Genomic DNA, 144,179 nt, shown 5'->3' with positions numbered 1-144,179 from the left:
ACAGGGCACTAATGGTCCTGTGGTAATTTCCAGTTACTACGTTGTCTGAGCGCAACTACATCGCAACAATGAGATGACAGTTAACATGCAGAATTACCTTGTTCGGATGCCTCATGGTGATTGCACTCTGTGTTTACAGCCTGAACCACTGGTGGTTCATAGCGACTGCCCCGGGTCCGCCCAGGGAGCACATGGCTCTCCTGTCCTCACGGCTGGGCTGGATTTGGTGCCCACATTGGTTGGCAAGCCTGAACTGGTTGAAAGTTAGGCTCAGGGAACTTTGATGCTTAGCAACAACAACTTATTTCTGCACTGGACTAAATGAAGCAGGCTAAATTATCCCAAGAGTCATTTGTAAACTCTGAGAGTTAAAATGTCAGTCCCTCTCAGGTTATGTAGCTTGAAACATTAACAAGGTGCACTAAGGCTTCTTTGCACTGACAAAACAATTTCAGAAGTTGGTTTGAGAGCAAAATATAACTTCCCTTTGCAAAATTCATATTTTAAAATACATCAGTTGATTTATGACTTGCATCCTTCAGCATTTCTCTGCAGTTGGTTTTTAAAAAATTATTTTTCAAGGTTTTCATATAGTGGACCCTTTGTCAGGGACAAGAGAAGATGCGCCCATGAGAGTCCCAGTTACAGTCACAGACATCATCATGCATGACTTTTTCATTCCCATTGCTCCTACTTAACATCATAAAGTGCCTGGGCAACAGTTGCAGCAACAGTTTATCTAAAATACCAGCAAAGTATTTCCACTGCATACCAACAAGAGGGAGGCCTATATTTTATAAACATCTTCAAAGCAAGCACTCAAGGCCACCTGCAAGACTTGGACTTGACATTTTCTGTGGTGTAAGATGGCACTTGGTGTTTGAGTTGACTTTTACCTCCTTTTCAGTATTGCAGAGTCACTCTAACACTTTTGAGGAGGACAGATGATAAAGTACCCATATCTCTCTGAATAGCACAATCATTTTTTTTAAACTTTCATCTGAAAAGATGGTATTTTTACAGTCTGAGAAGGGCAGTGTTCTCCACTTAAATAACTGAGAAAGGGAGGCATCCCACTGATTCCAGCAGGGTCAGGATCAGACTCTTCTGCTAGTACTTTGATATATTCTTATGTTTCATTAAGATGCAACAATAATCAGGAGAATCCTGTAATTATTTCTGGGAATTAAGTAAATTTTAAATGGTGAAACTGTGGATCATTTCAGTTGTAATTTGGAACCCAGCCACTTTATATGTGTTGAAAGCCTTGTTTCTCACAAGGGATGTTTTGTGAGACAGAAATTGTAATGACTTCACTTGAGACAAAAGCTCAGGTGAAGAGCAGATTCGAGTTACTAAGTGAGTAAAGTGTTGGGTTTAGGGTTGGAAAAGCTGTTTTCTTAGCCTGGAAATTACAGATGCGTGGAAACTGCAACCACCTCAGTGAATGCGCATCCCTAAGTCTTAAGTAATTTTCAATAAAATGTGCTTTCTATGTGAGTTTTCTGTCTTAGGAAGTGGGATTGTTCTCAAGGAGAATAATCAAACCCAGCTCTTTTGATGTTGTGTTCACAGAACCAGACACCACGTGATGCAAGTTCATGTGGAAGGAACGGAATTAGGGCAAACGTTTGAAGACTTCTCGCAACAAACTGCTCATAAATGATTTACGGCGAGAATGACTTGCAGAGCGATTACAGCACGTATTTTTGGAAGAAAGGAAAATTCAAGAACACCAATCTGCTCGTGGACAAATAATGAAAAAAAGGAAGAGGAAAAATTCCTCTAACAAATATGAAACTGCAAAAAAATTCCTCTAACAAATATGAAACTGCAAATTATTCACTCAGCTCAGTTGGCAACAACCAATTTTTACGGCGGTGGGAACTTGTGGAGGAGGAGGTAACTGTATGAAGAATGATTGATTCAGTATCTTATATTGCAATTCTGGAAGAGGTTTAACATCTAATTTAAAAGCCATTTTCTTTCTTTTACCCAAAAAAGAACACAAAATGATAGTCAATGTCTGTGAGCTGTTTTAGACAGATAGAGTCTACCTTGTGTCTGTGCAGTCCTGTGACCACTAACAATGGCTAGCTTGTAAGAAAAGCAGTTAGGAAAGACCTCTCTTACCAGAAAAAAACCCTCAAAACTTGCCTGAGGAAAGATATTGCCATCATAATCATCTGTGTTTTCCTTTTCCCAAGGTCTTCAACTTGGTGTATTTCTTCAGCCTTCGAGTTGTGTGAACTGTATCCCCACCATCCCATCTTTCAGTCCACAGTAATAAAATTACTGGAAATAAATGGTAATAATAATTAATAAAACTATTATTGGAAAAATAACAAAGCCCACATTGGACACTTCTCACCTAAGACCACATTTTCTCTCTTCCCCAAACCCTGGGAGGAAGCCAGGCACGTTCTGGGCAAGAGGCACCGGGACATCACACCAGGATGCCAGCAGAGTTGTCTCCTGCTCAGGGTAGAACGTGACTACAACGTGTTCTGTTCATGCCTGTGGCCTGGTGGATGCAAGTTCAGCATTCAGATCTCATTAACTCCTTATACAAGTATTCTTGATTCAATCTTTAATTCCTAATTTAATTCCTGAGCAGGCACATGCTGTCTTTCAAAGGCGTAGCAGATGCAAGGGAGTCCACTTGATCACTACTGCTGTACTTCATGAAAAACCTTAAAATGCTAATGCCATAAATAAGCCTGACAGCAGACTCTTTGGGTGAATGATATCAAACATTACTCCAGATTTTAGTCACTGTGAAAGATTTTACAAGCTATTTTGAGTTTATGAAAGAAGAAATTTCATTTAAAACAGTGATGTGTTCGTTCCCATAAATACTGATTGCCGTAATTCTATTGTATGTTCTTGGCTTAGTTATACTGAGCTGAGTTAGCTTGTTCCAGCTTAACACTTACGATATTGATTATAAGTTAATTTTACTATCTCTGTACTTAGAAAGCAAGCTACCAGGACTGATACATCTCCACTGAAGGGAACAACAGAAGAAAGTTGTGTTTCTGCAAGAATGTTCTAGGCAGCCATTTCAACAAAGGAAAGACATGCTGCAGAAGATGATGCTCAGGATCTATTCTTTCAGCCCATTAGGTGAGTATATCTACATCCAGTTGAGCTGTACTGAAACCACCTTTAATTCCTTCTCTTTATACCTTTCCTCCCATTCTTGAAATTCATCTCACATTCAAGACTTCTTGAAATGACTTTGGCCAGCAGTGCCAGTCCATTGCAGGTGAATGTCCTGCTCACCATTCCATGCTTTAGGGGCCTTTGCTGCATCACGTGCCTGCGCTTGGGACAGGGGCTCATGGCACACAGGTTGGGGCTCATCACATGTAAGGTAATTGTCAGAGGGCAGCTAATACGTTGGTGGACCAAATTCAATAATTTCACTACAAAAGAGCTTTAGTTCTGACGATAATTTGAATACAGATTTCTCAGCCTCCTTCAGTCTACCAACTGCAGATACATACATTGGTTGTTTGATCCAGGTTAAAAAAAAAACCAGCAAAACCACAATTGCCCTTTGCCTTTACACTCACCCATAGGGAATTTGGGAAAGTTTGCCTAGAAAGGGTATCAGAGTGTTCAGCTGCTGCAGCGCCCACCCCCCCACCCCCCCCCACCCCAGCCCTCCCCTCCCAAAGCCTACTGTCTTTTTTTGCTTTTGTTTCATTTGCTACATGTGATTAACTCTGCTGCGTTTCTGCCTGGCAGAATCTGGGACTAAAAATATCCTGTTGAGTATACGTAGTATGCTGCAACACTGGTGGAAAGTAAATAAGACCACAGTCTTCATAATCACTGTTTTTCCAAAGAACTGCTGCTCCCAGCAGACAGGCTATTTTAGGCTGTAAATGGTAATCAGAAATTGAGATTTTTCTTTTCCTGCTAGTTCTTCTGGGAATTTTAGTGCTTTTCTCTGTGCACCTACCTTGGGTGTTGGTGGCAGCACACTGATAATACCAGTCTCATGAAGGATCAATCACTGGAGCCCGTTCTGAAATACACCAGTGGCCATGGGAAATAATTTCCACTCCTACAAGCATTATGATAGAAAAATCAATCAAAATAAAACAGATCAAAACCAGGTCTGGATAGCCTGATTCACTCCATGATACAAGCAACAACTCACTCAAAATTCAGGCTTGCAAAGTAAGTAAAGGTATTTCCTAGCTACCTGCACTTTCTGTTCTACTACTGGTAACATATTTACACCTCTCAATTTTGCAGATCGCCTTTTACCTCCTGTTGGGTGTTCTAAGACCAGCCACGAATGTAGACACTTCTGATTTATGGCCCTGTCAATACCAGTGATGTCTGGCCTTGCTTCCTGTTTATAACACAGACACTATCATCTAAACCATACACATCATACAGATCTAATTCAAGATCTTTGCATGATCTTTTAAGTCTGAGAGATTCTAATTATCATTCTTAATACTTCATGTATTATGCATTTTTTTTTTCCTGGGCAAAGCTTTGCATTCTTAGGAATTCAGAAGATAAGTTTTTGCTACAGCAACATGCAAATCTGAGAACTTGAAAACAAATCATAATCTTGAGCATTAGCTGCACTTTTTGGATGCCCCACATGGCGTTGAGAAGGATTTTCTATGCTAGGAAATACCCAAATTATTTCATAGCATGTGTACTGCTGTGATAAGATGTCTGTACCCCCCCGCCCCATCTAACTGAATAATACTCACAAGCATCCTCTGAGCTACCGAGTAGCCAGTAATTTATTGTAGTCGCTTGTAGCACTACTAAGAAAAGTTCTCTTTCTGCCTATATAAATGGAAAAAAAAAGTAACCTTGGAAAAACATTAATCATGCTGTTTTCATCACTGAGGAAGGAAGAGGGGGCTTTCTGGGAGCAAACCTATTGAGTGGAAGGTGTCTTGGTCAACAAGGGTCAGCTCTGGCACTGAGAGCAAATGAAAGATTTTCAGAGAATATGTGAAAAAAACCGATGGCTTTAAATAAATGAACAGAAAAACTGCTTTGTGTTGTACCCAGACATCACATGTTATAATCCAGACACTATAAATTGTTGTCATAATCATGATCTGTTATTCTCACGGTCTTGCACTTTGCTTTGTCATTTACGGCATTCATGTGCTTGACTTTAAGCAGCCTGCTGCTGTTCACTGGTTGCTTGGTTTGATCTTAAAAATACCATTAAAATTTCAAAACCATTTAGAAAGTTGGTAAACCATTTTCTGGGAAAAATTCTTGGAGAGCAATGAAAGATGTGAAGTGACTGAACTCTGATTTACTCTGAAGAAGTCCTGTATCCTCTCTGCTTCTCCTTGTCCACCACCCACTGCAATTGCCCTTGCTAACACGGCTTCCTCTATACTTCTTCACAGCAGGCTCTCTTCCCTCTACACCATTTATTCAGGGTCTTCATCCTCATCCTTTTCTAGTCCTCTTTCTGAATCAGCATGCAACCAGCTACTACCTATTGCCCACCTTCTTGCTCTGTTACCAACTGCAGACCTTTTTTTCCACAATTAATTATAGCTACTTACCTGGGCATGTTTTACCTCTGTCCTTCACGTGTTTAATCCCAGAGTTTCCTATATCAAGCCCCTCATCTCACATCTCCCTTCTTGAACCACTACAGCTCCTCGAAATTAGAGGAGCAGCAGTGAGCAGAGGATGCAGCTCGTTAGAAAAGCAGCACACACCATAACATGGTTAGCCATCACCAGAGCTACTGTTAATTTTGTAGCCTTTTCTCCAGAGGCCCCTTTGTCTCTTCACAGGCCGGGGAGCTGGAAGCAGGGAGTGTTTTTCTTCCCTTTGCTTGGCACCTCGCGCTGTAGAGGATATCGCGGTTGTGGTCCCAGGGATTTTAAGGCCCTGTACTTTCATTTTCCAAGTCCTTATCTCCTGTGCTGCAAACTTAGCATCTTTGCCTTCCTCAGCCATAGCCCTTCAGCTTCCAGTTCCTTGACTTCCCCTGTGCCATTCCCCAGCAGGAGACTGGACAGAGAAGAGGGGACTCCTCCAGCATTTGCTACTCTATCACTGTTTCTCAGCCACGTCCTACAGTCTGGTTGTTCTGTTCCAATCTCACCTTGCTGATGTAAGTAAATAGACATACCTGTCCCAAAGCGAGTGCTTTTCCTTAATACCCTGGAAATGTAACACATAGTGTACATGGGTGGGGTTTTCCCCCATAAATGGGATCATTTAAGTCCTGAAAGAGAAGAAACTCAAAGGACATGACTCAATAGCTGGATCAAATTGCTTCTAAAGGAACACGATCTTTCTCTAACTCTGCAAATTTCATCAGAGGAAGGAGGAGGAGTAGGGAATAACATCCCTGCTCTTGTCAATACTAATTCCTACTGAAATAAAGGGATAGTAGAAGAGGGAATAACAAAAGAAAATAGGAAAGAATCTCTTTGCTAGAAAAAATGAACAATGTAATTGATCAAAAAGTCTGATTCTTACCAGTGGAAATTCTATGAGAAAAAGTGGAACATTTGAGAAAAGCACATGTACAAGAAGCTACTGAATTCAAGAATGAGAAGGGTTTTTTTCATATAAACACCAGATATAGAAGAGCATCTCTGGTGGTAAAGTGCAATCAACAGGTTGGGGCTTTGCAAAATCAAGCAGTCACCTTTTGTGGCATCAGTTATGGTCAATACTGTAGGAATTAAAGACACAATCTTTCATAAAGGGATTTCCAAGAAGTTTTTAGCTGCAAGTGGTGCAGATTTTTACAGATTCACAGAACACATTTGCCTTTGAGTTTACTGTATTGCTGGTCATACAAAACCACTCTTTAACTGGAGATGTTTTTCGCAAACTAAGAAAACAATGATTTGAAACCAGAAGAAGAAATTAAATAGCTTGGCAGATTGCCATTTCTTCCTTGTGCTGGTCAGGAATTTTAATTTTTCATTACATGATACAGGTGTGAGGACAGAATTAGTATTCCATGAAATAAGGGTATTCCTTAAGTGAAACTGAAGCTCAGCTGACTACATCTTAAAGGCACGTGACTTGTAGGAGAACACAGGCTGACACATCAGGTTGAGCAACCTACAACTGTCTCATCCAAACCCCTTTGGGAGTGATTAGTCTGGTGGTTAGTACTCCCCTTGTATGTTCCTGTCGTGCTCCTGACTGCAGCGCAAGTACAAGCATGTGAGCTTTCAGTACCAGGCAGCTATTAGCTAACAGCACCCTGATGTACAATACAGCCTGCTATTCCAATAACCACTGAAACCACTCAAAGTTATGCCCACAGAGAAGTAATTGCACATGCATACCTGTATTCTGTCCTAAGGAAGCTGCTTTGGCAGGAGGGTTGGACTTGATCATCTCTTGAGGTCCCTTCCAACCCCTATGATTCTGGGATTTACAGCGTTGTTCAGGTGTTTTATTTCACTGAAGATCCTATGGGCTCTTAAGAAGAACGTGTACCAGAAAAACATCTTTTCTCAGAATAGAAATCAAGATCAGTAGGCAGAAAAACTCCCCACTGAAATAGCACTTAAACACGAATGACAAGTGTGGGCTACCCCATCTGTCAGCTTCCTCCTGTAGTCGTCCTGGCTGAACAAGGAATACTATATCTTGCTAACTTTGCTTACTACATATCACCCCACACAAGGGGGTCCCATAGTGCCGGGCACTGTGCAGGCACAAAGGAGTTGGTAATCCTTGTCCTGAACATCTTCAGCTCTACGTAAGGTATCTTCACCTCTAGCTTTCTCAGCCTTCAACTAGAGGTTGTTTTTCAGCACTTTACCTGTAAGGTAGTAAATGAGCTCTGAAGCAAACTTTATCTTTAGTTTCATAATTATCTACAGTGGCTTGGATGTTCTAAGAGCCCACACTAATCTCAGCATTCCCACCAGTTTATAAAATAAAATAAAATTAAATGAAAAAAACCGCATGTATATATATGAATATATATATATACACATATATGAGTCTAATTGGTTTTATGACCAAGCTCCTCTGCCACATTCACAGCTCACCATTTGGGACCAGACCTGCTGCTCTGTCCTGGTAGGTTTGAGCTCAAGACAACAGCAAGAGAGCAGTTTATTTTAGCTGAGAATTTCATGCCAGGCTATTTTGGGATTGAGTGAAACTTGTCCTCCATAATTACTTTATAAGCAGTGAAAAGCGCTTTCTAGAGCAGCTTGGCATGATACAGAATCGTGCTTTGAATGTTCTGGGCTTGTCCTGTGTAACAGCAAGAAAGGAGGATGTCCTGGTGCATGCAGGATGTTCACTTGAGGGTCCACAAAAATAAGTGACTAAGAACTAGTTAAACTATTTCTTTCCAGACCTGAAGTTGCTAGCAGAGGACCAAGGAAACTGATAAAGCTAATGGGTAATCTTTATGCTGTCTTCTCTCCTCTGTGATGCCATGTGGATTTTTCTTTATTAGGAAAATAAATTTAATGGATTAAATACCAACCTGTGATTATGTCTTCTATCCTGCAGAAAAAAATGAGCAGATATTATTTAATGGGTTCTTCTAGGTACTTTCCATTTGTCCACACACCACATCTGGTGTGTTTAGCCAGGAACACAGGGTGCAGTCCACCAGCAGATGTGACACTGTGCGCCAAGCCAGCCAGGACAGGAGGCTGCACCCTGAGGTGTGCACCAAGGTACCCCAGCACCTCCCTCACCTGCAGGTCAGAAAAGCTCAACTTTGCACATGTAGAATGATGCGTACAGACCATGGGGTACCACTACCTGCTTAGGTAACAGGAGAGCCCAGGGCTGGAAGGGCAGCTGAGTTATGGAGCTGAGGCCTCAGCATCTGCAGGCCACTGAGCGAGAGACATCCTGGACAAAACTGTACCCAGGGTATTTGCTTATCTGCTGCAGGCATGGCAGCCCTGCAGCAAGAGACCAAGCTCAAACCTGTGACATGCACCTAGAAGAGTTAGAAGTCATCAGCAGCATCACTTCCTGATGTGTATTTTCATCCTGATGCAAATCAGATAGGGGGGGAAAACAACCACCCACACCACCAACAGTTTTTCCTTAGCCCCTCAGGTAACCAGCAGAAACCCTAGCACTCACAATAAATATAGCAGGGGGGGAAAGCAGCAATCCCTTCTCTTTCCAGCTACAGGAGCCCACCAGATCCCCAAAGACTCACAGCATAAAGCCATTTTCTGTCTTCAGGAATTTCTTTTACTTGCACAATCCTTCCACGAGCTGCTCAGGCCACCCCTGCAATCACAGGGCGCTCTAAAATTTTGCTCCTCACATCACTGTTAACTATCTTCACCTTTCCAGCCTGCATTTCTCCATGACTGATTGGTACCCATCTGATTGCAGGCTAACATTAACCTTTAACTCACGGAGCTGCTCCTGCTTCGTATTTACCCCTCAGGGTGTTTATAAATAGCTGTTTTCTGTCACGCTTGGTTTTGTGAGGCTAAAAAAGATAAACCGGTGTTTATCAGGCATGGAAATCCTGCCTGCTCAGGAATGAATGTGTCCCTTCATCTGGCAGGTTAGCCCAAATTGGGCCACAATTTGCAGAACTGCAGGATTCTCAGTTACACGTAGAAGTTGCTTGTTCTCTGTTTGTGGTTAACATTACCAGGTATTTGGTATCTCCTCCTGCTGAGCATCAGGCCCACAGCACCAGGAAGGGAAGATGTCAGGTTCAACAGGGCTGATACTTGACAAGTTATTGTCCTGCACTAAGATCCCTTGGGCTGGTCAAGAATAGGCAAAACAGCTTTAAAAGGGTCAGGGATTTCCAGCATGGGAGCAAAGCATTGCCAACAGCAGCACGGTTTTGGGAAGCGCCTTGTTTGTAAGGTCAGCTCAGCCCTAGCAGAGTGTTTGGTGTGCCTTGCACAAGTGTCCCCAAAGTATCAATTATTAATTCTCCTAATTGTCACCTCCCACTGCAAGATCATCTCAACCTCTTTGCCACAAGATAATTTGAAATAAAACAGAATTCGACCTGTGAAGAGCAGAGCCTTTGGGAGAACTTCTGTCAGTTTTGGTTAAGTCTGTGGTGGTTGCTGACCACTGTGTGTGCTCTGCCTTCCCCACACAGGCTGTTACCTTCACCTCCTGCCTCTCTGTCCTCCCACCTTCTTGCTGTTCCTTCACTGGGGATACTGGCCAGCCATCTCATGGAGGTGTTGCCATGGATCATGTCGCATTCCTGCATGTTTCGAGTCTCTGCTGAGCAGCACATGGCCTCTTGCAGCACCCCAGGTGGTTCCCTTCTTCCAGCCCTCCCTCTGCCCCAGTCCCAAATCTCAGGCATGTATGACAACAGACCTGGGACTTGTGGAAGGGCAGCTGTGACAGTCCCCATGCAGGGGCTGGAGCTGCAGGAGAACATCTACTGCCCATGTGCGCCGGGGTTCTATCTGCATCCTCCGTTGTGTTGCCTCCCCACAAGTATTCTGGCAAGTTTAACAGTAAAAATATTTGCTCAGAAAGCAACCAAAGCAATTATTCCTGTGGCAAAGAGCCATTCCTGATGCAGGCGTGAAAGCACGGCCCCGTGCCCCACAGCAATGGCCCTTCTGTTTGCCCTGTCCCTGCCTAGGAGCTACCAGAGCAAAACTGCGTGGGGAATGTGCTCAGCAAATAACTTTAAATAATCCTGGAAAGGCTGCCCCTGGACCCAAAAGCCTTTGCTTTGCCATGCAGAACTTCATTGAGCACAGGAACTGTTTCTACAGAACGCTGGCTGCCCGCTCTGTCCCGTGTCCAGAGCCACCCTTGGCTCCAGGCTCCTCTTTCTCTCATCCTGTGATGCAGCTCACTAGGCTGGGCTCTGAGAAGCGCCTGCACCTGGGGGTTTGCACCTGTAACCAGGTGCAGGGTTAAGAATGTTCCAGAAAAGATGATGGTCATGTTTTTTAAGTCAGTGCCCCTTGAGTTAGTTTTGATCTAAACACACAGAGTCAATGTAAACAGACTTCCAAAAGAAGTTCAGACTCCAACTTAAGGAGAACCAAATACTGAGGTTTTTAACAGAATGACATAAAAGATTCAGAAATTCTTGCCGCACCTTCTAGGAAACTCACTTTCTGTGTTACAGAATTGTGTTTTAGATCACCAGGAGGATGCAAAAACGTTCCTCACCATCCTTTAATGAAAGAAAAACCAATCCCTTTACTTGGGAAGACAGAGATTTAGTATATTTTAAAAAAGCCTGATGCCAAACTTTGCAATACTGAGTTTAGGTAGCAGGAGTTACACTGGATCATGCTGCCTTAAATTAATGTTCAAAGCAAAACAGAACACTGAAAATTTCACTCCTTAGAAAATATTTTGTGCTTTCATTATCACCAGCAGCCAGGGGTCAGCTGGGGGTGGGGGTCAGACTCTGTGAACTACTTTTTAGGAGTGCACCTCCCAGCCAAGAGCATCTGGGCATACGAGGCAGGGATCCCACGTACATGGCTGATTTATGGTAACAACTGTGGCCTGGCTCCCAGTGCAAGTGAGGAAATCGATCACTCCGCTAATAAAATAGGGAGAAGGCGTTTGCAGCATGAGGCAGCGCTTTCTGGGACCGGTGGGCTCCAGAACACAGCTCTGCTAAATTAAAAGGGGGGAAGTGTGGTTATTTTTCTTAACGTTCACCTAATTAAGCCCTTGTACTTTGCTAAGAGCTGTCATATTAAGAGCTGTGGATGCAGCCAGTGGTGGCCCATGGCTACCTGCTGGCACAGTGAAATACAACCTGCTGGGGACTGTGTGACTCTGGGTTAGCCCTGGTGATACGTCCTTACCCCGGTGTGCTCTGGTTGTGCTGCTCCTTGACCTTCAGGAAGGCTGCCCCAACACCGTGCCACGGACACCCCCAGCCACGCGTGCTGGCCTCAGCTGGGCAGGGTAAGGGGCAGGACGCCAGGCATGCTGTCATGCAGCCAGATGTGTTGGTGGTGGCAGAGGGGTCTCTCCATCAATCCCCCAGTGATGTCCCTGCAAGAGAAACCTCGGCCTCCCAAAGCAGGGAGGAAGCGATTTTCCCTCTCTGGGTCAGCAGACGGCACCAGTAACAGGGAAGTAGCGCTCTGTTGTCACTGAACATTATTTCCTTGAAGTGCCAGGATTCCCTGTTTACTTGGCAGACAGTCACTATCACCCCCTGCAGCAAGCTGCCAACACAAGTGGCTCTTGGCCATCACACCGCAGCAGCCGGGGTCCCTCTCCCCTCCCTGGGGCCTCGTGGGGACACTGGCTAGGCAGTTAGGTAGGGCTTTCCTGAGAAAAAGTTGATTCTGAAGAATGACAAGTGTCACTGTCAATTCTCTGTCTCTGTTGGGCTCGTTTTCCCTAGAGAGACCCTTTTTTCTTCCCTGTGTGTGAAGAATAACTTTAAAAATCCTACCAGAGCACTAGGTAATGATGTAAACGAGGAAAGCCGTAAGCAGGAGCCATGGCACAGCAGGCTTACCTCCCAAACCCCAGTTCTGGGCATCCTGGCTGGGGTCCTGCTGCTCCTGCACCCCAGAGAAGGTAGAGGAGAGGGATGAGGGATGGACCACTGGTAGCAGAGAGACTCATCTGCAGCGGTGGCTCATAGGAGAGCTGGGGAGTTTTCATCTTGTGTGAACAAAGGGGTAAGTCAAATGATCCCCAGGAGGTCCCTTGGTCCCCTTGTCTCAACCAAAGGCAGCTCCTGAGGAGCCCCATGCCCATCACCCTCCTGGAGCATGGGAGCCCCTGCAGCTGCCAAACCCCATCCCCGGCAGCAAGGGGGAGCAGACGGATATCTGACACTGCCAGCCAGGCAGGGACCCTGGCTGTCCTCTCACTGCTCCCCTCTGCCATGGTGGTATGGAGAGGGGACCCTCACCAGCCCCAGGGGTGCTGCGGTGCACATGGCCAACAGCTGTGCACAGGGTGAGGAGGGAAATTTGCAGGCCCCTTGTACCTTGAGATGAGCTGATCGGCGCCCATGTGCTCAGGCCAGCTTTGCTGGGCAGCTGGGAGCATCTCCTGCATCCCTGTTCTCTTCGTCAGGAGGAAGGTGGAGAGCTGACGCCATGTGGCATCATGCTCCCTGGGTGCACGATGCTCGAGCAAGTGCATCCTCCTGGGGAAATACCAAGGGAGCACTAAGGCACAGCTAATTTTAGGAGGAAATAGGTTTTCAATTTGCTTCTCTCTCTCCTTAAATTCCCCCTTGTCCATAGCAGAGCAGCACGGCTGCCAAGGGCAGAGCAGCAGCTGATCAGTAAACAGGACACCAATTGGGGACACTAAATCTTCTAAACCCTGCCCGACAAAGGCAAACGCTGGCACGACCGCTCCAATCTCACGCAGAAACGATCGGGTTCCTCTTGGCACCCAGGGCTCACCACAAGCTCCTTCTGCTTCTATTAAGTTTTTAATAAAAAATGAGCTCGTGTGTCATTGTGCAACCGACCTTCTCGGGCCCGAGGAGAACATTCTGTGCACGGGCTGCAGCTGGTACCACGCTGTTTATGGCTCTCCATCCCTCCCGCGCTCCCGGGCTTCTGCGGTGGGGGGAGGCGTGAGGAGCTTGGCAGAAATCCTCCCCCTTCTTTTTGCCACCACCAGTTTTCTTTTTTTTTTCTTTTTTAGACAGCAAAGGATGAACTCAGAAACTAAACATTTTGATTGGGTTTCTGCCACGACTAAAGCAGCGATAAGGAATGCAGCTCGGCTGAATCACGCTGGCTCCCAGCTTTATTTTAGCAGCTGAAAAGACATTTTCCAGAGACCTTTTCAATTTTGTGAGGACGTTTCTGGGCAATTAAATGATTCGTGAACTTTGCCTGGTCTCAAGATACGAAACTCAGCCGAGGAGCTGAGTTTGATGCTGAGGAAGACTGCAGAAATCCAGTCCATCTGATCCTGAATATTATAAAAACAAGGCCCAGGGAATAGACTGCCGCTTTCAGTTTACTTAATTAGTTTATACACTGAAACTAAGAATAAAAGGGCTGTGCAGTTGCCTTGGCTTTAGTAGTAACCCTGCAACCATGACAACAGTAAAGCATTACTGAATCACCATGACAAAGCCCGGAGAGGAGGGCTGCGCTGCAGGAAAGCAAACTTGGGCCCATCAGAAATTCAGCATACGTGGAGAAAAGCATCCCACATCCTCGCTTTACTGTAACGCGGGGGTCTAGGGAAAATAAACTTCTTTGGAATGGGTTTTGGGCAGCTCACAGGTGTCTGTGTCCTTTCCTTAACTGTTGATAACAGTGGCACCTTGCAAAGCCAGGATGCAATGAGGTTATTTCTTTAAAAAATAGAGAGATCTGAGTGTTTACAGGCCCATGCCCCCTGCCTGCACCCGCCTGACCCGGGCTCGCTGCAGCTCTCCAGCCCACGCTGAGGATTTTGTCTTAGATCTGATTAAAAAAAGAGAATGAACAAAACCTCACAGGTTTGCTCCTAACCCCCCTGGTTTCCACCTCATAAGGAATGGAGCCCCAGGTTTGCAACCACAGAGATTATGTTTCAGCATAGCGTGCAGGGGTGCCCCTCCAGCCCATTGTCTCCCCTTGTGCCCCCACTCTCGGAGCTGCTGCTCTGTGGGATGGGCACAGCGGGGGGATGCTCCCTCTGCATGCAAGACTGAGCAGAGGGAAGGCAGAGGGTGCTTTGCTTTTCCACCTGGCAAACAACATCCCAGCTTGCCCCTGCCGCAGCCACTCCTCACCCTTGCCCTGAACTCCTCTGACACTTGGCAAAGCAAAAGGTTTGACCCGAACAGCACGGCCCAAAAGATGTGCAATGGGTTCATCTCCCCAACAGAAGTAGGACTGCGAGCGCCAACACAGTGCTTGGGTCCAAGGAGGGAACTCAAAAGCGACCAGAGCATATGTAAAAAAGCAATGGAGAACAAAGTGCACCCCTGAGAGGGTCCCGCTTCCCATGGGGCAGGGCTGGGACAGCTACCACCAAGTCCTTCCGAATTTAGCTGGAGCTGGGTGTGGGAAACCCGTTAATAGCATCAGATCAAACCAACCAGAGTATTTAGGTTTTGCTGCTCCAGCAACTATGTCCTCACACGGAGAAGCCATCCAGGTGAGTGATTTCTGACCAATTTGACTTGTCTGCTTTTATAACAACAGGCGTCAGGAAACAGCAAAGGGTAACGGAACACATAAATAAAAGTCCCCCAAGTGCTTCAGTCTCCAAGATGCCCGTCCCTTCACTTAATCTTCACGGGTCAGCAAACACAAGTAGTATTGTTTCTGCAGTGCTAATTGCCACCCATATCATCTCTCAGCAATGAATATTCATAACAACAAAAAATAAATAAATATGGAAACTCATTCCAGGACCCCTGCTGCAAGAGCAAGCGCAGCGCCGCCGGGAATTTTTAGGTTGGTTGTTACTTCACACCATGGAAAGCAAAACCACCAGGTCTGCCTTAACACGGTGGATGCCTCAGGAGAATTGTGCCCCCCCACTTCCCAGCCATCTGCCCCCTTCTCCTGTCCCCACTCCCCCCACTAGGAGACAGCGTCAGGAGGGAAACCAAGGTTCATTCTGCCACCAATGGGCAGCTGCAGCACTGCTGAGCGCCACCAAATCCCATTTATTTTCAATATTTAAGCACTTTGATTTAAAAAGGACAACAGAACCAGGGTACCTCCTGAAGTAGCCACCCAATGTAATGGCCAAGGCTGCGAAGCCCCATGAAGCCCACTGTGCACGTACACCCGACACCCTTGGCCAGCTGGGTGCTCACGTGCAATTAGCAAATCTTTGAAAATGACTTTGCTCTGTTTGATATTTGTAACTGGCTCCTGATTTCCATGACTACGTTACCAGCCTCTGGGATCTTTGGTAAATAGCTAAGAGCCTCAAGTATCTTTATAAACCTCCAGTGTCAACTCAGCATCTCACCAAATTTACTCCTCCTTTTCCTTCCAGAAACTCACCTGCTCAGAGCACTAAAGCACAGAGAACCTGAAGACAGAAAAGAAACTATTGAAATATACTCCAAAGTCTCAACAGAAACTGTGCAAATCCAGAGGGGATTTGAAACTGCTCCAATCCTCCAACCCAAATAAATAGCTACTAAAAAACTCCACTGCTTGGGCAGCCCCTGTTGCAAGAAACTAAACTGCAAATGTTCAAATTGTAGCTATTTCCTCTTATTGCTGCAAAAATATTATTATCCTTGGTCAAATTAAAATGTCTGTCTTTCCAAAATATGCACAGCTGCCCCAATACACCGAGCATTTCTACTGACTGCCTCAATAGCTACGGGGAAAGCAGAATTCTTCCATGCACTGTGATGCTGTTTGTAACAGCCCTTGCCCAGCAGAGCCCATGGCATCCCCGCATCTCTCTGCAATTGTCCCCAGTCTTCCCTTCCAGAGCTGCCGAGGACCCCCAGCAGCCACACCCCTGCTCCTCCAGCGGGAAGGCTGGGACAAAGACCAGCCGAGAGGGAACACGGCCTCTGGCAAAGCAGCCAGGTCAGCCCAGGGGCTGCTTTGTCTGTCCACACACCAAGAGCTGCCCCAGTTGTACGCCCAGCTCTTATGGCCCCGTTTCCCTAAGCACATGCCCGAGTTTTCTGCCTTGGTACCTGGCTTTGGGTTGTGCTAGCAGACGGGATGTGTAGGGCTCTGACATACAGAAGTAGCCCAAGAGCATGGAAATAAGGACACTTCAGCCCATCTCCAAAGCCCCTAGACCAGGGGATGTTTTGGTACTCACTCTGCAGTTTGTGAGTGGATCCCAGCAGGATCTGAACAAACGTCTCCTCATCCTCCAGGATTCCTCTGTCAGAGCACAGATGCTGGGTAGTGTAGCAGTTGTAGAGAATTTGTGTCGGGATGGGGATTTTAACGTACCTGCTTTGTTAGTCTTGGGGAAGCCTCGGTTCTCTGGCTGTTCAGCCCCCAAAGCCAGGCTGTCAAGGGGTTTGGGAACCCCCCAAAGCTGGGCCAGCACTGGGCTGGGAGCCATAGTTCTGTCCCAGCTAAGAGCAAGGGAAGCATCACATCCAGCAGGTTTATAACGAAGCCCGTGCAGCAGTGGGGCTACGTGCCAGTTCACTCAGAGTTTTTACTAACGAGCTACTCTTCAAGCAGTGTGGGACCTGGAGGGGTGGCTGGTAATTCAAACTGCTTTTCCTGAAGGATTACACAGCAGTTTGCAGATCACAGAGTGTCTTGAGGCCGAGGCCCTCCCCTAGGATAGTCTGAATATGTAAGGATAGCTTGTATCAATTACCCAGGACATCTTTATTGATGACTATGCCTTGACATGATGGTGTTGGACAGACAGTTTGACCTGATGATCTTAGCAGCGTAACCTCTAGGAGCTGATCTACAATTCAGCTAAAGGCAAGTTGGTATTTATCTTAGTCATGTACAACTCTAAACCTCGTGACTATGCTGTCAAGAGCTAGACTGCAATGAATGGTGTTATTTCCCCCCCCCCTTAAACACTTGTTTTATATTCAAAGTAATTTCAGAATAACCAGCCAGCCCCAAGGAGTCCCATTCTTATGGCTGTGCTCACGGTCAAACCAAACGTGCCGGATTGCTTTCACAGCACCCACCACCCAAACTGGAAGGTTTGGTTATGGTTTTTTTTTTAAATAAGGTTGTTTCTTAAGGAGGTGGCACAGGACCTTGTGAACTGCCATGACTCACAGGTAGCACAGGAGAATATTTTCAATGCTCAGTGTTAGTCTGAGACATCCCAAGAGGCAGCAGTGTTGGCAGAGGACCCTCCTGGGCCAAGCAGCAAAGGCAACAGCAGTGCTACAAGGGGTGAGCTCTGAGGTGACATTTTAAGTGACACCATCTAGGAACAAATATATAGAGGTGTTCAGAGCAGACAGTGAGACTGCTGGCAGCTCTAAGCAAATAGAGCTGGAGCCATTACCAATGCCCTGAAATATTCATGAATGCAATGAGGAGAGGTGCTTTAGGTGCCCCCAGCTCAGCACCACTGTCCAGTCAGTGGTACAAAACAGACCCAGCTAACCCATCTCATTGCCTCAGGACAGAAGTCAATGCCCATGTCACGAACAGGAGGCTGAAAACCATTACCCTCCAAACAGCTCGAGGAGCAAACCCAATGGGCTCCTTCACCTTTTCACTCCTACAAGCTGTTAGACCTTATGACGGGTGCACTCACCTGCCTGAGCTTTTGATTAACACCAGCAGAAAATATTTCTGATTAAACTCTAAACATAACTTTAACTCTAAACATAACTTTAACTTGGCACCACACTGGTAGGAGAACATTTGTTACTGTTCTGCAAGGAAGAGAGAAACAGTAGACAGCAGGTGGGAAGGAAAAGCACCAAAGCCCAGCTCTTCCTCCACGGAAGGTCCTAGCTGGAGGAGCTCAAGGACCTTTAGCACCTCTTAGGGCTTGTACATGGAACTGCAGTGCAAGGAGTAAATACACAGGCTATACCCAAAATGCAACAGCCTCGGATACTCTAAAGCCACACAGCATTGGCAGAGGTGGGGAGCAACCACCACCCGGAGTTGGCCTTAATCTCTGCTCCTGATCTTTAATCCTTACAATTGATCTGAATATTAATAGATTATTTTAAAAACTACTTATCTGGAGACAGAGGCCCATTGGCTTCCTGCAGCTATAGCTGGGGCCGTGGAGGAGATCAGGGGTCTGCAGGAGGAGAGAAGAGGGTCAGGCATCAGGAAAACCAATGACAGCTGCCCACGCTGAAGACAACCTAGACCTGAGGAGACCCAGCAAGGGATTGCCCCAGGGAAAGCAGCCTTTTAAAATTTGAGGGAATAAAAATCTCAGGTGAGGGCAAAGTGTTTTGAATAGCAACCGATCCCTGGAGAGGCCCCTCAGGGACACAGCAGCCTCGTCCCCCATACCTGGTGTGCTGGCAACGCTGGTGGCACGTGGGACCTGCGGGTGCAGGAGCTGTATTGGCAGCTGAGGGGAAGATGGCAGCAACCATAATAGAAAGTGAACGGGGTAGCGCTTGATTGGACTCCACATCTCCCACCCATTACAAAGGGATCAAGATCTGGTCCCTCCTACAAGCAGAGGAGCCCAAGGCAAGCAACCATTTAGCAACAGTGTTTTTTCCGCTTATCTAGCCGCCCCTGTTCTCATGTGGGAGATCAGTCCCGTTTCCCGACACAGGGACAGGCACTCCAGAGAAGCACAGAGTTAACACGAATACATACACAGAGATATATAGATATAGATATACCAGCCCTGGGGCTTCAAAGCTCCGACTTTACAAAGTGTTTAAATGTCTCTCTGCTTCAGGGCTCTCAAGCTTCAGCAATACATCTACATCCACCTGCGCTCTCATCACCCTCGCTGACGGGCAGGAGAAGCCGAGGTGGAAAGGAAATAGGGAACAACAGCATCAAAATAAGATTTATTATTTCGAACTGAGATTTGGAAGAGACAGACATGGCAGATAACAACGAAACAATACGCCAGGCTCCAGCTGCGAGGAAGGATGGTACCGAAGGGCTCACGGGCAAATAGAAATTCCTGTTTCTCTGTGGAGGATCGGAAAAGTTTGGGGCCCAAATGTATTAGGAAGGGCAGCACTCTTCCCTGCTCCTCTGGAACAGTGCTAAGGCCCATCTTTCTAAAAAAACCCACCGAGTAGTCCTTTATAATAAACGATTACTCATGAGATTATTGCTACAAACTACTTTGTACATCACCTCAACCCAGGGGACAGCCGAAACCCATCATCAGTGAGCGAAGAAAAAGAAATCTCCCACTACATAATTTTAGCTCGTTGAAGGCACTTTAGAAAAACTGCTCCAATTACCAACTCGTCTGTCGAAGGGCTTTAGCCTTACATGTAAAATCAGAAGTGACTCGAGAACCGTATTTAACTCTGGCAAGAAAATGCGGCCGGTCTACAAGAAAAAGAAAGAGGTAAAAAGGGAAGTGACAGGTACAGACTTACTCTCCAGTGAAGTCTCTGCAGGTTTCTTTACTTGAGTTAAGCGGATTTTAAAATAGAATATTATCTTTACAAAAGAAATGCGAGAGTTTTAAATGGAACTGGAACTTATCTTCCTTTTACAAGAACCTGAAGATGTGTGCCTAGCTCATCTTTTGGAAAATTACTTAAATTACAATTAACTGTGTGAAACAAAAAGTATCTGAAGGAATGCTTCCTCCTCCTCCCTCTTCTCCAGCTGCTGCTCACAGGAACCTGGCTCACAACAGAAGGGAACAATTTGGAACCAAATCCTTTTCCCCCAAAATAATTCTCCTTTATTTTTTTTTTGCATAACATTTTTGTATTTCCAACTATAAATAAAAAAATGAATAGAAAGAAGTTACAAAATTGCTTCGAATGGACCAGAACGGCACAGAACTTCTCACACATGATAAATCACTTCCCGTCTTCCTCTTCCTCCTCCTTAGCCGCAGCAGGGCCTTGCGCTTGGCACCGGAGCTGAGGGGGCCATGTGTCACTTCCTGATGATCTCATTTTCAGAATCTAAAAAAAAAAGATATCCATATATGGATTTCAAAATATAGGAAAACCCAAACAAAACCCAACAGGGCCACGTGAAGTCGTGGACCCAGAGTGTGCAGAAGGTGCTTCTGCCAGAGCGTGCAAGCTGCTGCGCACCTTCCAGGCACCGTGGGGAACAGAAACCGAACTCCTCGGCTAACACATTGCCAGTGCTGCACTGAAAGCTTTGAAGCACAAACGTTACTTCTGTCAGTGGCAGAACCTGAGCTCCTCGTGGAGTCCCTCAGCCCAGAGTCCCGATTCCCACAGGGAAGAGCCTGTCTCCCAGGATGCAGACATAGGGAAAGCCAGCAAGGGTGCCCAGCGTTCGTCTTGTCTATGGGCTCTGCCACTGCGTGGGGAGGGGGACGTGGTGCGGGCAGCTGCCGTGGGGATGGGGGACTGTTTGGGCAAGTCACGGGGCACTGTCTTCACTGTGCCCAGGCTCGCCTCCCTTGTCCGATCGCAACGGAGCCAAGCCTAGGACCCTTCTCCCACCTGAGACGCGGGGGTGCCATACTCCATGCCAGCAGAACGCAAGGCAGGGATGGGCTCCATCAGCCTCCACCAGCCTGGCCAGACATGTAAGGGTAAAAAGATGCAGAGGCCTTGAAAAGATCCGCAACGAGGATGCTGAGAGCATGACACAAGGCTAAAGCCGCAGCAACACAAGGTGCCACCACATGTGGCCTGGCATGTGCCCCACATGTGCAATGGCTGTGTGACAGCCCACAGCGACGTGCACCAAAGCCCTTCGCTCTACGGCAGGGGAACATGCACGCTGTTACTGGCTCTGCAAGCACGCACGGGGTCTGTAGAGCACACGGGCTGCTAGGAGCCTTCAGAACAAATGCAGAGAGTCTTTTAGAAGAGCTGGTGGGGGAGAGGGAAGGGACGTTGGGGAAATGGATGCTATGCAGACTGATGCTGTCCGTGTTGGTTCCCTACACCTACCTGCTGCTGATACCCAGCATTTGGCACAGAAGTTCATCCAGGCAAACAAAACAGGACAGAATTTACTATCTCCAAGTAGTGGGGAAAAGCCTTAGGACAGGAGCGGGCCCAACCCCTGGGCACTGCCACAGAGCCAAACCCAGGGTGCCTGGCTCTTTGCTCGTCCCCTTGCACAATGCTTAGCCTGCGCCCTGAGGGCAACCTCTTGACTTCTTCACCTGAAGTCCATCTGAACTGTCAAAGATTGAAAGGGCAACATCTCAAAGAGCTCAGTGAGCTCGGCTACCCACAAGAAGCTTCTCAGTGTACTTCTGGAGGAAAGGCAGCGACTGCACATCTCAGGGCTGCTGCCATGATAGATACAGCCTGTCTAGCCCAATAAACACAACCCAAATGCTGAGTAAGGTTTTACCTTATTTGCAAAATAATTAGAAAGCTACAAGACGTACATGATTATTTTTGGGGTGGTATTTTATGTCAGACCTAAAGAACACCTGTTTGAGAAGGATTAGCAGCTGGTTATTTCTTCTTAAAGCATCCAAGCCCTGAAGAACTACAGCAGACATGGAACTTTCCCAGGCTCAGGAGGCTCTCACCATGCCCATCCTGTCAGTCAAAGCTCCTGGAGAGCAACAGTGCCATAACTGCACTCTGTGGAGCCTCAGTAATGACAGGCAAAGCACAGAGAGCGGCTCCTTTCTGAGGGAGCCAAAATATCCCAACCTCTCCTTCTGCCTTGATGAGTGAATGCAACACCACGCTAAATACATGCCATGAACCCATCCAGTGGGGCTACATCCAAAGACATTAATCCATGCTTCCCCTGCTCAGCAGGCTTTGAGAAAGAACTGTGCACAAAAATTTCACTACTACAACAGGAACCTTATGAAAATAGCACATTGTCTTCTACGCAGAGCTTCTCCACAACTCATCAAGCAAAACCTAAAGCTTACCGATGCTTTCCGTGCCAGGCCAAAAGCTTGAACTGCACAGCGTCTAAACGTCACGTGGACGTGATTTCAAGGGAGACATTTTATAGGCAAATACAGCCCCAAGTGTACATAGCAGCAATCTTGCTAGCACTACAACTAGCACTCTGAAAAGAAAAGGCAGAAAGGACCATGTAGTTTGCAGAAGTTGGTTCCTCCTGGTACAAGCTTGGCTTTCAGATGAATCAGCTCTGAGTAATCTATTTACTGACACAGCTAACGTCAGCATCACAGTACATCCAAATCCCTTGGAGCAACAAATTCTTTCATAACTCAGAATTTGTTACCTGACAGCTCCTAGAATCCTTTTCATTACATTACACTTCTGGAGGTTATCTGCATTAATAAAAGAACCATCAGTCTCAGAGCTGGGACATCACCTTGCTGCTGCATCTACAGCACCCACCTGGAAAAGCAAGGCGTCAAAAGTCACCGGCACTTGTACAGTCCAGCACAATTCCCTCTGATCAACAGTTCACTGCAGGAGGATGCAGACAGGAAAGGAATTGTGTTTACAGGTTCCTTCAGAAGCAGCACCATGCGGAGTGGCACACCAGACAGTTTGCCCAAAGACTCAACTGAAGCTCAGCCTGCCTAAGCACCAGCCAACCACAGCCCAACACCACGAATCCAAATCAAAGCAATACTCCTCTAGGATCCAAATCAATAGCAGGTAACCACAGCACGAAATTCCATGCGATTATGGCTCAATCCCATAGCAAGATACTCATCCATCTGCGACAACGAAGAGCACACGTACTCCCTGCTCATGGATAGTCCCTGCCTGCACACAGCAGCCCCGTGCCTCTCCAGCACTGCGATCCTTCTCCACAAACATCGCCAGAAATCAGGGACCGAGAGGGCAGATGAGGAACCAGGGAACATAAGGGAACCTCACTGATGTGTCAAACACAGACTGTTCCATCCATGACTTCCACCTCCAAGACAGTATCTTCAACAGCATCTACTGAAAGCTCAGGTGCGGGTAGTTGGCAGCACTGCAGAACACTGGGTAGGGTTTTGCCATGTTAGACAACACCCGAGACACAGGTCTTAGTAAAAAAAAAAAAAAAAGAAAGAAAGACTTGACCCCTTTGTTTAACTAGGGTGGGAGGCCAGGGAAAGCAATGCTGAGATCAAATACTTTCAGAAGGGAGACTTCTGCTGACAACCCACGAAAGCCATCCTCCAAAGGACATAGGACAGCTGCTCTTCCTACTCAAATGTGTGCTAACTGAACAGTACCGACATGGACCCACCAAGCACATAGTCCATGGGGCTTGTTTTGAAAAATTCTGAGTGTTCTCCAAATTGAACACAGTGCACTGGGACCACAAAACCCCCAAAACAAAACCAAAAGAGCAGCTTGAAGGGAAAGAACAAGCACTGACAAAGCAGAGTTAAACTGATGACTGACTCAAAACTATCTGATGAAGTTCATTTTGGAAATGCTGCCATTTAGTGTGAGAGCACCCTCTTCCCAACCACGAGTATCTCTGTAGGAGCAGAGATTGCCACCTTTGGCCCATTCAATCCCTCATCTTGTCTTTGGTTCCAGCCACTGCCAAATACTTTAGAGAAAAGTAAAGTAGTTATGCGGTAGACAGCCAAAAAGGAGCACTTAGGAGAGAGGTGTAAAGCAGTAAAATTAAACAACTACTTCACATGGGTGAACTTAATTTGGCATTTCACAACTACTGGGTGTGTGACTTGGCAGTTAAAAACATTATTTAAATATTGGTATTAAGTTTCTATGACCTCTAAATTGTTAAAAACTGCAACTGATGGGGGATCTACAAACTCCCCCATCAGAACCTCATATTTAAGGTTGAGAATCCACACTGGCTCCACACATCCTTGCAGAGCAGCACTGGGAACATCAGGAGAAGACAGAGCTACTGGCGAGGCAAGGAATTCTACCCGGGGGGGTTGACCCCTTTTTGCTGCATATCAAAGCAATATTCAGAGTCAGGAAAAAAAACAGTTGGGTTCTGGGATTTTTAGGGGAAGGTCTTTTAGGGTACAGACCCCTCACCTCCAACAGTGCAGCATGGACCCTTCAGGTCACTCTCATTCCTTTGCTCATCTTTTGCTCAAGAAGTTGTCCCATTTGTCTCATCTCATGTCATTTGGTTAATTGCCACCAAGGGTCACAGAACCCCACAGATTGGCGCAAATGAGGGTAACAAAACACACCTTAAAGTTCATAGAAATTCGCAGCCAAGACGGGCATCAGAAACGGAACATCACGAATACCGAAATGCAGCCGTTCAGCCTCAGCGCCGTTACATGGCCCCAGCACCAGCCACAGATGCGACGGCCAGGAGCGCGCCCACCAGACACTCGGAAGCCACGCTTAAGCCTCGCTCACGCTGGCTCTGCTTGGGCGCACAGTGCATGCAACGCAGCCGCTCCCCTGGGAGAGGGAGGCTCCCCTCAAGCTGCAGCCCAGACCACAGATTTTCAAACGCACGCAGCACATACAGCCAAGGCACCTGGGTCGGACGCACAGGGAGACAGAAGCAGGAGCACCAAGCCTCTTCCTGCATGTCCCTTCCTTGTTTCACCTGCAGCCTGCACCAACAATGGCAACCGCCAAAAGGGTGCTGACATCAGGGCCAAACTTCGTATCTTCAACTTCCTCGCACTTAAATGATGCCAGAATCAAGTTAAAAGTGTTTTCCTGGCACAAGACACAGTCCATGTGCTGCTTTCCCCACCTACCAAACTCTAGCATCCTCCCACACACCACACTGAAGATACCACCTGGTTGGAGGAACCTGTTTCATGTTCTGGTCTGGTCTGCTTCACCGCAGCGCAACACTGGCAATACTGCAGCAGGCAGGGGATTTCAAGGAACGTAACCTGCGAGGTGGCACTACGTGACTTCCGGAGCACCGTGTCACTTTGACAGCTGCCAAGAGGTGGGAACATAACAGTTACAGGCAGAACCTGAGAAACAGTAAAGGCATCGCATCTGCTCCAGCTATGTGAGGGGTAAGAGTCTGGAAAACAAACGTACAGTTACCTGGCACAGCTGGGAAAGGACACAAGTCTACATTTTAGAAAAACACTGGGTTTTTCACACAGTTTTCAAGCACAAAATGTTTATTTTTCTTCTTTTTAATCTATACAATTTCTCGGGGTTTTTAGTGCCACTGACTCTGTCAGTATACAAGGGATGGGCTATACAACAGGCAATAGCGACATAAACTGTAAGGTTCAGTGCAAGCTGAAGGAAAACTGGTGTGAGAACATATTTTCCATGGTTGCTCATGAAGCATACAGACGTGAATCTAAAAAACCCAAACAAATTAAAGATACATGTTACAGAGAACAGAAATCTCTTACTACAGTAAGTATTTTGCCCAGGCAGAAGACTCTGCGTATTTGTCTATAAAATTCAATTCTAACTGAATTGATGGAATAATATTTTTCAAAGGGTAACAAACAAAATAATTTAGACAGGTATAATGCTCAAAGTACAATAGAACTATACAATTCACAGCTTGGCAGCACAAGACATCTCTGCCCTTCCGCAGACAGTATAAAAGGACATCGCAGCAGAGATCCCGAGCATCGCGCCCTTGGATGTGACCTGTGACGCTCTCCCTTAGCGCTTCCAAGGGAAAGGAGACTTACCATCAGCAAATCAGCCTGAGTAGTTATCTTGTGCCTTTAGACTGAGAGGTGCAGGTGGAGGCTTTATGCACAGTAAAACAGGCAAAAAGCAAGTTTCAAACAGGAGAGAGGTGTCCATGCCACCTGGAGCACAAACGTAATTAAAACTAAAAAAATAAAATAAAAATTAAATATATAAAAAAATAAAAGAACAGATTTTTTCTCAAACAAAAGGTGGTGAGACTCCAGAAGTGAAGTACCAGATATGAAAAAGAATAGCTTGGCGTTTTTATCCCATTCTAGCATGACTCCTGCTAGCGCGTCAGTGGCAAAACACCTTTCTGAGCCTCGGCGGCCGGACCGCAGCCAGGATAACACAAAGCGCTGTACTTACACGGTTCTCACAGGGACCTGGAGACACATTCTCCTATGATCAAGGTTTCAGTTGGATTTCTTCACTTAGGGAACATGCACGACTTTGCAATTTAACGGAATTATAACAGCACAGGAGGCGAAAGAAAACGTAAACTGCTTTGTTGCTGATCCAGAAGAGAACAGTCTTTGCCTGCCTGTTAGAGAAATAAGTCGCCGTCTACAACAACTTTTACCAGAGACTGAGGAAGAGAACGAATTGCACTGCCCAAAGCTATTACCTGCCCTTATATACAACTTACTCAGACCACTCTGTAAATGCTCCTATTTTAAAATGTGCATTTCACCACTCCTGGTACAAACACTAACAAATTATTTTTCTTTTTTGATCGGCATCTCAAACAAACCTCACCTCACAATTTACTCATGTATTTTCCTAAAGCATCAGGAACGAAAACCCAACCTGTGGGTTAAAATAAAGGCATTTACAGCGGAATGAAACCAATGAAGGATGTTGACTGTAAACCTTCGATATCTTTGCAAACAAAGAAGAAACTTCACCTCACAAGCGGATTGTAAATAAAATACACCTTCCAAATAATTTTACATCTCTTTCCAGCTGGAACTGAAAAGCTGAAGTTCAAGGCACTGTACTCCTGCAAGGGTTCGTACAATTTTCTTGTCATCAATTCAAGTACGTCAACTTTAAGGATCGCAAGTGTAAAACATCAGAACACAACAGAATAAAGTGTCTTCAGCAACGAAACAGAAGCAAATATTGCCGTAACGGACAGACTACCGCTCGTGAAACTGTTTCACAGTGATCGCTGGATGCGGTGTATGGCTGTGTATGCTCGCGGGCCCAGCTCGGACCCCCTGCCTCATCCGACACATATGGCATCTACAGATCAAACACTCCACGTGACGACGCCGAAATCATCGTGACCTGTGCCAAGGCAACTGAGCTACGTCATCCGCAGGCGCGGGCCAGGCGGCTCGGCAGCGGGTCGCTGCAGCGGCACCGGGTACATCCGCACGCAGGTTCTGCCGAGAGGCGAGAACCGCGCGACGCCAGGCTGCGCGGCCGGCCCCAACCACGGCGCTCCGTAAATGGGTGTAGGGAAAACTCCTCCGTACGGACAGAGAGGCATCATGTAAGGTGGCACCGTGCCAGAGTGGGCAGACCCAGGCACAGGCACGGGCAGGGATGGTGAAGCTCCAAGAGCTAACGCAGCGGGCATGGGGCAAGATGCTGGAACAACACACTGTGTCCCCAGTCCCGTTCTTACCAAAGTAACCTACGGAAAGAGAGATACAGAAAGCATGGCTGTTAAGCTCCTTTTTCCCCACCTGCCGTGGGCATCACATCCGTGCTGGGACACACGTGCCTGTACCAGAACCATGGAGACAATGTCTTACAAAACTCAACAAGGGCAAGTGTAATGCCCAGTCCCTGGGGAGGAATAACCCCATACCCCAGTACAGGACAGGGGCTGACCTGCTGGGAAGCAGCTCTGTGCAAAAAGACCTGGGAGTCCTGATGGACAACAGGTTGGCCATGAGCCAGCAATGTCCCTCATGGCCAAGAAAGTCAATGGCATCCTGAGGTGGATCAAGAAAAGTGTGATCAGCAGGTTGAGGGAGGTAATCCTGCCCCTCTGCTCTGCCCTGGGGAGGTCTCACCTGGAACAGTGTGTACAGTGGTGGGCTCCCCGGGTCAAGAAGGACTGGGAGCTACTGGAGAGGGTACAAAAAAGGGCTACAGAGATGATGAGGGAACTCGAACATCTCTCTTAGGAAGAGAGGCTGAGGGACTTGGGGCTTTTTAGCCTAGAGAAGAAAAGGCTGAGGGGGATTTCAACAGTGTTGATAAATACATGAGGGGTGGGGTCAGGAGGATGGGGTCAGTCTTGTTTCAGTGGTGCCCACAGACAGGACAAGAGGCCATGGGTACAAACTGGACTATAGGAAGTTCCACCTAAACACGAGGAGGAACTCCTTTCCTGGGAGAGTGGCAGAGCCCTGGGACAGACTGCCCAGAGAGGCTGTGGAATCGTTCTGTGATTCTGTGATATTGCACTCCCAGTGGCACAGGCCCCATCACAGTGAGCTTAGAGGTTTTTATTTTCCCAATTTATTTTTCTTTTTTTTTTTTAAAGGTAAAAATCTTGGCAATGTGTAGGAAAGGCTGACACGGGGAGTGGGATCAACCCATATCTTGTATTCGTACAGAAATCCTCAAAACAGGTTTTAACAATTTCAGCACGTATTTCTGTAAAAAAAAAAAATAAAAGAAAAAGACAAGAAAAAGAAAAAAGAAAAGAAAGGAAAGATAAAAGATTTGCCACAGCACTGAAATACCCGGCACTGGTGGTAAGTTGAGACCAGGTGACGAGAACCAGCAAGGACACAGCGGGAGCTGCTCTTGCTCAGGGGTGGATGGAACCACTTCCAGATGTTCCTCTAAAGCTCTTTTAACATCCAGTTCAGCTATTTGGATTTTGCATGTGAGGGGCAAAGAAAGAGCTCTCCTTCCTGAGCATGGGGACAGTGGAGCTTTCCAATCCATATGCCCCATCGCACGCAATGCCACGCAAACAACCGCTGGCCAACACCCCACCCCGCTCTCTCCAGGGATGGCTTTTGCAGCATTGCATGATTTTTTAATGTCACCAAATTCACAACTCCCTGCCACAGCTCCCACCAAACCAGCATCTATCCACAGCACGAGGACAAAAAGGGTGTTATTTGACTGCAGTAACCTCCCATTAATTTGGTGTTGCTCATTAACTTGGCAAAATTGGCATGAAACTGAGATTTCAGCAGAAAAACTGAACGTATGTGTCAGACTGTGCAGAATGCTTACTCTGTGTTTCTGAATTTAGCATCTCTTCTCAATCAAAATTAAAATCAATGTCACTCTGGGATTAACTGCTCTGGGGCACTGACCTGTGCCCCAAAGCAAATTTTAGAAAAATAGAGAAATATCTGACATCCTTCCTCATTCACTTCACTGTCTCCAGTCCTAACTCAATGAATCTGATGGTGAGCATCAAACTAAGAGAAGTAGTTGCTTTGGTGTAATGTGTTTAACATCATTGTTGTACAGAAAAAGCACCAAAAATAACAGCAGAAACCAAAGAACAATAAACAGAGGAACTCAGGGCACAGTTTTAAGACCTGAAGCATTTTTTCACCTATTGCTAGTCCCATGTTTTCCCACCCTCAAAATGCTGATTTCCAACAAACAAGACAACTGGGAGAGGATGACATCAGGTGCCTGTAGAAGCACCTACCCAAAGCACAGAATAAGCAACAGCTTATACAGTAGCACTGAAAAAGTAAGGTGACATTTTAGCAAGCAGTCCCATTTAAAACTTCTACCTTAAAAAAGTGCTTATTTTCAGATTTTTTAAATCAAAACTTCCTCTGATTTGTTGTTCTTGACTTTTTCTTCTCAGCTAAAGGAGCAGCTCCTGTAAAGGAGCAGCTGCATTTAAGGCCACATGTGTGCAATGGGGAATAAAATTGCATCATGCTCCAAAGCCAACCATGGCACAAACATACTAAAACCTCTTAATGTCGTGACAAGTGCATGTTAATGATTTAAGGTTGCTTCCTCTACCTTCAGTACACGCTTCAAGGAACCAGAACACATACTTTAAGAGGCAACAAGACATCTAGCTCTTGCATCTTCCCTTGGATAGAAGTCTCTTGGTCAAAGCCATTTTTTAACCATCATCTTTAAACCAGCTATGACACCACCAATGGAGGCTGAAACAACCCATTTCTTCCTGCACATAGATGCCAACCAAAACATCAAAACAACCATGCACCAGAATAGTCCTGAAAAGAGCACAAGGAGCCATGTCATTCCCAGCCCTAGGAGAGCCATGTGCCTGCAAGTCACTTTGTTGATAAAATTCTAAGGGAAGCAGATGGACATTCACACAGCGATGGACAAGGTGAGCACCTGCAGTCAGTCACATCTGTGGACAGAACTGGTTCAGCGTTTCAATCAATCAGGGTGGTAATTAACGGTGGTACACCCAAGGAAGGCCCCGAGATATATGGCACAGCTGAGCACCTCCTCAATGGCAAGGGTATTTCACTCCTGAGCACACTACCCTTGCCAGCGACGAGGAAGTTCACAAGCAAAGCTGTGAGCCTGTAGATTCTCCCAGGCTCACAAGTGCCGATTCCAGGACGTGCATCACCTACAGCACATGATATCCTGGTGGAGACAGAACATCTCTGCTTTGGTATTCTACCCATGGCTTGAAGATACAGGTACAAATTATTTCTTTTGTACTGAAGTTGTCTTGGGAATTGAAAACAAGCAGTACAACATCAGACTCCTGTACCCAGCCCGATGCTTAGGGACCACTGAAACCCAAAAGATCTCTCTCCACAGCCTGCACATTGGAAGAGTGTCTCTGGGTTATTTAAAATACTCTATTCCTCCCGTGGGACTGTAAAGCAAAAGTGGTCTCTTCCTTTCCCAATCTGAGTTTAGACAATGCAACACTACCACTAAGGAATGCAACCAAGTGCCTGACTTCACCGACCACACATGGCATTACTTCATCTTTAGTAGTACAGTGCTAGTTCGTGGCTGCTTGTTCTGCTGCCTGCCTAGAGCCTGGGAACGTCAGCTGTCCGGGCCTCATGCAGGCTGGCAAGGCAGCCCCAGGCTCAAACTTAATGGATTTAACAAACGCACTGCAAAATTCTCCTCTCATCGCCACTGAAAGTTGTCTGTCTGCTCGAGATGTTTGATAGGTTTGGGGGTTTTATTCAGGGGTTCTTTTGGATGGGAGATCAAATTGACACCTCAAGATGTTTCCTATATTACTCTAGAAGGAAGTGAAATTCCCCCTGCCCTTCTCTTTCTCCCCACATCTCAATTAGCCAGTGACACGCTCACTGAATGACCACCCATGGCAGCATCTCAGCTCGCTGCCTTTGTACCTCTGCTCACACAGTTCCTCTGCCGCGCTCACTGAACTCCCTCTGCATCAATAAACCAGGAGCTTGTACAAGTCCCTTCTGCACCAAGAGCTGCCTCTTGCTCCCAGTTCCCCAAATGCCTGCCTATGGCTGCCCGTCTTTCCCTTGCCGCCGGCTGCCCATCATTCCCTTGCCACCATCCACTCCTGTTCCCCCACATAACCCTACGTGCTCATTTAGAAAACAAGAGTAATATATACACGAAGGAGGACGCACACAAACAACGCAGCTGAAGCTGAAATGACCCACACCAGACAAAGGCTGTGGGTGTTAACAAAAAAGTATCTGTTCTTTGGACTTTTAAATTCTCTGCCTCAACATCACGCTTTACCAAATAGCTCTACAGTGCCACCACAGCAATATTCACACCTCCAGTACTGTGAAAATATATAGCTAATATTTGTGTTTGACTTAAATACCATAAATACTTACATTTTGACATTAGAACAGATGAAACCAAGTAATTCTGCTGTGAAAGCTGACCGTAACTATCACCACTCATTCTCAAAAATGCAGGATTTACATAATTTTTCTTCCAGGTACCTTATTAGCATTACTGTTTCACTTCTGCATGGTCCAACTACCACTGAAACAAAACCACTGGACTCACAGGGCAGGGTTAGACCTGGCTGCCAGCACAAGCAAAGCAAGGATGCTAATATATCTTTTTTTTTTTTAATCACCCTTTTTCAGCTCTCTGAAAACCCAGTGATTAGGTGCTACCAAAGATTTGTATTCCTGTTTTTCCAGGGTCCTAGAAAGCTATTCTGAGATGTTCAGACCAAGGCAGCAGTGTTGAACAGCTATTTTTTATTATTCTTCCAATCCAACAGAGATGGGAGAAACAGTACACGGTGTTAGTAGTCCTCCCGCTCCATTTCTGTGCCCATGGCTATCTCCAGAAAGCTGCTTCCCAGGCAGCCAGCTCACAAAGTCAAGGGTACTAACTGCAGACACAATGTGCAGCTATTGTGGATGGTGTCCCAGCCCCAGCACATGTCAACAACTGACATGGACTGGCCTGCTTCATGGAAACAGCCTTCTTATGGACTTGGAATGTATTTACAGCTTTTTTGAGGGATAATAGTTTTTCCTTTCAAATCCTACGTAACAGTATGAAGAGTAGAAAACATATTTTTGGTAAGCCCTTTATTCCCAGGCATCATCAAATGGTACCTTTAACCACACAATATTCAGTGCTCATTACACACAAGGCAGCTCATGTTCCTAGGTGTATTAACTGGTGGGAGCCACCACATTACCTGTAAAAAAGGGATTACATCATCATGTCTTCAACACGCACGAGCACGAGACGCAGAACCATTACCAGGCAGTCTGACTTCAGTTCTTCCTAATGCCTCCCGTTACATTTCAGACTTGTGGCACTGAGAACCAATATGATTTTCCCACATTTAAATAAAACAATTGAAAAGGAGCCTTTCACTGCTCCTGTGGCATTACCCGATGCCTGAAGGTTCCCGCATGAACTTCTAGCCCGTATCCATCAGGATTTGCCACCAAACTGACAGCTAACTGCCACAGAAACCAAGCAGCATTTAAACTCTTCATTTGCATGCCAATTATTTTACTGCTTTCTACACTTCTGATGATAAAGAAAATAAAACCACGAAGTCTTATCAAACACACCACCAATTTATCTTCTGAGTTGATTTCCACCTAGCCTTCACCTAGTTGAAAAAGAAAACGGGTACCAATAATGTGCTGTATTCATACAGCAAACAATTCGCTGGTGGGGGCAGAAACATCTCAGGAAAAAAGGTAACTCAGGAATGTCAGCCCGCTGTTTGCAGGGTGAAGAGAACACCTGAATCTGGCTGCACAACTACCCTGGCACAGTAGTGATGGTGGGTGGATAGAAAGAGAAAATAATACCTTAAAAATAAATAAACAAAATTACCTCTATCCAATAAAGGTTTTCCTTGGGCCTAAGAGCCTGGGAACAAAGAGAACACAGAGTAGACAAGGGCCATTTGGTTTGATGCCTTCTCTGTCTACCTGGCGTAACACAAGTCCAGACTTTCACCCCAGGGCCCACATGCACTCTGTCTCATGTACAGGAGCTCTGCATGGTGCCAATCCCATGGGACCTATAACCAACCACCACGGGACAACTCATGTCACTCCTACTCCTGTTTACAAACTCTTCAGAGAGACATCTTTCTGTCCAGTAACTTCCAGAAAAAAAAAAAAAAATCAGAAGCCAAGGTAAGACTCCCTTGCTGTCTCTCTTCTGGCTTCTGATCATCACACAGGACCAGCAGTAGCATCTCCTACCCCAAAGCACCCAGTTTGGCAGATACAGGACAGACTGTTTCCTGCCAGTTTGTTCCATAAAAAATAAAATAAAATAAAAAAACACCAAAAGAAAGAGGGATAAGACTCAGCATACTTCCAATTTTTCTAGCTTTTATTTCCAACATAAAACATTATTGTAACTTTCTCTGATGGGATGGAAATCTGCTTAGTGCTCCTTATTCTTCCCTTGCAAAGGCATTTTTGCATTTGATCAAAAAGACAGTGAAAAGCTGGTGTTAGCAGATGGACTGAAAACCCACAGCCTGGGCTTCATAGGCTCCCTGCTAGAGAGATGTGTTTTCCATCCGTTATGTGATTCCCTGAGGTCCTTTTGCCTTTTCAATACCAGTTTAAGAGGTGGAATCAACAGCAAATCAGTGTGGGTATAGCACCCCCCCTGTGTAACCCCTCACTCCAAGAGCTGATATTATGGGCTGCTTGCCTGGCTGTCCCAACCAAGGGTCCTTGCACACCATTTCCTTCCTTCTCTTCAAGCTATTTTCCTCTGAACATCCTGAAGTCCTCTCCTCCCTTAACTTTAATTTCCCCATTTTGAGTGAATTTCAAAAGCTGCTGCTCTCTCTAAGTGGCCAAAGTACCCCAATGATAACCACATTAGGAAGATGTCTTGAACTGGCTCCCCAGCTCAAGGAGCACTGGGAGCTACTGGAGAGGATACAAAAAAGTGCTACAGAGATGATGAGGGAACTAGAACATAACTCTTATGGAGAGAGGCTGAGGGACTTCGGACTCTTTAGCCTAGAGAAGAACAGGCTGAGGGGGGATCTCATCAATACTTATAAATACTTGAGGCTGTGGAGTCTCCATCTCTGGAGACATTCAAACCCCACCTGGACGCTGTCCTATGCAGCCTGCTGAAGGTGACCCTGCTCTGTGAGGGGGCTGGACTGGATGGTCTCCAGAGGTCCCTGCCAACCCCCATTGTTCTGTGATTTGCCACCTCCCTTTGCATCTCCTCTGCAGCCCACGCTGGGACTTTACAGACAAAACCAGTAGGGACAAGCTGGCGTAGAGCTCGTGTGGTCTCCAACTGACTGATGTTCTTCCAAGCAACAGGGAATGATGCGAAACAGAGAGCAGGGGATGCCAACCCTTCCAAGCTCATGGTGAATTATCTCTAAAAGACTCCAATGGGCCTGTTTAATTCCCTGCAACAATTGCCATGAAAGCAATAAACCCTCTAAAACCAGCGTGTTAAGACAAGGATGTTCCTGTTCCTCCTAGAGCAGCAAGTAAAATTAATGCTAAAGTGATGTTAACAGGTGATTCAAATAAGCAAAATAGCCCCACCCCCCCTTCTTTCCAGAGCTGTAACTGGGCAGAACACCCCCCCCCCCCACCCCGAGTACTTCAAACTCCTGCGTGATTCTCAGGGAAAGGACATCAGGCTGCAAAAAGCACGTCAAAAAAAGAGGAACAAAATCTGTGCCCTCACCATCACTTCCTAGAAATCTTCAATTTCCTTTGACTTGTTTTGTGAGAACTAATGATGTCCTAAGAGGATGTCGCTGCTTCCCCCAAGTGGGTTTATACTGGTTAAACCACCACTCCGCCAAAGGATCATTTGCTCCTTCCTCCCCGCCCCATTTACACTATCTCAGAACTGGCAGAACATTCCTTAATCAATTCCTTAACATTCCTTAATAAATCTGCACAAACGCTTTTCCTCCAGAAGGCAGCGACCCCTCAAACTCCACAGCCAACAGGTACCTGAGCAGACGTCGCAGTGCGGTTCCTGCTGCGGCACGTCTCACCTCCCCGGTAACTACATCACTACTGCTGCACCCTTCAACATGCCAAAAAGGCAGTGCCTTACTATCCAGAGCCACTTGGCCTGTTTTCAAGGGGTTACAAAGCAGCCCCTCACTGGTTGTTTTTTGCTATTTCCTTGCTTTAAAAATGAAATTATCTTCCTTGACTTTGGCTCAATTTCTAGTCTTAAAAAAAAAAAAAAAAAAAACCCAGTAAAAATGAACCATCCAACCCTGTGGAGGATGAAGAGGTCTGGAAACCAAAGCCAGGGTGGGACAGCATGGGAAACTGGGATTCTAGCTACACTTTCATTCATTTTTGCCCATCATCTCTCAACCCTGAAAACACGCTGAGCACAGACACAACCACAGCCGTGATGCTTTCTGCCCGCTACTGAAAAGAAAAGGGGATGAACTGGGGAACTTCCGATTTCTGTTTCCTTGCAAGTTTATGTTCACAGCACTTCTGAAGACAGTGTTTTCATGAGGCAGACCCCCCGAAAAAGATGCCCAGTACAACAAGCAAGGGGCAGCAACGCATCCAGCTGTCCCCTATCCCAGCACAGTACTCACTCTGCTTCCACTAAAACCAAGGCTCACTACCACCAAGCCACCAGCCCAGCCACTGATCCTGCCTAAAGGAAGATTAACATTAAACATCAAAAAGAAGAAAAACTTTAGGAATAGTTAAAACTTAGAGTTGAGCAACATATGGTTAACAGTATGAGTATTGCTGTGTATTGCTGTCATTAAGCAGTTTGCAATTTAAAAATATATTTTTATATATATATTTTGCAGCCCATATATCCCTCGAGATTATTCCAAAAGACAATTTGATAAAAAAAAAATCTGGTTTAGTACTTAATGAAAAGAGATGGACATTTATAGGAAGCATCTATCTGAAGTAATTTTAGTTTATGTCCTCCTCCAAATCTGAGTTCTGCAAAGGCTTTCAGACACATAGCAAAAGGTACGTCCTTCAAGGAGCGCCACTTACTCCACACGTCTCATTCTGTGTTTGCATGGGATTAGCCTTTGGCTCCATGTCTTGCCTTTTTTGGTTCTGCTTCAGTTGGTTTAAGGAAGGTTTTGTCTGTGCAGCTCCAACTGTTTTGCTTGTCCACTGGTCAACCAGCTTGTGAAGATCGTCTGTGAACGTCCCTTTCTTGTTGTTACTGTTGTTGGCCTGAACCTGCAGGGTTGATTGCGGGAGGGGCTCAGGGCACGTAACGAGACTGTTTGTCGAGGATCCTGGAAAATCACACACAAAGAAAGCTGACGATGGCATCTCTGCCCCACCGCTTTGCTGCTCAAACACCTTCTCATCTACCGCAATTCAAACAGTGGCTTTTCAGACTTTACTCCCTCCCCCTCCTTTCCAGGGAACACCTTTGCTTAAAGAAATGGTCCAAGTTCAATGCATTCAGATTCTCTATCACATCACGCCACCTCAGCCACCAGCTGTTGCACCCACAGCTCCTCTCTCCGGGAAATTAATGACTCAGGGAGAAGAGATAAATGCAGCCCCATAACACCGGCATCCTGCAGCTCACAAAGTCTCTCCAGAGGAGACTGCTGCCCGGGAGTGGGAGGCAGGGTGTGCTGCTTGCCAAAGCTGCATGCCTTAAAAAAATTATCATTTGTTTTACTTGTGTAAGCTTACTGTCCTCCTTTTAAAATGTAATTGCCATATAGGTTACAAGTAGGGCTGGCTACTACACCTCAAAGACTCCAGTAGCCCCCAATCTCTCTCAGCGGCATCAGGACCATTTACTCTGCCATCAGGGGATCATTTTTTGAGGAAAAAAAAACCCTCAAACAGGACCATGAACGTACAGAAGAAAGAGGAGAGAGGCAGACTTAGTGTGTGTCTGAGGTTTTGAGACAAAGATAAAGATACAGAACTTTTGGTATAGGTAAAAGCAGCCGGGAAGCCTATTGACGGATTTAATTTGGTATGTTCACTTATTTCTAGGAGAGGGGGAAAAAAAATCTGTCCTTTTTTGGGGTTGGTAACTACAAATCTGACACAGCAAGATCAGCAGGGAACAGCAACTGAAGGTGCCTGGATTTGAAAAACAGGCAGGAACTTTTTGGCTAAGGCATTCAATATAGCTAAAGGTTTGAAGTAAAGACCATCTCTCCAAGCAAAAAGGTTCATACACCGGTAGTAAAACTATTCCATAAGCAAACATGAACATTCAGTCTTCTTTTTTCTGTTAATCAGTTACCAGCCAAGGAAACAGAGAAAACTAATTAGTCCTACGGTTATATAAAATACGTTAATAACCTTTAAATGATCATGCATTCAACCTGCAATGTAACTTCTAAGTGAATACTGCTTGTTTTCTTTTCCTTTGCTCGAGGGTGAGAAAAATAAGTATTTTGACAGGAAAGCTCTTCAATTAGTGTTTAACATGTCATGCAGCACAACGGGAACGAGATTGGTTTTAGCTCTCTATATCTAAATTCCTCCAGCAGAGAACTGCAGTCATATAAAGGTGTGTATTTCAGAAAGACAAACACTGAATCCAGTTTTCTCGCCGCATGCGTGCACAGTCTCACACACAAAGAATACCACAACTGTCTTGCAGCATGCGTGGTTCCCAAGACATCACAGCACATGCATTGTTATGAAAGGATCGCCATTTATACAGTCTAATTTCATACCGGTATCAGTGCATCAGCTCGACTTATTCAACAACTAGCTTTTAGTAATAAAATAATAATAAAAAAGCAAAAAATAAAAAAACCAAACCAACATCCCATGCCATGAAGGAAATACTGAGAAACAAAAATGGGATAGTTACTACTACTGTGATCTTTGCCTAGACATAGTCGTTTCAAGGTGGACCCTACAAGGTAAAACAATACAAGACATACAGAATTAGGTAAGACTAAACACAACAAATCTCACGGACAAGCTTCTGTACTTTTAAGCAATCAAAAAGTAGTTATTATGCAAGAAAGGACAGACAAAGTCAGCAGTTCAGGTGAGTAAAGGAAGCCTAAATAACTGTACAGCTCAAACCTTTCTTAATGTGCAGCCATTCGTAAGCTTTGGAAAGTACAATAGCATGCCAAAAGCAAGGTCTCATGACTTAAAGGTGCATTTGGTTGTGGTTTTTGGTTTGGGTTTGTTTTGGTTTTTTGTTTTGGGGTGGATTTTTTGTCCAAATTGCCTGATAGAAAGCTTTGATTCCTATGCTATTTATGCAGGAAATGATGTCAATTCAGTTTGTGATAGGAGGCCAAAAATGCTTTCAGGAACAAGTCAAGCTAGTCTGGCTGCAAAGACAAACTGTAAAACAACCCTAAAAGTCCTGTTTTACAAGTCCAAAAAGATACATTGTTCTGCAGGTCTGAGGCCAATTGTTTCCAAATATTTTAATAGGAGGGTTTGTGCCTAAACGTGACATTCTGAGCTTCAATTGCAAGTAACCGTGAGCGAGCTTCCCTTATGCCCTGTCCAAGTACAGAAACACAACCCAGCTGAGCAGCTGAGTTCTTGTTTAACCAAACTACGCAGTTCAGTTTTTCATCATCATCTCATTACATCCTTGATATCATGACTTTACGCATTCTGTTGGACAGGCAGAGTGCCAGAAGTGTGCCGAGAACCCTACTTGACTGTCAGATCTTGCCAGACATAAGCACTGTTTCTATATCAGTGCCGAATTTCCTGAAAGGTATTTTGGACTTGGTAAGAAGACTTGTTATGGTATGGGAGGAGATGAGTTAACTGACATGGGGCATGGCAAGTTTATTGTGAAGCAGCACTTGAAAACATGAGCAAAATCAGTGTGGGGCAAAAAGCAAGATACAGGATGGATGTACTTTTTCTCTACAGCCAACCGGTGTCGGTATTTTATGTTACTGTGCCAGAAATGCAGCTTTAAACTCAGAGACTGCAGGTCCAGGCTGATACAGGCTCAGAGTGAGTCTTCGAAGGAGAAAGGAGAGATGTCAGTCAGAGACTGAGGAAGAGAAAGTAAAACAAAGAGGGAGGAAAAAAGGCGGAAGAAATGTTTGTGTGTTGACATGGGTGGCATGAGGAGGAACAGGAGGATTGCTTTGAAAGACTTTCTTAATATTTCATATGGCTTAATGAGGTTTCTATTCCAAGAGAATCAGGACATGACTACAGTAACGTCTTACACAAGCACGACCAAGTCCAGCTTCTCATCCCAAAGCCTGGATAACAAATACAGGTCACATTCACAACTGAACAACTCGCATCTTAATTTTTTTCCCCCCTTGGACACACCTTACCTTGCCTATCTCAAAGTTAGCTAGCAGCTCCCATTATGGAAACATCAGTTGCAGTAACACTGGAACGCTATTCCTTACCTATCCTGCAGCATCCTGCAAGTAGCAATAGGTTGTTTGGCACAACACCCACCCAACCAAAAAGCAACTGCCTGCAAAAAGTAAAAGTGGGCAGCTGACTGCAGTACGTGCTCAAATACATGTAAAAAAGTTTAATCACCAACCTCTCCCCTTCCTGAAAACCGAGTCACAAGTTTATGAGCACCTCAGGTGCCAAACCAAACCTGCCTCCCCCTGGTACGCGTTGGGGAAGCGACAGAGAACAGTGCTATGGGGCAGGTTCACAAGACATCTGCCTGAGTGGAGCCAATATTAAGGGAAATATTACAAGAGGGTCAGTCACCAGGATGAGAGCTATTTCTTCCCAACTGTAGCACTTCAGCAGGTTGCTTGGGAGATGAGGAACGTTTATCTGTGTGGTGATACTGCCTGAAGCAGGGACCGCCAAACAGCAGCTGCAATTGGTTTTAAATGCAAATTCAATTAAAAATGCACTTGGTGAACCTAATTCACCAGATTAATTGTATTACTTCTAAAATCAAGGTGTTTAATAGCTGTAGAGATAAGGAGATGAATCATAATTAAGATTTAATCTAAGACTGCAAAGGTTCAGCACGGTGTTGTACCTCCAATTCCCAATTTTGTATCCAAGAAATTAAGTAGCCATTACATCATGTGGGAGAAAAAAAAATCCACTGTCCCACATTTGCACCCTAGCAGCTATCACAAAGCTTGAAAGCTAAAATAAAACTGAAATGGCAGTAAATTATTAGCCCATTTCCATAATCGCATACGCACATGCAGTAGATTAATCACTGCAGACATCACAAAACCCACTGTGCACAAGGTGACGAGTCCAAGCCAAGGGGTGCTTTTGAGAACTCGCAAACTGTTCCCTGGGACACCCCTGCATCTGCACCTCAGGGCAGGAACTCAGGCTAAAGTTATGCTGAAGCCCGTTGAAAAGTGCAAAGGAAAAGTCAGTATTGGACACAGCAAACAGCTCAAAAAGCCATTCTGTGGGAACATAAAGTGTTTAGGTTTGATGGATCTTGTAATCAGGGCAAGACATTGGGTGAAGCCATCATTAACAGACTTGAACTCATCCTGATCTGTCACAGAGAACAACCCTCACCCTGCATGCCCACCCTCCATTCTGTTTTCCCTTAACCAAAGGTACAGACTCAGATCATTTCTGAAATTCCCACACAACTTTTCCCAACAGCTCTCCAAGAAACAAGAACACCCCAGAGGAACCGTGACCTGCAGACAGAACCAAGACCAAGCTCTTGGCCCCAGACAGCCATGTCCCAGCACCGTTACCATTGCCCGCTCTCCCTGCAAACAAGCTCAGAACCTCACCTGGATGCTTGGCTCTACCTACATCCCTTGCAGAGGGGAAGGAGCATGAGCCAGCTACATTCCCATCATCTTTACCTCGCACTAGCTGTTCCCACGGCCCATGGGCATGGCTGCTCTGGACACTGATGCCCGGAGGAACTGCTGGCCATATGTACTTCAACAGCAGTCCCAGCACTGGCTGCCCTCAGGGCACAGGGCTGCATGCAGCTACACCTTCGTGCCTCAGCCAACCTTCCAGACTTGAGCCAAAATTCTCTCCTAACCCCATTAAAACCTACTGTGGGGAACGGTCTAGCAACTCAAGTGACAGCACAAGCGAGCAAGCTGTGTGCTCTGAGCAGGGGTGGCTCAGGATGGATGTGTCAGGGCAAAGGGCCTGAAACTTGGTCCATCTCCTCACATGACTCAAACGGGGGAGCGCAAACGTCCACTCTCAACACCGTACCCCGAAGAACCAAGAAGAGAACACATAAGATGAGAACAGAAAGCAATTATACTCGTGCCAAGTTATTTAAGCACTGGGACACTTCCCGATTTGAAGGATTTACATACTCCCTTGGATTCATTCACAGTATCCATGCACCAAAGCAGTTTTAATATGCTGGGTTTTAATTTCCGTCTCCCAGTCTTTCTGCATCCTACTGAATAAGTAGTTCTGTGAAAGATTAAAGAAACAACTTCTGGGGATTACATGTAGAGGCAGAAACTATGATGTCTGTTATAACAGCAAAGGGGGAAGCTTGTGAACCAAGAATTCCCCCTGGGTTCTCAGAAAAAAATTATCCCTGGATGCAAAATTGCCTCACAACTTCATCAGTCATTAAAAACTTGCATGGTAATCAATTCAGTATGCAGAGCTGTAAACATCAGTTTTCAAGAACCTGAATGCCTGGACTTCTGGGGCCTCAAACAAAAACAAAGCCAAAAAAATTTAAAAAAAAAAAATCAAGATTATTTTTTAAAATACTTTTTATTCATAGAATTAGGAGGAGTGTATCGGAGTGGTCTTGTGCCTTTGATCTGTACTGCCTGGATAATGATGAGCAATGTAGAACTCCAATGGGAGATCTGATCTTAACGCAAATGAATAGTTAACCAAACATTTTCTCAACAACATTATTTGCCTTTCTCATGTTATATGTAAGTGGCCTATAGTACCTGTTCAGCACAACATATCTTTATTGTACAAGCAAAATCCGTTTGCCTAAAAAGCAGCATATATATGATCAGGTGAAAAGGTCTTAATTTGTTCATTAAATAGCTGGATATCATTTTGTTGAATTGCCAATTACTTTAGAAATCATACAAATAGGGTACAAATAGCAGGTGCACAAATATTTGAAACAAAAAATGCTGGATCCTAGCAATCCATTTCAAAGTATCATCTGAAAATCTGATAGTGCTTTTTACTTATTTATGCTTTGATGAACTGCTAATTGACTTCATCTCTGAGGTCACATAAGGTCATAAGAAAATAAACTGAGTAAAGTGCTTCAGCCAGATCAGCTCTCACACACAAAAAGTTGATGGCACTCTCCCTTGGAGCAAGCAGATCTTCCTGCTGCTTCTGAGCACGTCAAAAATTGCTCACTTAAGAGTAATTAACGTGAACACATGGGGAAAAGCCCACCTAGAACACCGATTTTTGGAAGAACTAGCTGGAGCACTATTGTCTCAGCATTTCCACATGCAAAGAGCGGGGGGTGGGGGAAATTAAAGAAAAGAGAGTGGATATAAACAGTACTGTATATCGTGTTAATACAGCCCTTGTATGGAAGTTATACCCTTCAGTGACCTTCTAGTATTGTATCAGCTTGCTACATGCATGTCTTCAGAGTCCAAACATGTGTGAAAGAGACCATTCGTCTACAGAAGGACGGATTTCTTTTTGTTGTCGCTGGAACTGGGACAGCAGACATGTATATTTGCCACATTGCAAATAAAATTACTTCAACATAAATCACAGAAAGTACAAAAGCTTTGAGAAGTCCAGGGTAAAATTTACCATAAGGCTATATAATAAATGATGAGATCTTCCACACATGCTTTTGGTGCCCAGGCACGAGCCAAAAGCAGTGCAAAAAAAGCTTTCATATGAAAAATTAATATAAATAAGGCGTGTTCATGATGATTACTTAAAAGAAAGATAAAAAGAAAGAAAAGATGGGTCAGAAAAAGGGGCATCCTGCCAAACATATTAGAGATATAAAACATGGAATTGGAAAAAGGGGGTAAAAGAAAGATGGACTGTGATAAAATACAAAAGAACAAATACAAACAGATGGACAAAGACACAGGTCCACTGAGGAATCTGGTACGAGGTTTGCTACTAGATTTATAGGTCACTCTCTCAGACGTTTGGTGGAAAACCGTCCAGCCTGCAAATGAATATAAAGGGAAGAAAACAAAGACACTTATAAAGTACAAGTAGCTGTGATCAGATGTCCTATACCATCAGTCAAATCAGCTTTGTTAGTTAAACATCCACATCTCCATTTTAACTTTGCCAAAGAGGAGTAAGTTAATTGACCATACACAAAGGATGCAATAACAGCAGAAGAGAACAGATAGGTATTTTGTAGATTAGTTTGGCAGGATGTGCAATGAGAGGAAGGTATTTTAATCACCGTTATAACTTCCAATATGCATGGCAGCAAGATCAGTCAAAGCCTACAGAGGTGTGCAATACACAGGAGTATCAGAGGTCGGGACTGGGGAGTACAGCCAATCTACACTCATTTAGCTGGGACTCCAAAACCATGCACAAAATTAACTCCTTAGATAAAGGAAATGGAACTTGTTCTCTGGGTTTAGTTTTCCTTATTATTTCTTTCTTTCTTTCCCCTCACATCCAAGATGCTTTGTTAGTTTATAATGAGAACTCTGGGTCTACCAGTATCAAGGGGCTAATAAAAAAGCCCAAAATAAGCCAAAGGAAACAATCTCATGTCATTTGTTTTGTTTTCCTTTCTTTTTTCTCAGAAATCTGTAAGGCAGACTCCAGCAAACGTGTCAGCATAAAGCCACTGCTGGCAAAACTAAAAGGTATTTCCTTCCTAAAAATGAACATCCCTCCTTGAGTGTTGACCCTTAACACTTGGTAAGACACTTTTGTTCTGCTGACAACACCGGAACGATCTTTTTAAAGATAAGCCAGTAATTTGGGTTGACAAAGGTTCACGTTCCTATACGACTAGAAGTGAAATCCACTCCTAAAAAGTTCAAGCCTAAGGGAAGCGAACTAATTTTAGCATGTGCTGGAAGACAGGCCCAGCAGCCGGTACGAAAAAAATCACCTTGGCCAGAGCTCGCGTTCACGTCACCTCCTTCGGGGCCTAAGCCGGAGCAGATGTCAGAAGACAAAGAGGCTTTGACGGAGCACGGCTGCTGTGTCTGAACAGCCTTCCCAAAGGTGGCCGGGGCAGGGGAAGGGACTGCCGCTGCTTCCGGAGATCCAGGCTGAGTTTTATGGGTTTCTTTGTGGGGTGAATCTTTAGAGTCTGAAAGATTACCTGGAAGAACAAAACAAACAAAATACATGCAACAGCAAATACTACACCACCACTGAATAAACCCCCGTGCCTAAAAACAGCTGTTACTTTGCCACTGAGAACAGTAGTTTGAAATTCTCAAGTACCAGGTGAAACACAGACTTTGTGGACAGCCTGCACCAGAAAACCACCTATGTGTGCTACTGCTGAGCCAGTTTCTCTGAGAAGTTTATGGAGTAGGTTTGATTTTTCCTGCAATTCTCAGAAAGGCTGGAGTCAGGACCTCACAGAGAGCGCTGCTGAAGCAAAGCACAAGCTGCAGAAGTGCCTAATTAGGAGGATGAACATGCAGAACAACTGAGAAGAGCTTGCTCTCAAACATGGAAGGTAAAAGCAAGTAAATGAGGAGAAATAAAAAGTTGCTGCAATGAAATGAGGAAATTCTCATTATAAAATATATTCTATTTTATAGTTTATATTTATATTTATAATTTTGATTTCTATTATATTTATAGCTATTTGTATGCAGATAGATACATGTCTCTCTCTAAAAACCTGTATCCAAATATAAAAATCTGTAAATATAAAAATCTGCATCTAAATATATAAAACCCCCTCTATCTAAGTGTGTGCTTATACTTATAAAAATCTGTATCTATGTGTGTGCATATATATATACACACACATCTGTACCTATATATGTCTACATGAATGTCTCAGGTAAAGAGGCTTTACCACCAGAATACCTTTGTAGTCATTTGTTACATGAACTTATCAGCAAAAGCATCTAACAGTGGAACTGGTGATTACACCAATAATGGTGTTAGGAGCTGCTTGCCCTTCATCCCTGAGAAAAGACCCAGGAAGGTCAAAAATCAGATCACAGAGCATCTTGCCTCTGAGTATCATTGCTTTTCCCCTCTCAGTTGAAATGATTAATTAAAAGCAAAAACCTCCAAAACACTCTGTCATTAAGATCAATGAAATTCAGAGTGGACCTATGACACAGCAACTTTGAAAACAAGAGCTACCAGGTTTGATACGCAGGGTTAATGCTGGAAATGCCGCTGCTCCTCTGAACAGCAACATCGTCTGCAGAAGAAAAAATATTCGTATTCTATTCTACAATTTGTTGAAGAAATAGGTACTGGGGTCTATCAACATTCCCTACTTGAATTCTGTCTTTATATTTCCCAAAGAGATGATGACTCAAGACTTGTGGGGGTTGGTCTCTTCTCCCAGGGAACAAGCAAAGGGACAGGAGGAAACTACCTCAAGTTGCAGCAGGGGAGGATTAGATCGGGTGTCATGAAAAATGTCTTCACCTAATGGGTTGTCAAACACTGGAACAGGCTGCCCAGGGGAGTGGAGGAATCTCCATCCCTGGAGGGATTTAAGATGTGGGGCTTGGGGACAAGGGTTAGTGGTGGCCCTGTCAGGGCTGGGTTAGCAGTTGGACTTGATGTTCTCAAAGGTCTTTTCCAATCCAAATGATTCTATTTGAAAAATTTCAAACTACTTCAGGTGGTCAAAGCATCCACCACAGTTTTCTAACTGCTTTTATTTCCCATCTTTTGGGGGAGCAACTGCAATCCAACCTTATTTATACAGCACCTTGTAGGAAAAAATAAACAACTACCAGAAGATACAGCACCTAATCAATAGAGGATAACAGCACCCAAGAAAGGAAAACAAACATCAATAGATTGAATTTGGAGAAAGCATGAGAAAACCTCACCAGGCTGGAATCCAAATTGAAGTGGAATATTGTCCCTCTGCCAAGCGCTGCAACCAACGCAGAGAAGGTAAGTACGGTTCAGCGCCGGGCAGCTGTGATAAGCCCACCCCAAAAGAAACCCACTTCAAAACCAGTTGGCAGCACATAAACCTGAGTCACAGTATTAAAACCCAACAACAATCCATCGCCCTTCCTGCGGGCCGTGCAATCACACAGCAGAACCACAGCTGATGCAAACCACTGGCATGCAGAAAGCAACCGAGGGTACCTACTTGTGCTTGATGTTCCGCTCCTGAGCTGCTGGACCAGAGGGTTTAATAGTTTTCCACCTTTCAATTTGTTTTTGCTGGTTCTTCGGCGGCGGCTGCTTGGAGGGGCTGAGTGAAGGAACCCCAGGTTGGGAGGAAGGGGTTTCCCTAACCGAATATACAGTGCCTCTATCTCATTCTTCTGCTGAGTCTGAAGTTCAGCAATTTCTTTCATATGCCTAAATGTAAAAAATAAATAACTCTGCTAGTGATGTATTTGATAAAGCACCACATCTTCTGCTGAGTCTGAAGTTCAGCAATTTCTTTCATATGCCTAAATGTAAAAAATAAATAACTCTGCTAGTGATGTATTTGATAAAGCACCACATCTTGACAGCATAATTAGATCTAAATAAAGAAAAAAAGCCCGTCCCCGACTATAAACCAATCAACTGCTCATCCAAAAGCACATGAAATTATAACGATCTACTGAGCAACTGCAGCAACTGACTTCTCAAGAATTCATTTGTAAGGCAGAGTCCTAGACAGCCAAAAAGATTTTCAAAAGCCTCAGTAAAAACAACCGACTTCGACATTTCTCACTCAAAGCTCAGGATCAGTGTATCCCTAAGAGCAAGAAGCCAGGCAAAGGAAGCAGGACACCTGCTTGGTGGACAACAGGTTGGCCATAAGCCAGCAATGTCCCTCGTGGCCAAGAAAGCCAACGGCATCCTGGGGTAGATCAAGAAAAGCATGGGCAGCAGGTGGAGGGAGGTTCTCCTGCCCCCTGCTCTGCCCTGGGGAGGCCTCACCTGGAACAGTGTGTGCAGTCGTGGGCTCCCCGGGTCAAGAAGGACAGGGAGCTACTGGAGAGGGTACAAGAAAGGGCTACAGAGATGAGGGGACCAGAACATCTCTTACAAAGAGAGGCTGATGGACTCAGGACTCTTTAGCCTAGAAAAGAGAAGGCTGAGGGGGGAATCTCATCAATACTTATAAACACTTGAGGGGTGGGGTCAGGAGGATGGGGTCAGTCTTGTTTCAGTGGTGCCCACGGACAGGACAAGAGGCCATGGGCACAAATTGGACTATAGGAAGTTCCACCTAAACGTGGAGGAGCTTCTTTGCTTGATTATTTTTATGCCGCATTAAATAGCATCCACATGGGAACCTACAATCACACACACCACAAATGCTATTGCTGTACTGTACAGACACAGCTTCTCAGTAAGGAAATGGGACCACAGCAGCAATGTTTTGGAGTTTAAAATAATCATTATTGAATTATTCTTCTAAATGGCATTGAGAAACAAAACAATGTGTAAAAAGATGTCATATGGCATTTGGGGAGGAGAATCCTAGATATGCCTAATTTACCCAGAACCAGCTTACTTATTACAGCCATGAAATCCACATTATTTGCTCATCACATGCAGAGGCACTGCCGAGGTATCTCAACACAAGCTCCCTTAGCATTGTTTGCAAACCCAACCTACTTTTCTCTCAGGTTCTGCAATTCTTTCTTCATATCCGCATCTTCAAACTCCGAGTCGTTGTCGCTGCTCATGTACGATGACTGCGAGTGGAAAGATGTTATGTTGATGGTGGGAATTTTAGCTCCTTGCCCGTTGGGTGAATCGAGGGCTGGTGAGCTCACCTTGCCAGATCTTTGCAGGAAAGCAGCTGCTTTTTTAATCAAGTCCGTGGCTGTGCTACCGCTCGGAGGGGACAGCTGGGCAGCCGCAACGGACTGCCGATGGAAAGGCTCATCGGCAGAATCACTCGAACCCTGGTCACAGAGGACGTCGACTGAAGAGGCCGTCTGCACCCGCCGCACAGCTGTCTTCAGGTCTGGGCTGGAGGGCAGCTCATCCAAATACACGTCTGGGGGTGCCGAGAACCTTAAGCAGTGCGGCGCTGTTAAAGTTAATTCATCTTGAGTGCTGATTACTGAAAACCTGCCAATCGTTTTGGCTGGTGTGCCGCTATCATGAGTTGCAGCCTGTTTTCCATAGGAACCGGAGTCTAGAGAGTCATCCCTTTGAAGGTTATTTATCACCCCATCTGCTGCAGAGATCTGCGTTACGTTATCCGTGTGCGCAGACGAAGTCACAGCCTTTGCCTTCTCGCTCCTTTTAGAAGTTTCCATCTGTTTAGTTACGCTTGATGATGTAGGTGCAACCTGGAGAAAATAACGGAGATTAATTTGGAAAGTAACCGTGACGATCAAGCCTCAAACCGCTCCCAGTCTCCAGTTACCTGAAGCAGGCCTTTTGGCATAGCGGCAGGAGCTGAACTGATGCTCACAGCTGAACCTGGTGTACAAGTTGGAAAACAAATAAATTAGTCACACCTGGAATGCTTCAGTGTAAGATAAATTTAAGCGTGATAAATTTCAGTGTAGCACTGAAGAATAATTTAAACTTCAAATCTTTATAACACAGGATCTATAATGCAGGAGACAATATCCATGACAGTATAAAGTATCTAAGGGAAGTACTCTCTTCCATCTCTCCATTTGGAGAACTCAAATAATAACGGGACTGTGGAATTTCATTGTTCGGCTGAAAATTTTTAAGGAGAGAATCGGGTCTGTGTTACTATGGTGTTCCTGCTGTCTAGAAAAAGTAATTGTACTCAGCTATTCACGCATCCGAACCGCTGCGGTTGGCTGCAGAGGGACTGGTGCATCACACCTTTCATTTGACAGATACCAACACCTGCAATGAAAGGTGCTGACGTGCAGTGACACACTGGAATTGGAAGTGACAAACTCAGAAGATGGCTGCTCGGACTATGTAAGCCGGCGAGGAGCAAAATACTAGTGGCAGTACTCAGGACACAACTATTCACAACCTGGAGGCTGGTCTGGCAGGTAAACCAGAAAACACAAGCCTTGCAGAGAGCTGCTATCTTACAGCACATCGCACAGAGCCAAGGTAAGGCCAAAATCTGCCACTTCTTAGTTCTGAAATGCTGAAACACATCACTATGATGCCACTGGGACACGCTAAATGTACTGCACAGTGCTGTGTACTCTCTTCTTTGGAGCAGGACAGACGACCACCACCTATCTGAAGTTTTCCCCTCACACTGACCTAAAAGCAGCTGACTGTCTACATGTTAGGACTAGAACGGTTTCATCACACAGACCTGGCAGACAGCTCTGCTATGACAATCTCAAATAAGATACAGATGTGATAAGCCTTCCCCATCCCCACCGATGGCAGCAGGAGCAGTATGGGGCTCCTCTGCAACTAAAGCTTCCCACAATTTGCAAGATGGGTAAAAGGAATGTGATAAATACCCAGTTTCTTACTACAGCTCCTACAGAAAATGCCATTTTTTCCTCAAGTACCTGAAATGCAGTGCTCTTTACCAGTTCCCCACAGGACTCCCTTGAAAATCTTACAGGATTGCCCCCCAGAGCACCTGTCGTCTATCATGTAATTTTTGTCAACATGTTTTTTATTTCCCCATGAAATCAGAGGGACCTTCTCTTTGGACTTCTTACAGGCACTGGGAATTTCTTATTGGGAGTGTAGATGTCTACAAGAATACCCTATACCAACACCAGACATGTATTACATATTTAGGGTTTAAAAGAAATCCACCTGTGAGACAGTTTCTCTCTAGGAAGTTTGAGGGAGGAGAGATGTTGACTATTAGCTGCAGGACAAATCAGATCAGAAATGTCCAGCAGTGGAGGAGAAGGGCAAGGGGACACCTGGAGAAGAGGAGCTGCACAAGTTTTGCCCACCACTGCCATTCATTGCTGTGAGGAGCATTACCTTTTCTGCCTGCTGACCCACCTCCTGCTTCTGAGGAATGAGCGGTGCCGGTGACCTCCATCTTCTCCAACTTCAGGTAAAAAGAATAAAGAAAAAGAATTTCAGTCCCATGACAAAGCAGACAGGCAATGCAATCTCCTTCCCTCTCTGCCCTCACTCTGTGGTGGAATATTAAATTATTTTATAGCACCTGTGGAGGTGGCCTAGATTTTCCTTCAGCTCCTCCATTTTTCCCTCCCTTGGAAGTAAAAAAAAAAAAAGCAACACAGGGAACTGCAGCCTAAGTTACTAAAATACAGGCGCTGAGTTACATATTTCAGATTGGGGGTTTGTTCTGGTTTGCTTTTCTGGACAGACTCTACATTCTTCACCTTCAGAAATTCTGTGTCTTCTCTTATTGGCACAGATTTCAGTAGGACAAATTCAAATTTCTGGAGAGACATAACACCTTGCACAGACAGAGAATTTCATCTGCTGCAGAAAGCCATTTCTCATCACAAACTATATGTTCTGAAGAGTTACTCAAGTGCAGCTGCCTCTCCCATAACACAGAGCATCTCTCAAGCAGCTGATACAGGTTATGCAGCTGACACTACACCCAACAGCCTCATCCTTGCCAGCAGCCATGTAATTATCTCCAGAAATGCTACAAATCTGTTGAATTTCATAAACTTAGGATTTGATCTGAAAGAATGTGACACAGATGTGTGCTCACAACGTGTGCACCATTGAGACACTGAGATGATCCAGACTGCCTGCTCCAGCTCTCCCAAGATGCTGCCCAGGGAAGTCTTGCTCTGCCACGTTCAGGGGAAGGGAAAAGAAATTGCTACTGGAAGCAGAGCAAGCTTCTACTGTGGAGCATCTTTCCTTCAGCTGCACTACTGAAAGAAAAGGTTCCTCAACTGTACATTTTATTTGGACTGATGCAGAAGGCATGATAATCACAGCCATTACAAAATCACAAGGTTGGAAAAGACCTTTAAGATCACCAAGTCCAATCATTCCTGTCCTGTGCTAAACCATATATCCAAGTACCTCATCTACCTGTCTCTTAAACACATCCAGGGTTGGTAACTCAACCCCCTCACTGGGCTGCCCATTCCACATCCCAAGAACTCTTTCTTTGATAAGGTCTCCCCTCAGCTTCCTCTTCTCCAGGCTGAACATCCTCAGCTGCTCCTCATATGATTTGCTCTCCAGCCCCTTCACCAGCCTGCTGTTCCTTCTCTGGTCCTCGAGCATGTCCTTGATGCCCTTCTTATGGTGAAGAGCCCAGAACTGGACGCGGCACTCAATGCTGAGTACAGGGGTATGATCACCAAATTAATTTATAGTAAAAGAATAAATATATTCCTATTGCAGCATGATTGCCTTCATCAGAACCTGAATGACTATACCCTTGGGTGTTTTAAATTCTGAAACAAAAACTACCACATTTCTGCCTCCTTCGGAAGCAGGATAAGAGAGAAGGGATGGGAATGAGCCAAGATATTATCCCCAAACTCAAAGGAAAAATCTGGCTTTTGCTAACAAGGATTTATGCTAAACAAGTCAGAATGCACCTGACAGAGACAAAACTTAAAAGAGAACTTTCATGCTGAAAAGTGGTCAGCAGACAAAAGGGAATGTACTCAGGAGCAGAAATGTAAAACCCGTAGAGAAGCAATAAAAACTCCACATCTGCCCTGCCACTGGCTTGTTGGGTCTGAGCTCCAGTGCTGCCCCACCAGCTGGGTTTGGGCCGTAACGGGCAGAGTGGGTGCTGGACTGACCGGTGCTGGGTAGGGGGAGATGTCCGATCCGATGAGCGGCACCAGCGGCGCCTCAGCAGCAGCCTTCGCCTCCTGCCCGGTGTCTGCAGCAGCATGGCCAGGCTCTCTCACATCCAACGCGGGAACTTGTTCTTCAGGAAAAGGGGGCAAGTTGAATTCACTGTCTCCCTGTTCAAGTGGGACAGAGGTGTCTGGAGTCCCTGCTGATGCGGAAGAAGTCGGAACATATTCCTGGTACAGCAAATTGCGCAATTTCTCATCGAGGCTTTTTATCGTGTTGTCAACGAAGTCTACCCGGGGTGGCCCCTCTCCATCAGACTCAGCGGTGCCGGGCTGCTGCTGCTGCTGCAGCAGGCTGATCCCCACACCAGCACAGGCCATGGGCTGCGCCTGGGACAGCACGGTGTGTGGCTGGGACACAGCCACCGGCACCTGAGTAGGGCTCTGGAGCTGAGACCCTGCCAGAGCGAGAGGATCCGATGCGGCAGCTGCAGGAAACGCTTGTGTCACGAAGGAGTGTTGCATCATGCCGGGTGGGCCGGCCTCCGGCAGGTGAGGGACTTGGGCTGCAGGCTGCCGCTCCAAGACAACAGCATCCGGGAGCACAGGGAGTGGGCAGAGCTCTGCTGCCTTCGAGGGAGCTGCTGGGACCGACTTGTGCGGCCCGACGCTGCAACAGGCTATCTCTACATCAGGGACGCACGTGCCTTCGTCAGCCTGTGGCTGCAGGTGCTGAGCTGCAAGGAGAGCGTCAGAAGGCTCCTCAGGCAACGGGGCACGGGGGGCAGGCACACCCGGCTGGGCGGGCATCGCTGCCTTCAGTGGAGAATACTCTGGCTGACCTCCGTTAGCAGCTGCCTGCTCTGGGATGTTTGGAGCGGATCCCGGGATGGTCGGAGTTGAGAACTCAGCCTGGCTTGGCAAGGTGGTGGATGATGCTGCGGCAGCAACCGGTGCCAAGGATGGGGAGGCTCCCATGGGGCTGTCACACACACCTGCTGGCAGAGGAAGAGGCTGACCAGCTATGACACCGGGCGGATCTGTCACTGCAGAGCTCGCCTGCTGATCATCCGACTGCTCTGGGTCTAGAAAGTAGAGAGACACCAGGTTAGCTGTCCTATGAGCCACACAGAGTGAAAGAAAGTCACCACAGAGCTTCCAGGCTGACCACAGCCATAACCTCGTCTGGCCATAAAGCCTGTTAGTGCCTCCCATCAGAAAGCAATGGTTACATAAGTCAAATTAGAGCCTGAAATGCTCCACATTGCATTATGCAATTTATCTCACATTATGCAAAAATATCTCAGTGAAAAGACACTGCTTAAGAAAACAGCAGCGTCTGGTACTTGAGTTACCTTACAGCATAAGGCAGAGTTAACACACTGAGACAGTCCCGAAATGCAAATAAACACTCCCACTGCGGTTCAGCATCAGAAATGCTCTTAAAATGCAAGACTTAACAGAATTCATCACTTTCTTCCCTCAATAAAGCATAAAGGAACAAATGCAGCTATGTGAGAACAGTAGAGAGATGTTGCAGCAGCTTCAAGAGAAGACAACATTTAAAGTCTGTAAATACCTGGCCCTTCGGACTGCTGAGTACTCTGAGCTACTGGTGGAGAGAATTCTGGTGCATCAGTAGTTGGGTTTTCCACAACAGGGCATATAATAAACCACCTTTTTCCAGTGTGCAAAACTAGAGGTTAAAAGAAAGTAGAAATACACAATTATTTCCATTCACTTCAGATCATCTGTCAAGACTTAGTCTTAATGTCCATGGTTAGAAACGAAATTAGATCTTACACAGCATGAGCCAAGATTAAATCAATGGTGTAAGAATGGCTCAGAGTTCAAACAGGTTTTGGTAATGTCTGGGTGTAAAAGCAACTCAACCTCGGACTGCCTTGAGGCCCTGTCTCTGCAGAGACAACCGGTGGGGAGCTGTGTAGATAGCTCAAACCCAGGAGTTGTCCTGTAAACTGAGACTAAACAGGGCAGTGTTGCATAAGTCAAAGAACAGAAACCTGGGGTGAGCCTTGAATTCCTTCAACAGATAATATGCTCAATCAAACCACTATTCAGCTGACTAAAGTCAAGCCAGAGGGCTTCCATTTGGCTTCAGTGGGACCAGACTATAATATAAAGATATGCAAAAGAGGGAACATACAGGAGTGAACCTCCCCCGTGAATAAAGGGGGAACACTGCTAATGACAAAGCCCCCAGGTGGTATCATCCTCTCAGGTACAGTCCTTCCTGCAGTCATATAGATCAAGGAACAAAACCCCTAGAGATTTGAGCTGAGACTTGCTTGTCCAACTATATAGAGCAGATAGGCAAGGAGACCCCTTCCCCTTTGGCCAGGACGTTGGGCTAAGGAAATGTATCAAGAGACCCTAATTAGATGGGTAAGTGAATATTTGATATGCTTTATGCTTGTAGTTGCAGGTGACTGACTAATGTGCATGTAGTATTTAGTGCACCTGTGAGCTGGGATGGTGTGTTCCATGGGTCTGCTGTGGGTTGGGACAGAGAATTTGGTGAATTGCCTGTGGGCAGTAATAGTGAGCTTTGGGACTCTGTTGCACCTGTAATAGTGCACTTCCTGATTCTCTGGTGCACTTTGTGCATTGGTGATGGTGCGTTTCATGAATCTCCTGGTTGCAATAGTGTAGCCTTACTCTTAAGCTGCTATAGTGCATTTCTCCACTGTAGCTGTAAAACCTGCAACAGCAACGTATTGAATCTGCACATGGTGCTCAAATTATGTATTTGAACCCCGCAGTGAGTATCTTCTTGTCACAAATGGCTCCTAATATGCCTCTCATTCCCCTTGAAGGGAGACAAGTGATGCCTCCAGCTTCTGCCACATAATTTTACCTGAAAATTTATTTTTTACTTGAAAAATTTATTTTAATGATAAAACAATCGTTGATTCTGTAAAATTTATTGAACTTAACTTTTCTGTGTTGAAAGTTTTCTAGCTAGAATTTCCTTCCACATCTCATCTGAAAGCCTGGCATACGTAAGCAGCAAACCAGAACTATACACACTCTAATTTTCATTAGTAGAAATAGAATCTATTGTTTTTTTAAAAAAAAAGGTGCCCTGAGAAAATTAGATGATGTTTACAGGCAAAAAAATGAACCTGATTTTTTGAGCAGGATGTCTAGTTTGGAGGATTCCCAAGACCTGCACTTGAACAGCCAGGTCAGCCCTGTGTTCTTCCAGGTTGCTGAGAGCAGGGACCACTGTTACACCATATTTCTATACATCCATGGCAGTGTCTGAAGCAAGGTTGGATGGGGGGCTTGGGGCAACCTGGGCTTGTGGAGGATGACCCTGCCAATAGCTGGGGGTGGCAATGAGTGGCTCTGAGGGCCTTTCCCACCCACACCAGTCTAGGTTCAATGCTTCTATGTTTCCAACCACCAGTAACTGCTGTATATCTTCCTGAACCCAGCAAACTTCTGCATAAACTCCTCACTGCTTTAGAGCTGGAGGTTTGCATTGAAAAGCACAGTTACCGTTCTGTTGATACACAGGTGTCTTCATCTGAGACTGACGCTTCTCCTGTTAAAAAGCCAAAGAGGAAACAATGCAACTAGCTGTCTCATAGAAAGGGAGAGGAGCATCACTCCAAGAAGCACTCACATTGCCAGCCTTGCTGGAGTAGCAGTGTTATTTTTCCAGCCAAGAAGTTTAAACACAGGATGTAAAACTAATGAATGGACAGTTAAGAAAAAGGACTCAAACTAGAAATCTTAATATTTAACATTTCTTACCTCGTTCATTTCCAGTCTATCAGTATCTTGCTGGGGACTCGTTCCCTGATCAGAACTTCTCTCTCCTTCTGTATCTTCACTGAGCATATCTTCTGCTTTGTCAATAATATCTTTCATTTGTTCAATGAACGTCTCTTTTTCACTCTGCAATATGAATTCATTCTCTACCTATAAGGCCACATGAAAATAAAGAGGAAAACAGTAAAATTTCCATTAATGTCCCCATTGCATCGAGCATGCAAGAGAAAAAGTTGGTCGAAGCAACATGGTACAGTAGGAGACCATGGGCAGCCACATCTGAGTCTCACCATGTAAGTAGCGATTTCCTCCGGCGCGTCACCATCCAAATCAAACTTGAAAGTCACCATTTTGTGATTGTGTGTTTCAAGCTGGCACTCCACCATCTTATCCCCTGTGTTACAAACCTGCAGGCAAAGATCAACAGCCATTACTTCCAGCAAAGCCAAAGGAATCCCAAAGTTACCCTCAAAGAGGTTGTACTTGCATTTAATATGGTCAGTTTTGGTCTGCTCGACTTCTCCTGGCGTGAACGAGCACGCGTAGACTTCTTATGTTTCTTTGAAGACTTTCCTTCCTGTTTTCCACTGCCCACTGCACCTTCAAAGCTGTCACTCATCTCTTTACCTGAAGCAACATCTGGACTCATGTAGCTTTGTAAGAGAAAGAAAGAAAACCCAAAATAAGAAACAAAATAAAACCACTGTCACAAGCAATACGTAAGATACACAAGAGCGGAGAGCGCAAGAAACCCCCCAAACTGGATCATAACCATCAGGAACCCTTCAGGGGTGCTCTGGGTCCCTCTCTGCACTGCCTGAGTTCACATTTTGCCAAGGGCTTTGTGCCCCTACTCCTGCTCGCCTGTGCTCGCAAGCACAAGGTCTGGACAGGAGTGGTTTGTGTTTGTTGGAGATGAAGGAAAAGAGTGAGCAGTCAGTACAGCATCCTCAAAGAGAGTGCTGCTCCTCTGTGTGGTTCCCACAGATCGGAAAGGTTTATCCCATGGTATCCCAGATGACCAGCTAGCAACACTACATTGCTTACAGCAGCCCAAACAGTAGTTGCTAACAACCTTATTGTAATATGGCATGTACAGAAAGCGTCAGCATGCGTGTAATTTGCAGGAAATTGTCAGAGGTTCATAAAAAGCATGTCAGGAAGGAACCTGGTAAGGCCATCTGGCCTATTTAGTGCTCCAAGGTACCATCAGGTCTGTCTGAACCAGTCCTCACACAGGGCTGTGTAAACTGATCTTACAAAGATTTCATCACCTTCCCGGGCCATTTATTCCTGTGATCATTAAGCCATATGGGCATTAAAGAAAAGAAATTAAGCCTAACCTATGGATCCCTTCCTTCAACTACAGGCTTTTACTTCTTGCTTTGCACTAGATGCACAGAATAGCTACAAAGGGGGTAGAAATCTGCGACCTTGTACATGTAACTCCTTTGCTAGGAAACCAAACACATTTTGCACATCAGGTAATTCTCTAGGTCACACCTCTGCCACTGTTGGCAGTGTCATTTACAGGCTGCTACTCCTCCACACTACAAGCCCACGACCCAGCTCCAGAGCTCAGTTAGCAATGGGCCTGGGAAAGACAGACCTGCCCCCACAGCTGCAGGACGTGTGCTGCCACAGCCTCTGCACCGCTGAGCTCACCAGAGCCAGCTTGTCAAACACAAATGCTAGAACTGCAGATTGCAATTCAAAGGATGACAAAAAAATCTGATGCGCCTCTCAACAACAGACTAGACTTATTTACAGCCAGATGTAACCTCTAGTCACATATTGGGAAAATTAGAAAAAAATTAAAAATCAGAAGTGAAAAAATGGAAAGATGAGATTTCACTTCCCATGCAGTATTTAAAAGCAGGGAAAAAATGGTTCCATTTTAAGGCTGCAGGGTCACACTGACCTGGGGTGGGCTAGCTTTTTTGGTGAGGCAGAATAAAACCGAGTAAGACAGAGTGTCTTCAAAGTTCATAAACTTATCTGTCTCTTCAGGAAAATGGGAAAAGTGTCACTGAAATCCTAAACCCAAAGCTTTATGCTCAATATGGACAAGGCTAATGCCAGCTCCTGCAACCAGGAAGGTATTCACTGCTTGGGAGCTCTCGCCACTCCTATCAACCTTACCTGTCCCCAAACACATCTGGCTTACTGCAGGAGCAGCAGGTACCTGGGGAGGGGGTACTGCTGCTTAAGGCTGCAGCTACTGCCCCCATTCAGCCTGTCACCAGTCTAGCAGCGATCCTTCCTCCCCAGTGCTCTTCCTCACTGCTTTCTACCTGCCCCCCTCCCTCCTGCTCTTGTGCCCAGCAATGGATGGACAAGAACCAGCACAAATCAAGTCATTCACTGGCTCTGCAGCTCTGTGAAGTTTGCTTCTGTTTCTGAAGAGTGCAGAGCTGACTCTCGGGGTTATTTATTGCTACCTCTGTCATCACTGTGACCTTGCTGTCCCAAAAGTGGGATTGGTTACCTAGGGTGCAGTACAGCAATTCCGCATCCTGCAAAGCCACAGCCTTGGCTGCTGCTGTAACTGTACCTTGGAGCAGCTCAACACACAGTTCTCACTGACACACCACTCTCCATAACGTACCCATGGGGATACAGCGCACCCAGTTTGTTCCCAAAGAGGGGATGATACACCCAGTTACCCCAGTGCAGCACACTTTTAGCGACATTCAGCAGCACCAAAGCCAGGGACTGTACTGCTTCTGTTGCCCTTCATGCTGAAATGAAAGCTGTTGTACGTATACCCACGCTGGAAAGTACAGAACTGTGAAGAGGCCCACAGCACGCAGCACTGGTGGCTTTCTCCCTAGATGAACACCCTCCCATCCTCTCCCAGCCAGCTCCTGCTACTCCTTCTCTTGGCCCAGGCATTTGGCCTGGCCTTGTAATGGCAGACAGGAAAACAGCCTCCAGAAAGAAAACATTTCTTATGGCGAAGAGATTGTAACGATACCTTTCACAGCTCTGTGACAAAGTCTGGAGTTTGTCCTGTATTGCCTGCTCCTATAATGTAAGAAAGTCATGTAAGTAAATGCACTGTATTGGTAGATAAAAAACAACTTTACAAAAGATTCTGCTGTTGAGACTGAAGGAATTCCCAACTGTCCTGTCTAACCAATTCTTGGAACTGGGAAAAAAAAATATCCCCAGAATGAACCCAACTGTACTTCTGTCCAAAGCATCAATATCTGTACACAGCCACTTTCTAAGGCAGAGCCACCAGCCTGCTGTTCCCCTCCCTCCATCCCGAAAGCAGAAGAGGTGGTGAAATAAAACAGTTCCCACCACAATGGGAAAGCCTGACTTGGGACAAATCCACATCAGCACCTATCATTTTATTTTCGTGTTATATAGAAGTACCAGCTAATTACTTCATTGCTTTGTATAGTTTCCTGAGATACATGAAGTGCTGCCATTGCATTTGGCTCATTGTAAGAATTTCTGGGGAACTTACAAATGAAACACAAAAATTCAGTTAATCATTTAAACACACCACCCTTGCACTAGATCGTCTCACCAGAGACACTTTCCCTAAAGGCTTCCCTCCAGGTTGCAGTGCCAGGACAGACACCGACAGTGTGACTTTCACATCGGGCAGGCCTCGTTTGACGGGACCTGGGACAACGATGCTACTCGGCCCACTGCAACGAACTTACCACACATGTACAGACACACATACCTGGGCACGTATATAACTGTGGACGTATATACACACATCCCAAATATATCTTCATAAATATATATAGTTCTATATATATTTATATAAATTATTTATATATAAAAGCTTATATATATTTATAAAATTATACATACATAAAAGCTTATGTATATTTATAAAATTATATATATATAAGCTTATATATATTTATATATACATTTACAAACATACGTCTATAAAACCCTTTTATAGACGCCCAGCTAGAAACAAGCCCCTTGAGTGTCATCCCTTTGTCATAACACGAAAGCAGTTGGCAGAGCCGAGTTAAGAGCTCCACGGTTAACCAGCCAAGCCCGCTCGTACCAGCCAACGCCAACGTGCGCCATGCCAAGCTGGACTGCAGTTTCGGTGAAACTGCTAAATTCATGAACAGTGAGAACACAGACATAATGATCTCGACGCTTTAGGCACACACTGCATGAAGCGCCTCAGAAAATCCCCTTTGCCCGATGGACTCGGATCAGTTTGGACGTGAGCACTGCCACATGTTGGAATGGCAGAGAAGAGAGGAAGGTGGTATGGCAGAGTAGCCATAAAGTGCAGCGTTTCGGATAGATATACACAGGTACGGAGCTCCTCTGAGAGCCAGGAAAGCCTCGTCAACGTGTAAGATCTGTGCGGGGAGCACGTTGAACAATTTGAGCATTCTACAATCATCACTTGACTTCACTAGAAGGAGAGGGGAGATGAAAGGTGAGAATGAAGTTAGCAAAGCTGGGGTTAAGCGCTCCTCAGGATACGATGAAGTGACAGGACAGACATGAGGCTCAGTAGGCACCGGTTTCTCAGGTACAATAGGACAGCATGTATACCCCATCTCACTCTGTGCAACAACAATGGAGGTTATTTGCATTTACAGACCTCCAGTGGGATGGACCCTGCAGCTCTGGCACCATCATTGCACCTGATACAAGCTGTGTGCAGAGAACAAGGACAGCTAGAGGAGAAACACCAGAAGCAAGGGCTACACCTGACATGGCCAGGCTCAACTGGGGGGTCTGCAAGGGAAGCAGTACAGCCTGGTTCTGCCACTTCCGCTGCGCCCAAGCCAGAGGACGTGGCAGTTCAACAGGTAACGTCCTGCAGCACAGCATGAGTACTTATTTGACCACCACTGGAAGGACAGGCAATACAGAGGGCTGGAATCCAGGTGAGCATTGGCAGCATCCTTACCGAGCATCTTCGGGCATGAGGCCACACCTCTAACAGAACCTGCAGGCTGTGCCGTGCAGTCATGCACATGACACGTGCACAATGGCACAAGTAAAAAACGGATTTAGTTGGAAAAGATGGAAAGTGTTAGTTTGGGAGGGAAAGGTAGCTCAAACAGAGCACCTCAAGAGGAACAATTCTGGATGCAGAATTGCCAAGAGACATTTGCGTTCAGAAGCGGAGAACAAATTAGATTTATTTACTGAAATACGGTACAAATTCCAAAACCTTTGTTTTACTTTGCTTATGGAGGTCTATCAAATAGTTGAAAAGGAAACGTTCCATGATGCTCTGCCAAGACTGAAGGTTAAACAATGATGAGAGTAGAAAGAAAAGTCAAAGTAGTCAAGAGGAGGAGCTAGCAGTTTTATAAAGAGAATAATAAAGTGAATCTTGCTTCTACAACCACTGAGAGCTGGGAACGCCTACAAGCATCTGAAGAACCAAAAATCTCAGGGCTAGACAAGACTTCAGGTGATGCAGGAGGATACAACACTGAATGAAATGGGAATAAGGATCATGCTTAGGAGCATGAAGAGCTTTTACATAGTGAAGAATCAGACTATGAAATTGTTTCTGAAGACAAGTGATGGCTGGTTGAACAAGTGCTTGAGACATTTAAAACAAGACTGGACAAAAACCACAGATGAAGCTCTACAGAACAGCTTCCTACTGACCCACAGCACTTCAAGTCGTTCCTAGCTCTGTGCCTGTGCTCAGCTACAGAGGGACACTCAGCCCTGCTACCACATTACTTTGAGGAGACATTTCACAAGGCATGACATGCAGGTTCCAGCCAACTTTTTGCCAACCCAGAGTTGCCAGCATCTAGGACCTGTGGCTCCATACAGTGAGCAGGGACAACCTCCCTCACGAAATCAGCCCATTATTTCACAAAGGAGTAAGAAAGAAGGTTGGGGTGAAGCTGGCAAGTTACTCTAGGGAAAACAGCTCTACCTCTTGAGATGTCTCTGCAACTGCCTGAACAGCTGAGCAGGGCGCTGGGAGCTGCTGACCCAGCGGCTGGGAAAGCTCAGGCTGAAGCTGCAGCAGACCAGAAGGCTGAAGTGGCAGGCAGTGATCTATGGGGACAGGCGGACTCGCCGCAGCAAGGCTGCTGTGAATCTGGGGAACGCCTTCGGGAGCGACGCGTGGAGGCAACAGTTCAGGCTGCAACTGCAAAGGCGGTGACATGACTATCGAGGGTTGCACAGGCAGCACGGGCACCTGGGCTGCAGCTTCCAGAGCGTACTGCGCGTGTCCGGTCATCTGCTGTAACGCAACAGACAGCTATTAAAACAAATCTCTGCTCGGAGCGCGTGGGACTTACACCACAAGGCACTAAAGTCACCAGAGTACACAGAGATTGGATTCTAGTTCTGCACTGAGACTCTGTGTGCATGGTCTCAGCTGGCAAAGGTAACCACTGAAGAGTTTAAATCTGCTTTGAAATAACCAAATAAAAGTCTAAGGATTCTACCTATAGAATCATAACAATGTGTGTTGCTCAGGCACCATTTAATTAGTAGAAAGCAAGCTGTACTTGGCTAAGGAATTTAAAACGCAGATTAATTCACTGTCCTGAATTGTTTGCTTTGCTTTCAACAAGCCTACCATAGTGCTCTACCTATAATCTAAATTAGGATTTAAAAAGATATATACATGTTTATCTGCTAAATATCTGTAGAACCAGCAGCCAGTACAGACCATACAATTAACTTCTTTTTTACTGGATCTATACCAGCATGTTACAGAACACATTGTTTTCCACTTAATTTAAACATTTGAGACACAGCCGAGCTCTTGACAATGCTAAGGACCAAGGTCCCAATCCTGCAAAGGCTTCCCTGTGAAGAAGCTTCATTTATCTTAGTGGATTTCTCCAGTGCATTTAAATAACTCCTGTGCGTAAGCACATTGTAGGAACTGGACCGATGCGATCACACGCCAACTACCTTAGAGACCACGCTGTTATTCTGCGTATCAGTTCTGTTGAGTTGGACGTTTAGAACAGAATGTTCCCCTTTTAGGTACATTGGGATTTTTTTTTTTTTCCAAGAGGACTGAGCTTGTGGAAAGAGGGAAAAGGAAAGGAAAATATAACAGGAAAAAAGGCTTTTTGGTACTAGGTAAAACTGCCTAATTTTTAGTCTTTTGAAGTATCATCACCTAGAGATTTAAGAGAACTTGGAAAATATGTATTTTAAAAAACATCAAGGTTCAGATGAGAACTAGGCCGCACAATCCCGTTACCACATGCTCTCTGCAGGTCCTGGATAGGAGCCAAAATTATTATTCTAGGTTTTAATGTGGATAAAAATAAGAGACGCGATCTGCTTCGCGACACAGAGCAGTTACATGACTGCCTAAGTGGAGGTTGCTAGAATAGCAACTGTGGTGTGCATTGCAGAAGGGCAGTGACTGAGGGGGGTTTCTGGAAAAAAAAAATCTTACATAACTAGAATAATTCACAGAACATTTTGATGTATAATTTACCTGGGCCAAACCAAACTCAGAGGTGCTAAATGTCAGGAGCACTGCACTGGGAACCCTTGATTTACAAAAAAACCCTCCCCAGGAATGGTACTTTAAAACATGGAAAAATGTATTTTTTAAATATCCCTCTGAATATCCATTAGTGTTTCTCATAGCTATTTTTTATCCTAAAAAAATTAATCACCGGGTAATTTTTCCATCCATTTTCAACAAACAATGATTGTGTTGGGGCTGTTTGGAAGTACCAGTTCCCCAGATGTAGTGTTTGCCACACTTGCTGCATGCCCGGTGCCCGGTTCACTCTTCTCTAAAGCCATCAGAAACACTATGGGTAACAAGATTAATGTCTCGGGCTCTGCACTGCTCTCAAACAGCATTTCTGGACCAGGAGAGCTGCAGCAATGATGCACCCTGAACGTGGCACAGGGTATGGCACTTTGAAATGGGCTGTGATGAATTTTAATCAATGCATTACGGCAAAGTGGCATAGCAGAACACAGAGTTTGAAAAACAGCTATTATTAAATGATTTAGTGCTCCCTCCCCTACTTGGGTCAGACTGCATTTCATGTTGTCATATCACAGATGTGGCAATAGAAGTGTTTACAGACTCTGTCAACAAGTCCTGAACCAGTTCCCTCGTAATCAGTGCCAGTATTGGAAGCTCCGCTTTCTGCTTTGGTTCTTTCAATGGGAAAGGCCTGTCATCCTTAGCTGACAGACTTCTTCCACACAGCTTTCTGAAGTCATCATTGAATGGCTGTTTCCCTGTACTGTTTTAAACAAGCTATACATCAAAACAACCCCCTTGGCTCCTGCCAGCTGCCTGTGTTTTGCCAGGAGCACCCACCAGCCCACACATCATGTGAGGGAGCCCACAGGGCTGCATGGCCACTGCCCCGGCTCAGACTGTTCTCCTGCTGCAGGGAATGACAGCTCACACATGGCATGTTTTGAGATGGGAGAGGGAAGAGGGAATTCCGATGGGCTCGTGTCTGCTTGCTGTCCAAAGCCTGTTTGATTACCCCTACACCCTTTGAGCATCCCCTTGCCCTGAATGAAGACTTTGCCTGCTCTAGTGACCACCTTCCGGACTGAGATAAAGAAGTTAAAGTATCTTAAGAGCAAGGAAAGGCATGGTCAGGCACTGGGCTAGGCTGCCCAGCCAGGTGGTGGAGTCACCTTCCCTGGAGGGGTTCAAAGCACGCATAGACATGGCACTCCAGGCCATGGTTTAGTTGACATGGTGGTGTCAGACAGATGGTTGGACTTAATGATCTCAGAGGTCTTTTCCAACCTTAAAGATTCAATGATTCTATGAGAAAGACCTCCCCAGCACGTGCTTACAACAGAGTGAGCCCCAGGACCGCCCAACAGTCCAGCACTGACACCTCCCACGCCCGGCGGATTACCTGGTGACCTGCCCCAGGCGCAGAGAGCGTCTGTTCTGAAGGATGAATAACGCTGGGCTGAAGTGACTGAGGAGGTGGAGGCTGCTGCGGCTGGGACACGGCTTGCGTGCTCTGCGTGTGATGGGGAGAGGGCGCTTCACCCTGAATGATCTGCTGGAAGGTGGTCTGGTACATCTGCTGCTGGGGGAGCTGGGCCACCCCGTGATGCGGTGGCAGCGCCGGCACTCCCGGCGGAGCCACAGCAAGCAATGGTATCGTCGCAGCCGACATGTTTGGCACTATGGTTTGGCAGGGTAAGACCAAAGAAGCCACAGTTGTGTGAGGAAGGTTGACGGTCTGCATGGGGAGGGCAGGGGAGTTGGGTGCCATGGGCAGGGTGGGGTTCATGGGTAAAATCACAGCTGGAGCAAAATACTGAGAAGGAGCAGGTATGGGGGGCACATTCGCAGCAGGTATATCAGAGAGGTTTGGAGGAAGGCTGTCAAGTCCTGCCAGAGGAGTAATTGCAGGAATGACAGGAAACTGAGGAATCTGAAAAAAATATAATAGCACATAAATCACGAGTGCTTCCACTGACAGTACAAAATCATTTTGTTTGCCATACAAGTACATCAAAATCACCCGTGCAGTGATGATAATTATGTCTGTTTGTTAATCACTTCCATTCATTTCCTGAGGTTTATAAACAGTAATAAAAAACGATTGATGCTTAAATCGTTAGGAGAAAAAAATACCATTTCAGGGGGAACATTTTTATACCTCAGAAGCTTAAAACCATGTGTTACACCAGCTTGAAGCCTTCAAGAAACATACCCATTAAAAGCTGCTTTCATTTGAACAGAAGCGAAAAGGAATTGGACCAGACAAAACGTCCAACTCTGCCATGCACAACTCACTACATCAATTTAACCCTCTTGTCTTTAAACAGGTTGGCAGCAGCCCAGGCAGAACATATCCCATCCCTGCAGGTGTTCAAGTCCAGCTTGGAGGGGGCCCTGGGCAACCTTGTGTAGATGCAGGCCTGGAGATTGTTGGCAGTGCCTCTGGCAGGGGGGTTGGAACTCTATGATCCTCAGGGTCCCTTCCAACCCAGACCATTCTATGATAAAGGGGTTTTACGATCAAAACCTCCCAGTGACGCAGCAGACCTTAACTCTGCTAACATCATGGAAGCAGCTTGCAGCTCCTCTTCAGTGCAAGACCCTATGCATGATAGCAGCCGGCACTACCAACTGCTCTGAGAGCACCAGCAAAGCCTTCCAGGCCAAGGAAAGGGTCCATCCCCGCTAATGAAAACACACAAGCAGGGTTGAGAGCCTGGGAGGGGGCAGCGCAGGGAGTGGTGAAATGGGGAGCTTGGGAACAGGAGAAAAAAAAAGATGGGCAACTTCTCATGCTCTTAAGCCAGGGATGGGGAAGAGTGTGCCAGAGGAAAGGTGAAAAAAAACCCCAAAATACCCCAACCAACAAAGCAATTGTTGCAGTTTTGTAACCACCATTAACTGGATTCTCTGGGTAGCTCACAGCGTTACTCACAAGGAGATTTCAGCTTCACCCAACAAAAACAAATAGTAGAGAAACACACAGCAATTTGGAAAAACCTGTATTCTCCCAGACCAATTAAATGGCACTCATTCATCACAGCCACACCGGCACCGAAAACCCCGTTAATGATTGATTAGCTGGAAAGCTTCACGCCAGCGGATGCATTCAGAGGCAAGTTCAGAGGTGTTACCTGCGGGGGTGCCACTGGCGGGAGCTGCGGCACCGTGGAGATCTGCAGGGGCTTCAGAGGCGTGCTGCTCGCGGGCACCGCAGGGGGCTGGGGCTGGTACGGGGGCAGCAGGTGGGGCGCAGGCTGGATGGGGCACACGGGCTGGGTGCTGAGCACCTGCTGCAGGGAGGCTTGCTGCGACATGGGCTGCTGCTAGGGACAAAGAGAAGAATAAAAAAAGGGGGATATAGCCTGCGTACCAAGAATGAAGGGGTTCACTGGGTGTCTCACACCAGTTCAAGCTGCTCAGAGCAGAAGCATCCTTCCTTGGTCTAGAGAAGAGAAGGGTGCTCCCAATGCATACAGGAGCCTGTGCTTACAGCACACTCGAGAGCAAGATAGGTTACCTGAAAAGACAAAGTTCTAAGTACGATGGAAAGGTTATTTGTAATGATTCAGAGTCTTTAAATCCCAGAGATTGTTCTGGTTGGCTCTGTAAAATCCTTACCTTCGAAGGTTCCTACTATGCCAACTGTACACAGCTAACTTCGACTCCGTAATGTAGCAGGCTTTAAATACACAACACTTACTATCTGAGACACAAATAAAACACAATAATTACAGCAAAACTCAGATCCCAGTTATTTCTGAGGTGCTGCAGTACCAATGTGGCAGCCAAAAGAGCTGGGCAGCTCCGCACAGAAACTTTATCATTGTTTTAGCTATTTCTGTCATCACAACTCTGCGCAAAGTCAGCCTCACAATGGGCTTCCTGGCAAGATCAGAAAACAGACTAGTTATTAAATCCTTTCACTATCAGGGACAGAATTATTTCAAGAGACAGCAACACTGTGAGGAAAGGGCATGCCAAAGAAATTGAGTAAATTGGGCAAATATCCTACACCAAACCAGCATGGGGAAAATAAACAGCAGATTTTGAGCTGTCAGCATAAAGCTCCAGAGGCCTCTCGAGAGATCTACACAACGGGTGGGGCCCTCACTTTGCTTAAGTGTAAAATTTCTGGCTGAGAGAGCCACGAGAATATCCTTGCCCATCAGAAAACAACCCTTGATATATGACAAAACTTCCCATGTGGTTGGAGAAGACCAATTCATACTCCAACACCGATACTTTCAGAAGAACAAGGCATGTTAAAAAATGCAATCTGTTTGGTAACTAAAAAGGTTACGAGAGGTCTGACACATGCCAGTCAAAGCATTCACTCCTCAGCCCCACTAAAAGATCCTACTGAAGGCAGCCAAGCTTTGGGTCAAATCACAAAAACAAGCCAGGAGTTACCATCACACAGGTCTGCAGCCACATCCCTCAGCTGGCCACCACATCTGCCACCACCTCCACGTTGGGCATTCTCTAAGTATCTCTGAGGAATGGAGGTTTGGGGGGAAACTGGTAATTCAGGATGGTCAGATAGCAATCCTGTTTGGAGACAACTCAGAGAGATGGACTCTTTTCTTGGTGGGAGAGTTACTGGCTGGATGCCAATCTTGAACTACATTTAACGTGTGTGCACAACTCAAATTAGCATCGTGGAGTCCAAGACAACTGACACTACCCAAGAGAGTTTCTTCCTAGCCCTTGAGAAAGGAGATGCCAAATAAAAACACAAAATTAATAAAACACCATTCCATTTTTAAGGACCAAGACAGCACATTGCCATCAGCACAGCATTTCCAGCCAACACCGTTCAGCCACAACAGAAGAGCAGTCAACCTACATCTAGCCATTTTGTCATGCGATGATGGTCCCCAAGCCCGTTACCCTTCCATCCCTTAACCCCAACGCCTTTTACCTACTCCCTGAGCCTCTCTGGCAACTACAGAATGGAGCAGAGGGTAAGGAGCAGGAGAAGCACACTTTTTGGCAGCATCCAAGCTCTTACCTGCTGACCAGCCAGCCCTGGCTGCGGCTGCCCCAGCTGCAACGAGGCGACGGTGGTGGGCTGGACAACGGGGAACGGCATCGCTGGCTCCTGGTAGTGCTGGGGGCGCTGGGACACCACGGCAGGCGCAGCCTGAACCGTGGGGACGCTGGGCTGCAGGAAGAAGAGCAATGCTTTAGAGAAGAGTATCAACAACCATTCATCAGGAGTGCAACTGCAAGTGCAACAGCTCAGTTCAAAACAGAGGAGGGAGGGGAAGTACGAAAAGTTATCTGCAAGGAATGGAAGTTGTTTAATCCAAAAGCATTGGCAAATTCTAAGTAAGGTAACCAAACACTGCATCCCATTCCTTTCTAGAAGCAAGTGTGTGGACCTGTAAACCCACCAAAAGCACGTACCCAGTGACTAGGGATACACCCACTGAGGGTACACCCCTTCACTGGGCGAGATGGAAATTCCACTTCAGAGCAACTTTTATATTTCATGAAGCAGCTTTCTGTTCCAAAAAAGCGGGTAGTTTACGTGAAATGGGTGACAAGAAAATTAGCAGAGAAATGAGAAACAAATCAAAACCACAGGGGAAGTGAAAACAAAATAAAAAGTGAAAACAAACTCAGCTAAGATTCACAACAGCAGCAGCTCTCTACAACTTCAGCTCAAAGAAATTAAGCAGTATGTCAGACAGAGGCTCATAAACCTAAAACCTCACCTACGACAGCTCCAGTTATGTGCCAGTTATCTTGGTAAATAACCTCCCAGATAAATACAGGGATTTATTTTTTTCCCTTAGAATACAGAAGGTTTTGACTCGGATTTCTGTTTCCTGTGTTATGGCAGGAAGAAAAAAATAAAACTGGAAACCCCACCAGAAAACTAAGAGCTACAAGAAACATTTTGCTTGTAAAGAGAGGTTATTGTCTTGCCAAGCCGGTGAACATGAAAAGTAGTACGGCATTTAGGGCAAAATTAGTGAAACCTATCAATGTGAGTCTGCTCTGAAAGAGTATGCTGCACAGCTCAATTCAATAATCAAGTCATCTGCTCCAGGTGTGTTTGGAGCATTACATTGAAGTTGAGAAGGCAGCACTTCAGGTGAACCAGGGCAAGGAAGGATGCATCCCAGCAGCTGTGTGCACATAGGAAAGGTGGTTTCCATCGTGGAGGGAGCTGGCTACAGGTGCCAAGGATGATTTTTTTTTTCCTTCAGGTAAAGAGAGTCATGTTCCAATGCATTCATAAAACAGCTCATAACTTCTTGCAGACATTTCAGAAAATTTAAGGTGAAAGAGGGAAAACGATGCACTTCCCAAGCACACGGGGTAAATCCTGATCAAGCAAGAAAAAGACATTGGTCCTGGATTTTTCCTTAAGTCAAATGGGACAAAAGAAAAAAAAGACACATTAACTTGCCACATCACCAGTGTCCTTTTGACTAGGCAGACTGCTCCAGTCACCAACATGCTCTGTGCAGCAGTGCTGTGCCAGCACGAGCCTTCCCACAGGGCTGGGGCTGCCTGGGCACGTCGGCTTCTCCACTGTCAGAGAGGCAGAATGTCTTCTGCAAGTCTTGCAGATCTCATGGGAGAGCCACCGTTTCTTTTGGCTAATTACGTATTGGAAAGATTTGTGTAACAGAGGCAGGTCCAAACTTCTGCCACACAGCCCACTGATCTGGGGATGCAGTCGAGACACCAAGTTTCCTGGGAGTTGGCTACCTGGGGAGCGAGCTCCTTCAACAGGCATCAAGAGCACGTTTTGATCTTGGTCAGACTGAAATAATCAGGGTAAGCACACCTGACCAAGCTATCGAGGAGCCATTATCTCTGTGGGGTGTGCAGAGGTCCCCAGTGCCACCAGAGCATCTGCTCCTCTTTTAGTCTACTGATACGTGTTTTCCTCCCTGGGTTCTCAGGGCAGGCACATCATGTTTGGAGTCCAAGCCAGGGTGGGATCGCTGTGGCAGTGCAGAGCAGTGCAACCACTGCTGCCACATGTAACGGGCACAGGCTGTAACTGCAACACGGTGCTGAAGGTGCTTGTGTCGTGCCTCTCCCTGGAAGCACCTGAAGATTTATGTTCACTCGCGTGTGTTTGTTCTTGCACCAGTAGTTCCATTAATTGCTTTTGGTCAAGGTCATAACAGCATGAAAAGGGGAGTGACTGTGAACATCTGACTGGGCTACCAGCACCTGTGTTTGGAGCCCCAGTAATGGCTGTATGCCAGTCTCCACACCAGATTAAATCCAAACCCAGGAAGGCAGCGCCTGGATGTCTGACCTTTGTCTCAACTGGAAGAAACACTGGACTGGAGAGGCTGTTGACCAACTGCAGGAACAACAGCATGTGGCTGCGCTGACAGCAAACCAAGCAGTGCTCAGATACTGGTGTGAGTTTAAAATCAATCATTGCAAAGCTACTCAGTACTGAGGTCACTCTGTGACAGCCTGGTGATAAGCTTTTTGACTGAAAGCATGACAGCTGCTGGTGAGGCATTTCTTCTGAATGGCAGGCACAGCCAACCACACACCATCCAGCAAGCACAGGCCTCAGATCACCTAGAAATGTATTACTAAGCAAGTCACCATCAGTAGGGCAGAGTGAGGAACATATAAAGCCCTGGAATCCACCCCTCCTGAAAACAAGAGTATAAATGAGCCATTAAGCACGATCTAGGATACAGAGCAATTCCAAAAAGCTTTGGACTTACTCCTGAGGGCTGCTGGTAGTGCCCCAGCTGCTGAAGGCCATGGGGCACAGCCTGGCTCTCGCTCAGAGGTGGGCTGTACACCCGCTGGATAGCCGGAGGTGCTGGGTCAGGCAGAGACGAGTAGATGACACTTTGCTGGCTGCTTTGGGAGTCTGAATAAACAGTGGACCCCTGGCCACTGTCAAATGTGCTGTCAGCTGAAAGAAGAATATTCTTTGTTATTAAAAGCTCAACGGCTCCAAACATTCAAATAATGATTTTAAAGTAAGGTCGACACTGGTGTACTGTTTTTTTACTACCCTAGCCCTTTCCACTACAGAAATAATCTATACAATACACTAAGGTTAATCTCTACAAAAACCATGTGCACTGCTGCTCTTCAGCCAAACCCATCCCCCCGGATTGCTGCGCACGGTAATATTTTGGGCACATGGATATTTCCTTTAAAGGTCATAAGGTTGACATTAAGATTTGCAGACATTATAGATTTTGTAGGATGAAAGGAAAGGAAACCCCAATTGTAGTTTTCATGGCGGATCACAGAGTCTTTTAGAGTTAGCTTTCCTGGGGATGCACTGGCTTTAACACCTTTTTTAATTGGTAGCACTGAAAATGACAGAATTCTTTATACTGTATGCTTTATTAGTCCAGCAAATCATACCTTTTACATGACAAAAATAGCCTGCAACAGATTTAAAACTCAAAACTGAAAGAAAACTAACAAGGACACAAAAAATGTCTTAAATTACAGACAAGTTTAAGTGCTATTTCTTTTTCTGACACTTCATCTCTGTTCTCTTATATTATAAACAAGGTTTTACTAATTTGGGTTTTATTATTCTTTAGCAGCAGAGATGACCTTTCTCCTCAGTACACACAAACTATTTTCCCAACTATTTTTTCCCCCCAAAATTAAACTCCCCTCTATATTTATCCAACTCATTTTTAATAAGATGCAACGTGGCCCTGCTCTAAGTCAGCAGAGACTTCTGCTGCATACACACTTCCATTTTATTACAGTTATTTAAGACCTCAAAGGCAAAAAACCCTGTATGATGGCAGAGTGCTAGAGGAAAAGCTGTGAGTCAATCTCAGATTTTTATAGAATAATTTGCATCTACACACAGGAAGTTATTAATTTGCATTTTTACATTTGACCTCAGATTATTATATGAGTTGGTAGAACGGTCATTTATAGACCTTGTATCCCTGTGAAAATATCTGATAGTGAGTTGTTGAGGAGGAATAGGAAATAAACTGGGCCAGGAGGGTATATTTAGTATACAATTCTGCCAACTCATGCCCAACAGAACCAGGGGAGCTTCACTGAACCACTGGAAACAAAAAGTCATAATTACAGTGTTTCTCAAAGGAATTTATGTTAAATAAGTGTACGATCAAAAAAAAGAAATGAGATCAACTTAGGTTTGGGAAAAAAGCAAGCCTGATGAATCCTGCAATGTTCTGAGTTACACAGATAAAGCCATTTTTCACGTCTTGGAAAGGTTTGTTTCCTTGTAGGGGGGTGCTTTGGTTGTTTTAATATTCAAAGCAGAGCTCTGATTAGCAATTTATACAATACCTGAATCATGGTAGCTTTATCATTGCTAAAGATAATGCATCTTTAATTTAAGCATGCTTACATAAAATTCCAGAACAGTAAACCAAACATTATGATAATAGTTTGGTACCAAAATACATACATTAGATTTTATCAGAAAAAATGGCTAGAAAAGAACTCTCATAAAATTTCAGTTCTTAGCTAAAAATACCTGGCAACATTATCACTCCCTACAGAACCTGAAAGCAAGGTGCAGCTGGGGGGGTTGGTGCCTTCCCCCATGTAACTTGCAATAGGACAAGAGGAAATGGTCTCCAGCTGTATCTGCGGGGGTTGAGGTTGGGTATTAGGACAAATTTCTTCACCAAGAGTGGTCCAGCATTGGACCAGGTTGCCCAGAGAGGTGGTGGAGTCACCATCACTGGAGAGGTTCAAAACACTTATAGACATGGCATTCCAGGGCATGGTTTAGTTGACATGGTGATGTTGGACAGACAGTTGGATTTGATGGAGGTCTTTTCCAACTTTAAAGATTCTCTGATTTCCTTCAAGGTGTTTTAAAGAATAAATGGGTAAAGAGTTCAATACCAGAACTCGACTCAGTAAAAAGTTGATTTCAGATGACAGGGAGAAGAACAAGTTATTTTAGGTAAATATAAACACTGCTCCCTCACACCGTGCTGTTTGCTGTCTGATACTCAAAACTACCAGAAAGAAACAAAAAACAGCTCTGCAAGCAAAGCCTGGTAGTTTCTTATTCAAAGATGGATCAAAATCAGTGCTTGGAATTACAACAGGAGAATAGCCTGGTGAACAGCCCCCAGCTGAATGGGTAGAGTTGGCAGATCAGTGTTGTGTCACTACCAGGGCCTCAGTGAACAAGAGCAACCACCTACTCTGACCCACTGTAACGAAGATTAAACCACCCCTTTGCCCACAAGCTCAGGACAAAACAGAGCCAGTGCATCCCAGGGAGAGCCCCCCACATGATGACTTAAGGATCCCAGTAATAACTAGTGTCTACCCACCACATCTGGTGTGCCCAACATGCATGAAAAGAACCACTGATATTTCTGCCAAAACAGAGAAATCTTGAATTATGTCATGCAACATTCAGAGATGGATTTTTTCCTGCTGTAAACCCCTGCACAGCTTCAGCACACACTTCACACAAGCCATCACTTGCAAAACACAAGAAACCACAGCATTTGGGTTTCTGCTTTTCAATAAACATCTCCACAGACCAAATGTTATTTGAAAAAGCCAAGTCACTGACCAGGTTAGTGCTGGTCCAGATTCTGCAGATTCTGAAACTGTTTTGCATACACATGGTGTTGATCCCACCCCTTGGCACAGAGAACACGTATTTCTTGTGTCTAACAGCAGGTCTCCCTGCTTTTCTACCTTTCTAATTATGTTTTTCACGTTTACAGATACTGAGGGAGGAGCTATCTGGGTTATATAGAGTTTTTTCTTGAAACCTAATTTTTTCCAAAATCATTACAGACCTGTCCAAGATGCCTGTGCTCTCTGAGCTACCATGCAAAACCATGCCCAGCAGCTCACCTCACCCCTGAGCTCACACTAGCATTCATCACCACACACACACAAAGCCAAGCCAAGACTTACACGCAAGAGACGTGATGCTGGTGGGCAGGTTTTGCTGAAAGGGATGCTGGTCTGCCTCAGGCTCCTCCGACTCCGACAGGACATGGTGACCAGTGTGAGAAAGGTAGGTGACCTGGACCTGCTGTGCATGTGGCGTTTTCAACTTCTCCAGACATTCAGAGTCCCGACGTTCCTCCGACTGCATCCTAGGCCAAATTCTCTCTCTCCTCCATAGTATCAACGCTACTCTGTCACGTATTGACTTTGCAACTATCTTGAGATCATTTTCATGAAAAAATCCAGAGTCGATCTACAGAGGAGGAAGAAACTTAGCAAGATGATGCTTATGCAGAGGTGCATGCACACGTGTGCACACACACATGTATTACTTGAATCTCTTCCTAACAAGGAGAACAGCAGTTTGAGATAACATGAATCACGTAGTGACTCCTCAGAAGAACAGGACAATAACTTGATGGTTTGTTGATTTTTGATTTGGCTTTGGGTTTTGTTTTTTTTGGAGTAAAACTTCTATCCCAAATGCATTTTAAAACAACAATATGTAATTTCTAAGACCTGAATATATGTATATTGGGTCACTTTATTCACCAGTTAATGTTCACCAAGAGAAGAGCAAGTCTAACTGCAGATGGGCTCTTTTTTTTAGGCTAACAGAACAGTCAAAAGAGGGGGAAAAAAAAAAAATCTTAAAAATGCTCTTTGAACAGCACAACTTGAGTAAACCACGCTACCCCTTAATCAGAATATATTGCCTTAACCTTTCCAGTACACACAGTTTCTCAAATTGCTGTGCCTGACAAGGAAATTACGTTAACAGTATTCCATCTCAAATTCACTTCTCTTAAATGGTAAAGTCAGTCGGTGCTGATTGACTTTTATAAAGAAAAATCTTATTATGGACTCAAGTGCAGACTGTTAACGTTTGACTGAAAAGGGGACCACACTCTCTCAGAATTCAAGCGCCCAACAGACAAAATGGAGATTCATCCATTTGTTTGCATAACCTCCTACAGTGCAGGGTATAGGTTTTAGCTTAGTAATGACCCACACGAGGTTTATCTGCTCTCCCTGCATTCTCAACACACACATCCTACAGATTTGGAAGCAGTTAAATGCATGAAAGAAATCTAGATGTTTTGTTTCTTTGTCTCAGTTTTGGGCAAGAGCAATTTTACAGCTTGGTTTTCTGCTGTTAAAAATGAATAGGTGAAAAGCAGCTTAAAATACAGCTGCAGATGGGTATTTTCCACTGCCGATGCCCTCAGACCTCCCAGATGTTCCTGAACTGATGACCCAGTGAACACTAACAACCAAGGGAGAGCCACCTGTGGTGGTTTAACCACAAACCCACACCATCACCACAACACAGGACCAGAGAACCTTGTATGGTATTAACTAGTGCATCCATGTAAATTCTTCATGGCAAAGCTTAATGGGAAGGCACTGAAAACCTGCCACATCAACAGCTTTTCTAAACAACTCTTATTCCTACATCTCTACATGGAGAATGGTGAGTTTAATGAGGATCTGCTGATTCACAGCAGTCACTGGCTGTGCAAGGTAACTTCAGACTGCAGATCCACCAGACTGTTTCAGGTTCCTTTTGCCCACATTGCTTGGATAGGCTGTGATGCTCAACTACTGAAACCCCATCAACAACAATAAATCATTCCCCTTACTCAAGGTCTCCTACATCCTTCCACAGCACACAAAGAAACACAAAGTGATGAAAACACACGGCTTTGGTGTTCTACCAAAGTTCCTTCCATTCATGAAGGCTTAGAAAAGACATTTAGGAACAGATGCGTGTCCCCCTTGCCCAATCCATGCAAAAAGCTTCAAGCGTGAAAGCATTTCATTGCAGTAGCTTAGGTAACCGTTAATGTAATAGTAAAACACAAGATTTAAAATTATTTGGGAAAGGGCATAGCCTTACATTAGTCTGGGAGTGATCCTTTTAAATATACTTTTTACATTAATTATTTCCTCTTCAAAACAAAACTAGGGGCCAAGTAACCTAGAAAATTTCAAAATTTCAAGTACTGTCCTAAATATTCAAATGCAAAATATAACAGCAAGTCACTGTAGCAGAATAACTTTTAAAATAAATGAGTTCTGTACCAATATGTTGCTCAAAAAATATCGGACCTACTACAAACTAGCAGCAAGACAGAGGAGCCTGAATTTCTGCCACTAAATTTGGAATACTTGGTGAACAGTCCAAGCATAGTAAGGCAACACAACCAAAATGAGTGCCTCCTAAGCAGAACAGGAGTGGTGACAGCAGTGTCATTAAATGGGACCCCTTGGGATTCAGATTACAACAGGAACATTTCTGCAGGCACAAGAAAATTCAGACCCTTGACTCAGCGGTTGCTGATCCTATATCCCCATGGCATAGAAAAACCTAAACAACTGCAAATACATCATTAAATATGAGTTCAAGGACTGTACAGTGAAACTGGAACACAAACCAATTTTTCTGAAAAAACCCCACAAGTTATGAAAATACAGAAATTCAAGTTTAACTCATCTGTTAAAAAATCCAAAACTTATTCCTAACTCCATGCAGCGTGCTTGAAACTAGGCTCCTATTTCTGTTTGATCATAGAGTGGCTGACCAGAGGCCTTCCTCCCCTATGCTCCTCCTAAATAAAAAGCAACAGAAAAGATGGAAAGAAGCGGAAACGTTTTGAAGAATTCAGCACAGGATATTTTGTGGTTGAACTTTTGAACTCTTCAAATTTATTTCAAGCTGCTGTCTGAAACTAAACAGATTCCAAACAAATTTAAGACATTCAACAGCTAACAGAAACTGGCAAAAGTGTTTTGAAAACGTACAAGTCAAAGAGACATCTATGGTCCCCTAAGCTGTTTGAAATGCCATTTCATGCAGCTCATTTCATACTTGATAAACAGTATTTTTCAGTTAGAGTTCTTCCCCATTCACCCCCCTCTTGCAGTATTCATTCTGAATTCAATCCCAACTGCTTAAACTAGGCACCTAGAATGGGTCAAGTCAAAGTTACTATACAGACTCATTCCTGCTTTCCTTTGAGAGTTATGCACTACTAAATATATACACATTTTATCAGAAGTGTATTTTACCATTTCTTGTGCAACATCATCAGGAGTTTCCTTCTCCAGATCAAAAGTAAACTCAATGGCTCCATTATCTTTGGGTTTTCCTTTCAGTTTCTTAGGATCTTCTACCCAGAGTCTTAAGGCAATAGAGGATTTCCTACCATGGTCTTCTTCCGCAAGTTCCACTCTTACCCCAGTATCTTCAGCAAAAAAGGCATGGCTTAATAAATCTTTAATTTCGTATCTGGAATGGATAGAAAGAACATTCAAATGCTGCAAGTCTTACGTAATTCCAAAGAGGTTTTGTGACAAGAAGCTGCTGCTAAAGGCAAAAACGTTTACAGTATGTTTAGCTTTCATCAATAAAAAAATCTGTGTTCTTAGCAAAAAGGCACCGCATAGCCCACGTTACTGAGGACTGCTGAAAACGTGACGTTTCCTATTTCACAAAGCTTCAGCAACATTCATACATGATAAGCTTGGACAGAAATGCAACTGCAGCTTTGTTCAAGTTTTCTGGAGTATCTGAGCTTAAAGAGAATGAATAAAAGAGGCTCCTTCTGGATCATCAGCTGAGGTGCCTAGAAACATTATCTGTGAAAGTCAGGAAATACAGAAGGACAGAGACCCTTGTCTAGGAGAGGCCAGTATAAGGACATTAGGGTTTAAACCCAAAGCTGGAAACTAAGAACAATTTGTCTCCATATCCAGAAGCTAGTGAGTTGAGGGAATCTGCTACAACAGCTCATGGTGGGTGAATCTACCACGTCACGTTTGTGGTCAACCCCCATGGTACTCAATGCTCCATGCAGAGCCTCCTGAACAAGGTTTTAGGGACAGTTATGCCAGAATATGCAAGAATACTCCAGCTCCCATGTCCATAGTAAGGCTTTCTGACCTTATTCTTTAAAGCCAAGAGGTTGAGAGACACAACAAGGGCATTTATTCACTTATCCTGATGTGGAACAGCAGGAAAGCGGGCAATCATTTACATTTGTATTTCCATACCACATTTTCTCCTGCATTGGGAAAACCCAGAGGCCAGTCCAAAAATCCATGGACAACTTCAAAATCCCTGCATCCATGCTATTTAATACAGAACTTGATTACATGGAACAAACCTTTCTTCTTTATTTTTGCAAATGCACTCTCCAATTATCTCCTTAATTTCAGGATCAGTAACTTTCTCAAAGCTTGCTGGCTTTATACCCTGAAATGACAGAAAACAACAATTCAGTTTGAAAAAGAATTACATTATATATCTTAATTAAGGACATTTTTCTACCTTTTTCAGTCAATTCAGTCCCCGGACTAAGTCATCCTTTGAAATCATCAGTCTTAATGAAAAATTTAATCGCCCATTTAAGCTACTCTTTAATTTCCACCTCAAAATAAGCACATGGGTTTGTACTCAGCATGATCCTCCTCAAGATATACAGCTTCTTAATTAAAATATCACATATCTTACCAATATAAAGAGAGACCGAGAAGTAGAATGGGTTCTCAGGTTAAGTAACAGTTTTTGTATTGTATCATGTTTCTGTACATGGAATTAGAATGTCCAGAAAAACTAAAAAGACCACAGGGAACACCTGGGCAGCGATCCTGCACATGCCACCATGCATCTTCAATGCCCAGGCTGACGATGCCTTCAGACACCAGGCTGCAGGCCGGCAGGAAGGGATGTGCTGTTCAGAACAGCCATCATTTCCAGCAAGGGCACCCAACCACTCTCCTTGTCACATGATATAGGATCAACTAACAGCCACCAAGAAGGGTAACATTTGTAACTCATTCCACCTAGCTCAACAGAGGACTTCCCATAAGTACTCTTCATGTATGTATTCAGCCATAATTGACATGAGTGGTGATGCAAGGAGCTCTACTTTTTATTTGTGATGTTCAGCTTAAATTACACACAAAAACTTGATTCCACTTTAAAAAAAAAAGCAAGATCTCTACCTACATGAACATTCTGACAAAATTAATCTGTGAACAGATGCTGCAGTCAGACCCTGTTGCTTAAGGACCTAAGTGCTGCCAATGAAGTCAAGAAGCAGAATAAAAAGGAAACAATTCCTTTATCTAAAAAGCCCCGAAGTCTGATTAAGCACAACACTGAAGCTGGACATTTAGTTCCATTCAAATCCTTTTAAAGTTTCCCCCTCGAAAGAACAGTAAATAATGGGTTGTGCAGTGGCAGATGTGGAGGTCTGTGGTACTCAGGAGTGGAAATTTGGCTCACCTGATGCTGTCTTGGATGAAAAATACCCCAGGTGATATGTATTTCAGAAACTGTCTGCAGAACTTCACTGCATTTAGTCTGAGATACATTGATGGGTAAATTTCAGTGAGAGCTGGCAGCTCTCAGTGTTTCTGAACGTCCCAGCATCAGATTATACCTTTATCCTTTTATTAACTCTCTGTTGCCATTCAAGCCTCAGATTAAACTTTAAAAGGGGAGTTATTTATTTCAGGCCAGCTAGTTCCTATTTGGCTTAAAACCTGAGAATGCAATATATCATTCCTAAGTTTTGGGGGAACAAAATGCAAAATGACAGAGCAGTCATACAAAGACCCAGGTCCCTGCTTGTGCCTCGGCAGAGCGCTGCTGAGATTGAAAAAAGTAATTCCTGTGGGAAACAAAACAAAATAATCCGCACATGTGGCTGGCTGGCTGTGACCCACTAAAGAGAATTATTTGCTTAAGCAAACCTAGAACGTACTTGGGAGATGAGGGTTCGATTTTGGGTATTAGAAACATGTATCAAAATGCCCAGGAGTGCCTAGCCTAGCAAAGCCCAAGCTGCTCAAGACAGAAACACACCAGTGTCACACGGGCTCCTTAAGAGAGCTCAAATACCTGAATTATAAATGAAAGAAGCCAAGGAAGTACCAGAAGACATTTTCCGCATGAATCCTCTCTACCCTAACACAGAAGCCTACTATGTCCTTGGCTGGGGAAGAGTTTGATTAAACCTTTGCTAGTTAACACCAAAAGCAATGGGATACACCTCCACATTTTCAAACACTCCCAGTTGTTACAGAAAACCAGCAATTTCCATCTTAGTGACGCTCATCAGGAGTGGCCAATACAGACCATCACCTGCTGGAGCTTCACCTTTACTGAAAAATATCCCACAAATGTGGATCCGTATCAATTTATCTGGTGGGGGGAAACGTGTCCAAACAAAAAAACACCCACCAAAGAAAGCAGTAGAGGTAACTTTCACCAGGCTACCTGAGGAGCTTTCAGCCACCCTGAGCAATATACATCTCACCTACCTAAGCTCATCACAGCACCTCTCGATTTAATTCTCTTTTCCAGAATTCACAATCTTCATTTACATCATTCACGATGAAAGGGCTGGAGTGCAGCAGGACAGAGCTTATTGAGCAGCCAGAAGTTAGGTTTTCCCAAAACTAGTCTTTTTGTCAGATCCTGGGGACTAACCTCTGGTTACAAAAAAAAAAAGCAACTCCTCTGAACACCGTTGGACTTTCAACATCTTTTGAAGGCACAGTGACTCCTCTCCAATCATCTATTGTATTAATCTACTGAACAGGTAAGCCATGAACAGATGGCTAAAACAAACAAGGACAAAACACGCAGTACTGAGCAGAGCTGCTTCACCACAGGGTTGTCTCGATGCCCTTGTGCTCCAGCACACTTCTGCTTCTCACTCACCATTAAAGCTCCAAGGCCATGTCACTGAGGGCTGCAAACCCTCGCTACAGTGCCGTGCCCTGGGGCTTACAGACCTCCTGACAATGATGGGGGTTACGGGAAACACAGGTTTCTGTTGGCAACTGAAGGACTCAGCTCATTCACTCATACAGAAGATGTCTGTCTATCCCCAGCATTCCCAAGGAAACAGCACCAAAATCCAATGTATATTAACTAAGAAGTTGCCTGTAACAGTTTGAAAAGTGTACAGCTGTCTCCTAAAAAAAAGTAAATGCAATACCACTGGCACCTAAAACACAGGGCTGAGTGGCATGAGGTGCACGGGGTATTTATATAATCCCAGGGCAAAAGAGATCAAATCATCTCTCCTTTGACCATTTCTCTGTCTCAAACAGGATGATTTGCTTCCAACTCCCCACACCCCTTTAGTTACCTCACCTTCTTTCTGATTTCACTCTGAAGCAAAATGCACTGCACTCCAGTACACTGTATGTGAGTCAACAGGCAGGCACATTCAGGGCATTTTAACCTTTATGTCAGGGGAAATACTCATGGACCTTGTTCTTCAGAAGTCTAAAAGTAGCTGCTTGTCATTTGTCCAGCAGCAGAGCATGCTTTTGACAGAGTGCCACAAAATACTCTGTAAGATGCACGGCAGGTGCCAGGCAAGTCAACGTGAAGCCTGACCCGTGGCAGCCCATAATTCTTCTGAATTTCTCCTTGGAGGTGCCTGCCTACTTTAGACAGAGCCTACTTCAGACTAAAGCTCCACCTCCCACCTGAAGGTAGTCTCTAGCTCACAGAGTTCCTAGGGAAGGAAGATGTATTTTTTTAAAATAAAAGCACTAATCCACATTTTCAACTGAAATTCCACCAATATCACAGTCTCTGAAGTCAACAAAGTGGAAGTTCCCGATTTGGCAGGATTTTATTCCTCACCATTCAGCAGCCAGGTTACCATATGTAATTATCAACTCATCGCTGTTTCACCCCAAAATGGCACTCAATCCTAATGCCAACTTAAGAAGATTATCTGCAGCTCAACGGAGAGGTCTGAAAACACACACGAACCAGCAGTGCAGTGGCACCATCTCCTCCTCTGCCTGAGGCTGCCGTGCCGTAGCTGCAGTACTGACTCTGTCTCTCTGAGCAATATAGACAATAGCCTGTGATGCTGAGAAAACTTTCAATACAGTTATAAAAAAAGACTATGAAAATATAAAATGCAAAACCAAACACTGTAAACACGTGGCTGGTTTTAAAGCACAGGTTTGTGCTGCTAAACCCAGCGAGGTCACCAGGAAGCCTGGGCAGATACAGCCAGTCTGCTGTGCACTCTGCGGTGCATCAGTAAGAAAACATTGGGCTGGAGCTGCGTGGGAAGGTCACAGACCCCGACGCCGCATCACTAAATATGCCCATTGTCTACATCACAATCATTTGGCAGAATGATTAAACACAAAAAAAAAATCTGACTATGAAAACCCACCAAGTTATGCATGAAAAATGAGATTATGGCATCAGAAGGAAGGTCACCACAAATATGCTGACCAGGAAGTCACTTCAAAGTCATCCGCAGTAAACCTGGCTTGGACTTGTTGCTTGAAAAATATGTACTTTCTGTTTGTGTTACATACCCACTTGCTTTGTTTATATTTTTTTTTTACATTTATGCTCCAGGCTGAAAGGGGAGGTGGCAAGTCATGAGCCCTGGGAAATGCCGTCCCCTTTATCCCAGGATGGGACATACATTCAGTGGACAGATATGTAAAAACAAGAATGGAAAACTACAGCAGCACTTCAGTCATGAGGACAGAGCCAGGCAGAATAAAAAGGTCGCAGGAATAAGTAAGTGTGATAATGTCACACTTCAGACATATATAATATCTTAAAGCAAAACAGCAATGTCTCAGAATGGTGTAGGAATAGAAACATTACCTATGAGGACTACCAACACATGCAACTTGAACGGCTACAAATCCAAATGGATCTTACATCCCATCAGTAAGCAAGAGCAGGGTAGATTGTGAGGACAGAGCAGAAAGAACTGAAAAAGGTATTAGGGAACGTGCAGCCCCACGGGACCCGAAGCAAAGTTAGAGGTGGTCATTGTCCATCAGCGGGGAGCATCGCTTGATGCAAGCGCAAGTCACTGCAACCCTTTCAGGTGCTATTAGTGACTCCATCTCTTGCCGCCGCGGTGCTGAGCCCAAGGCAGGAAGAGTGAGATATTTTGTGGTTTTACAATAAAAGCATCAGGAGACGAGACACAGCAACCGCCTTTTTACACCGCGCTGACCCTCAGCTCGAAACACCAAACCCAGCGCTTACGTTTCTGGAGTAAAACCAAGAGTTTCATCAAAAATTGAAGTAAATTTTCCTGCTGACGAGCTGAACTATGTGACAGTGGACAGGAGCACTGCACTGCTGATCCCCTCCATGGAGAGGGTCAGGGTCACATCCTGCTCCAGCAAGAGCCCCAACCTCACCCAGCGCTGGGAAGAACAGAGCCACCAGCCCCTCAGGTTCAGTCCACAGTCCATTTCTATATTTCAGTCTAGTAAAACCCGACAGGAGTGGCAGCTGCTGCATGCCTAATGCAAAGCTCTTCAAGGGAGGCAATTTAGAGCTGTCACCACCCAGCTAAAGGGGGACCCCGCTGTTAGGTGAGGGCTCAGGGCACGGCAGAGCAGTCCCAGACCCTACGTGCCTACACCTCAACGGCATCCGCGCCTTGTGCCAGCCGCACGACTCACGCAGATGGAAGCGGGGTCCCTCGCTGCCGCCAGCGCTCCTGCAGACACGGCTCCTTGAGGAAGGCTGCAGAGCTGCCAGATGTTCCTCCTGTGAGTGGGGATCCCTTCAGGGCACCCGCTGCTCCACTGCACCCTCACCCAGAGGTCCACCCCCTGCTCCTCCTCCATCATGCAGCTGATGGCTTTCTCCCTCTCCGCAGGGAGCTGGTTAACCCTTTCCTTGGTGCTACTGTTGTTCCAATTTTTCCACCCAAGAAATCCTAGTGCCTTTGATCCCAGTACTGCTGACACCAGCAGTGAGCACCACACCCCGCATCCAGACACGGTGCCTTCTACCCCAGCTATACTCTGCTCTAAAAATACTCCTTACAGGTAAACAACCGACCTTCCACAGCTTCTCCACCATTACTTGCTCTTCATAACAAGCATTATTTCAATCTCTTTCAAGCTATCTGTGCTAAGGCCAGGTTTACAAAGTTGTGTCTCCTCACCATACGATCCTGGGCAATGTACAGGCCACAGAAGATGAGTTGGCTCAGGCTTTCATGGGTGGTTAAAAAAATGTCTACTTAAGTCTGCAAATTGGAATATAACATCTAATTAGGAATCCTCTGATTAATCATTACTCTTTGCCATCTTGGATATTGCTTTGAGATAAATGAGGCTTAGGAGTCTTATGAAGTCTTAATTACCAATACTGCAGATGGCAGAGCACTGTATGCAGAGTTTCTCCGGGGGTGTGGAGTGGTGGAAGATATCTGTGTTATTTGTGTCTCTGAACACATATGCACGCACTCAGGTCACCTCAGCCACAATGGCAGCTCCACAAAGGAGCAGGTCAGGCACCCTGCACACCTAGGAAAGCCCCTCGGTACCCAGGGTATCACGCTCAGGAGACAAGGCCCCACACCCTGCAGCAGGTCCTGTGGTTGTAAAGCTTCTGAGCCACCTACAAGGGTGGCATTTTGAGCACACCCAAAGGGCAATGGCGGGGGAGCTGCAGGGGTGGCTTCTACAAGAAGCTTCTGGAAACTTCCCCCACATCCAACAGAGCCAATACCAGATGGAACAAGTGACTATGGGGAGGCAGGCTGCACCCCTGCAGCCTATGGAAGATGATGGGGAGCAGAGATTCCACCTGAAGCCCATGGTGGATTCTACAGTGGAACAGGGGGAGATACATGAAGGACACTGTGACCCAGTGGGAAGCCCATGTTGGAGCAGGCTCCTGGCAGGAGCCATAGCCTGTGGAGAGGGGCCCATGCTGGAGCAGGTTTTCTGGGGGGACTTGTGACCATGCTGGAGCAATCTGGTCTTGAATGTCTGCACCCCATAGAAGGGCCCATGCTGGTGAAGTACTGCAGTCCCTGGGGGAAGGACTCTCAGTGGAGAAGTTGGTAGAGGACTGTCTGCCATGGGTGGGACCCCACACTGGAGCAGGGGAAGAGTGTGAGGAGTCCTCCCGTGAAGGAGGTGCAGAGGAGCAGCCAAGACAACTCCTGATGGACTGAGCCCAATCCCCATCCCTGTCTCCCACTGTGTTGAAGGGGGAGGAGGGAGAGAAATTGGGAATAAAGTTGAGCCCAGGAAGAAGGGAGGGGTGTGGGGAGGTGTGCTAACATTTGGCTTTATTTCTCATTATCCTACTCTGATTTGATAATAAATGAGATGCATTTAATTCTGTGTTGAGTCTGGTTTGCCCATGACATTAATTGCTAAGTGATCTCTCCCTGTCCTTATCTCAGCCCATAAGTCTCTCGTTAGATATTTTCTCCCCTAACTGCTGAGGGCAGTGACAGAGTGACTTCAGTGGGCATCTGGCCTCCAGCCAGGGTCAGCCCCCCCCAGAAGCCCACATATCATTGTGTCAAACAAAACACACTCTTCCTTGCAGGGAAGTGTGAGCAGAACAACAGCATGACCCAGCATCATGGCACAGTGATGTGGAGCAAGCCATCGTCCATCCCCATAAGGACTTGGGTGAGCAGCTCCAGCAAGCCACAGTGCCTACCTCACTTCAAGTGGTTGTGGCACATGTTTCCAGCCAGCCTGTGGTGCAGAGCTGCACAACACCACTGCACCCAGGAACCCCACAGACCCAGCTCAGCACATGCACCATCCCTGCAGTGCTACAGGGAGCTGCGCCAGCCACAGCAACCAGCTAGCTGCTCTGCTCAGCAGCTGCTGAGTAATTAATTTAATTAATTACTTCTGAGTAGCTATGGGTTTAAAGCAACACTCCAAGAAGAATCAGGGTTGCAATCCATGGGGAAAGACTCAACTTTGCCAAGCCACAAATGTCATCTTGCAACATTTCACACAAAAACGGGATAAAGCCGCTTCCCCCCTTCAGATGTGTCCTCCCACTCTCAGAAAGTCATGACATTTCTCTCAGCCCCAGCAGGGACATCCTCCCTCCCATGTCTGGTGATACTGACTTCAACACCACCACCAGAAGCATCTGCTTCCCCTCCCGCCCCCCTCCCAGGTTAGCATCATCACAGCTGGCGAGTGCAGCAGTCCACAAAGAGAGCACCAACCTCCTGGCACCCCAATCTTTGGTGGTGGCAAGAGATGGATATTGGACAATACATATTACACCCATAAAAATTAAATTGCACAAAACCCCATTGTCTGGCACATGCAAGCATTCGGGTATGTGATGAAACCATGTCTACACACAGTGTGAGAGATCAGCACATGGCACATGAGGAAATGCAGCGTTTGCCAACTGCAGGATTCCACAGACCCAGATTAGTACTGGCCTGATTCACCATACCTCTTGGAGAAGGCAAATGGTTTCAAGTACTTTTCAAAATCAGCCAGGTATTACTAACTTTCACCTGGGAAGATCTTTGCTCATAACAAGCTGCTCAGTAAGAGGAATATAGTCGAATTTGGAGACCACACTCTTGGAGACAGAGATGGATCCGCTCAAGATGTCTACTGGGTAAGCCTACCTAGTCTACCTTAGAGGTCACAGGAACAAAGGCAACCTTATCTGCAACTAATCTTTGTAAGATTTAGTGCAGCTTTCTTCTGAGGATTATCCCCCTTCCCATCCCTAGTACATCTCTCTTCACAAGAGAGCCAAGCCACACAGCTCACTGTCATCTTCTGTAGCAACCAGATGGAAAAAAGCACCTGGGAAAACCTCTGACAAGCCAGACTAACATAATCTATCCTGAAAAAAGCCTCCCATAATCCTTAGTTTCACCTAACCAAGAAGAACAGATACAGGCAGAGCTGCCAAAGCCTTTGGCAAGTCTCGTTTCTCTGCAGCCGCTGATCTGCAATCTGATGGCATCTTACCGACTCAGGAATTTTTCAGGCATTTGCAGTACAGCTCAAGTTGACAAATACATTTATCATCTGGGGTGAGAATGTCGGAGAAGGTATTTTACTCAGTGTAGAGATTATACTAGATTGGCTTCTCCTCCAGTCCAACCTCACCCAAGGATGCAGCAAACCCATTCCCATGGTTCCTGTCAGGGGAACCACAGGTAATAAAGCTCCTTCACCTGACTCCAAAACTAAACATTGCTATCTTTTCCTTTTCACATCTTCAGATAATTTGTTACATGTACAGAGAAAATCTGAATCAAACATCCTCCTGTAAAATAAGTATTCCAATTGTAACCTAAAGATTACTCCTGTTAGCTTTGTGAGTAACTCAGTCTGACAAGTCCCCATGTAGGAGGCAAGACCAGAGCAAACATTTTTTCCCTGCTCATTCTTCTCGACTTTTATATATTTTCAGCTGATGGAGACAAAAGCAGCAATAAAGATGACTGAAAATACTTTATGCAGCTGCAGTGCAAACACAACCCAACCGTGGGCTTGCAAGCTTACAAATCAATTTGCAACAGGTTTCTGTAACCCAGAGCTCAGACACCTCAACTCTACAACACGTTACACGTGGGACAGAACCAATGCCTCACCAAAATGCATTTTTAAACCTCCAAGTCACAAAACCCCAGGGCAAGTCGAAGATGTTTACTCACACAGGTTACTTTCCGGTAGATTTGAGCAGCATTCTGGCATTCGGAGTAAGGGTATTCTGAGGTAGCCATTTCCAACATGCACATCCCAAAAGCATAGACATCCACAGACTCGTCGTAGTGTTCCTCATACATCTCCGGGGCCATAAATTCTGGTGTACCTAGAGACACGCACAAAGAGAACACAAGTTTTCAGTAAAGCCTGAACAGCTTTAACCACAACCTTTTTCTCCTGGAAAAGCTGCGTAAGGACGGGTGCAGGAGCATTTCAAAAGAGGGAAGTAACAACAATAAGCTTAAGCATCCTCCAGGGAATAGACCCAAAGTCAATGCAGAGGCACTTACATACCCATGGCTCGCTGGTAATAACATGAGGCAGAGGGGGAGAAAGTATCAAAATTTCAAGAAGGAACAAGAGAACGAGATACCACATGGCTGCCTGGCTGTGCTGAAAGGCAGGAAACGATGTATTTATTGATGGGTGGAGGAAGGGTGTACCCAGGGTTGTAGAAAGAAAAAGCAAGAACCTTGTTTTTGTCAATGCAAATTTGCATTTCTTTTCCTCCAGAGATGCACAGCAACCACCCGGCAGACAGACAGCGCTTTGAAAGCGCGTAGCATCATCACAAGTCACCGTCACGCACAAAACGCTCAATGCAACTCTGTCACTGGTTTAGTGGGACAAATCAGCAAGGCTACTCCCAGAGAATGGTCCTACCCAACAGGGTGCCAGAAATCTGATGCAACTGGGATGAACACTAAGCAAAGAGCTGAACTTACTGCTCCGTAGCTGGAAGCTGCAGCTTTAAGACAAGTGGCACCTTACACCTGCAACACTTGCACAGCAAACTGAAATGTCAGTCTCACAAAGCAAATGGGAAAATATTTAACGTTTGGGTGATTTACTGCAGGAATTGTATCTCGTGATGTAATTTATGCTCGGGGGTCAAGACTAATTTATTTCTTGCTTCACATTTAGATGAAGATGAGAGCAGCCATGCATTGCAGGAGAGGACCAGTGAGCCACACAATGCCAAAAGGAGGGCAAGAGCTCTCAGACCACACAAAGGATCTGGACATCCAGCTCAGCAGCACTTGCCTCAGCACCCAAACTGCCCCCAGCACCCCACAGCAAGCTGGCAGGTCCCTTGGGTCTGTGTTACAACATCTCTTATTACAATATCTCTGCTTCTGCTGTTGATGTCAAGTAACAAATGCAGAGACAAAAACTGTTCTCGCATGTGTGGGGACTTGACATAAGCTTTGACAGCAACATAAATGGCATCTCAAAATTAGGGTCTCACAGTAAAAACCTCTGCTTTAGGATGTTTTCTGAAGTAGACTCGGCCTAATTCACAAAACAAACCTCAGCACAAGCATTTCTGTGCAAGTCATTCTACACAATTTGGGATTGATACCTCCCTCTCCTTACATACCTCCCACCTCGAAGATACTCAACTCCTTCAGCCTCTGCACATCAGCAAATCCAGGTCAGGAAAGCTAAGCCTAATTTAGCACCTGCTCTTTGAGTTTCTCTCCCAGCTGTCTCACAGACTGAAGTGGTTAACAGCTGCCAGATAGGGAATGTTTTTTGGAGCTGCTACCTTGGTTTAGAAGGAACAAGACTCATTGGCAGGAGGGAATCTCATGAATTATGGAGCATTTAAAGCAAATGTGAAAATGTGAGAGCAATGGTCTTAGCAGCAAATGAAATTCTTGACACCATTCCAAAATAGCACAAAAAATGACATTTCCCCCCCCTCAGTCCCTCAGGGGTGGGAAGGAATACACACAAGCAATCTTAAACAAAACAGACTGCCCAGCCATAAAGCTGCTCAGCATCTACTCAGCTCCCCTTGGCAGGAGGAGTTCTGCCCTGGCTCAACTCCCTGCAGAGATACACCGCAAGGTCAGACGAGCATCAGCGATGGCACAATCACAGCAAGGGAAGAACTGGACCTCAGCCATGCTGACCTCATTCCGATCAGACTCATGTAAAACTGCAGCTACTAATATTCCTTTAAAGCAAATACATCTACAGAAAGGTAAGCTCGGTTAGATTGCCATAATGAACACAGGCACCTCGCCAGCAACCTGCAGCCCTTTTCAGTATTACATCTCCTTTAGGCATGAGCATGCTTTGACTGTGCAACTGATTTTACACAAGTTTCTATCACAATTACTGATATCATTCCATTTTGTCCTACAGACAACTGTTATTCCACCCCAAAAAATTCTGTGAATAAACACTGACCCTCAATGGGAGAAAAAAACAATTAAAAAAATACTGCAAGTTAAAACCTAGAGAAGCTTAACAGATATAAACTGACTAAAATCAACAAGGTTAAGCAGATCCACAGCAGCCAAGCACACATCCAAACTTTCTGTCATTTGGACTTAAGTGTTACTGGGCTCTGTAAGCATTAAGGCTGATACTTTTCCACAAGTAATTTCAAAGTATTAGAATCTCTGGAAATCTGAGATGCAAAAATAACTATTTAGGCAACTGCTGCTCAAAAGACGGGATGCTATTTTCATATACAGTAAGGGAACAGTGATTGGCACTATCACTAGCCCTGATTACTTAGAATCTGATTTCTATTAATACTGTAAGCTGAAATCCGACTCTGCACAGGACAACTTCCCCCACTTTCAGCATCATTTCTCAGGAATTTGCAGCCTCCTAGAGCTACTACCTCCAGACTTGAACAAGGGAGACTTGCTATGGGAGCTGGGGTAAAAGAAAACATGAGTTGTTGGAGAATTCAGGGAAACGCTGCATTTACACAGAGATCATCACACGGGATGTTCTGCAAGGAAATGATGTCCTTCAGCAGCTGTCATTCAGAAGACATCCCCCCAGTTCAAGCAAACCCAAGCTCTCACACTCCACCCAAGGGCATCAGCTATCACATACCCCAGGTACCTCCTGATTTTTAGCCCGTTGCAGATATCGTTTCAGACGAACTCTGCCAGGAGGGCGCTGAGGCAGGGATGAGCTCTGCAGTCGCCCGCAGAGCAGCCCATTTTGCTGATGCCCCAGTAAACTGGGATAAGCCGTTCTGGCCAGACCAGCTTCCCTACGACCTCTCTGCAAAGGTGAAACGCCCTGCCCAACTCAAAGGGGTGTCATGGAGCACGACTACCCTCCCACAAAAGTCCTGTCCCTATGCCAGCTTCTCTGGGAGCTTTCCCAGGCTTCTGCAGAACTCCATTCTGGAGGAAACAGGCATCCTTTCCTGACCCTCTCCTCCCCATTTTCTCCCCCTGCCTGTTCCCACAAGGACAGTGCACACAAGCTGCTGGGAATCCTTGCTGCTGCTTTTGAAGGAGAGATGAGCAGGATTTGTGGATTAATAGTGATATTTCAATTTAAAAAACCCAAAACAACAAAAAAGCAAAGAAAAAAAAACATGCTGCAGAATGAAGGAGAAGAGGAAGTCACAATACCATTCCCTGCTGATGGAGATTTTTACAGTGGCATAGAGGGAACGGTCACAAACCCCTTTAATCACTAATACCAACCAGAAGTGAAAAAAACACAAAGGCAAAATGGGAAAGAGATTCAAAAGACGAGCAGCATACCAACAGGAGGAAGCCATGGGGAACAGGAGCATTACCTATTACACTTTTGGCAAACGAAGCTCTCTTGAGGGTTGCCAGACCCAAGTCTCCTATTTTCACAGATCCAGTTGGTCCAGTAATAAAAATATTGTCACATTTTAAGTCTCTGTGAATTATCGGTGGAGTTCTTGTGTGCAAGAAAAGAAGACCCTTCAGGATTTGCCGGCACCAGCTACGCAGGACTTTGGGTTTCATCACTTTAAATCTCTTCAGATACCTACAGCACAAAGACACAGAGAAGTGCATATAAAGAAAATGAAGCATTATTAGAGATTTCAGGGGCTTTAACAGCTGAAACTCCGTTCTGGATAAAAGTCCCTTATTAGATGCCATAATAGCAGCTCAGAAATACCACAAATTGAAAGAAATAGATCTTTTCAAAGGAGGAATTAGAGCGTTCATTTTTGGGGAGGAAAATAATAAGCATTTCTGGTGCAAATACAACCAAATATTTGCAAGTCTAATGCTACAGCAATCCACTTTGTGCAGAGAGCAGCCTCAGCATGCCTCAATATTTGAATCGGAAGACAACTGAAGCTTCATTTTAACCACAGGACTGACCTCTGCACCACACACCTCCATTTTTTTCATTTACCTAAACCACTCATCTGGAGGGAGGGTACTGTTTGGGAGAACATAAAGCCTGCTAATGTACTGGCAGAGCAGCACCCTGGATACAGGCAGCGATGCACACTGCTCCCATCAGGGCTGAAAATCTGATCCAGAGTCCCTGCCAAGAGCTTGATATCAATCTTAACAAGACTGTCAGTACCCAAAAGCTATTCATTAATATTGTTTAGCGGATAACCTAGAGCACCTTCTGCTCCAGAAGGAGATTCTACCATTCAAGTGCTATTCACAGCAAATTTTACAACAGAGCCCACAAACACGAGCGCGAAAGCGATCCCAAAGCCACAGGCTGTCAAATGAAAACGTGGCAGGCGGGAGATGAACACGGAGCTGCTTCTAGTTGCGTAACTGAAACAGGAATGCGGGGACAGAGGGAGACCAAACCTCTTCCTGCTGAATCAGTGTACTTCAAACACGGGGACACACGACAGACACCAGAGAACAGCTCCATTTTTTATTTTTTTTCTTTTATCTGGAGGCACCTTTTTTCAGAATGCAAAAGTAGGATTTTTCTAAAAATGCCTGTCACTATTCTTAGCCCCCTCGCCAGGAGCACAGTACTTACGTCTTCAGCGTTCCAGAGGTCATCAATTCGGTAACCAGCACGATGCATCTTTTGCCTTTTACACAGGATTCCCAGAAGTCATAAAACCGCACGATGTTGGGGTGCTGCAGACCTTTCAACATTTCTGCTTCCTCTTTAAACCTCTGCCTCTCCACTTTTGTGAGCTTTCTGTCCTACAATCCAAGAGGAGACATCATTAGCAGTGATCGGACAAAAATAAAATTAAGGCACGGTGTGGTTGGGCAGTCAGAATTCTAGATTTGGTTTATGCCCATATCAAGAGCAATTATAAAATCTTTTACGTAAGAGACAAACAGTGAGTACAAACTAGGGCACTCACCTTAAATCCAGGGTCAAGATGACAAAGACTTGCCACCGAGCAGAGGCTGCCTGTGCAGCGCTAGGCTATAGGACAGTGCTAACATTCCAGGTGACATGAACAGCCCCACAGCTCACCATGTAGGTATTTACTTCCTGCCTTGGTTTTTGAGGCTCCTTATCTGAGGTGAGGACACGTAGGATTTTGTTTTCAGGTAGCAATGTCCCCATGGCTGAGCCACTGCTGGCTTCACTCACCCCCATCAGTGACGACACAGCAGTGCCCATCAGGACCCGCACTGGGCTGGCCAGCCCATCCTAGTTCTTTGAGGGCAAGTTCAAACAATACTTCCCTCAAAAAAACCCCACAATGATAATAACACCACCACAACAAGAAGCCCCATAAATGTTTCTGCTTGTTTGCTGCTCTGCCTGATTTTTCAGGTTAAGTGGACTAAGGAAGGATTTAAAGCCATCATTCAACCTTTGATTAGAACCACAGACTCACAGTACGATGGGGGTTGGCAGGGACCTCTGGAGATCATCCAGTCCAACCCCCTCACAGAGCAGGGTCACCCCAATCAGTCTGTACAGGACAGCGTCCAGGTGGGCTTTGAATGTCTCCAGAGATGGAGACTCCAGAGCCTCTCTGGGCAGCCTGTCCCAGGGCTCTGCAACCCTTCCAGGAAAGAAGTTCCTCCTCATGTTTAGGTGGAACTTCCTATATTCCAGTTTGTGCTCATGGCCTCTTGTCCTGTCCCTGGCCACCACTGAAAGAAGACTAACCCCATCCTCCTGACCCCCACCCCTCAAGTATTTATCAGCATTGATGAGATTCCCCCTCAGCCTGTTTCCGTTTGATAAAAGGTACAACTGTGTCAAAGGCTCACAGGTCACTGGGATTAACTGGTCCATATGTTAATCTCAGACATTTTCCTCTTCTCAGAACATATGCAATAGCATCTATACGGTGCAATGAAGTGGCACCCTGCTTACATGTAAACCAGAATGCAGAGGGCTCAGGCCGCTGTGACAGCCCACCCTTACCTGCGAGCGCAACAAGCTCCACACCCTGACAAGAAGCGCCGCAGCCACAGACATGTCAGCCTCATGCAGGGACATCACCAGAGGAAAACCCAGGTCAAAACCATGATGAAAAATAGAAAACCTGCTTCCCTGTCAGCATGTGCACACAGGGGGAGCATTTCCATTTGACATCCATCTGAAGGATTCCCAGATCCCAGGGGAGGAGGGAGCACCCTGTGCCCAGCAGCAGCGATAGGCAGGCAGCAGCATGCCAAATGCGAGGCACAGCGAGGTGGTATTCCAGCCACTTGGTAACAACTGTGGCCTTGTAAGGCTGTTTTTTTTAATATTAAAAAAAGGCAGCTGTCTAATGAGCCAGAACAGAAGAGCCTGAAAATTGCTTTCAAATCCATCACTTCTTCCCCTGCTGCTGAGTTTCCTCCTAATTTAAACCCCACAGAATAAATCAGACACGCTGCTATGAAGGAGGAAAAGAACCGAGTCCTTGCGCAAGACAGGAGCAGAGTGGGGGCTAACAGAGAAAGGGAAAGGCAGCAGCACAGATCCAGCAGCTTTTTAACAACCTTATAATTAAAAAAAAGTAATGCCCTACCCCTTGACTCTTATTTCCAGGCTTCTGAGTGCTGCGAGAAATTTTCCACTGCTATTTTAAGGGTAACTTTTAAAGATATCCTTCAGACACCACAGACAGTCGCATTATCTCTATCCCACACACTGAGTTCAGACAGCAGCTCAAATGGACTGGCCCTCAAAGTGCTACAATAGCAAGCCAAGCAATCCTGGGAGACAGATACCTGTTTTATCTGTAACAACATTTGAAAACATCTGGATTTCATTTTTTTCCCCATCAGAACGATAGCTGAGCATCCTTCTCGGGAGAAAGCCTGGACGCAGCATTACTCCTGAGAGGAGAGGGCAGCGAAGGTGCCGTACAGGCTCACACAACCTTGTCCAGCTCCGACAGGCTGAACCTGACCGTGAGCTGGTGGCCAAAGCACAAGCTGTTTCTGGAAGGGCTGAACCAAACTGTTTTCCACATGTTTAACTGCAAGACTCAGTCAGGGTTTATTCCAAACCCGAAAAAATCTTCACCGGGGTCAGAGATATCTGTGTAATCCACACAGCCATGTGCCCTTATGCTGAAGGTAAGGGTGCAAGCCCAAACCAACTGTAGGACGTCAGATTTTAAGATGGTGAAGAGAACCCTTTGGAAAAGTCATGCCAAATAAAACTAATCTGTTTAACTGGATTTAAAGCATCACTTTGCATAACCTTAATTTACCAAAATTTGGAGGAATGAAGAAAGTTTCCAGGTTCACCCAAGGAGCCCTGAGCCACCATGCTGTCTGCAGCAGCAGATGCTCACAACCACCACTGCACACTGGAACGACCAAGCTTGGGGATGCTGAGGTACGTGCGCTGGCCTCGCTCCTCCTCAGCCTCACAAGCACAGCAGCAGCATCACACCCAGTCAATAAACAAGGTCATGGTTCTGTCTGCTCTGCCACATTTCTGGCACTGCTGCTATCCTGAGCTGCCCCAAGATCTGAAACATTTTTCCCAATGCCATCCAAGAGATATCAGAGCTAGCTCACGGATACCTAACATGCTCCATCTCCTTTTAAGGCATTCAAACTTCTCAGCTCTTCCCCTCCTCGCCAGGACACAAACTCCTGGCTCAAGAGGCGACATCGTAAATCCACTGCAAATAATTGAAAGGTTCTCAGGCCTACTACTTAGAACCAAGGTTTCTAAAATAAACTTCAACCTTCAAAAGTCCACAGCAATCATGCTGAGCTGGTTCAGCTTTTGCAGAGCAACTGAAGCTAAACAGAGCCGAGCAAGAAGCGAGACAGCTGCTCAGCTTGCCTAACTGCTAAAAATCTATCCATTTAACTTGTTCCTTCACCCCCATAAACTGCAGAGAACAGTCAGCCTAAAAGGCTTCAGCGCAGGCTTTGGTGGCAGCACAGCCACAGTCTGAGCACCCGAGGGAGCAGACCCAGCAACACGGAGCTTTCCCACAGCTTCAGATGTATCAGCATCACAAATGCATTCGCAGCGCAAACCCACCAGCCACCTGCTATTCTACAGCAACACCACGACCAGAGTCGTGCCCAGCAGCGATGCCAGCACAAAGCCATCCAGAGTGTGAAGGCACACAGGAGACCACATCCACTGCCGCACAGCCGGCAACCCAGGCTGATTTAAAAAGGCAGCCCCCAGCATAGTCACGCTGGTCCCTGGTCAGCTGCTTGAGCCCTGTGATGAGAACTTGCTAGTTTATTACTACAGCCACTCTGGGCTCCTGCAGTGAAGCGATTCTGGCGTGCTTCTGCAGGAACGAGCCCCAGCAGCAGTACTCACGGTGTGTCTCGGGCACACCATCACCAGCTGCACTCACAGCTACACCCTGGCCTGCCGACAGCTCCACTACTACACCCTTCCTATAGATACATAAGCATTCATTGGCTTGGGGCTGTACAGCACATCCTTCACTATGGGAGGCAATCTGACAGGCAGATACCAAGCAAATGGTAAGAGGCAGCTGTGCAGTATAAGCTACTGTTTCTTCGTTCATTTTCCTAGCTTTCCTGTTGCAAATCAGATTGCAACTGCACAGTCAGTTTTAAGCAGCAAACAACTGAAAGCTATTCCCTTCCTTCAGGAAGAAAGAATTAATTCCATTTTATACTCTTGCTATCAGTACATCCCACACCCCTTCAGAGACGGGAGCAGAACAGTGTCTGCAGCAGGAAGCAACACTGAGGTGAATCCTCTACCCCTAAGTCCTATTTCTGTTCATCAAACGCCCGCTTCTCCCTCCTTGTTGCAGGCAGGACAGACATACACTCCCCTCAGTGAAGATAAAATCCATTCCTTCCTTAAGTTCCTTAATGAGGAACAACAGTAAAGAATGGAATCAGTAAGAAAACATGTTAAAAAAATCTCAGGAATTACATTTCTGGAGCACTGCCCAAATCAACAGCAGGAACACGTTTGTTAGTCATCCCCAAGCATCGTTTCCTCCAGGTTGTACCATATGGGCTCTGACTAAGACTCTGAAATTTGTACAAGCAAGAGACTAAGAAAGATTATCAACTGAGGTCAAGTATCTTGCTACTTACTCATGCCTTGTCCTAAGGACTTCTGTGCCCAGCTAGCCTATAAACATCAGGTGGGTTTTGGTGGGTTTCTTTAAACACTTGATGTCTCACAGCTGCATTTACAGATGGCTACTGAATTTTGCTGAAGGGGACAAAGTCATCATTTAAGGACAGTGTAAGGTCTGTCTGGTGGAGACGGGCACAGGGCAGCAGTTCAGTGAGCAAGCAAAGAGCTCTCCTCTCCTGTGGCAGTGGCAACTTCTCTTACCTGTATCAGTGACAAAGAAAAGGCATTTCTGAGGCAGGAACAGAGCCCTAATATCTCAGTCTACAGAATGAACACGGGTTTGTGCCACTGCATCTTCACATCTGCCTGCCAGATCCGCACGTTTGCTCATCTACCAATGGACTTGAGATACGAGAAGAGCACGAGGTTCTGCTGACAGCTTTCTCCTGCGTGGCTGTTTACTGGTTTGTAGTGGGCTTACAGGCAGAAGCGCAGTTCTGGTCTGCCCTACACTGCCCAGTCTGACAGTGAGATACCCAACCTGGTGGGGACACACAGCAGGACAACCCGCAGCACCAGCCAAAAGTTTGCTTTGCTCCAACACAGAGCCTGGGACACATGGGCTGGTAGCTATCAATTCACTAGGGTCTGTAAAGAGTTCTCATGTTAAAAATTCAAAGGCCTCCAGAAGCAAAGGGGGAAATAACACATTTTAGGGGAAAAGCAACGTTTATTTTTATTTAAAACAAGAGCTTTATTCATTTAGAATCCCAGACTGGTTTGGGTGGGAAGGGCACTCAGACCCCCCCCAGTGCCCCCCTTCCTCCATGGGCAGGGACACCCTCCACTAGCCCAGGGTGCCCAAAGCCCCATCAAACCTGGCCTTGCACCCTGCCAGGGATCCAGGGGCAGCCACAGCTTCTCCAGGAACTCTGTGCCACAGCCTCCTCACCCTCAGAATATGATATTTTTGCCCTATACCTAATCTAAACCTCTTCTCCTTCAGTTTAAAACTGTAACTCCCCCCCCTCACTTCATGCCCCTGTGAACCATCCCTCTCCAGCTTTCAAGTGCCATTTAGTACAATTGCTTTTTGTATTTCAAGACTTGCCTAATCCCCAATCAGAAGCATCCAGGATTTCTCCCAGATGCAACTGGAACATGAACTGGTTCAGACATGCTGCAGTTCAGATCATGAAGAGCTTCAAGATATGACCCAAGTAGCACCTTGTCATGTACCTGGTACATCAGTACCAGCCCTGTGCCTTTACTATTATTATGCTTATGCCATAATTAGCCTTCAGGACCCTTTGTTGCCATCCTCCACACATCCAATTCTAAGCTCCTATCATTTAAAGCAACCCTATAGCAGAAAATCCCCTTTCTGGAAACAAACATCAGATGCTGTTAGACAACTCGCAAATCAGGAAAAACCCCTTTACAGCTTCATTCCAGATCAGCATTCAGCCAGCATTTTTCCTCATCAGGTCACCCTCGGCGGGGTTACAGCTACTAGTTAGCTGCATTAGAGAAGCCCTGTGAGGTTTCCCAGCAGTAACACACTTTCCAACCACCTCAAAAGCAGCCCTTGCCCCTGAGGATGCTCACAATTCAACGGGCAGGAGCCACAGAGCAGGCTCAGAGAGGTTTAACTTATTCGCCTGAGTCATTGCTGGAAACCTACAGCAAACAAGGAGCTGGATTCGAACTTTCTGGCTAAATCTGGCACTAGAGGAAAAGCTGAGCTCGCTTTTTTGCTGGAAGCCAGTACAGCTTGCTACTTTTTAAATTGCTTAAGGGAAATGTCCAAGTCTTATGGCAGAGAGGTGAGAGTCACATCTACTGAACAAAGGGGAATCAACATCTCAAAGCACAAATCTCAATGCAAGAGCCATGAAAACACCTGAAAAGCCCAACACTGTAGGCAGAGACCATGTTGTGCAGATGAAAACCTCTCAAAACAACTGAGCTCTGATAGCCTATGGTTAAAAAAAGTTCTTGTCACAAGCAATTGAATTAATTGCAGGTAGCACCCCATTAACTTTCTTAATTACCAGTGCCTCACAAGGTCCACATAAGCTTGTAGTTTTAGACAAAATACCAGAAACAGCTCAGGCTTTGCCTCAAAGTTATTTTTTCAAAGGAAAGTATGAACAAAATATGTGAAAAGCTGGACAAAATCTATGACAACAGATAACTTCTGCTCATGCAGAAAGGAGAAAAGCCCAGACATCAATGAGAATTTGGTATTTTCTGGAACTGACTTCTGAAATCAGTGGTCACTGAAGTCTGTGCAACAGTTCCTGATGTTTCTAAAAAGCATTTTGCTTCATATACTCCACGTCATCCATAAACAGTTACCTGGGCATGCAAAACCTCCACCCCTACAAGACTTAATAATGCCTCAAACAAAACCACCTTCTGCTATGCCCAGATCCCAGTCCTGCATCCCACCTGCACTGGGCTCCTTCCTACCTCCACATTCATTCCTAAGGAGTTTGGAAGAATATGTGTTCTTCTAAACTGGTAGACTTGGAAAGAAGACACAGATACCTCAAAGCCCAGTGGCTGATGCTTTGTTATTTTAGTAACTGTGGTTATGAATTACTATCCCAGTGCAGAACCCATCCATAGCTCCAGCCATCCCTCAGCAGTGGCTCGATCCCTCTGGCCGGAGTGGGAACAGATGCCAGTCCTGCTGCCCACTCAAAATCATCTTCAGGATGAGACACATCGTGTGGAGATGCCGCTGCCACCCTCAGAGCTGGTGTTTCCCAGCATAACGTGGGTGTAATGACAGGCAAAGCCTGGCTCCGGACCGGTGCAGCGGAAGGGTGCTTGCACACAGACAGAAGCCATCCCATTTTGGTCTTTTAGCTTCTCTCCTTACTCAAAATAAGTGAATTTGAAAATTGCCTTATACTGGGGTGAAATCCCCTTGTGTTTCTCTTTGCTGTGTGCTTGCTAAGCAGAAGCAATGTCTTTCCAAAAAAAGAGGGGCTGCCACCTCTCCCATGCACAATCACTTCTCAGCCTCCCATCATGAACTGACCTTTTTGGGGATATCATTGGAAAGAAGTAGAGGAAAATTGTCCTGTAATATGGCTTGCTGTTTCTGTTTTGGAAAAGAAAAAAAGAAAAAGCCTTGCAGAGGGCCACGTTCCTGCAAATACCCAACTTTAAGTCATGCCCCTGGAAAGTCAGATCTCAGTGGCACAGGAGCTGCCCCGGGAACACCCTGCTCTCCTTCCAGCCCTACTCCAAAGCACTCCAGAAGGGACCAACCGCTCACTGCTGCTGGAAATAAGATTCAAAAGGGAAGATATGGGGGAGGGATATGGAGCGAAGTCGCAGGGAGAAGCCAAGAGCCCATCTTTCCTGCTGCAACCACAGAGACTGGATGCGAGCATTCCCCATGGCCTGCTTGCAACACTCTGGCAAAGCAGGGACAGGATCTTTCACCACTACAAAGCCACTTCGCAGGCTGGGGTATCCCTGCTCCTGAACACTTGTGCAGTCATTCATCTGGAGTTCAGAAATGCCTTACTTGGGAAGGTTTTTAAATGCTGAGAAGGGCTGTCACGGTTCGTGCATTCCTAACACCACTTGACAACCTGTTAGAAAACACTCAGAGGCAAACACGCTGTGCCTGGCCAGGATATGTTAATCAATGTCTCCCATAATGGTTAAGAATTAAGCTAAATCATCACATTTGTAACAAAATATTTCCTTTTTCTTCCCCCCACCACCCCTCCCCAGCTTTCCCTCCTGCAAAGTGTGACACTGCAAGAGAGCAGCACCAGCTCATCAGCTAAAACACACAAACAGCTAAAATCCACCTTCCTATCCCTTCAACAGCAAAGCAAAGGGTCACATTGACAGGGGTTTATGAGAAACAGACCCTTTCCCAATGAGATTAAACATTTGGGTTGATAAAAGTAATAGCATTGACATAATAAACTCAGATTTCTACAATGCATTTGCTTCACATTAAGGAAGAAGAATGAAATGGAAAATACCCATTTAGATAAACTGATTAAAATTGGGTAATTGGTCACAAAACAGAAGTTCCACGTATAAAGAGCAATATCCTCAATAATTTGCATAAAGAAACTTTTTTTTTTTTTCAATAGAGAACTGTGAATGCACCTCACCAATGCTGATAAACTCAGAAAGAATCCAGAGAACACTGATGCATCAAGACAACAGGTCACAGAGACCCGGACGCTTGCATCAGCGGGTGCCAGGCATCGGGCACACCAGAACAGCAGCTCTGGCAAGGTCTGCACAATGTAGCTGCAGGGGGTAAGGTTGTGGAGTCTCCTTCTCTGGAGACATTCAAAACCCACCTGGATGCGTTCCTCTGATTTAGTCTTGGTGATCCTGCTCTGGCAGGGGGGTTGGACTAGATCTTTCAAGGTCCCTTCCAACTCCTAACATTCTACTCAAACCAAACCAAACTCATTCCTTTACCCACACCTTCTACTGCAGATTCACAGCTGGTGTGTTTCTCAAGTCACTGTCACAATCACAGAAACTCCTGCATTAGAAGGCACCCACAAGGGTCATCCAGCTTCTGGCTCCACACAGGAGCCACTTCAGTCCCGAGCCAGAGCCTGGGACTGAAGGCATCATCCAAACACTTCTTGACCTCAGTTCAAGCTTGGAGCTGTGACAACGCACAGATTTTATAGTGTGGTGCAAGGAATATCCTGTATTTAAACCTCAGTGGGCATTCAGAGGCCCTACAGAAAGCAATATTAATCAGAAAACCATGATAAATATATAGGATTTTTGGAAAGATTTCAAGAACAGAATACTTAAGACTTTCAAATGGGAAGATTAGGTTATGGAAAGAAATGGCCTGGTAGTCTGGGCTTTAAACTCAGGTTTCAATCAGTAGGGTAAAGAGAAGATACTGCCAATGCAGAGATGTTATTTGCCAGAAAAAGCTTGCTGTATAATCACATTATTTCCTACCTTCATAAAGCCCACTACGAGTTAGAACATACAGACACTTTGCTCTCTGTTCTCCCTCCCTCCCAAAACTCTGCAGAGAGGAACAAAATGCCAGAGCCAGCTTTACTCCATTACCTCCCCCACAAAGGAGGTGCACAGTGCCGATGCTGAGCTGGGCTAAGCTGCACACTCTGTAACAGTGCGTTCCTACACAAAGCAAACAAAAACTCTTTTTAAATTGGCAAGTCAAGTGCACTAACAAGGTACTACGGAAGTGTTTGCCCTCCTCTAGTAAATAAAAAGATTAAAATCTCTTCCAACTAAATAACAACCCCACAATGTTGCATATAAATATCATATTGAGTGACACCACCTGATTTGAGTGCTTGGGTGCTGCTTAAGGACAATCCACGCTGCCTGCAAATCTCAGGATTGAAGATCCATTGTTCAACAAATGCTAAACTAGAGGAGTAGTATTGCTGGCAAACACTTTTGTCAAGTATGGGTTGGTTTTACTTTTTCCAAAGCTCAGTCTCTGCTCAGTAAAAGTTAACAGCAAAACACAGCTGAGTGAAAAGCTTTACTAGAAGTTAGGAAAAATACCCTGGGAACTCTGTCTAGTTTGTATATGATACAAAAAAGCTTTACAATTGTTCTTTAAGCTTCCCAAAATTCAGGTATTTCATCTCTCCTTAGAGATTTTGCTATTAATAAAGACCAATCAATACCCTTTTAAGACCGCCAGCGCTGGTCTCTGAAGTCCCTGTGGCTTGCACAGCATGAAAGCTTTTTCCTGGTAGGAAACAACAGCTTAATTACTTGCAATGGAGAACCGGCAGTTCGAGCAAGACATTTTTTAATGGCCAGCAGGAATGGATGCTCAGTGTAAGGACTGTAAATCCCACGTTTCCCACAGTCCCCAGCATAAGCGACAGGTGAGTACACAGAAGGGCTTCATCGGTCAACAAGTTATTGTTCAGTCGTGGGGAAAAATGGTACTCGGACCGTTTCAAATGAAAGCACAGATGTCTGCAGAGCTGACAGGGGAAAAAGGAATGTGGGATTTACCCACCTGTCACAGGACACGACTAGTAATTGGCCTGCCCTGGGACAAGGAAACAGAGGAATATATCCTTGCAGGAAGATGTCCAAGACTAACTGAAATTAAAAGCAAAGCAGACACTCTCAAATGACTCTGTGTGCCTCTTTCTCAGTAAAAGGCCCATTGTGATGACACTCACTCAGCTTTGCCCAAGCCAGGGCAGCCCCATCTCAACATCTCAGACGACGGAGCTGCCCATGTGGAAGACCAGGTCATGATACAGATGCAATAAAAATGAGGCTTGGACAGAAGATGGCAAATTGTCACCAAGAATCATTTTAAGAGCTTCCTGGGGAAATCAAAGAAAGTGTGTTCAGCACTAAATGCTTCTGAAGGGATGTTATCACCTTATAAGGTGACCATATCACCGCCTACAATTAGCTGTAGGGAGGTGGGTGATGGTCTCTCCAGCAAGGTGACAGGAGATGGGACAAGGGGAAACAGCACAAAGCTGCACCAGGGCAGGTTCACGTTAGATGTTAGGAAAAAAGTCTTCTCTGAAAGAGTTGACAGGACATGGAACAGGCTGCCCAGGGAGGGAGTTGAGCCACCATCCCTGAATGTGTTTAAAAAAAGGGTAGATGAGGTACTTAGAGATACGGTTTAGCATAGGACAGGAACAGTTGGACTCGATCTTAAAGACCTTTTCCAACCTTGTGATTCTGTGACATGGTCTCCTCTGTGAAAAAGCACCAAGGGAGTTCAGAGTCTCCGTGTGTTCACTCATGGGTCTCAATTTCAGTATTTTCATTCCTTTAAACAAAGTACTAAAGAGTCCAGCCTTCGGTTTGAATCCATTCTTTTATAGTTTACTTCTTTACACAGTGTCTATAGAGATTTCAGCAAAACCTGAGTTAGTGGAAGGTACAGCCAATCAAGAGCACATCACTGAATTTACATCTATGAGTAATTCAACTCATGTGTAAAGTGATCAGAAATGTCAATTCTTGCCCGATTCCTCCCAAACCCTCCCTTATGCATCCTTCACACATAGAAAATTCAGGTGAGAAGCCACTACAAACAGCACAAATAAAGCATGAAAATACCTTAAGAGCTTTCATAAGAGGGCGGGGCTGTCCTTAAAACCCATCGATACGTTAAAAACTGCAGCCATGCACTCATGTGCACCCAAGTTCAAAGCATGTGCCGCAGTTTCACTACAAGCAGCCCAAGTCAGAAAAAACTCTCTGCATTTTTCTGTCTCAGCCCATGCCAATGCGTACGCCAAGGTGAGAGGTACAAAAAAAGGTTCCAAAAAACACACTATAGAAAGAATAAAAATCCACGAGTGCCCATGCAAACTGGCAGCTGTTTACCCTGGTGCACATACAGAGCTCTCCATCAGCAGGCTTTGTCCTCATGGAGCACGAGGGATTCCTGCCCCTTTGTACTGGTTTGGAAGCTTTCTTACTAATGCCATGCAGCATATTAGTGTTTGTTTCCCAGCCACACAGGGATCACACAGCATTTTACAGATGCTAATTTTGCCAAGTGACACTTCTGCAGGACGCAGGGAGGAATCGCAGCTAGGCTGAACTCCTTGGGGTTGTCCTTCTGGGCAGGGTTTCCACCCAGGACTCTCCCCACACATGCCGGAGCCCAGCCCATAACACACCGTATCAGTCACACCCATCCAGCCTGCCCAACACACACCCAGAGTGTCCAAACAGTGACCAGATGCTTCTCTCCGATCCCTGGGCATCCTGCCATCAAATCCTCCATCTTCTAGGCAAGGTGGGATACACAAAGAAACTGGGTCACAACAGCTCTGCTTGTCTTGCAGGAAAGCCTGTAGCATCCCTGTTCCCTTCTGGTGGTAACCATACCTCCAAGCTCTGAGCCCTATAAATCGCTGCCCTGTTAACATGCCAGGCAGCACCAGTCTGGACACCTGACTCTTATCTGACTTGTTTAATACCATCAGCCTTTGCATGCCAAAGTAGGGTTCAAGTCACACAGCCGCTGCATCACCCTGCAGAGCAGGGTGCGCATCACCAGTGGAAGCGATTCGTGCCGATACTACACAGAGCCACTTGTGTGTGGTTAACAGAAGCACGAGGACCCATTCTGGGTTAAGAAAACACTGACAAGGTCCACTGGTTTAATTTTATCCTGAAACGGGAGCATATGGAACATCATCCCATAGGACTCAGTAGCGTTGTCCTGGCCACAGGCCAGCGCTCATAAGGAACAGGGGTGAGGTTGGTGACACAGCTCACAAGCACCAACCACGGCTGCTACAGGAACACCATTCTCATTCAATTCCTGCACTACATCAAGGTAGAAAGGCAGGAAGGGACAAGCAGCTCATTTTGTGCCCTTACAGAGACAATATCATGTGTTAAAATAATGCCTAGCAAAAACAAGCTTCTCCCCAATAGAGTTCTCAGAAAAAACAACCCACTTCACCATAAAGTACCACAGTAACCATTTCAGAGCTGGTTTACTGCTACAACAAATCAGATTAGTTTCTCTTTTGTTATTACTACTGTCCCGCTTAACCAACCTTAAGTTAATAACCAATGATTTCTTCTATTTACTTGGGTGCTTCACTAAATACAGATCCAGCCAGTAACAAGGGACCTGCCCCCCGCCCCCCACCAAGATGAGGCTTTCTGCAAAGCCAAGCATTAACCTCAGTGGTTTAGCCTTGGACAAAAATTAGACATTAATGAGATTTAAACATTGCTTTTCTTTTACTCTACTCCCACCAAAACCTACCATCTATGTCCCAACTCTACGTCTTCAGATTTCGCTGAGTGGCATCTAGCATGACACCAGACACACTGTCCTCAGGAGGATCACATCCTTACAAACAGTGACCTCGGCAAACACGAACAGAGTGTTTCTAGGAAGTATAGAGAGAAGGCTCCTTTATTCTGCAAGCTTCCCATATGATGTGTGCTTACCCTTGCAAATTAAGTCATAGAAACACTGACTGAAAACCTTTTTCCAATTGTGACATTTAAAAAAAACAAACCATAAGGAGGAAGAATCAGGACAAGTAGGCTGCAGAAAGCTAAATCTGAAAGACAGCTGGAAACATCCATATCAACACTCTACCACCTCTTCCACTGCCATAAAACCTAGCTCAGTACAATAATGATGCCAAGATCAGTTCGTGTATGAGCTCATCACTTGGGGCTGGAAGGTACACCCCAGGGGGCAGCGAGACATGAAGAACCAGGTCCACATAGTGACGCTGCCTGCTCTCCTTGTTGGGCTCTGGTCTGAGGCTTCAGCATCCCAGCTGCTGAAGCACCATCATCACTGCTGCACACTGAGGAAGTCCAACAGTTTACTCACACAGAACGCTTCACTTAAGAACAGCTTACATGATCTGTGCTGGGTAAGCAGCCAGCAGCTTACACTGAGTGGTACCTGCTCTTGAGTTAAAGGCTCCGCTGCCATCAGACACTTGGGTTAGTTTTCCAACAACTCCAGCAAAAAGCAAATTTATAAAGAAAAGGGTAGATGCATACACTGAGAGGCACCACAGCTCATGAGCAGAATGAGAGCCCTTCTTCCTGGCTTCTGAAACAGGAAGTACTTTGGTTTGGGTTTTTAGTGTTCCTCTCCATGAAGTTTCCACTCTGCACTGGTATGTCACAGGCATTGGATGAGACCTGAAAAATCTGACAATAATGGTCCTGACTTTTGGAAAAGCAGACTAGCAACAGCTCAAGCTCTTAGCAGGAAGAGTTTCTTGTTCAGGAAGCATCCCTATGTAAGGACTTCTGAAGTCAGTGGCTGGACATGCCAGATAATATTGTTCATAAATTCAGCACCCTTCACCTTAAAACAATTTAGATTCTCAACTTGCCATTCGTAAAGCAAAGCTGTGCTAAAATCATATCACTCCTCTTAGATTCAGTGATGGACAGTTGAGATACACCACCTCCTGAGCCAAGTCCATCCTTCAGACTTCACGGCACACTCCCCTCCCAGGAGCTTCTGCTCCCTGCCTTCCACAGAGCCGTTGTATCCCCTCACGGTATGCCAGGTTGACCAAGCTCATCCGGTCTACCCTGGCTTCTGAACAAGGCTCTTCCTCACTCCATTCCTGTAGTGGCCCCACACCACATGTTCTTCCTTCCTGGAGACAGTGCCCACTGCTGCACACGGAGCCTCCGCACCCAGACCTGGGGCTGCTGCTCTCGGGTGCTCAACTCCTCAGCATGTGAAACAGGGACGATGTTTGTCAGCCGGGCTGTTACATCACACTGCACCGTGACCTTTGTGCTATCTGAAACCAGTTCAACGTGCTCTTAATGAAATAAATGCAAATATAATTTGCCGACAGCTCAATTTAGAGATGACTGACAACTGTTGGGTTTAGGTTGGCTCCTTACCAAGCTAAACCCAACTTATATAAGCCATGTGCAGACTGAAATAACAGCACTCGCAGGACTGGCCGAATCAAAACACAAACCTTGGAGCCCTGAATGTGCCCAATGCCATGGCACAGACTAAAGGAATCACAGCAAGTGGGGCTGGAAGTTACCAGGAAACGGCTCATCTACTCTCTTGGTCCAAGACAGGAGCAATGATCCCAACATTATTCCTGACAGACCTATAGACCAGCTCAGTGAGCCTCCCTAGGGAACACCCATCAATGCTTCCCCATTCCCAAACAGTTCCCTACATGCCTGTGCTAGCTGAACAAAGGAGAGCAGAGCTTGCTGGGCTGCCAGAGGCTTCATGGACACTGGTGGTCATAGAATGCATCAGGTTGGCAGAGAGCTTCAGAGGCCATCTAATCCAATCCCCCTGCAGTGAGCAGGGACACCTTTCACTGGATCAGGCTGCTCAGAGCTTCATCAAGCCTGACCTTGAATGTCTCCAGGGATGGAGCCTCCACCACCTCTCTGGGCAACCTGTGCTAGGGTCTCACCAGCCTCAGAGTGAAGAACTTCTTACTAATGTCTGATCTAAACCTGCCCTGCTCTAGTTTCAAACCATTGCCCCTCATCCTATCACTACATGCCCTTGCAAACAGTCCCTCCTCAGCTTTCCTATTGGTCCCCTCAGGTACTAGAAACACAAAGTTTGCACAGGCAATCCACATCTCCAGCTTTTCCAGGTCCCTCTGGATGACATCCCATCCCTCTGGCATGTCAACTACACCACTCAGCGTGGTGCTGAGGGTGGACTTGATCCCACTGCCTATGTCATTGGTGAAGGTACTAGACAACACTGGTCCCAGTACAGATCCCTCAGGGATGACACCACTTGTCACCCCTCTCCATATGGACATCAAGCCATTGACCACTGCCCTCTGGATGTGACCATCCAGACAATTCCTTATGCAGTGGACAGTCCACCCATCAAATCCACATTTCTCCACACATCCCCGCCCCAAATCCCATCAGGGCTTATTTCCTGCCCTCAAACACCCACACAGGTATTTCTAAACCAGCAGATTTTACAGCAGGTAGCCCAACTAAAGCTCATGCTCCTGCATGGCTCAACACTTTGTAGATTCCTCCCCCCCAACTTTTAACTTTGTACTGAAGATTTTCTGTTGACCACAGAGCGTTACACCACACAGCCAAGTATTTGTATGTGCTCTACTCTTTTCACAGTAAAAGCTTTGAGGCATAATAATTTAAATAAATTATTATTGTTTATATAATTTATTTAAATACAATTTATTTTAATTACATGAAGGATTTCCTCACCCAATTAAATTTAGGAATGTTTCAATCTAAATAAAGATGTTAAAAAGAGATGCAGAGAATACACACGATCCCAAGAAAGAGCTGTGCACTTAAATCCAGAGCAAAACCCCATCTCTTTCTCTCAATAACTCAAGAGCTTAACTAGCATGAAATAGGACTTGGAAGAAATTATAGGAACAGTTCTTTCCAGAATCCAGGTAACATAAATATTTTCTATGACATTAGTAAATTGGACTCTTGTTACAACAGGGATACCTATCTGAAGAATAACTAGCTGGCAATAAACCAGGGAAGCACAGCTCGTTATCCCAGGTAAACCAGGACAGCCTCTCATTATTTACTAGAAACCCAAAAGAAAAAGAACCCATCACATTTCAAGGAAGCCACCACAGCCCCACACCTATTAATTTAGAGGACATTCAGTCAGACAGAGGAGAGGATGTAACTAATAATTTTCTTATTATGGCTTTTATTTGTTGGCTGCTGTTCCAAGGCAAGATGGATTAAATACCACGTCTGGTTGGTTGGACTTCAAATTAAAAGCTCAGCGATGACCTTTTATTCCCAATGGGGTGTTTTGGTTTTGGTTTGGTTTCTGAAGCCTATTAACTACATTAGGTTCTCCAGAACAGCACCCTGAATAAAGACGGTTTCAAATACAAGAGACAAAAATAGGATAGGAAACAAATACATCATCAGAGGTTTGCTCTAAAATTCAGTTGACAAACTGCCCAGACTCCCAACCCAGAGATGCCACCAGGAACCCTTGGGTCATGCTGGGATGGACCCACAGTCCCACACTGGTCCAGAGCCTGGCTGTGCAGCACAGCTTGGCATGGCCATTGCTGCTGGGGAGCATCCAGCACGTGAGATGACAGTCAGTAGACTGAGTAACAAACACAGGCACCACATGCTGTAACATTAAGACATCTCACATGCAGACACGATTTTGCAACTCCCTGAACACACACAGCCAGTCTTCTCTGAAAAACATGCAGGCTCAGCCTGGGATGGGATTCAGCTTTACTGACTTTGGAAACGACCAGCCTGAAGCCACAGCTTCTGAAAGGACATATGGGCATAGGAAATAAAACACTCTTATACTCTGAAATTTAAAAGGGGGGGACACCAAACAACCACCTCTAGGGAAATTTATCATGTGTAAATCAGAGCCTCTTCTAGAGCAGGAGAAATCCAAGTGAGAATCTGGGAATTTTCTCCCAGAAAACCAAGACACAACTGACTAAAGAGATTATGCTCATCACACCACTTTCTCCCACAGCATTTCCACAAGAGAAACATTAATCCCTCCTCTGACAACGTACATGGAACATGTTATCAAAAGGGCATTTCAGGCACCAGCTCCCAGCATGCGTTACGGGCAGCCAAGATGCACATCCTCCTCGACACCGCTGCGCATCGAGCTGCTGCCAACCAGCCCTTCCTGCCCTTTCCCCCTCACTATGACAGTACATCCAGAAAGTTTCTCCTTACCCCTCTCCGCTCTTTCAATTAGCCTGATTACACGAATAATCCACAGCATTTCTCCATGAAGAATGAGTGCAGTGGGCAGCATCCCTGGGAACTAATTGCTGAGCCCCCCACCCCCTTTTTTTTTTTCTTTTAAGAAAAAGGGGCTTGGGCTTCATCAAGCTCCAGATGCTGAAGTTTCTAAAAAACCCACTCATTTTATATTAGCAATCTTGAAACAAATGTAATTGGATTTATTATGAATATCGTTTAATTTACTGCAAATCTCACTGAAAATGAAGAATGTAGAAGCTGGAGCTCCAGGAGGTGCCAAGGAGCCATAGTACCATGTGGGTATCCCAGAAAAGGTGTTCAGAAGCATTCAGCAAAGGATGTTGCTGTAGGTTTGCATGGCAAGGCTTTGGTGGTGGGGCTGCAGGGGTGGCTTCTGCAAGAAGCTGCTGGCAGCTTCCCCCAGGTGTGATGGAGTCAGCACCAGCAGGAGCATGGATGGACCCAACACTGACCAAATCCAAGCCAATCAGCAGTGGCAGCACCTCTGGGACAACAGTGTAAAGGATTTTAAAAGCCCCATGGGGCAGCCTTTTTCTGCCAGAGAAAGTAGTGACAAGGTGGGACAAACTTTGTAGACCCTCAGGTCAGTGCCAAAGGAGGGAGAGTACGTGCCCCTGGTGCTGCAGCAGATTTGCCTACAGATCATGGAGAGATCCCACACTGAAGTAGGTGGAGACATGAAGGATGCTGTGACCTGGTGGGAAGTCCATACTGGAGCAACCTCCTGGAAAAACCTGCAGCCCATGGAAGGGGGGGACTACACTAGAGTAGGATTGCTGGGGGATATTTGTGACCCCATGGGGGACTGTGATGGAACAGTCTGGTCTTGAATGTTTGCACCCCATAGAAGGGCCCCTGTTGGGGCAGTTGAAGAGCTGAAGCCCCATGGGAAAGACTAACATTGGAGAAGTTGGTGGAGGACCATCTGCCATAGGAGAAACCCCACACTGGAGCAGGGCAGAGTGTGAGGAATCCTCCCCCCAAGAAGGGCCAGCAGAGACAACTCATGAGCTGAGCAAAACCCCCATTCCCCATCTCCCCCTGTGCCGCTGCAGGGGGGAGGGAGAGAACGGAGAGAAATCATGAATTAAGGGAGGGGTGGGGGGAGGTGCGTTAAGATTTGGTTTTACTTCCCATTATCCTACTCTGATTTGATTGGGTAATAAGTGAGATGCCTTTTATTCTGTGTTGAGTCTGTTCTGCCCATGACACTACTTGCAGAATGATCTCTCCCTGTCCTTATCTCCATTCCTGAGCATCTCAATATATATTTTCTCCCCTGTCCAGCTGCGAAGGGCAGTGATAAAGTGACTTTGGTGGGCATCTGGCCTCCAGGCAGGGTCAAACCACCACTGGCATCTTGCAGGAGGTGGCTGCAATAGTCTCACCAGCAGATTCAGCCAAAGAACTCAATGGTTATATATCATAAGTAGTAATAATAATAAAAAACCATCAAAACCTAGATATGGATTATCATCCCATAGAACACTAGAGCACGTTAAAGACAAAGAAAAATTTGAGTTAATGTGATTTATTTATTTTTAAAGCTTTGTATTCCTAGGTTTCCAAAATTAGAAATTCTAAGGGTGATTTATTGACTGCAATGAAGCACAGCCTTCCTTGGAGCTGCATTTTAATGATTAAATTTCTTAACTTTCTAGCATGCTACAGCAAGGAAGCATGTGAGCAGCACCTTGTTGTACACGATGTTCATGAGAAAGTTGATCCATCAGTCACAGCATAAAGAAGCAGGTGAAATATTTGGAAAAGTAAAACCAAATGCTTTTTGTATTCGAGAACTCCACCTGCCAAGTTCATAATTAACCTGAACCACTCTGGGCACTTTTCAACAGAAGCACATGAGAACTTACAAGCTGAAGAAGATTTTTATTATTTTTAAATCATCCTGGCACACTTTGCCTACCTGAGGTACATCAGATATTCCACACCATGACAATTAAGAATGCCACATACCACATCTCATTTTCAAACCCGACATACTTTAACAAAGAACAATACTCATTGCAGTGATCTCCATTCAGGGGGACACTGACAACTTCAGATTCTTGTATTTCTCACCTGTACAAACATTTTATCCTTATTACTGCCACACACTTGCATGGGGTTTCTTTAAAGCAACTCTCACATCCAACCCGAGATATGGCATAAGCAAAGACAACACAAACAGCAAACACTTGCCCTGGACAGGAAAGCAAACAGCAACTCCACAGGTGAGAGCAAGGTAACTAAATCACAACACAGCCCTTGCTTAATGAATTCCCCACTTCAGTGTTACCAGATAACTCATGCAGCCACTATTTAACAAGTCTCAGCTCCATAAAACAAACCAGATCCCAGGTCTAACATTCCTCCCATGGCTTCTTAGAGACAGAATTCCTGGGTTTTACTCTGAAAAGGGAAGCATCTCAGCATCTCTTGTCCCCTCCATGTCTAGGCTTAAGGAGAAGTCAAACAGCAACTCTCTAGTTATGCTGTAAAAACATTTCACTTACAAATATGCTGACTTTGTGCTGTTTCCCTCTATAGAGGCTGCAGCACATACAGCTCACACTGCACCGCTCTATACAGGGTTCAGCTATATAGGGGCACTTTTCCATCTCCAATTAGTAATGTTTTGTTCCCATGAATCTTGGAAGACCAACACCACACTCCAGACCTGCTACCATCACATCACTGTCAGTGCAAGGAATGCTTTTAAAGCCAGGTAAGGTTGTGTGGTGATTTTGGGCAGACCTTAATGAGCTGCTGCTCTGGGAATGCTTTCACAGCTCGAAGCATGCAGCATGCTGAAACCCCAGACCGAGGGCAATGCTGAGTGAAAGAAATGCATAAACCCCAGCCCAAAGACCTTAAAACTTTGGTACAGGAGCACCTGAGCAGTAGTACACAGCTTCCCCCCTCCCCCTTCATAAACAGAGCTCATTAAAACAGATGAATAGACTTTCATGAGCAATTATTCACCTGACTTAGACCTCTATGAGTAATTAACACTGCAGCACGTTTAACATTGTCTAGTTAAACCAGTCCTTCCATTTTCCCATCCCCACAGTTAAAAGTGCTTTGTCACAGACTGCAGTTTGCTCTGAGCCCTAGATATGTATCCTGAGACAAACAAGCAAAATGGTACCAAGTTGATGGAAGAGCTGAATACAGGGTGTTCCAAATGGATGCAGGGATGATAAACAAGGAGTGGTTTTTATTTAACGAGTCCTCCACGTAGATGTGTAATCACCCACCTGTTATTATACAAATATGTTCTTTGTAGCACTGTATAAACAATGCAGATATGGGTATCTATTTCCCCAGGCTGACAGTGGGCACAGAGCAGCAGCAGAGCTGCAGTCCTGCGGGACCTGCCATGGGACCTGGAGCTTCTCCAGGTCCAGCTGCCACCCTCCATGCCCCTGGGACCACTCCAAAGGCAGAGAGCAGCAACACTGCAGGATGCTTTCAGTACAGCACTCATCCCCGGCACAAGGGAGTCTGACAGCTTTCACAGACTTAATAAACTTGAAGAGGAAGACAGGACTAAGATCTCAGCCCTCCCAGTTACTTCTAGTGGTTGTCAAAAAGAGTATCCCAGGGCTTGTTTTCAGCCTTTGTTTCTTTGGGAAATACAACTACACTGATGCTGCACCTGTCCAAAGCACAAAGCAGCTTTCAGTTTTCAGGAAAATTCATATGCAAAGCCCCCACTGAAGGAAAAATACCAGAAAAAGCACAACCCCAACCACTGTAACATCTACAGAAGAGAGCATTCCAGAATAACCAAACTGGGAGAAGCAGCTTCATGGGGAGTTCACATCTTGCTGGGCACCAAGGACTCCAACAGCAAGATGGTTTCATTAGTTACCCCACTGACAGAAACCCAGTGTGAGCCATACACTATGTGTCTTTTAAAAGTGCAAAGATCACAGTTGATTAGAAATTACTGAGTTCTCTCTCTGCACACAAAAATGAGTTTAGTGGAAACGCTCTAAACTTCTTCCTTTCTCCAGCAGGGAACATATTAATTGAAATTTCAGCTAAAAAAAAAAAATAAATCAGAGAAAACACAACTAGGGTAGCAGATTCTCCAGCACCCATAAAACCCATAATGTACAAATTTTATCAAAGTTTCTCTTTAACAAAGCACTTACAGGGTGCGTCCTGTTAAATCATTAACTGCAACATCACAGGTAGAGGAGCTGAGCATCGGGATGACAGTCAGAGACTGCAAGTATCAGTCAGCACCAGTAATTAGACACTAACATTTACTGTATGAGAGGTTATAAAAGGCCTTTTTATCTCCTCTCACTAGATGCTACCTCATTTTCCTTTATTTCTCTACAAATTCTCATTTCCAGCTTGAGTTCATCAGGATTTCAGAAAAACTCAGTAGCTGCCCAAGACAGCACCTCACACAGCTGTCAGGTGGAAGACTATCCTACAGGATTAATCAAAGAACATCATTTCATGTGATGGTGACAGTGACCCTCTAAAGAAAACAACATGAAAAAGGGACAAGTGTATTTATATGCACCCTGGGGTGGTGCCAAAGGCATTAAAGAACAGAACCCCATCCATGCAACTTTTGGGATGGTAGAGGACAGGGAAGAGTGATAAAGATGACATTAAGCTGCTTTTAAAAAAGCCTGTCAAACTTTTCATGGACTGTCAGATGGGAAGGGACCTTCAGAGGCCATCTAATCCAACTCCCCCTGCAGTGAGCAGGGACACCTTTCACTAGATCAGGTTGCTCAGAGCTTCATCAAGCCTGACCTTGAATGCCTCCAGGGATGGAGGCCCCCTCTTAGAGTGAAGAACTTAAAGCAGCACCCATTTTTTGGTGTTTGCCTTCCTACAAACACACAAAGGAATGGGGGAAGGGGTTGATGGACTACACTGTGATCCTCCCTTCATCACTCACCCAGCCAGACCTGCATCAGTCCCACCCCTCAGTGTGGGATGCAGCAACAGCACCCATGGCATTCCCCAGTCACCAAGCTGTGTAGCTGCTGTTACACCTATCCAGGCAAAGCTAAACTCCACCACCACAGGCCGTCCAGCACCGGCCATTCCCCATCCCCACCCTCATGCTCAGAAACCCCCCAGCACAGCACATGCTCACCAGCAATGTCTCTTACAAACCCCATTGATGTTCAGCAACATCACCACAGAAGAGGCAGAGGAATTTGGATAGTTCTCAGTGAGCATCCACAGCCCCAGACATCTACTACAGTTGCTGTCAAATACAAACTCCATCGCCTTCTTTCACACACAAGTCTGCAGCCCAAGACCAGCAGTACTGGAGGAAGTTCTGAAGCCCCCATAGGAGATAACACTAAAACAAACACACACTTGGTTTAACGAGTGACACTTTGCACTCGGTGCTTCTGTGTTAGAGGAAGAGCTGCCATTTCTCAGAGTTTCATACCTTCAGTGATTAGAGGCTTGTAATGCTGGCATCACCCAAATGATCAGTCATCAGCCATCACATACACATCATTAACCATTTCACATGGCACAGGATGCCACAGCCAGCCCTGGAAGCAGCAAGTCTGGCTGCTCTTCTCCCCTAACAGGCACCCATCCCATCCCTGGCATCAGCACAGCATGTGGGAGGAAAAGAAAAGGATTCACACAAGCCCAGACACCCCACAAGGTATCAATCAGTTATTCCAGGAAGCTGGAAATTAAGTGAAACCTTTTTCTCCCAGGTAAACACATTTGGTACTACTTTTCCTTCTGTACATTGGAAAGACAGGTTAATCCTTTTGCATGTACAAGGACTGGGAGCAAAGCACAGGGTGTCTTCATAAGAGTATCAGCCCATCAGGCTGGTTAGTTTAACAGGAGGCTATGGCATCTGGGCAGGCAATAAATCCTCATCCCCAGGTGCTCTGCTGAAGGCACCTGCAGCTCACGAATGCACAACACCATTGCTGGGACACCTGCAGAAGACAAGGTCTCTTGCCCAGCCCCTACAGCCTCAGCTTTACGTCAGGACCTGCCAGGCAGTGAGGATTGATGCTCCATCCCAGGTTGTGCTCCACACACTGGAGAACATAATCTAAAGAGGTGGGATCACAGACAGACTGTAACCAGCCATCCCAGGTCACTTCCATCCTCTACCCTGGCTCAGTGCAAGTGGTTATTTATTTTCTCTGCCTCTACTATTAATTTTAGATGCCCACAAACAACATCAAGTACATGCAAGGCCACCCATGTGAAGTCACAACGGTGCTGCTTCCCAAAGACATCCTCCATCAGTAACTGAAGACAATCTGAGTCTCACTATTCAGAGAACAGCAGAAGTCTGATGCTAAAGTCTGGCTTTAGTGCAACACTTGTTTTAACAACAATTCTAAAAACAAACACTAATAGGAAAGAAACAAGACAAGTTCAGGCGTGCATCATCACAGCATTAGCTTTCCTTAATTAATCAGTAAAGCCTAGAACAAAACAAACTTATCTGGAATCAGTTTTACAAGATCTGGATTTTATCAGATGCTTCAGGGGCCTGCAGCAATGAGATACATCCGCTGGAAATTCTGGGATCCCCCTCTCTGCACTGTGCTGTTATAAGATACAGAGCTGGCTGTGCTCAGCCAAGCACCGCAGCTGTACCAGCTCCAGCGAATACACTGGGTCACCCAAAACACTGCTGAACTGAAAAAATCCAGACAGCATCAGGAAGAGCAATGGTAAAAAGCTGCTTATTGTATAAAAATCTGGAATAAACACCGTAATTTTAATCCTTCCAGCACACAAGAGAAAGGAACATCCATTTCAGAAGCAGACACAGGCAACGCCCGGTTTATACTGCTTTTGTGAAATGCTCATCTCTCCATCATATCTATCAAGTGACCAGCATTTGTTCTTTATAATACCTTATTTCATAAAATATAAACAGTTTTGTATTATTTAGCTTTAAAACCCCCCACCTCTCCTCCATCTGTTCAGTCTCACTGGGGTTTAGACAGTTTTAAGCACTTGAAACATCCTGACAATGGCATGTGGACAAGCCCTGCTAAGACAGCGATTCAGAGGGACACTGTGCTCCGCACAGAGCCACAGTTCATTAAGGCCCTTGCTTTGCTAAAGAGTTAAAGGAAAAGGTAACACTGTTCCCCAGAAGTATAAATATATATAGAAATAAAAAATGAGTCAGCCATCACCCCTACAGATTTATACTCAAATTCTCTGAGTTAAGATGAAACAAAACATTTTGGTAGTTTTCAGGACAGAGAAAGAACAGCAGAACTCTGGATTTTGTGAAAGACAAATTGGGAGCTTTAATAACCAACTACAGTACAGCTTTCCCCAAAACAAACTATTAAAAAGTGAGAGTGTGTAACAAAAAAAACCCATTTCCCTTTGGGTTTTCATTTTTGTAAAAAAAGCAAGGAAGCAAAGCAGTTAGGTCTCCTTACTAACCAAAAGTTACAGTAAAACTTTGGTAGAGTGCTGCAGGAGATCATAACAGGATCGAATGCTACTCAAAGCGTATTTAATTTTCCTTTAAGAAGTCAGGAATGAAGATCAGATTGAGTGCACAAAGACCAGCCAAATAAGGAAAAACAAACCTCCACAATCGTTATCTGAGCCTGCATCCTCCTATCTGCTTTCCCCAGAGTTCATGAATAAGTGGTTTGTATCCCTCTGTAGCAAACAACTGAAGAACAGATGGCATTAGGTCTTAAGTTACTCCTTCCCCAATAGTTTAAGCGACACGTTTATTCCCATAATATGGCATTTCACTTAACTCATCCCTCCCGCTGGATGTTTAACCGCCGCATCACATGGCCATTACGCCCTATTAACATGGCACAGCAAAGCTAGTTTGTAGTAAATCACTTAAAGCTCTGATTGCATACACTGACACCCCATAGGAATTAAAATGCATGTGGGCTTATATAGAAGATTCTGGAGGAACAGGAAAAAATCCCCATCGGCTCCAGGAATTTGTAGGGTTTGTTGGTTTGGTTGGTTTGGGGGTTTTTGTATGGGCTTTCTTGGGTGATGGTGAACTAAACCCCTGATATGCATGGTCATTCCAGCCTGAACTGGAGCACCTTACCAAAATAAAGCTCAAGTTGAGTACAATTATATGAGCTTTCTTATTTTTTCCTGTTCAGTGACCAAGCAGCAGGGATGTCACCACACACGTTTGCATCCAGAGTAAGATGCATCACTGCTAACAAACAGAACAGCTGCTCTGGTACACATTTACTGCCAGCTGATTCACAACTCTGTCCCAGTTCACCAGTCCCCACAGATGACTGGCTGGCAACTATGGTGCTCCCCAGTGCTCAGAGGTGTTGGGCAAGTCCCCACAGCCACAGCACATGTGATGGCAGGAGATAGGGCTTGTGGCCATCTCCTTGTGCCAAAGCCTCCACCTTTTCCATGGTAAAAGGCGGGGAGAGTCAAAGGGACAGCTCAGAAGCCAAGGTAATTACCCAAGGTAGTTTGTAGCAGACAAGACTCCCAACAAGCAAGCTGCTGTGGACAAAGAGCATGTCAAAAGGTGCTATGGACTCTATTTCTTTGGTGGACTGCAAGAATTTACCCAGTGGCACAGGAAGCTGCTCATGGTTTGAGGATTAGCCCATTTGGAACAATCCAATACACAGTACACACCCCATCCATGATTTGTGAAAACTGGGTTGAGAGAGTTCAAGAGTACTCCTTGGGAAGAGATGTGTGAAGGGCAAGCATGCACACCTTGCTCCTTCATACCCAAGAGCTCACACTCACACCAGCTGATCAGAGCCTCTTACTCTGCACAAGTCCAATGGAGGCAGAGAGCTAAAACTCCTCTCTCCCTAAACAAAGGAAAAATCAACAGGCCATACAGAGCAGAGTTGAGAGTCTCTACCATCTTGTGGGCTTCACCACCAGTCCAAAGGTTCTTGCCTTGGGGCAGTCAGGAGGAAATGAGTCAGTTCCCCATTTCAGAGCTATGCAGAGCTATGCTCACTGACAGCCCTTGGCTGCCCTTCTCTTATGCTTACAGGCTGTCCTGGTATCACACATCAGTGCTCACCTTGCATTTCCTGGCCAATCTGACCCACAGACCCTCCAAAACACATAGGCAAGTGTCCTGCTACTGACAATCAGCCACCATGGTACAGCAAGTCTAAAAGCCAACCCCTTCCAGTTGGGCAGTTATAGCAAGTTCTTCTCAGCACTCAAACCCAACATTGCAGGTGGGCTCCTCAAATGTGGGAGGTTTATCACCACCTTCCCCGCTCAACAGTACCATTACACCTGGCCTCTTGCCCCTACCCACCCAAGAATCACCCTTCCCATCCTCTGCAGCATCTCCTACCTCTGAGCATGCCAAAATCCCCAGAACTCCAGCATCCAACAGCTCAATTGCTATTGCCACCCTTTTAGTACACCCCTGCCAGTGCCACTGAGCCTTCTCCAGACACCCATGACAAAGGCAGCAACTTTACCTTAAACATCTGCAAGGTGTACCCATGAGCCAGACAGCCCATCCAGCACCAACCCTACTAAGCTGACAGATTGCAACATTGACTCTTTTCAATGTCAGCTGTGGAAAAGAGATGACCAAAGGAACCAGAAATAGCCTTCCCACCAAGTGCTGGGTTCATTGTAAGTCATCTCCTCTTATTCCACCTGCACCCCACACATTTAGCACCAAGAGTTGACCCAGAATTGGAAGAACACACACCCGACCTTTGAGCACAACAAACTCAAAGCAAAAGGAGACTATTTGATTTGGTGGCAGCCCTGAAGCCTGACCCAGCTCCATTTCATGTGCTGAATTTGAGCAGCAGTCTATTAATAGTTCCCTCCACATCCCTACCCTGCTCCTCCACGTCAGGGCAGCAGCTGCACCAACACACACTGACACCAGCACGTGTTTCCATGCTGGCACCGTAAAGCAGAGCTGAACCAATTGTTTCATTTTAAGCAGAGGTCACCATCTCAAGAATTAACTCAAAACAGACAAGAATCAGTCTGAGTTAATTTAATATGAGCTCACAGCAATGTCAGATTCAAGCTCTCAGATAGAGCCCCCCTCCTTTCTTCTCCCAAACAGATTGCCTAAATTATTCTGTTCATTTGCACTACAAAGTTCACCCAGCCAATAAATTAACAGCCAAGGTAGTAACCAGCTACTATTTCAACATCAGGCAAATACTGTCAGCAAGCAAGGACACCAGAGCACTGAACCACCACCAGTGAAACTCATGAACATGGCACTTTCTCCAGAAGGAAATCCTCCAGATTCTCAATACAGGGGCAAACATCATCTTCCTCCCACGTAATTTTATTTTGCTAAAAGTGATTTGCCAACTAGAGCCAAGCAAACTCACTTTAACAGTGCCCATTTTACAGGCTCCCACTTTTAACCATCCCAGTGTATCTGCCTACACAAAAACATCTGAGCCATGGACCTTTGGTACCACTTTGAACCACCATCTCAGAGCCTCTGAGTGGACATACATTGGAAAACAACACCTAAAAATGTAAAGGAAAAAAGCCTTCTGTCACACACTGCTTGCTTTGCCCCCCAGCAGCCAGAGTAGAAGTTTTGCTTCAAGGAAAGATTATCAGCCTTCGAAACAAAAGGTTAGCCAGCTCACATAGGTCTAGCCCTAATGATTTCAAATGCCCTTTTTTCTCACCTTGCATTAAAAGCAAGGCTAACCTCACCATGTACTCCTAGAATATTGATGCCACACTAAAGTCAGCCAGTTATCAGCCAATCTCAGTGAGCTTCTCATGTGAGGAATAGAAGTCAGACCAAGAAAATAGATTCCCTGTTCCCATATTAACACCACTTATGAGTCACACAAAAGAATTCAGAAATACATCCACATTTAGAACTTAATTTTCAGTTAAGACCTGTGCCCTCCAAAAACACGATGTTCCCAGAGACCGAAGACATACCAGGTACTTTCATGGTTCTTCTTTGGATCAGGCAGTTTGAAGAGGGCAACGATGGCACAAAAAAAAAAGGGGGAAGTGCTATACAACTGAAATAAAGCACTTGCCTTGTGAAGAAAATGAAGTTCTGGCAAAAGAGCCACAGATGCTCCCTCAGAGAAGCATGTCTATGTGTAGCTGTTTCACTATAGCAGCCCCTCAGGTTGGAGGCCATCTGGGAGATGCTACCAGACCCTTCCTTCACCCTTACACAGCTCCCCAACATCCCAGTCCTGAGCCAGCTCTGTCCCTGGAGCACCCACAGCTGCCAGGCACAGCCCTCGGAGATGAAGCACCCTGAGGAAACCAATCTGTACATCAGCGTCAATACCCGGCACCGAGCACAAGTCTTGAGCAAACAGTGTGTTTCCATCCCCCACCTCCCCACTGCAGGTAGAGCCCAGCCTTCCCACATTACCAGCAATGTCAGCTAGAATGAAGTACCATCTAACAACAGCTCAGTATTCAGAGTCCAAGTGAGCACCATGAAGCACAGCAAAGCTCATGATGGCACCAGGTTTGACTTCACTGTTGTTTCCCCACATCTTCCCAAGGTGAAGTCAGGAGGGGATTTTTAAACCATTCATCTGCCTAAAAAGATCATTTGGCTTGCAAGCAGCAGATTGGCAGATGCCTATATACCTTGTTCACAACCCAACATTTCACTTGGGAGCACAGCCCTGAAATCCTGTTATGCCAAAGCCCTGCTGCACAGCAACTGTACGCCACCAATTAATTTTAATTACAGCTGTTGAAAACCTTAGAATGCAAACCCTTCCAGCCTGCAAGGGCACGCTAATCCTGCTCCAGTACTTCAGCAGGGAACAATAAACTTATTTTCTAGCTAGAATTTGACCACAGCTTTCACTTCTTGAACTCTACAACTACCTGCTGGGAGGGTGTAGCCAGAGGACATCAGTCTCTTCTTCCAAGTAAGAAGTGATAAACAGGGGGGAATGGCCTCAGGTTGTGCCAGGGAGGTTTAGGATGGGTATTAGGAAAAGTTTTGTCACTGGGAGGGTGGTCAAGCACTAGAACAGGTTGCCTGGGGAAGTCACCACCCCAGAAGAATTTAAAAGGCCTGTAGATGTGGTGCTTGGGGACATATGTTAGTGGTGGCCCTGGCAGTGCCAGGTTTTGATTGGACTTGATCTCAGAGGTCTTTTACAACTTAAAAATCATTCTGTGGCTCTCAGACAGGCCTAAAACCCAGGTCTAGATCAGTTAGCATTTGGATCCTACCCTAATCTAAGCCACAATTTCAGTCCTGAACCCTAAAGCCATCTTTTCAATGAAATCAAGCCACTGAACAAGAACAGCTCACAGGGCCTTTGTACAGATGGACACAAAAAGGACAGTGACATACAGGCAACAGCAGGACTGGGCTGCAAAAGCGCTGAGCAAAGACAGGGGATTAGTGCCTGTGTGGAGCCGCAACACCGTTAGTGTTGAACTCACTGGCTCTAAAAGTAACAGGCTCAAGTGCATCTCCACAAGATGGGCAAAGTGCCATTTCCGGCAGCTTTTCCCCAAAAATGGTTCTGGGATGGGTTCTGAGGGCATGAGGCTGCAGAGGAAGGCATTTTGTCCTCAGCAGCACAGAGATGATGGCTTCCACTCAGTCCTCTGCTACGTGTATCTGAAGTTTCCACAGAGACAGAGCAGTGGGGGCACACCTAAGCAGCACCGCTTACAGAAAGGCTTCCAAAATGCAGGGAATGAAGCGACAACTCCACAGCACCCTCTGAGCTTCTTCCCAGTAAGACTCCCCAGCTGCATTAACTGACTGCAAGTCAAAGAGCCCCTGAGACACACAAATACTCACACCTTCTCCTGGTCCCTTCCTCCACCCAAGCCCATCCCAGAAGATTAAAGACCTTTGCCATTCAGTCAGACCTCAAGCCATACAAACTCCATATTAAAAGGAGAGGTACATGTAATGGGCACTACTGGGAATCTGGGAACTACTACAGATTATTTCATCACATGTAGTAGGTTCGAGAAGCCTTAAACAAGCCCAACAAGGAGTCAAAGCCAGTCACCAGGTAAGGTCCACGTTGCAATGCTCCTTCCCCGTCTCCAAGTGTAAACACTGGAATTTCAACACACAGCATTTGCCAATGCATTTGGCAGTCTTTTGTCATTAGAGCTATTCTATTACAGAGAGTATGATGAAAATGTATCTATTTCAATTCCCCTGCTAGAGCACACTGAGAACATTTGGCAGTGAGATGAACTGCTGACCAGTGTGATCACTCCACAATGACAGCCCTGGCCAGACCAACGGACAGCTGAACCACATCAGCCTCTTCCTACGGACAAGCCTTCCCTCCAACAGCATCCCAGCCATCACCCCACAAATATCTCTAACTGCCAAAGTACGTACCTTACTTAGGGGTCCCATTCAAACCAAAGGCAGACAAAGACAAGGTTGCAAGGCTCTCCTCCCTGCCTGCAGCACCCACCTCCCTTTTAATCCCGGCCCCTTCCCTGGGAGGCCTTGGGCTGGACAATGAAGAGTTAAACCCCTTGCCACTGGTACTCATTCTGCATCCCCAGCTAACAAACACCAGGAAAATGCAGATTGTGAAGACTGAGAAGCGCTCCCATCTACTTTTTATTAAGTAGGCAGCGCTGCAGTGAATTACACTGTGTAATTAAATAATCAGGTAATAAAGCCATGGCTGTACATCCATCCCCACCAACCCCAGGATGCCAGGAGTGATTTACAAACAGATTGGGCCAACGTTCAGGAGATAAACAGCCAGGAGCTCGTGCTTATCATATCACATTATTGACATGCTCTTCTCCAATACTCTTCTAGGCCATAAAGCTCAGTCAGCCAGTGGAAGCTTAAGGAACCCAAATTACAATTAGGAGTTGAAGCCTCTATTTTGCACCAAAATTAGAGTAACTCAATAATAGTTCAAGGAAAAAAATTAGAGTCTACCTCAGGTTTTCCTCGTAAGTAGGTCTCATTTAAAGAGATGCTAAAAGAAACGAGGTGAGTAGCAGATGCCAAAAGCTTCAAAGAAAAAAATTCAGCACATCCTACTGCTCTTTCTAAAGAAGTGAAAATATTAGAAAAAATAATTAAGAAAAGCTGCATCCTAAGCCAGCAAGAGACAGTATCTAAGCCTTCACTCTTTAGCTAATATCATCCGACTTCTCTCTAAAGATCCAAACCCCAAATCATATCTTTTATTTAAAATCTCCCTTTTGAAAAAGTCATTTGGATAGACAGGTCTTTGACCCAACTCAAGCACTTGTTCATGGTACCTAGAGAAGAAAGCCCTCAGGTGCTTTTAGAGGTTTGATTCTCAAGAAGCTGGTGACAGTCACAGTCACAGAGCAAGAAAGCAGGCAGCTAAGGCCCTCAGCCATTAGAAAAATAGAATAAATCTGTATCTTTAGAAAAAAGTAGCGTTCCTCCCACAAAGGCACTCCAAGATCATTTGTGTTCAGTGTCTCTTTAACCCAGACCTGCTGCTCCACTCCTGCTAAACCAAGCTGCTGCTCTCTGAAGCAGCAGGGGGTGGGGGGAAGAGATGAACCCCGTTGGGGTCTTTTCAGCATGCTTCAGACATTTGGAGAGAGCGACTCATGACCTCTCCACACAGTATGACGGGCCCTACATTAACACCCTTGGTGTGGGCAGCCAGGCCCCAGGGCTGAGAGGGTTAAGCCTGGGAGGAGTGTACATAAGGTGGTAGATCCAGAGCCAATGAGAATATTGCGCTATAGTTAGACACTGGATACTAAGCCAGGGTGACTATAAAGGCTGCTCAAAGCTGAGCCTCTCTAGATGACACCAGCACATTGCCCTTAGCCCCTAGGCTTACACAGCTGAAAAAAACCCCAGGAGGATCAGCTCGGCTTACCTGAAGTTCACACCACGCAACTTCCACCCACGTCTCCGTGTCCAGACCCTTGTAGACAGTTTTGAAGGATCCCCTCCCGAGTTCGATATCAAACTTTAGGAACCTGCCATCCAGCGAGGTGGCAACCGCTTTCATATCAGCCTCCTCCTCGGGCTCCTCTTTCTTAGCCTTGCTCTGATCTTTGGAAGCATCCGTCGTCTCTTTCCTCTCCGCATCCTTGCCGCCTTCCTTCTGCTCTTCAGCCCCTACCACAGCGCTGGGTGCTGGCGCTGCCTTGGGCTCCCCAGACGGCTCAGCCCCCAGGCACACCTTATCCACCACCCCGTGCCCTGCCTTGGCCCTCTCCGCGATTATCCTCCGGGTTTTAGGGAGCAGGATTATTTTCCTCTGATGCTCCGACTCGGGAAGGTCGAAAGCAGGCTCCTCCTGGTCCGAGTCCACCACGCTCCTCCGCAGGAACCGCTGATGGACCATCTTGGGATCCCTGGAGCTGGGGGCGCGGAGCGGCGGGGCAGGGGCTGCCGGGGCTCCCGGCACTGCAGCAGCGGCCGCCCCGCTCCTCCCGCTACCGGCGGGCCCATCAATATTCATGCTCGTCTCCGCAGCCGGGGGAGCGCCGGGCTCGGCAGTCGCTGGAAACCCGCCACGGCCGCCGCCTCCTCCTCCTCCTCTGCCTCCCCGCCGAGGTGCCGATCTGGCATCGCCCCCAGTTTCCATTAGGTCTGAGGTTTCCGCGCCCGCCGCCGCCCCCGGGCCGGGGAAGTCACCGTGGTCCGTGCCCGCGCCGAGCCGCCCCACCGCCACCTGCGAGGGGCAAGGCAGAGCGCAGCGCCCTGACGCACCAGCGGCCGCGGCTCGGGCTCGGCCCCGGCCGCCGGTCCCCGTTCCCCCCACCGCCCCGCCCGCCGGACCCCGCTCTCCCCCACCCCAACCCCTTACCGCCAGACCCCGTTCTCCCCCTCCCCCCTTTCTGCGAGCACCCCCGGCCCCGAGGCGCCCCCCCGCCCCACCCCGAGCCGCACCGGGGTTTCAAAACGGGTGGGCTACGGCGAGCCTGGCTCCTCGAGCCGAGCCGCAGCCACCGCGGCCGCCCTGCCCGTTCCCCCCGCCCCCCCCCCCCCCGTTCTCCCCTCCCGGGCAACCGCGCAGCGCAGCAGCCGCGGAGCCGGGAGCGCCGGGCGGCCCCGCGGGGCGTCCCAGGATCAGGTGCGCGGCGAGGCCGCCTCACCTGCGGCGAAGCCGGGCAGGGCCGCGCACAAAGGCGCGGCAGAGCCGCTTACTTACGTGCGGAGCGGGGGGCTGCCGGCCTCAGCGCCATGGACGGGGATGCGAAGGGCGGCGGGGAGAAGGGGCGGGTACCGCCGTGTGTGCGCCTGCCTGGCCGTGCGCGCCGCGGAGAAGGGTGCCGAAGGGTGCCGAGGGGTGCCGGGCGAGCCGGCTGCCGGCAGCGGAGCTCCGTGGCCCGCCCCTGCGCGCTGCAGCACGCCCTGCCCGCAGTGCCGGCCTCCCCGCTCCGCTCAGGGCGCGGGGTGCGTCCCTGCCCGCGGCGAGCCCTGCGGCAGCCTCCGCCGCGCCCCCGGGGGCGATGGCCGCCGCCGCCCCCCACCCCAGCCCCGCTCCTCCGCCCCCGCCCCGCCGCCGCCGCGGCGCTTTTGTCAATGGGAAGCGCTTCCCCCGCCGGCGCCCCATTTAAGGCACCGGCGCTCGCCGGCCGCCAATGAGGCTGCGGAGGGCGGCCCCCCCCGTCCCCATCCCGGCCCGCCCCCCACCTCCCCCCCCGCCGCCGGAGACAATGGGAGGGTCCCTGGGCCCCGCCGCCGCCTCGCCCTGCGGTGCGGGGGGGCCGCCGGCGGCGAGAGACACCCCCCGCACCCCCATCCCCCGGCACAGGTGCCCCCGTACCGCCCCCGGGGCGGTGATTCCCGCCCGCTCCTCCGAGGAGCAGCATCCGCGGGGTGCGGGGGATATGGGTCACCGCCCCCCCGCCCCATCGCGCCCTCGGGCCCCGCACGGAGCAGGTGGCCGCCCCAAGCAGCCGGCGGTGCTTGGGCGTCCCGGGAAGGACCGCCGCTTCGGGGTACCTAACATTCCTCCTTCCTCGTCATTTCCCGAACCCTTCAGGCACCAGACACAGGGACACACGGTCACACGCGTGGCGTTTGGTACCACTGCCCATCACCCTGCGCTGGGGCGCTGCGGGCTTGAGCGCGCTGCCTGCCACACGCACCTGGGGTTCTCTCTCTCTGTGGGTTTTTTTCCCTTCCTTCCGTGAACGATGCTGTGAATACTGGCCTCATGGCTCGTTAGGACTGATGCTTGGCGTTAGGCTAGGGATAGGAAAACCTGGATCTGAAGACGACACGGTGCTTCCTCCCCGGCTGGAGACACGGGATACTCGCTTCGCTAAAGGCTGCGCCCATCAACACCTACATCTCTGCTCTGCTAAAGCCACAGAAGGGCTCCAGTCTCCGCTGCAGCCAAGCTTGGTTTCCTAAGTGTTTGGCTTATACAAACACGGTGTATGTTTTAGTAATTAAAATTTAACTTAAAAAAAAAGGAAAAACATTAAGGTGGCTTATCAAGTAATTATTCTCCAAGATTTCTGAAGGAAGTTGACTGCCACACAACCATAATTAGTTTTTCTTTTAATTAATTCATTTTTAGTTAAGGATGATTTAAGAAAACCTTTTAAAATAAGAAAACAGGTGGTTATTTTACATAGAATCTCTGGTGCCATCGTATTAAAAATCGTGGTTGGTGACTAATAGTTCAGGGTTACAGATGCATTCAATCTCTCTGCGGTTTGTTTTTCAAAGCACTACATATATATGATATTTCCAGGACTCACAGTTGTGGCATAAAGCACAGGTTTGCATGAGGTGCAGCAATACAGAATTACCTGCCATCGGTTCTGTTTGCCGGGCTCTTCTGACACCACAGACAGGCATTTAATAAGCAGAGAGTGGTGTGAAGTTACCAGGAGAAAAGCAGGGACGGTTGAGAGCTCTGACATCTTCTCCTAGTTATTATATAAACTTGACCTAGTACTCTCTTCCCAGCTAAAGAAATTCCCACCACCATGTAGAGAAAAGGGACAAGATTCAGGCTAATGAGATGGCTAAAAGTAGCAGGCAACGCTCAGCAGGCGGACAGAAGACAATGGGGAAGATTCTAGAGACAACCAAGTACCAATTCCCCAAACCCACAGTTATAGGAGGCGAAAAAGGGACTTTCCCTGCCCAGTACAGGAGAGGAGAGCACACGGCCCAGCCACAGAGGACACACGGGCACTGCTGAGCTGACTGGAGCTGGCCAGTGCCCAACGCTGCACATGCAGAGTGAGACCGGTCCTCCCAAGGGCTTTCTCACGTCCATGTTTCCTCTGGTGTTTGTTGTGCTGTCCTGTGTTGAGACGGTGTCTTCTGCTCTCCACTGTCCATTTGGCTACAGAAAAATTAACATTAATTTGAATCTCACAAACTTAATCATGATCCACTGAATCTGATTTTTAATAGTAATTAAACAGAAAGAAAAAGCTTCTTCACACTCCTACTGCTTGACATTTTCCGTGCTGCTGTGCATTCGTTCAGCATACTCAAGTGAGTAGCCTTGGGTAGCGGCCCGATGACACGCAGCAATGTGTGGCATCAAGCAGATGAGGGACCAGCACACCACCCTGGCTGCAGTACACGTAGAGCGACATGATCCAGTTCTCTACAGCAGCTAACGAGGGCCTTTCCCAGCAGAAGGATGCTCCCTGGCAGATGGAGCGATGCTCTTTAGCCAGTGACTGCAATGGACTGGAGAGACATTGAGTGCTTGGCTCTTTGGTGCTCTCTGTCTGAACAGTCCCACAGACCATGGGCTGGCTGTTCCCTTACACAGTGAGGATCTGAAGGAAACTTAAAGGCAACGCCTGATGCATCCTTCATTTCTACCACAGAGCCAAAGGCTCCACAGCCGACATGAGCAGAGCCCCACAAGCTGCGTTCCCGTAAGCTGTTTTGCTGGGTTTCCTCTACTTGGCCAAAATTAACCCAGAACAGAACCACGTCAGTGATTCCTCTGCCACCCTGATCTCGGCTTCGCACAAGCGGTATGCTATGTCACCAAACACAGCCTACTATATTAGTACACTTCATTGCCAAAGGGCATAGAGAGGTAAAACCCATGTTCCCAACTGTTAGAGCATCACCGGAGTGAGCCTGAGGTAGATTCACCGCTGAGAGCTGGTGTGTAGGGCAGCATTGTAAATTATCGCCCCTTTCAACAAAATGGTAGTGAAGGTGCTACCTTGGATGTAGTGCCCTTCATCAGCATTGTTTGTTGCATGTCTGAAAGCCAAGCTGTTCGTCCCCGTGGATGAAATTCTCTTTCTATGCAAGAAGCTGAAGGAGCCACACGTCACCCGGAGTGCCGATGGGCATTTCCACTCTATGAGCTTTGCCTGCGACTCCCCTCGCTGCTCCACTGACCAATGTCGGGAGCAGTCAGCCACTCACCCACACAGAGTGGGAAAGCTTGCCTGAGTTAATAGCTGGTGTCCTTTTATAAAGGCAGAAAAATAACCCTTTTTTTCCTAATAACAGTCATTATTGTCTTTCCACATGTATTCATTCAGAGCGAGGAAGTGAAGTCCAGTTTGTGACTTTCAGGTTCTCAGACACTGAGAAATTTCTTCCTTGCTGCAAAGGAATGTTCACGGGGGACTGTGGAAACGTTCATGCTGGCCTCCAGCTTTTCCTTACCCTGCTTTTGATATCATTTATAACTTGATTACAAACAGGTCACATACCCACCACCAAGAGCTGCTCCCAGCTGCACGCAGGCTGCGCTCTCACCGCTACTGGCAATACACAATAACTGCGTTTTCTTTAAAAGAATAATCATAAAATGATGACAATTTCAAACCCCAGTTCCACAATACATTCCAAGTCGATGTGTTTATGGATACAGGAGTTCAAGCCATCCAGTTAACACAAACTTAGTGTAAAAACACTTAAAAAGGACTCTGTGTGGGTCAGAATGACAGGCACTGTTGGCAAGCTCACCTAGCAGGTAGTCAGCCACGCAGCAAGTGGTGGGCAAGATGTGAGCAAACTCCATCTATCTCTGCCCTCATGCACAACATGGGTACAATACCTCGTTCTAACACACATGACGATCTACAACTTGAGAAGCATTTGAAGTTTTTAATTCCTACAGCGCTTTGCAGTTATGCCGCCCCTGACAATGTGCCCTAACACTTCCCCTCGGGTTCCTTAACATAAACACACCTAATGGTGCTGCAAAGGAGTTAATGGCCAGGATCTTCATTGCTTTCTGGATTTACTGAGGTGTGCTCCCTGTGCCCCTGCCCAAGAAAGAGCTCTGCCCCCAGGAGCAGAAGAGCAGTTGAGTCAGCAAAAGTGACAGCGCACAGTTATTCCGCGTTTCCGAGTGGTTTCCATGGAGCAGCACCTCTCCAAGTCATGAAGGTGAGGTCTGTTTTTTGGACAGGCAGGCTATTGCCTTTCTCACCCCACATCTGACCAATGATGAACAGTTGTTTTAGGATTACTGTGTGATTCAAAAGTTTGTATTCAATTATTTATTGGATTTTATTTGCCAGGAAATGATGGCTTTGAGCCTGCAATAAACTCAAATGAAGTACACAATTAATTGCCCAGTGCTTCTGGGTGACCACAAGGATCGCAAGGCTTCAAACAGCAGGTTGGGTTTTTTGTAAAACCTCTCTCCCTCTTCTTGTGCCATTTTCTGCTACAATCCCTGCAGGACCCTTACAATGAAAATAAAATAGATGGAGAGAGCACGACAAGGATTAGAGTGGAATATGGAACAGAGCAAACCAGACCAAATCAATGAGTCCAACGTGGCACTTTGTAGCACAGTCAGGACATTCTAAATGTTAATATTTCTGATAATCTTTACTTTTTTCTTTTACAGTGTGAAGCTCTAGTTTATCAAGTTTATCAAAGAACCCATCTAACACCTTGTGTTGTGAAACAGTCGGATTTAAGACATAATGACAATGCCATTATTCCTCCTAGCATAAAAGCTGAGGCATAAGTTCTTCTGAGTTTCCTTAGAACATCTGCTGGTCTCTGCGTGGTGCTGCTCGTTGTACTCAGCTCTTTGACCCTGTGTTTTCTTCCGAATGGAAGCAGTGATGAGAGTGTATAACCATGGCATGAACCCCTCCTTCCATCCCATGAGCACTCAAGCAACAAAGTTCATTTCACAAAGGAGGCTAAGGACCAGTGGTGTGGTGTGAGGAACATGGCTGCTCGTCTGGCTGGTTCCAGAGACTCTGAACACGTGGCTGAGATCGACAGTCAAAAGGCAGAAGCATGTCTATGATGGTGTTAACTTGACCTAAACCCAACATACACAAATATAAATGACACAAGTAACAAACAGACTGTGTCATGCACAGATGAAGACAAAACACCTGAAGAGTCAACGCTTATACTCCAAACAGCCTTCATCCTCCACCCTCTTTGGACAGAGACTCTATTTAGCACGTGATATGATGCAGACAAAAGCCCATCCATGGAAACAATGCACAGTGTGTGGACTACACAAGAGAGGAGCCATGGGCATGATGAATGCCATCACGTACAGTCATAGGTAGCTGCTTACTATAATATCACTCCTCCCTCTGCTAGATCCCCTGTAAACACCTGAAACAATCATAGAATCATCACATCATTGAATCTTTAAGGTTGGAAAACACCTTTTTCAAGTCCAATTGTCTGTCCAACACCATCCTGTCAACTAAACTGTGTCCTCAAATGCCACGTCTACATATGTTTTGAACTTCTCTATGGATGGTGACTCTGCCACCTCTCTGGGCAGCCTGGTCCAATGCTTGAATACTCTTTCACTGTAGAAATTTGTCCCAAAATGCAATCTAAACCTCCCTTGACACAACCTGAGACCATTTCCTCCCATCCTACTGCTTGTTACTTGGGAGGAGAGACTAATCCGCACCTCAGTACATCCCCCTTCCAGGGAGTTGTAGGGAACAATCAGGTCTCCCCTCAGCCTCCTCTTCTTCAAGTTAAACCATCGCAGATCCCTCAGCTGCTCCCTATCAGACTTGTGCTCCAGACCCTTCACCATTCCTTCGTATTTCTCTGGACCTGCTGCAGCACCTCAGCATCCTTCTTGTAGTGAGGGACCCAAACCTGAACACAGCAGTCAAGGTGTGGCATCACCAGTGCTCTGATCATCAGCATCACCAGTCACTGCCCTGGCCCTGGCCACACCATTCCTGATAGAAGCCAGGATGCTGTTGGCCTTCTTGGCCACCTGGGCACACTGCTGGCTCATGTTCATCCAGTTGTCAACCACCACCCCAAGGTCCCTCTCTGGTGGGCAGCTCTCCAGCCACTCTGCCCCAAGCCTGTAGCATTGCCTGGGGTGGTTGTGATCCAAGAGCAGGATCCAGCACTTGGCTTTGTTAAACCTCATACAATTGGCCTCAGCCCATCAATCTAGCCTGTCCAGATCCCTCTGCAGATCCTTCCTACCCTTGGGCAAATGAACACTCCTGCCTGGTCAGTGTAAGAAGTTTTGTCCTTCCAGGCAGAATTACTTGCAGTGCTTTTATTCTACAGTACTACAGAACAGACACAGAACTGTAGCCACTGCTACATGTGTGTTACAGGGAGCTACAGCCCGTTCTGTGTCACCTCTTGCGCTTCTAACAGAATTTTGCTCTTAATCTCATCCCTTGTAAAACGCCACAGAAGAGCACTGAGAGACGCCCAGCTTCCAGTATTTGATAAATCAGCAGGGTACATTTGCCTTGTCAGAAATGTCCTTCTCATCTGCCAGTCCAACACAACAGAGAGGAATTTGGGCAATACGACAGGTAAAGAAGCTGCATGGTTATTGCTTCCAGTTCCTAAGAAGCAGCCAGAAAAAACATTGCTGCTTTTCCTTCTCTTCCCTGACAACAGCGAAGAGGCTGCCCACGAAACCTTGGTTTCTCACCACTCTCCTCAGAACAGTAGGAATCCTGCCTTGGGAAGGATTCAGGAAGAATCATCGAGACCTGTTAGATGCAACACTCCCACAAAAATAAAGGAAGCAGATCTCACTGTGGGTACCAAGCTCCAAGGTCTGAAGTTCACATTTGGATCTCAAAATTCAGCCCCCAAAACACCAGAGAGCGTTCCTCTGACAATATTATTTCTTTGATCATTTAGAATAAAGAAAGCATTAGGTAATCATTCAAAATTAGGGCCCAATCAAATTTGTAGAGCAACTAATTTATGTTTAACAGCAGATGGTTTAGACGATAACAGAGTCAGGTGTAATGTCCTGAATTCCCAGGTAGGCTCTGAGCACAAGTGCTTTGGCTGAGCATCTCATTAGCCAAGGTCCCAGTTCTGTTTTGACTGGGCTGACTAGCAATTGACTTAAATGAAGACAGGACCAGTGTGTGCTGTAATCCTCTCCCTGTTTACCTGCCGATCCGCTCGCTGTTCACATGCTTGCTGAGGGAAAGCCTCCATTCAAACAGACGTGAGGTACATGTACACATGCCCAAAAGTCTGCAAGGGGAAAAAAAAATCTTAACCATTATCTAGCATCTGAGAATTAAACCAAACATGACATAATTCTGCCAACCTCTCATCCCATCTATCATAAATACCAAGATCCTAAGCCCACCTTTTAACTTTTTCTTGCTTTCAAGAGGCGAAGGGATGATTACCAATTTCATTAGTGGCTGGGAATTGGCCTCTTGTCCACTAGAACCTGAGACACGCTTCTGGTTTTACTCCCTTAGTCAGGATTCAGTCTGTGTTCAAGATATTCCGCCGCCTGATTGTGTAATCACACAGTAAAGGAGGTACGTGATACCCAAAATCACTAAGCTCCACCAAGTGGCATAAGAGAGGTGTTACCATAACGTCTGGGTGTTGGGATGGTGTCAAAAGCAATCGTGGTCTCCCTTGTGCCTGCCATAATTAAGCACGCAGCTACTTCTGTTCTCTGAGCCACTGAAGGTGAACAGGGCACTGGAGGAGAGGTGCCCCGCAACAGCATTAGTATTCATGTAATACTCAGCTCATGATCCTGCAGGACAAGTTTCCTCATTAGTCCCACTCGTTGTGAGGTTAATTGTGCAAGTGTCACACTCCTACATAACTGTTTGCCTCTATGAATGCCTGGGGCACAAGTATCTGGTGTCACCATTTCTGATATGGCAGTGCATCAGGCAGGACATGGATGGCATCACCAGCAGAAAACAAAGATGGCTCCTGCCCTGAAAGGTTTCCAGCAGCTAAATTAACCCATAACCCTGTAGGAAAATACTAGGAAAAGTAGATGGTATGCAAGGGAAGCCACCAAGGACAATGGCGTCCCACAAGCACTGACAGTCTTAACCCTCGAGGGAGGAGAACCTTCAGAAACCCTACTCTGTCCCTCAGGTTCAGAATACATTTTCTACTCTGGATTTAGAATTAAATCTGGCCAGGGACATTAAGGAAAACAGGAAAAGTTTCTATAGATATGTCAGTGATAAAAAGAAGACAAGGGAAAACGTAGGTCCTCTCCAGAATAAAACTGGAGATCTGTTATGGAGAAAGTTGAAGTACCCAACCAAATTTTTTGCCTCGGTCTTCACCAGCAAGGGCTCTAGTCACACTTCCCAAGTCACAGAAGGCAAAGGCAGGGACAGAGAATGAAGAACCGTCCACTGTAGAAAACCAGGTCTGAGAACAGTCTAAGGAACCTGAAGGTGCCCAAGGCCATAGGACCTGATGAGATGCATCCATGGGTCCTGAGGGAAGTAGTAAATGAAGTGGTTCAGCAACTCTCCATCATATTTGAGAAGTCATGGCAGTCTGCTGACGTCCCCACTGACTGGCAAAGGGGAAACCTGACCCACATTTTTTAAAAGGGAAAAAAGAAAAACCCGGGGTGCTACTGTCTGGTCAGTCTCACCTCTGTGTCCGGCAAGATCACGGACAAGATCTTCCTGGAGACTATGCTCAGACCCATAGAAAATACGGAGGCGATTTGTAACAGCCAACACGGCTTCACTGAGGGCTGATTGTGCCTGACAAATTTGGTGGCCTTCTACAGTGGGGTTACAGCACTGGTGGATAAGGGAAGACTGACAGACATTGTCTACCTGGACTTGTAAGAAGCATTTGACACTGTCCCACACAATGCCTCTAAATTAGAGAGACATGGATTTGATGGATGAACCACTCCGTGGGTAAGGAACTGGCTGGATGGTCATACTCAAAAGAGTTGCAGTCAACAGCTCAATGTCCAAATAGAGACCAGTATGGCGTGGCATTCCTCAGGAGCTGGTACTGGGACAGGAGCTGTTTGATATCTTTGTTGGAGACATGAACAGTGGGATTAAGTGCACCCTCTGGAAGTTTGCTGACGACACCAAGCTGTGAGGTGTGGTTGACACACTGGAGGGAAGGGGTGGCATCCAGAGCGACCTGAACAGGCTGGAGAGGTAGGACCGTGCAAACCACAAAAAGTGAAGGGAAAGAAAGGGAAGGGAAAGGAAGGGAAAAAGGAGCCAGCAAAATGCAGGATAAAGCATGGGAGGAAAACAGGCACTACCATCGTTAGTGTCAGGATCTACCAGTACCAGACTTGGATGTCTCACTGGAGCAGAGAATCCCATAAGTAGCTCCACAATTTTCTAAAGATTTCTCTGCTCAGGAAGCAGGTCTCTAACATCAGAAAAAAATGTGAGAAGCCTACTAGAAACTGTCTGCAAGTGATTTGACACTTGGGGATGTTTAAAGGAGTTTGTATGAGCTACAGAGACTTGTATAGAGAAAAGGGGAAGCCAGGCAGCCTGTGAATGAGACTGTGATAACCTGAAGGCATCTGCCTTACTGTCCTCCTCTTGGGACTGTTGAATCCCACCAGAAACCAGTTATCTTCTGGGCTGGGCAAACAAAGCATTTTCCCCAGACATATTTCAATTCTTATTCCATGTAACATCTTATCAAACAAACCCCAGTCATCCTTGTTTATCAGTCTCTTATTAGTCAGACCGGAATGACTAAAGCTCAGCTAAACCCTGCAGCTCTCTAAAAATAATGTCAGATCTTATCTTTGCCCAAGACAATTCAAGGTATTTTTCTCCCTCTTGAATATTACTTGTCTGAGTAACGTCAGGACTGGCATTAAGAGAACTTCCCTGGCACCGAGGGAAGCTGTTGCTCTGCTCCCCAGGCTTAAAGATGAATGCCTGTTAATAGAAAAGTTTCCTAGCAACACGTGCTCTTAGCCTAGAACATATTCCAGAACCTGGGATGTTTCCCTATTGTATCTATCCCTCCATTTAATCCAGTCGCTATGCTCTGTTGTCATCCTTGCCTTTGCAACCCACGGGATGACACAACAGTAGTCTTCTTTTCTAAGGTTCAGCTTCTCACCATCTCCCACTTTGATTTACACATGAAAATATCTGCCCACCCTTGTCTAGTAGTGTGTATTTTCTGTCTCTCTCCATCATCCTGTGGAAGCAGTTCCTTTTTTCTCACTGAATATCAGTCTCCTAAATATTTCTGGATCTCACATTACTTCAGCTCTCCAAACTAGAGAGCTATTTTACCTGTGTTTGTAAAGCTGCAGGCAGCTTAGGGATGCTCCTGGACCAGTGTCGCCACTCATCCCCATCCATCACAGAGCAAATGTACATCACGCTGTCTCATCCTGCTGCGTGACACCATGTCCTTATCTCCACCTGTAAGCCTCTCATTATACCTTTCCTCCCCTTCCCAGCTAAGGAGGGCAATAACAGAGCAGCTCTGGGGGCATCTGACCTCCAGCCAGGGTCAGCCCAACACACCACATCATCAGCAGGGCTTTCTAAATGCTGAGAGTGGAGGGCAGGAGTAGGGAGATGTGATTCTGGGGAACCAGCTAAGGTTCAAAGGGAAAAAAAAAAATCTCACCCCTGACAATTTCTTGGAGGAATCAGGCCCAAACGCCTGGATGGTAAAGTGCAGACAGATGACTGTCTCCCTGGCAACCTGAAAAACCACTAGAAAGAGCAGTAGCACATAGGGATGCTTTTGCAGTGAGCAGGGGATGCCAGCGGGACGTGATGTTTAGGGAACCAAAGGCAGACATCACACAGCCTGAGAGGGGACTGCGCCTCACCTGCATCTAGATATGTCTGGTCCTCAGCAACTGGAGGGAGGTGGCTTGAGATGGAAGTCCAGTCTTTGCTGGTCTTCACTTTGGGGACATGTGAGGGTGTGTGTCATTTATATGATGTGCAAAGGCCAAACAATCCCACCATCAAGGGAAATTAGCTTGCTGGAAGCACTTGAAGCACTTGCATGCTCCCAGGAATAGGGCAGTGGGATTTGGGACAGCTCCCTGCCCACTCAGACTTTTCCAGAAGCTGTTTGCATGGGAAGAAATATCAGAAAATTGTCTGATTTGCTCTTAGCTTGGGTTCAACCCCATTTATGAGCTGTAAGAAATCTCTCACTCCGAGGCTGGACCTAGAGGCAGACTTCTGAGTAACGGCAGTAGGTGATTCCCTTCTGGGAGGAACTGGGGGCCCCATATGTAGACCAGATCCATCCCCACAGGGTAGTCTGATGCCTCCCTGGGGCCAGGGTTAGGGATGTTATTAAGAAATTCTCTGGTGTGGTGCAGCCAACTGACTATTACCCGCTGTTGGCTATGCAGGTCAGGAGTGACAAGGTTATGGAGAGAAGCCTGAAAGCAATTAAAAAGCACTTCAGGGCTTCGGGGAGATTGGTTGAGGGGTTGGGAGCACAGGGAGCGTTCTCCTTAGTTCCCTGAGTGACAGGAGGGATACTGGAAGAATGAGGAAGACCCACCTGATGAACGGATGGCTCAGAGGCTGGTGCCACCAACAAAACTTTGGGGCTTTTGACCATGAGAAGTTTTCATAGCACTGTCTCTGCTCATGACAGATGGAGTTCACCTGTCCCAGAGGGGGAAAAGGATCCTCACACATGAATAGGTGGGCCTTGTAGATAGGGCTTTAAATGAGTTTCTCAGGGAGAAGAGGATAAAACCAAGACTGCTGGAGTTGAGCCTAAGGGTGGCAGCCCAATGTTGGGGGTGAAATCTGTTGGGGTGGAAAACCTTCTTTGGGTTTGTCTACAAATCAAGTTGTCCTGATGTCATAGGAGCTTTAAGAGCGATGGACCATAGTCCGAACACTAACCTGCCTTCGTTAGCAACCCCTGCAACCACCCTTATCTGTGTATTAGGGTATCTGAGTGTGGAGGAGCTGGAACCACCTAGAGAAACCCCAACACACAAACTGGGAGAAGACACATGGACCCACAGCAACCGCTTCGAGGATCTGCGCACCCTCCTGAGAAAGGGGATCCCCTCCATTGCCCAATATAGGTACACATTCTTCTTCCAGGATTAGGACAAATTTGAGGCATAAGTAACTTTAGAGGAAGGGTCCTCCTGGTGCACTGGGGGCCAGTGGAGAAGGGTTGTGACTTTCTCTGTGCTCCCTGGGATCAGACCGCAGCCCCCAGCACTGGGGAGCCGGCAGCTTTCCGAGCACAAACTCCTCCATGCTGAATGTTACTGACCCAGCAACATCCTCGCAAGGGACAGATTTGGACTTGGCAAAGGGCAGGCATAGCTTGGATTGCTTTGCCGAAGGTCAGGGGTGTCTCACCCTCTCCCTTTCTCTCCCAGGAGAGAGGCTGCAAAAGGACTCCTGGAAATTCTGTATTTTCCTCGATGCTGTTAATTCTGGGATAAAAGGGATATTTTTGGTTCTTGCTATGGGAGGAAAACGTTCAGGTAACATTTATGGTGGTAAGTGTGGTGCACACAAGGAGAGCTTAAGCTGCTGTTCTCATTTGGCTTACAGAGCGTGCTGCGCACGCTGTCCTCTCTCCTCATCGGCTTGTACATCTCGTGCCCTTTATTTATAGATACCCGGCTTCCCTCGCGCGGCAGCACCGGCTCTGCCCGGGCCTCTGCATGGCTAGCTGTCCCTTCCTGAGCCCATCTTGCACCTACCTGTCATCACTCCTCTCTTTCCAGAGATCCTCAAAGACAACCCCAAACGGCTGCTACTCAATGCGTTTATTTTTGCTTCAAAGCTCAAGGCTAACCGGGAGGTACGGAGCCTAGACACTGGGCCTGGGGCAGTGTGCTGCACCAGGCTTCCACTTTGGCTGTGCAAAGAAGGGGTCCCAACAACTTCCCTTGGTTTTTGCAATACTCAGAGATGTGGAGTTCAAAAATCTGGGTAAGGCAAATCTAAAAGACATCATTTCTAAATTGGAAATCTCTGTAACCAGGCGCTTCCTGCCCGGTGTAGATTTTTAAGCAGCTTTTCCAGAAAGCCAAGACATGTGGCAGAAATGGCTGGAACCAGTTATTGCCAACTGTCTTCAGAAATGCCAGGCAAAACAAAAATGCCCCTGGAGAATAGCAGTTGCAGGTATTTTATGCTTTTCATTTGAGAGATGAAGTTAATAAGAAATGGCTATCCGACAGATACTGAATTCGGCACGACTCGTTGATTAGCTGCCCCTCACCACAGCCATGCCTCTGAAACCTAATTGATCCTGTCTGGCTCCCTGCAATCCAACAACTCGGGACATTTTGAGTCATGCTGTCCACAGAATCCCACAGAAGGAAAAGCTTTTCTTTTTCTAAAATAAAAACTAGCCATTTTCATCCTGGGCTCAAGTGCTCTGATATTAAGATGACAGGACTCTTATCTGGACTCTATTTCCACATGCAATTTTCACCCAGCAAGAAGCCTTGGGGCTTTAGATCAGATCAGACAGCAATGTGATCAGAAATCCAGGACAGGAGCCATGCCATTTCTGGTTACTGATCCCCCAGGACGAGCCTAGAGCTCTCTCTCTCAGCACTGCTTCCCACGCTCTTTACAGACAATATTACAAAGCCAATCAAAAGCCTGTGTCTCTCCTCTGTCATCTCTGTCACACCCAGGCATCATTTCCTTTGTGACTGGCAACACGTCACAACAATTAAAGTGCTGGGAGACCATGTCTGTGATCTGAAGCTGTGATTTTACTCCTGAGGGATGGCTCACAACCTTTACCAGCCTACAACAAAGCTGCAGCTGAGTGAAACCAACCTCCCAGCCAGAGGACAGCACGCTAGTGCACGCGTGGGAAAACCAGGGTAAACACAGTGTGGCCGGCTCATGGTGACATGAGGTCATTTACTCCCTCCGACCAAAGCATGCCTTTTCTCCAGTATTTGGTTGCTTTGCACAAGTTAACTCTGAGGGTTACAGCATCTGTCCTGCACCACATGCCAAACAAGCAAATGAAAAATAACCCCCAGCCCAAGAGAGATGCCCTCCACATCCTACTGAAGCCACCGTATTGCCACAGCTAGAGAAAAATCTAGATCTTATTATACCCTAAGCTCATGGTCCTTTTCTGCTATTCTAAGTGTGCAGATATCTGCACTATTTCATTCAGACCAGTGTAAAAGAATTCCTTCATAAACTTCAACTTCATAAATTACACAGTTGCCTGTTATCATACATATTATTAACCTTCTGCTCTAAATCCATTGCTTGGATTCCAGCTGCGTGCACAGCACTACCAATAACATATCTTCAAAATTCTGCTAACATTCCGTTCTTCCAAAATAAGCTTTTCAAAGCAGGACAGTACTGCTGGCACCCCGACCAGCCCCCGGGTACACAGCGAGGCTTCTCCTGGAGCTTTACAATATTCCAGCAGCACGGAGCCCTCTTTGCTGTTCATGGCCATCATGTCTGCCTCTGGGTTGCTTCAGCTCTGGACAGCAGCACTGGGTTTGTGTGGCAGGGTTTTGGAATCAGGGGGCTGCAGGGGTGGCTTCTGTGAGAAGCTGCTGGAAGCTTCCCCCAGGTCCAACAGAGCCAACATCAGCAGCTCAAAGACAGACCCAGTGCTGACCAAGGCCGAGACCATCAGTGATGGTGGCAGCATCTCTGGGGGAACAGGGTTAAAGAGGGGAAAAAACCTCCTCCCCTGAGGAGGAAGGAGCAGCAGAGACAACTAGTGTTGGACTGATCCCAATGCCCATTCCTGTCCCCCTGTGCCACTGGCAGGGAGGAGAGAGAGAAATGGGGATAAAGTTGAGCCCGGGAAGAAGGTAAGGGTGGGGAGGAGGCGTGCTAAGATTTGGTTTTCTCATTAACTTACTCTGATTTCATTGGGTAATAAACAAAATGCATTTCATTCCGTGTTGAGCCTGTTTTGCCCATGATATTAATTGCTGCATGATCTCGACCCACGAACCTTCTGTTACACGTCCTCTCCCCTGCCCAGCTGAGGATGGATGTGGCAGAGCAGCTCTGGGGGAACCTGGACCCCAGCTGGGGCCAGCCCCCCATGACAGCTCACAGCCTTACATCTTCATGCTGTCACGGGCCAGACACTGAGGCTGGGAGAGGCCAAAAGGTCTCTGCTAATTTTCCTTCCTATTTGATGCTGCTCTCAAATAATACAAAAACGTACCTTGCTTATCTCAATTCTGCTGACCAGGCACATAAACTTCATCACAGATTCCTGATCCTGAGGGGCTTTCTGTAGAGATTCTTGTTCTTTCTTAGGTTCACATCTGAAGGCTTCATTTCTTGTTCCTTGAACTCTGTGTCACTCTAAAAAAAAAAAAAAAAACCCACCTATGATGAATATGAGGATGAAAACCCCGGAAATTTCTAATTTTCTCTGCAATATTACATGATGTCTTTGGAAATTTAGTTGGAACTGCTCCTTAGTGCTGTTTCTGCTCTCTGCAAATTAATGAGACAATGGCAAAACACTCAGAAACTTCATTGGGAATAGAGCTGAGGACTACCTTTGCGACAAGGCTGCTGTTATTCCTCAGCTTCATGAATATACTGCGCTGCAGCGGTCTGAGAAACTGTTCTGCTACATTTTCATTAACAGTCCGTGCGGTTGTTCCTTCCCCATGAGGCTGCAAAACCGTAAATAGCAAAAGGAATAAGAATAGGCAGCTGGTCAAATGACAGAATATTAAAAAGGTCATAAGTAGCACACAACACCAAAAGCATTGAATGGCTGTATCGGAGGGCGGAAATCCAATAGCAGCCCCCCAACTCCAAGATAACGTCACCAAGAAGAACCAGCACAGAGCATTTAAATAACAATGAATCTGGGAATTAGAACAGTTTAAAACACAATTTTTTTCTCAATGCCCTCTATTTTTTTCAGATGCAAGCTAAGCTCTGTGAGCATTATCATCCCTTCACCGGAGGTTTAATGATTCTCCCTCATATGAGAATAAAGCAGAATTAAGAAGAGCCTCAGCTGTTCCCTTTGGCCCTCCACATCCATTTCCCATGACACACGCTTTCCTTCAAAGGCCAACATCCAAGCTCTGTGAAACTCCATCAATCCTGTGTATCCCCCTCAAGCATGCAGAAGCCCACATCTCCACTTTGGTGTGGGGCTGATGCGTGCTAATCATGGGGGCAACCCCCTGGAAGGAGTGGAAGAAGGAGACATGTAATGGCATATTGGACGGTAGATCAATGGCTTGTGAGCCTGTCATCCCGGGAGAGGCAAACCAAGCTGCTGAGTCATTGATTATTTCAAATGATGTGCACAGGATTTTCTGTCCCTGAATACAAGCATGGCTTTAGGCATCTAAGACAAGCTCTGTGATTTCTTCCGTTATCCTCCTGAAAAGGAGGATGCCAGGCCTTCAAAGACTTCAGAGCCTGTGCTATTTCCTTAACTACAAGAACTGTTATCCTTCCAGGGTTTTCATCTAACAACTGTGTGTAACCTTTCAGGGCTCCTGTCGGAACACTGTTAAATGGGGAGAAATCTGTGTTGCTACTGGAGACCAGAGCGAGGAAGGGATAATGTTTTCTGACAGTACCTGCTGACAACGCACGGTAAACACAGTCCTCAGCTTTCAGACATCACCTGAAAATCACCTTTTTAACTGGGCAAAGCAGGTTTGTAATAGGTAGGAGAAATTTAAATTAGAGAGGGAAAGGAAGTATTCTGTAGCTCTCACAATTAAATTGCAAGGTTTAGGAAACTGTGAGCACGTCACTGGAAATTAAGGAGAGGCCACTGTGTTTCAGCATGTGTGTTTCACATTATCGAAGAGGTTAATCTACAGTTTTCATCATACTGATGTGTAATAAACTGTAAACAGGGCAATAATGTCATGTAGCAGAGCAGGAGCTGAAGGTGGCTCAGCACTTCAATGGACAAAGTCACCTAAATCCAGTGCTCACCAACCTGACCCTGCTCTTTCCTACTGGGGAAGTCGCTTCTTGGCCAACTGGAATAAGTTGGGTTGCAACATTGAATGAAACCTGGAATATACATACATTCTAATCTGGCCAAAAGTCCTAATTTCTAAAGGAAATACAGGAAAAAGCTGAAAGATAGATAGAAAATGCTGCGAGAAGGATTGCGATTTGGAGTGAGGATGCCTGGTTTTCATGAGGCTGTTCCTTCGTTAACAGGCACTTTGGGAGGCTCTGTAGCCTGGTGTTGGTAATAAGCAGAATACCTGATGCTTCTGCTATTCCTCTTTGTGAATGGGTTTTCAGTAACTTTTCTGCCCTTTATAAATGATGGTCTTAACCTGCAAGTAGCGTTATTTAATATTACTGTTGGTTTTTATGTGCTGCTGTAAGCAAGGGTGCCATGCAAAACCTGGGGCTTTTCAGGCATCGGTAGAGTTTCCCACAGAGGAACTGTAATAAATTTGGACAGC

General features: G+C 46.1%; 1 protein-coding gene and 1 long non-coding RNA gene across 2 annotated transcripts in view; both read right to left on the bottom strand.

Moving 5' to 3' along the window:
• Nucleotides 1–25,630: 25,630 nt before the first annotated feature.
• On the bottom strand, nucleotides 25,631–127,411 carry WNK2 (WNK lysine deficient protein kinase 2; the record flags this gene model as incomplete). Its single annotated transcript, XM_084269567.1, has 30 exons — nucleotides 25,631–27,749; nucleotides 36,547–36,800; nucleotides 38,360–38,404; nucleotides 43,520–43,618; nucleotides 44,537–44,752; nucleotides 46,742–46,956; nucleotides 48,214–48,293; nucleotides 48,375–48,899; nucleotides 48,977–49,032; nucleotides 50,530–50,578; nucleotides 52,284–53,368; nucleotides 53,863–53,979; nucleotides 55,809–55,854; nucleotides 56,067–56,234; nucleotides 56,375–56,491; nucleotides 56,572–56,737; nucleotides 59,062–59,111; nucleotides 61,996–62,307; nucleotides 64,946–65,476; nucleotides 66,681–66,872; nucleotides 68,561–68,713; nucleotides 71,268–71,464; nucleotides 74,458–74,746; nucleotides 77,566–77,785; nucleotides 78,663–78,751; nucleotides 87,990–88,147; nucleotides 91,607–91,827; nucleotides 92,806–92,978; nucleotides 125,421–126,224; nucleotides 127,247–127,411. The coding sequence occupies 30 exons, from the start codon at nucleotides 127,409–127,411 to the stop codon at nucleotides 27,417–27,419; spliced, it is 7,125 nt and encodes a 2,374-aa protein (XP_084125693.1). The 3' UTR covers nucleotides 25,631–27,416.
• Nucleotides 127,412–141,995: 14,584 nt separating this feature from the next.
• LOC311196112 overlaps nucleotides 141,996–144,179 on the bottom strand; it is a 3,223-nt gene continuing 1,039 nt past the window's right edge. The window contains exons 2-3 of the long non-coding RNA XR_014617560.1: nucleotides 142,275–142,394; nucleotides 141,996–142,074 (exon numbers count right to left, since the gene is read on the bottom strand). This is a non-coding gene — a long non-coding RNA (uncharacterized lncRNA). The remainder of the gene's footprint in view (nucleotides 142,075–142,274; nucleotides 142,395–144,179) is intronic.

The sequence above is a fragment of the Gallinula chloropus genome (assembly GCF_964237585.1).
Source record: "Gallinula chloropus genome assembly, chromosome: 12".
NCBI lineage: Eukaryota > Metazoa > Chordata > Aves > Gruiformes > Rallidae > Gallinula > Gallinula chloropus.
The sequence above is the reverse complement of the archived record's forward strand: the minus strand, read 5'-3'. Positions and strand labels throughout refer to the sequence as shown.